The sequence below is a fragment of the Polypterus senegalus genome, chromosome 12, assembly GCF_016835505.1.
Source record: "Polypterus senegalus isolate Bchr_013 chromosome 12, ASM1683550v1, whole genome shotgun sequence".
Classification (NCBI taxonomy): Eukaryota; Metazoa; Chordata; class Cladistia; order Polypteriformes; family Polypteridae; genus Polypterus; species Polypterus senegalus.
Window position 1 is genome coordinate 49,098,766 of NC_053165.1, and position 127,562 is coordinate 49,226,327.

At 40.0% G+C, this 127,562-nt stretch overlaps 2 long non-coding RNA genes across 2 annotated transcripts; one reads left to right on the forward strand and one right to left on the reverse strand.

Annotated features, from left to right (window-relative positions):
- Positions 1–3,792: 3,792 nt before the first annotated feature.
- LOC120541262 lies at positions 3,793–112,789 on the reverse strand. Its single transcript, XR_005635974.1, has 3 exons — positions 112,709–112,789; positions 95,925–96,348; positions 3,793–4,913 (listed from the first exon to the last, which is right to left on the reverse strand). It is a non-coding gene; the product is annotated as an uncharacterized LOC120541262 (long non-coding RNA).
- Positions 47,336–78,261, forward strand: LOC120541261. Its single transcript, XR_005635973.1, has 3 exons — positions 47,336–47,439; positions 47,754–47,869; positions 77,788–78,261. It is a non-coding gene; the product is annotated as an uncharacterized LOC120541261 (long non-coding RNA).
- Positions 112,790–127,562: the final 14,773 nt, after the last annotated feature.

The window sequence follows — 127,562 nt, forward strand, 5'->3', positions numbered from 1 at the left end:
AATCTGCACACTGAAGAAAAAGTTAAACCTGCTTATGAGAGCCAAATCCTTTAAGTTAATGATAATGGTAAATTTAGATTAGTTTGCTTAGTTTTGAGCTTGAATATAATGTAGCTGATAATGGAAGATTCAGTTTAAAGCCCTATAAGTTAGAGAAAATGGAATGCTCTTAATGTTAGCTTTGTGTGACAATAGAATAGCCCTAAGAGTGAAATTGGACAGCTAGAAAGAAACATGAACTGTTAGACAGAAAGGCATTAAGGGCGTAGAGTTTTCTGACCGTTATGTATGTTGATGTGGTGAATGAGATAACACATAGAAACATTTAGAAATGTAATCAGGATACTTAATCCTTAAGCAGAATACCAGAACTTTCCCCTTTTCCCCTATATTGTGTGTATTATCAACTTTATTCAGTTATTTTTTGTATGAACTGTTTGCTTTGAAGTTCACTAAAATCTTTAATAAGACGACATTTGGACTGTGGAGTTTTTTTCATGTACGGTGAGTCTTACTACTGCTATTTTGAACTATTTGGAAACCCAGACAAAAGCACACTGCTAATATGTTTTTATTTTATTTTATTTTTTTTTACATTTCTTTGTATCTACTTTTATTTTTGTTTTCAGTCTTTTCTTTGTTTTACATTAACAGCTGAAAATGCTCAATATTCTGAAAATAATATAGTGTCAGAATGTTTTTAAATACAATAACAATGTTGGACTAGGATGGCTTTTTTCATTTCACTGCATGTGTACTTGTATAACTGCGTACGTGACGAATCAAATTTAGCCCAAAAGCACACAAAGAATGCCTCAATAGGCTTTAACAGGCTCTGTTTGAGATCATTTATGCCCAATGGGGGTCTCGTGGCCTCGGGACCCCTGCAGATTTTTTTTTTCTATCCTCCCAGGCCATTGGATATTACTTTATTCTTTGTTAATTAGTATTGCCTAATCTTATTTTTATTTTTTTATTTTTTCTTTCTTCATCTTGTGAAGCACTTTGAGCTGCATCATTTGTATGAAAATGTGCAATAGAAATAAATGTTGCTGTTTTTGTTATTGTTTAATTGACAGCCCACCAACCTTGACTATCTAAGAAAAAAAAAAAAAACTCCCAAAAGACCTTGCAGGAAAGAAAATGGGGGCCAATGCTACATATTTGCACCAACAAAATTGTTGTGTCAGTTTATATCAGCAACCTGTTGTCACTTTTCAGGGAACTGGCAGAGAGGTCAGCAACATCTCCAGCAAGCTTCACTCTGTCATGCCTGCTGTGTGGAAGCATTTAACCGACTGATGAGGAACTACATCCAGTTTACATATGCATATAATGTACATACATAAAACATAACGTTTTTGCCAACATAAAAAGGCAATTTACAGCAGTGTCTGTTTCTCTTTACATCATTGGAGTACTTCACTGCACAAGTGATTCAAAAAGGGCACCTAGCGAGAATGAAGCTGCTTTTGTTAACCGTGAGCAGTGACATCTCATTAGGGCACAAGATGTGACTAGTAAACTTTGTGTCTCAATGGCCTTGGTCAACAAATCATTAATTTGTTTTGTTGCTAAGTGACTTTAACAGACGTGATGGTGCTGTACGTTGTGGCTGGCTTGTTGGTAAGGATAACTGGGTGAACCCTCAGTGTTTCATATGGGCTGTGCTATTCATTGTAACAGCATCCATCCATCCATCCATCCATTATCCAACCCTCTATATCCAAATTACAGGGTCACGAGGGTCTGCTGGAGCCAATCCCAGCCAACACAGGGTGCCAGCCAGCCCTCTACCAGCCAATGAGGTTCAGTGGCACCGTGGTTGCATATGTATGAGGCTGATTAGCATGCTCCATATATGGATGTTTCAGGGCAGTGTTCAAGGTGCACTAACATATGCACGTTTACAACGTGATTGTGATCTATAAACGGTACATTGCATAGAAATGTGTGTAGGCCAGGTTTTATATATCTGATTTTTCATGATTATTTTCATGCTTAAACCCATGCAATGTTTTATAAACGAGGCCACAGGCCAACAGTTTAAACCGAGTCCTTGGAACTGTGAAGCAGCAGTACTAACTGCTATGCTACCATTCTACCCCCAACCCCCAGTTATGGCTTTATATATGTACAAAATTATATGTGACTAAAAAATAAGCCAGGAACATTTGTTAAGTCTTGAGAAATAATTGATTTATCTACTGTTTAGTTGCATGTTTTTTAAAAAAAAAATCCCTTGGTGATATAGCAAATACAAAACTTTTCCAGTCTGGAATGAATCCTAAAATCCATTAGCGGCATATAAATTACAAGTTTTCAGTGGCTTTTACTCTTTAATATTTTTTGGCTATGTTTGCATTAGGCCCCAGAGACTTTAGATATATTTTTAGAGTTACTAGTTTGAGATTTCCAAATTAATTTTGTCAATTTGTTCACTGTACTCATACATTTTGCAACACTGATATCCTAACTGAACATTTAACTTCATGTTTATGAATTGAATGCAACATTTAACTTGAAACTGTTCCTAAAAACGCATCTCACTGTCCCGTTCCTCTCATTCATTCATCCATCCATCTGTTAACAAATCCAGTTCAGGGTTAGGGGAGGTGAAGTCCTATTGCAGCAGGGACCCGTCCTGAAGTCGTCAATTAAATTAAGATTTGTGTGCATTTAAATGTGGGAGGAAACCCACTCAGAAACAAAGGGAGCAACCCACAAACACCGCAAATAGAGAGGGTGGGCTCAGAGGCAGCAGAAGTAGCCACTGCACCACCATTCTGCCCCTTCATTTGCTTAATCTTCTTGACACATTAGTGTTTCAATACGTGTAAGGTCAATTGGAGACTTTAACCTAGCATTATGTGTGTGAGTAAGTTTATTCTGTGTTGGTCTGAAGCCACCCCATCTAAAAATGGTTACTGTCATGCTCAAGGCAGCCAGGATAGACAATGGCCCCTTATAACCCTGGACTGGATTAAGCAAGCTTGAAAATGGCCTTCAGTATTTCCTGATAACCTTAAAACTTCATATTAGGTGTCATGCATGTGTGTCCGAGGATCTCTTTGCTGGCTCATTCGAGGTAGCTGGTAACCTGCCAGGGTGAGAGGGGGCGCTGTCACTAACTGTGTCATCTCCTTTTCTCCCCACAGTAAAATTAGCCCCTCCCCTTCCAGTCCTCCAGTTATAAAAAGCCCGGCTGCCCCCCACTGAGCTGTCTTTTGGGACCAATTCCTGACAAGTCAGAGCTCTACGGGAGACCTCTTATTTGTTGTGATGGCTAAACCTGGGCCCTTATTTAATTTTTTTTATGTTTTGCCCTACGGGGTTATGTTAGTTGTTGCCAGAATGCACTTGTTTAAGTTTGAAGAAGAAAAGCAGGGAATTAAACGGGATGGCCTGGCTGGTGTCCCAAATACTCTTCGTTTGTCCTAATTCTGTTTTCATATCAACTCGGTGAAATTTTTACAAAGAATCCCTTCAGTTGAAAGATGTGTGTGGGGGTTCTTGCATGTTCTAACTATTTCAAATCCCCCAAAAAACATTTTAATGCAATTCAAATCAGAGTTTTGACTGGGTCAGCCCATAACTCCTGTCATTCATGTGTGTAGGAGGATTTCCATAATGGGCTTTGTCGAGGTATGTAATAACCTGCTGGGATGATAGAGGGGTGCTATCACTAACATTGTCTTCTCCTCTCCCCACAGCACCAAGAAACCACCCAATGAGGGCAACTGATTTGTCCCCATCCATAAGAGCCCCGGCTTACCAAAAGGAGGTGTGATTTTGGCAGGAGCGACTGGCTAGATGAATTCCAAAGTAAATTAGCCCTTAACCCACAGCTTTATTTTACTGTGTTTTACAGCCCAGAGTCAAGGGAAACAACGCCCAAGCAGTGTATCTTTTGTTTATTTTTCAGTTGTTTATTAGACGGGATAACTGGTTGGCGACCTAAATATTCCTCTGGCGGCCAGTCAACCCTGCACCTGTCCTCACTCACCATTTCTTCTTTTTGAGCCATTCCTTTGAGGATTTGCTAGTGTGCTTTGGATCATCATGGTCCATCTACAGTTCAACATCAACTTTCAGACAGATGGTCTCATATTCTCTTCAAGCAGACTTTGCTATAATTCTAAATTCATAATTAACTCGATGACTGCAGGTTCTCCTGGCCCTGAAGCAGCAAAGCAAGTCCAAACCGTAACATTTCCATCGCCATGCTTCACAGTTGGTATGAGGTTCTTCTCCTGAAATGTTGTATTTGGTTTGCACCAAATTTGTCTACTGTTAAAGTGACCAAACAACTCTTTCTTTAATTCATTTGTCCAGAACACAGAGATGGACTCCTATACTAAAAAAAAAATTCAGAAAATGAAAGTTTCAATAAATACATGTGACATTATGCTTGCAAGAACATTCAGTAATTGTGCATTTTGTTGAATACTAACCACTGCATAATGCTGCTCTGAAATGCTACAATGAACGTTCAAATCTTGAGTAACTAATTTAAAAAGGTGAATGTGAAGCTTGGTCTCAGCAGATACGAGTTGAAAATAGTGATGCCAGCAAAATGATATGAAATATTTTTGCCACCCATGTATGGGTATGACTGTCTCTAAAATAAGGTACTGCAAGCTCCAAAATAAGTATTGGGGTGTCAAGCCAATTGTCCCCATTTAATTTCAGTCCCAGAATGAAGCAAATAGGGCCGCTATGCACACCTCTGTTACAAGCACTTGCAAAACAATATAATTCAATCCGCTGTGGCAAAATTCTTTAAGGAACTCTGTCCTCCTGCTCAGTCAAGTCAAAACTGACTGTCTCTCTCTGGCAGCGGTGGGCTTTAAAGCCAGAAGACCAGAAGGGGAGGAATCAGTTGCTCTCTCCGGGGGTCTTCTCACTTCACACTGCAGAGGGAAAAGAAAAGGAGAAGGTTAGCGTGAGCGCCCTCTCTCAGCCCAAGGTGGTATTATTATCTGTTGTAGACAAGCCTGGAGGGTAATCCACAGATGCACATGCGTGACAATGACTCCATACATTTATTTAAATTGGGCTAATATGTGAAATATAAAGTTTATCATTTTTTTGATTAAATATATCTAGCAAGGCTTTGCTGAGTACTAAGTACTGAATTTAGCCCATGTCAAGGCCTGGACAGGACGCCCCACAAGTGAAGGATGTACTCACCCCCATATCCGCAGGGGGCAAATTCGAGTCACCAATTAACATAACCTGTGTGTCTTTTATGATAAAGTGAGACAAAAACTAACACCACATGAACAGCAACCAGATGTGGCGTTCAAAACCAGGTATTACTGTGAAGCAGCAGCACTAACTACAGCACTAGTGTACCATAGGCATATAATTTTACATATGCATATAATGCATATAATGTACATACATAAAACATAACATTTTTGCCAACATAAAAAGGCAATTTACAGCAATGTCCATTTCATCCATCCATCCATCCATCCTCTTCCACTTATCCGGGGTTGGGTCGCGGGGGCAGCAGCTTAAGCAGAGAGGCCCAGACTTCCCTCTCCCCGGACCACTTCTTCTAGCTCTTCTGGGGGAATCCCGAGGCGTTCCCAGGCCAGCCAAGAGACATAGTCCCTCCAGCGTGTCCTGGGTCTTCCCCGGGGCCTCCTCCCGGTTGGACGAGCCCGGGACACCTCACCAGGGAGGTGTCCAGGTGGCATCCTGATCAGATGCCCGAGCCACCTCATCTGACTCCCTCTCGATGCGGAGGAGTAGCGGCTCTACTCTGAGCTCCTCCTGGATGACTGAGCTTCTCACCCTATCTTTAAGGGAAAGCCCAGACACCCTGCGGAGGAAACTCATTTCAGCCGATTGGATTCGCGATCTCGTTCTTTCGGTCACTACCCATAGCTCATGACCATAGGTGAGGGTAGGAACGTAGATCGACTGGTAAATTGAGAGCTTTGCCTTATGGCTCAGCTCTTTTTTCACCACGACAGACCGATGCAGAGCCCGCATGACTGCGGATGCCGCACCGATCCGCCTGTCAATCTCACGGTCCATTCTTCCCTCACTCATGAACAAGACCCCGAGATACTTGAACTCCTCCACTTGGGGCAGGATCTCACCCCCAACCCTGAGAGGACACTCCACCCTTTTCTGGCTGAGGACCATGGTCTCGGATTTGGAGGTGCTGATTCTCATCCCAGCCGCTTCACACTCAGCTGAGAACCGTTCCAGAGAGAGCTGAAGATCACGGCCTGATGAAGCAAACAGGACAACATCATCTGCAAAAAGCAGTGACCCATTTCTCTTCACGTCATTGGAGTACTTCACTGCACTCGTGATTCAAAAAGGGCACCTAGCAAGATTGAAGCTGTTTTTGTTAACCTTGAGCAGTGACATCTTATTAGGGCACAAGTCATCAAAGATGTGACAGTAAACTTTGTGTCTCAATGGCCTGGGTCAACAATCATTCATTTTTTTTGTGGCTAAGTGACTTTAACAGACGTGATGGTGCTGTACGTGGTGGCTGGCTTGTTGGTAAGGATAACTGGCTGAACCCTCAGTGTTTCATATGGCCTGTGCTATTCATTGTAACAACAATCATGTCATTATGTATCGCGTAAATAGGGGCTCAGACAATGGCCTTTCCTGGACCCCCAGAGCGCAGAGGAGAACCGCTATAATGTTGAGTATGATCTTGTGCTGTTAGTTGCAAAGCGCAATCAGATATACTTGGATGCAGGTGGTAGGGTCTCGACACATATCACTCCCATATCTGCAAGGGGCAAATTCGAGTCACCAATTAACATAACCTGTGTGTCTTTGGTGACAAAGTGAGACAAAAACTAACACCACATGAATAGCAACCAGATGTGACATTCAAAATCAGGTATTACTGTGAAGCAGCAGCACTAACTACAGCACTAGTGTACCACCGTTAATTATTATTACTTTGATTGGTAATACAGCGCCCATTAAAAGCACTCATCCACTTAGAAACTTTCATATTTTATTTCTATACAATATTGAATCACAATAGATTTGATTTGGTTCTAGTGACACTGCTCAACAGAAGAAACAACTCTTTAATGTCAAATGTGAAAACAGATGTCTGCAAAGTGGTCGAAATTAATTAAAAAGTATAAAACACAAAATAACTCCAAGTCAGTATTTAATAGATGCACTTTTGGCAGCCATGAGTCCATGCTCACAAGTCTCTATCAGCTTTGCATATCCACACACTGTTTTTTTCCCCATTCATCTTTATAAAACTGCTCAGGCTCTGTCAGACTGCATGGAGATTGTGAGTAAACAGCCTTTTATTAAGTCCAGCCACAAATTGTCAGTTTGAGATCTGGACTCTGACTCGGCCACTCCAGGACATTAGCATTGTTGGCTTTAAGCCACTCCTGTGCAGGTTTGTCTTTATGTTTTGGGTCGTGGTTTTCCTAGAAAACAAATGTTCTCCCAAGAGGCAGATTTCTAGCAGACTGCATCAGTTCTCCTCCAGTATTTCCCAGTATCTTCTTCCATCAAAAGCCTTCCAGAGCCTGCTGCAGAGAATCATCCTCGTAACATGATGCTGCCACCACCAAGTTCCACAGTGGGAATTGTTCATTTTTGATACTGTGTAGTGCTTGGCATATCTGCAAACACAGCCTTTAGTATGATAGCTAAAAAAACTCAGTTTTGGTCTCATCACATTATAGAATTCTTCCCGCTGACTTTAGAGTCTCACTTGTGCCTTCATGCAAACTCTAGAGGAGATGCCATGTGTTTGTTTTAGCAGAGACTTTGTCTTTGTCCCTCTCCCATAAAGTTGTGACTAGAGAAGCACCTGGACAACAGCTGTTGTCAGCAGAGTCTTACCAGTCTCATAGGTCTCTTGGTGGCCTCTCTAACTAGTCTCTTCTTGTAAAATCACTAAGTTTTTGTGGATGCCCTTCTCTAGTCCAGTTTTCAGCTGTGCCAGCCTCTTTCCTTTTCTTAATTATTGATTTAATTGGACTCAATGGGATGTTCAGTAACTTGGACATTTTCTTGTCTCCATCCCCTGACTTGAACGTTTCAGTCGCTTTTTCATAGAGTTACTTGAAATGTTCTTTTGTCTTCATTGTGTAGGTTAAGCCACCAAACTGACTCACCATGAGTTGGACCTTCCAGATACAGGAGCATTTATACTACAGTACAGTCAATGGAAACCCCAGGCAGGTGGTCTCCACTGAACTAGTTCTGTGATGTCTAAAACCGATCAGCTGCACCAGTGATGATTTTGGGTGACATATTATAAGGTGGGGAATACTTGTGTGGTTAATTATTTCTCGTTTTATATTTGTAATTAATTTAGAGCACTTTGCAAAGATCTCTTTTCACTTTGAAATTAAAGAGTCTTTTCCTACTGATCAATGTCAAAAAAAAGCTAAATTAAATTCACTGTGATTTAATATTGAACACTTTTTATAGGTACTATATTATTTTGATGTATAGACAATGACACAGCTCCAGATATTTTTGTTTTTGTCCTGGAGTGCTTTACAGTTCATTCTGTTAGTTACTTTACAATTGAATTATGGCAGGGTGTTAAGACTGCAAAACCTGGCATAGCAGTGTAGAATCTAACTGTTCTCATTTTTTCTTCTCCCTTCTGAATGTTCCTTTGCAAAAAAAGCGCTTATTTTCTTAAACAAATGAAAATGTCTCAATCCTGTTGTGGTGTACAGATTTATTACTCTAAACTGGTCTCTTTGGAAAAAGAGAATTAGCATCCAAACACTGACATTTGGCAGGCAGTGAAGGGAAGCCTGGACGTCTTACATTTGGATCTCTTTTTGTCACTTGGGGCTTGGTTGACTAACATCTATTTTTGCTGTATTTTGCAATGTTTTGTATATAGCAATTATCACCCAGTATGTTTATGTAAACGTTGCATGTGGCAATTCAGCAATTCTGTCATTCACTGTCCATGTGCAGAGCTTATGAAGCTATGAAGGCGCATACAGTTCAGAGCATTAGTTAAGGCAACGTACCTCTGTAACATCTATTAAAAAAAGATTTAAAGTTACCAGAAAGTGGAAAATGAGATGCATGCATCTCTACATTACAATGGCATATATTCAGCCACATATCTCATGTTTGTTATATTTAAATAACACAAAATACAGACAGTGAAATAGCAAAAGCTCTAAACTTACATTATTCTGAGGTCTTCACATGTGAGGAAGTGGATAACTTGTGGATAACAGGGACTACTAAGGAGGTACTGAGTGATATGGAAATTGTAGAAGGAATCCTGCTTAGATTAAATAGACTGAAAGCAAACAAGTCACAAGGACCAGATAATATTTACCCTCAAGTTCTTAAGGAGGCTAGCAAGTACATATACTGTCGCAGATAACGCTCTTGTCCACCTCTTGAACCCTCAGGTACCAGTCCAGACACCGGATAAAAGTCCAAGACTTCTTTATTAAATAACAATAACGTGCACAAAGCACCCTCCACTCCTCACTAGTCATAAACTAAATCAACACAACAATAATACTCTCTCCTCCTCGCCCAGACACTTCGCCCCTCTACCTCCCAGCTCAGCTCAGTCTCAGGGCTTTCCCACAATCCAAGGTGTTCCTGCCCAATCAGTCCACAGTTCCTTATTCCTTCAGGGTCAGGGTAAACAGTCCTTTTCTTCAACCCGGGAGCACGTTGTTCCTTCCTGTCACGTGACTGTGATGTACTCCCGGGTTATAGGGCACAAAAGAGCCCACGAGCCCCCCTACAGCGACTCCCGGTGGCCCCCAAGGTATCCAGCAGGGCTGTGTATAAACACTACATAGTCCATGAGGCCCTGCTGGAACTCGTGGCACGATCATGCTGTCGGGAGAGCTCCTCCTGGCGGCCTGGGGGTGAGGGCCGGAGTAAGAAGCCGGCAGTCCTCCACAATACAAACTCTTGATATACATTTTTAGGCAGTCTCTGCACACTGGGAAAATTCTGAAGGACAATGGAAAATGGCAAATATTATCCCATTATATAAAAAGGGTTTACCGGACAGGCCAGTAAACTTTACATGCATCACAGGTAAATTAATGGAAGGAATTATTAAGGATAAGATTGAGCAGCACATGGCAAAACAGTAGTTTCAGTGAACAGTCAGCATGAGTTTAGAAGAGGGAGGTCATGTCTTACTAACATGCTGGAATTCCATGAGGAAGCAAGAAAAGGAGACAATCAAAGTGGAGCACATCCATCCATTATCCAACCCGCTATATCCTAACTACAGGGTCATGGGGGTCTGCTGGAGCCAATCGCAGCCAACACAGGGTGCAAGGCAGGAAACAAACACACACATACACCTACACACCAAGCACACACTAGGGATAATTTAGGATCGGCAATGCACCTAACCTGCATGTCTTCGGACTGTGGGAGGAAACCCATACAGACAAGGGGAGAACGTGCAAACTCCATGCAGGGAGGACCCGAGAAGCGAACCCAGGTGTGGAGCACATGATATTATTTATCTTGACTTTTAGAAAGCAACTTTTTTGAGATGTGTTGCTGTCATCAAATGTAAAATGACCTTATTCTTTTCTTCATTTTCTCAGTTCAGACATTTGATATGCTTTTTATGTTCTATTGTGAATACAATATGGGTTTATGAGATTTGCAAATCATTGCATTCTGTTTTTATTTCCATTTTACACAGCGTCCCAATTTTTTGGAATTGGGGTTGTACTTGGTTATCTGCCCAGTTTCTTCACAAATAGTGACACTCTTTCTGCACAAGAGCCACACGCTAACTAAACCAACAGCTTGTAGGTACTTGAAGAACTCTCTTTCAGTCAGAAGTGCCAGAATACCAATAAGGCTAGAGCCCTAATATCACAAGATGCCAAGCCACACACCCTCTTGTTGACTCGATTTATTAATAAATGCTCATAAAGTAAGATCCGGTGTGGATCTGATCACAGCTAGAGAATGAATTTGTATAGATGGTTCTAAAGTAGCATTTCAAGAGGGGAATATGAAAAATGTAGGAAAAGACAAGGTAGGTCTTCTGCTTCTCCACTGGACAGTGCAGTTTGGTCTATTGCAAAATTTGAACTGTGGGTTTTCTAGTGTATGAGACTAACCTTGTACTATCAGCTGAGCTTTGAGACAGCTGGTGTGAGAGGGCACACAATCAGCTGGAGAACAGGTGTGTGGAATCTGTGCACATACTGTGGGAGCGAGAGAGGCACACTGGAGAGTCCTTGACATGGGAAAAGCTGAATACATTCCCATAGTCCGAGAAGAATCTCAAAGTGGATTTTGTAAATCCATAATCTCAGGTGGTGTTTATTTGTCAAGTGTGTGCTTCCTTTGTCTTTATCTTAATAGAGATGTTAATGAAAGTTACAGAAATGCTGCAGATCTATCTCAAGTGCCTTTAAAAAGTATTCAACCCCCCCTTCATTGTTTTCACATTTCTCTATGGTACAGCCTTATCCTAAAACTATTTAAAGTTTCATTTTTCCCCTCATCAAAAAGCACTCAGTACTCCAGAATGACAAAGCAAAAACAGGAAGTTTTTCAAATGTATCAAGTGTAACTGAAATATCACATTGACACAAGTATTCACACCCATTTGTTAACACATTTGAAATCTGGCTCAGGTGCATCTCATTCTACTGATCATCACTGAGATGTTGTTTGGAGACCACCTGTGGTCAATTGAATTGAACATCCCTGTCTATAGAAGATCCCATAGAGGACAATGTGTTTCAGAACAAAAACCATGCCATGAGGTCGAAGGAATTTCCTGTCAAGGCACAGATCTGGGGAAGGCTAAAAATAATTCTGCAGCTCTGAAGGTTCCCAAGAGCAAAGTGGCCTCCATAATTCTTTAAAGAAATTAGTTTAAAACAAGCAAAAGACTTCCTTGAACTGGCTGCTTAGTCCAACTGAATAATTGGGGGGGGGAAAGGGTCTTGGTTAAAGTGGTGACCAAGAATACAATGATCATTTTTGGCTGAGCTTTAAAGAATCTGTGGGGAGTTGGGAGAAACGTCTAGAAGGGTAACCACCACTGCAACACTCCACTAATCTGGGCTTTATGGTAGAGTGGCCAGGAGGCACATGAGAGCCTGTTTGGAATTTGCAAAAGGTGCCTAAAGGACCCTCAGAATATCAGAAACAAGATTCTCTGGTGTGATGAAACAAAGTTTGAACTGTTTGGCCTCAGTTCTTAACATCACATCATGAGGAAACCATACATAGCTCATCACCTGCACAATACTATTTCCAAAGGTGAACCATGATGGTGGCAGCCTGATGCTGCTGGGTGGAAGTGCTTCTCAATGGCAGAGAGAGACCGGTCAGAATTGAGGGAAGGATGAATGCAGCCAAATACAAAATGGCCCTTCAACAAAACTTGCTTCAGCAGTAGGGAATGGGAGACTAGTCAGGGCTGAGAGATAGCTAAATGGAGCAAAGTACAGAAATATCCTTAATTAAAACCTGCTCCAGAGCACTCTGGACCTCACACTGGAATGAAGGTTTATCTTCCAACAGAAGAAAGACTCTAAGCAAAAAGTAACGACAAAAGAGAAGCAGTTTAGGTAACGTCCTTGAGTGGCTTAGCCAGAGTCCAGACTTGAACCCAATCGAACAACTCTGGAGAGACCTGAAAACAGCAGTCCACTGATACAGAGCCTTTTATTATCTATTGCAGAAGATCAGCCCAGCTACAGACAGACACACAGACCCACAATGTCCAGAACACTCACGTTTATTTATATAAATGTCCTGCACACAACACAGTGCTCCAATACACCCAGACTCAGTCCTTTCTTCTGCCACCTCCACTCCTCACTCGCAGGATCCGTCTACTCCCACCCAACTCCGGCTCCCCTGCTGGACTGAGGTGGCCTCTTTTATACTGCACACCTGGAAGTGCTCTTGGTGCGCCTTGATCAAGTTCCGACAGCACTTCTGGGTGTGGCGGAAGTGCTGTAGACCACGGCTCTGGAACTGTCCAGGCGCCCTCGGTGGTGGTCGAGGGCCCGCACAGGGTGGAGCTTCTAAGCTCCAGTCACGTGTTCTTGATGTTAACCGGGGGGCTTCCTTCTCATGTCCCGGGGGAGGTACTGCTGGTGATATGTCCACTCCCCAGGTCCTCTCCTGAAAAGGGCATCCTGGCTGGGCAAAGTTCCCTGCCATCTATCTATCTATCTATCTATCTATCTATCTATCTATTGTCACACATGTGCGAGTAGGAGTCAACTAAAGGGCCTGAATAACGGCAACTCCACATCTGACTAGGGGGCGGAGGGGTGCGCTAACTGTCTTGCTCAATCCCTTGCAGACCATTCTCGGGAGATCCTGCAGGGTTCCGGCACCTGTGATAACATCACTTCTGGTGCCTCTGATGACGTCACTTCTGGTCCAGCCTATGATGACATCACTTCCTACACTGGCCTTTAAGCGGCCATCTTGTCTCTGTACCGGCATTTCAGTTGTGGACTCTGATCTGTAATGATCTGTATATCTATTCTCAATTCCATTTTTGCAGCCAGGACATATTAAACGGTTGGCTGCCCCAAACCTTCTTTATGTCTCATTGTTGTTTTTGTGACACTATCTATCTATCACTTTTAAGGACAGCTGCAGCCCACAGGAAAATTGTACTGCTCAAAGGTTGAACTTTGATGCCTCATGAGACTTAAAAAAGATTCTCATCTCTCATCATGATTTAACTTTGTCAGAGATGTTTCTTCTAAAATTCCTTAGGAGAAATAGCTTTAGACGAAAGGAGACACGAGATACAACTGAGGTAAATGAATCTACTTGTTTTAGTCTCTTTTGATACTTCTCATTTTTTACTTATTAATGGAGTGATGCCTTTATTCAAGGTGACTTAAAACATCTGAGATGCAATTGCTTGCATTTCGTTTGTGTTTCCAAATGGAGCACCAGCAGCTGAAGTGACTTGCTCATGATCTCACAGTGGTGTCAGCAGTGGGATTTAAGCCCACACAACCTTAGGGCTTGAAGCCCAGAATCTTAACCACTATGCCATACTGCCTGCCTTTATTCTAAAAGGAGTCTCGTCTATTTTGAGCATAGCCAATATAAATTAGAGCAACAAATAGTAGTATACAGGAGCAAGGAGTAAAAGTCCTGTCATCAGAGTAATGTGTTTTATTACCACAAACAAGTGTCCATACATTTCACATTATAGTACTGAGCACACAATACTTTCAAATTGAAAATAAAAAAATGTCACAAAACTACTTGGAAAATCTGAGTGCTGTTTGACTTTGTTGAAACACTTGAGAGAATAAGGATGTATTTTTTCTCAGAAGTAAAATCTGGGGAGAATGAGACAAAAGAACATGTCTCCATTTATTTCTTTCTGATCTCATTGTTGTGTAGGAGAAAAAACAAAGATATTAAGGAGATCTCTTTTTTGATTTTTCATTCCTATGGTAAGAGGCTATTTGGATTTTATGTACAGTACTGTCAAACATACTATGTATTTATATCTGTCTACCTCAGCTTGTTATAAATGGAATTAGGAATCCATTTGATATAGTATATAGAACCTGCCATATTTATCTCTCTCCCCATCTGTCAGTCAGAGCTTGCTACGGACTGCTCTGTCTATTTACTGTAAATGTTTCTATCCTCCTTTCAATGCATAAACTCAGTCACAGTCAGGGCAGTATAAAAAAGTGAAATGCCTTAGATTTTTGTTCCAAAAATATGTGAAACCAGATTTCAGCCATAAAGCATAAATTATAGGGTTTATCTTGTGGTTTGATGGAAGTAATATAAAACTGAAAACTTTCACTGAGGAATGGGTACAAAGACTCAAGAGAAGCATTTCTGAGCTGATTGTGGCTTGCGCCATTGTATGGTGCTTATTTTTCTACAGCTGTACAAAACCATGACTCTTGCTCTTTTTCTTACTCTATTCCAACTCTGTTAGTTGAAGTTTTAGTTCATTAAGATTTTGGCTGCCAGTGCAGGAGCTATGGAGAAAGCTGTGGTGCTTTTGTTATCATAAAACCACAGAAGCTGTTTAAAATTGAATGATTTACATGTGTTGGCCACTTTCTAGAATTTGGAAATGCATTGGTTAATGTGCTTTATGTATCTGGCTAATATCTGCATGAGACCCAATGGGAAATTGCAGTTTTCCTAAATTTGTGAATATAAATTAATAACTGAAACAGAAAAAAATAAGTTCATGGAAACAGAAAAGATCCCATGAAAAGATATTCTGTCCTAAGGCTATGATTGTACCTTGCATTATAAGTGATTTTGAGACTGTGTGCTGGGAATAGGCTTTCGAGGGTTCAAGTTACAAAAGGCTTTTGTGCAAGATCCTTACTCGAGTGATTTAAAGGGAGAAGAAGAAAAAGAAAGAAAAAGAGATTGTTCTGGCATTCACCACCTCAGGAAAAAAATAAAAGCAGCAAAGATTTGAAAGAAAATAGAGAAAGTACAGACAAAAAAGCCTGGGATTCGAGTCTGCTTAACAGACCATAGTTGCAAAATGTTCAGATCTTGCTGTTTAGATGTGCAATCCGTCTAAAGGATTCTGGCTGGAGCTCAAGACCTGAGCTGACCCGAGACACATGAGAGCGATCCACAGACATGTTGAACAATACGGCAAGCGTATTCAGGGACAAGGTGCCAAGGCAGATGCTCAATGATTTATCAGAAGATAAAAACATATTAACAGAACCAATTAGAGAATTGCAAAAACTGGTGTCTTTTTTTTTTGTTCTCTCTGTTCATTTGGAAGTTCATGTGGCAAGTATATATTTTGGGAGTGCAAAGGTTAGTTAAGAATGTAATGATAAATGTTACTGCTGTGTCAAATTAAAGTCATTTGCTCAGCATTATAAAATTAAATGAAACCACGTCATCAAAAGAAACATATGCAATATTATGTTTTTCATATTTTTTCGCCCCATGTCAGAGAGGGTTTATCTACTGGAACTCTAGTTTTTCTTCCAGATATGAAAGAAATGCTAGGAAAAGTGGAAAGGTGACTGGAATTTGGCTCATTGCAGCTGAGAGTAGGTGCATGTACAGTACAAATACGCCTTATAATGGCCTGACTCCCTCACCTGATGCTTCTGGCCATGACCTGGACAGACTGATTCATTTTGATCATTTTATAAATGTATGCTGTAGTTCAGTGGAAGTGGGCTCAAAAAGTGAATGCATTTAATGGACAGCATGGTAAACATATAGTCAGGAATCACTTTATATATATTCAGACTATGACTTTATATTTACAGAAATTCAATTTTTTTGCCTATTTCACCACAAAATTATATATTATATAAATGAATATAAATAATAAATAATAATAATCTATAATAATCTATAATTATATTGTTATATTGTTTATATATAAAATGTATAAATATAACTATATATATAAAAATAATATAAATCTTCTTCTTTCGGCTGCTCCCATTAGGGGTCCCCACAGCGGATCATCTTCTTCCATATCTTCCTGTCCTCTGCATCTTGTTCTGTTACACCCATCACCTGCATGTCCTCTCTCACCACATCCACAAACCTTCTTTTAGACCTTCCTCTTTTATTCTTACCTGGCAGCTCTATCCTTAGCATCTTTCTCCCAATATACCCAGCATCTCTCCTCTGAACATGTCCAAACCAACGCAATCTCACCTCTCTGACTTTGTCTCCCAACCAACCAAACTGAGCTGACCCTCTATTGTCCTCATTTCTAATCCTATCCATCCTCGTCACACCCAATACTAATCTTAGCATCTTTAACTCTGCCACCTCCAGCTCTGTCTCCTGCTTTCTGGTCAGTGCCACCGTCTCCAACCCATATAACATAGCCGGTCTCACTACCGTTCTGTAGACTTTCCCTTTCACTCTTGCTGATATCTGTCTGTCACAAATCACTCCTGACACTCTTCTCCACCCATTCCACCCTGCTTGCACTCTCTTTTTAACCTCTCCTCCACAATCCACATTACTCTGTACTGTTGATCCTAAATATTTCAACTCATCCACCTTCACCAACTTTACTCCCTGCATCCTCACCATTCCACTGACCTCTCACTCATTTACACACATGTATTCTGTCTTGTTCCTACTGACCTTCATTCCTCTCCTCTCTAGAGCATATCTCCACCTCTCCAGGGTATCCTCAACATGCTCCCTACTATCACTACAAATCACAATTTCATCAGCAAACATCATAGTCCACGGGGACTCCTGTCTAATCTCATCTGTCAACCTGTCCATCACCATTGCAAATAAGGGCTCAGAGCCAATCCCTGATGTAATCCCACCTCCACCTTGAATGCATCCGTCACTCCTACCGCAGACCTCACCACAGTCACAGTTCCCTCGTACATATCCTGTACAACTCTTACGTACTTCTCTGCCACTCTTGACTTCCTCATACAATACCACAACTCCTCTCGAGGCACCCTGTTATATGCTTTCTCCTGGTCCACAAAGACACAATACAACTCCTTCTGGCCTTCTCTAAACTTCTCCATCAACACCCTCAGCAAACATCACATCTGTGGTGCTCTTTCTTGGCAAAAAACCATTCTGCTGCACAGTAATCATCACCTCACTTAACCTAGCTTCCACTACTCTTTCCCATAACTTCTTGCTGAGTCTCATCAATTTTATTCCCCTGTAGTTACTGCAGTCCTGCACATCCCCCTTATTTTTATATATCGGTACCAGTACACTTCTTCTCCACTCCTCAGGCATCCTCTCACTTTCCAAGATTCCATTAAACAATCTGGTTAAAAACCACTGCCATCTCTCTCTCCTAAACACCTCCATGCTTCCACAGGTATGTCATCTGGACCAACAGCCTTTCCATTTTTTATCCTCTTCATGGCTGTCCTTACTTCCTCCTTGATAATCCATTGCACTTTCTGATTCACTATCTCCACATCATCCAACCTCTTCTTTCTCTCGTTCTCTTCATTTATAAGCCTCTCAAAGTACTCTTTCCATCTCAACACACTCTCCTCGCTTGTGAGTACATTTCCATTTTTATCCTTTATCACCCTAACCTGCTGCACATCTTTCCCAGCTCGGTCCCTCTGTGTATCCAGTCGGTACAGGTTCTTTTCTCCCTCCTTAGTGTCCAACCTCTCATACAACTCATCATACACCTTTTCTTTAGCCTTCGCCACCTTTCTCTTCACCTTGTGCCTTATCTACTTTCTGCATCTCTCTGACTATTCCACTTCTTCTTTGCCATCCTCTTCCTCTGTATACTATTTTGTACTTCCCCATTCCACCACTAGGTTTCCTTTTTCTCTGTCCTCTGTCCAGATGTCACACCAAGCACCCTTCTTGCTGTCACCCTTACTACATCTGCTGAAGTTTCCCACCTGTCTGGTAATTCTTCACTACCACCCAGTGCCTGTCTCACCTTCTCCTTAAACTCAACCTTGCAGTCTTCCTTTTTCAAATTCCACCATTTGATCCTTTGCTCTGCCCTCACTCTCTTCCTCTTCTTGATCTCCAACATCATCCTACAGACAACCATCCTATGCTGCTTAACTGCACTTTCCCCTGTCACCACTTCACAGTCTTCAATCTCCTTCAGATTGACTCTTCTGCATAGGATGTAATCTACCTGTGTGCATCTTCCTCCACTCTTGCACGTCATCATATGTTCCTCCCTCTTCTTAAAATATGTATTCACCACAGCCTTGTTCATCCTTTTGGCAAAATCCACTATCCTCTGACCTTCTTCATTCCTCTCCTTGACACCATAACTACCCATCACCTCCTCATCTCCTCTGTTCCTTTCACCAACATGTCCATTGAAATCCACTCCAATCACCACTTTCTGTCCCTTGGGTACACTGTTCATCACTTCATCCAACTCACTCCAAAAATCTTCTTTCTTACCTATTGCACACCCAACTTGCGTTGCATATGCCTTAACAACATTCATCATCACACCTCCAATTTCCAGCTTCATAATTATTACTCTGCCTGACACTCTTTTGACCTCTGAAACACTCTTGACATACTGTTCCTTAAGAATAACCCCTACCCCATTTCTCCTCCTATCCACACCATGATAGAACAATTTGAATCCACCTCCGATCCACCTGGCCTTACTCCCCTTCCATTTAGTCTCTTGCACACACAATATATCACCCTTCCTTCTCTCCATCATATCTACTAACTCTCTCCCCTTACCAGTCATACTGTCAACATTCAAAGTTCCTACCCCCAGTTCTAGTCTCGTTACTTTCCTCCTCTCCTCCTGCCTCTGGTCACATCTCCCCCCTCTTCTTCTCCTTCTTCTTCTTTGGCCAACAGTAGCCCAATTTCCGGCAGCACCAAGTTGGCTAACAGTTCTAGTGGCAGTCATTGTTAACCCGGGGCTCGAGTGATCCGGTATGGAAATTTGTACAGTAATCCCTCGCTACTTCGTGGTTCACTTTTCGCGGATTCACGACTTCGCGGATTTTTAAATATAGTAGTACTACTGTATTCCCTAGTCTAATAACAACAAAACAAGTTTGGTGACTAAGTGCGTTGTAACACGGGCTGTGATTGGTACATGGGAGGGAGACGACAAATCACAGCTTCCCGCTTTCTAATCGGGCCCGTGATTGGTGCTTTGATGATGCCCAGATCCCACAGCATCTCCCCTTGTCTCTCTGTCACGGCCATTTCGCTTCAAGCTTTCTCGCCGAGCAGTTTACTTTACACTGTACTGTGTGTTTTTTTTGTGGTTTCTTTGTGTTGAACTTCGTTTCAATATTCACCCCATGCAATGCAATGGCTCCCAAACGTGCTCCTTCATCCAAGGCTGGTGCTGAGCCTAAACATAAACGAAGAAGGATGATGATCGCTGAGAAGGTGAAACTTCTGGATATGTTGAAGTAAGGGAGAACGTTTGCAGCTGTGGCGATCGGGTAAGACGCATGTCAAAGAAATCTCACAGTCCAAAAGTTCATTTTAAAAATATTTAGTGAAAGTTAAAAGCAAATAATCCACACAAGAATAAAAGGAAAAATAGTTACACACATAGAATAAAGGCAAAAAAAAGAAAAAATGTATCTTCTATAAACTTAGCTTTTCTTAAGAAGCTTTGGTTATTTCTATACTTAAAGGTTATTTATTTCTTCTTCTGTATGCTTTAAACATACGGTTCAAGTCTTAAATCTTTTATTTTACGTGTTACTTCACACTCAAAAGGCCCGTAGGCCGTTGGCACGTAGACATGCGCCCAGGCACGGTCACGTGCGCAAGCACGAACGTGAACACAAACAAGGACACGGTTAAAAAACAGTATGCCTCTGTACCTTACACAAGGCAAGACTAGACACTAACTGGAGAACATTATATAACATTGCTTTATATATTTCTTTTCATTTCAAATTTCAATTAGGCTCTTATTCAGCCATAGCACAGTATTCCCATAGTAAAATAAGCATCAATTTTCAAACTTTAAAAAGAATAAATCACACAACCACCCTCTTTGTTTTCTACAGGATCTTGGTGAGCAGAGGCTTATATTGGCAACTTGTGGGGAATGATGGGAATCAACCCTAGACAGAATGTTATAATATACCTGCCTATGGGCACATTCATACTCAACCATAAGCTGAGACAATTTATAATGTTGAACTAACCTAGAAATGCATGTCTTTGGTAGGAGAGGGAAACCTGAGCACCTGTAAAAAACAAATGTGAATATGGCGAGAATGTAAAATATCTAAATATCATACAAACGTCTGTTGAGTAGCAAGGAAGCAGTAATAAGCACTGCAGCACTGAGCTAATGATGTTGATGTAGTTCTTGTTATCAATCATTAACTTCTTCCAATGCCTTTCTCCTCATGGTGCCTCATGTACGTGTATAGCCCTCCATGTCCATTCATAACATTAGAGTGCTTTGGTATGTAGACTTCACCCTGCACTTTAGTGCTCCTTTCACTTAAAAGCTCCACACAAAAGTAACTTTCCAGGTCAGATTACAACATGTCAATCAATTATTTTATTACTGCTTTGTTTCTGATACAAGGCTGTGGTGAGCTAGGCTCTGTTTTGGTACCACTAAACAAAAGACAGCATTGGAGGGGACACTGAGTGGAAAATCAACACTTAAACAAAAATAAACTTATATTTCTATCAATCAATCTAAACCTAATGTCTTTAGGATGTGGAAGAAAATTAGAATAATCAGAAATAAACCTAATTGAACAGCCCACTCGAAGGAGCATTTATATTATCCATCCATTTTCCAACTCGCTGAATCTGAACATGGGGTCACGGGGGTCTGCTGTAGCCAATCCCAGCCAACACAGGGCCCAAGGCAGGAACCGATCCCGGGCAGGGTGCCAACCCACCACAGGACACACACTAGGCACACCAAGCACACACTAGGCACACCAAGCACACACTAGGGCCAATTTAGAATCGCCAATCCACCTAATCAGCATGTCTTTGGACTGTGAAACCGGAGCGCCCAAAGGAAACCCACGCAGACACGGGGAGAACCTGCAAACTCCACGCAGGGAGGACCCAGGAAGCGAACCCGGCTCTCCTAACTGCAAGGTAGCAGCGCTACTATTATATTATATTATATTATATTATCCATCCATCCATTTTCTAACCCGCTGAATCCGAATAGGGTCACGGGGTCTGCTGGAGCCAATCCCAGCCAACACAGGGCACAAGGCAGGAACCAATCCTGGGCAGGGTGCCAACCCACCGCAGGACACACACAAACACACCCACACACCAAGCACACACTAGGGCCAATCTAGAATCACCAATCCACCTAACCTGCATGTCTTTGGATTGTGGGAGGAAACCGGAGCGCCCGGAGGAAACCCACGCAGACACGGGAGAACATGCAAACTCCACGCAGGGAGGACCGGAAGCGAACCCGGTCTCCTAACTGCGAGGCAGCAGCGCTACCACTGCGCCACCGTGCGCCTATATTATATTATATTATATTATATTATATTATATTATATTATATTATATTATATTATATTATATTATATTATATTATATTATATTATATTATATTATATTATATTAAATTAAATTAGGACACAGTGAAGTACATATTAGAGAGTTAATGTCCCAGGATCATTTCTAGTGGAGAAGAGCAACGATGGTTTATTTAAAGGTTACAGTATAGTGTTACAGTAGCTGCAGCCTTGTAAACAGAGCTTATTAGAGAGCATGACGGAGAGAAGGAGGCACCAAAGTAAGGCAAAGTTCAACAAGAACCTAGCAAGGAAAGTTTAAGATGACCAAAGACGTCTGCTGTCAGGAGATCCACTTGTCTCACAATTTTATACAGGATTTACCTCAGCCAACTGCCAGTTTGTAGTATAAGTCGTAAAAGAAAGTTTACTTGATGATTCTCTATCTGACATGAAACCAGCTGAGGTGTAATTTGATCCCAGCAATTGGTCTGAGTCAGGACTCCACCAGTTGCTTGTTGAAGGTTTTGTGGCCTCCTGTTACTTCATGATGAAGAATTATCATAATAATATTTACATCATCAGAATTATCATGATAGGTTGAAGAAAGAATTATCATAATCCAGATGAGATACTATCTTTGGACATTCCAGACATGCATGTTAGATTAATTGGAGACTTTAATTGTCAATGTAAGAGTGAGTTTGCTGTACAATGTATTACAATCTTGTTTTGTCTTGCACCAATTGATGCCCAAATATTCACTAAATGCTATGCAAGGTAAATCATAAGACTATTTGTTTAAATAATTTTACAATCCAATTAAAGCACTAGTCACATAAATGACACACTTTAAGGCAGTTGCTGCTATTGCACTACATACACCCTTATATTTTATAAGTCAATGCCTTGGCAACTCTAAGCCATGCTCACCACCTCAAATCCAGAAAATAATAATGCAGTCTTCTGTTTCAACACTTTCACAACCTCTGACACCTTCATGTTTGGCATCTAAATGTTGCTGGAATGGAAAAAGACTCTAGAAAACAGAATTAAGTAGCCAAGTATTTAGAAAATGGAAAATCTACTGTACCTGCATACTCCACACGGCAGGCTATAGATTCATAAAGTCCTGCATGGAAAGATGAAAGGGTCTTGTGGAAAATTCCAGATGGTTATGTAACATTTTATGCTTTGTGGCAAGCCCTAATGAACAGACCTCACATCTGTTGCACACTGCTGCAGAGAAACATTATACTGGCTTCATTGTTTACCAGCAGTTAGTTACTTGCTTATTACAGTGAATAATCATAAAAATATTTGCATACTAGATAGATAGATAGATAGATAGATAGATAGATAGATAGATAGATAGATAGATAGATAGATAGATAGATAGAGTAAATGATATAGATGCATAACTTTCATTTAAATTGTTAGGGTGGTTAATTTAAGATAAGTGTGTGTGACTTTTTCACTTTATGCCTACTCCCATCATGCTAATTACCATATTTATGGGGATACTTTAAAAAGTGATAAAGTGACTTGGGTGAGAAAGGTCATAAGGTCACAAGCATGGTAAGATTCACACTATCTGAAAACGGTGATTTATTTATGTTATTGCATGGACCCCTGGGACACATCCAGCCTTGAGCCAGCATGCACACACTCACGCATAGAAACACTGATGATCGGCACAACGAATCATATAATATAAATAAAATCCAATGTCTGTCTGTCTGTATGTCTGTCCACTTTTCACGAGAGAACTACTTAAGGGATTTAGATCGGGTTTTTTTCTATAATTTGCTTCAACATTCTGGTTGATTTTGCGATCTCTCTCATCACACTAAGTATCATAGTTCATTTGCGGTACTGATTTATTTGGGCGAATCTGAGAGAAGCGCTGCAGGCCGAGGGGAGAAGGGGCGGGGCCCTCCTCATTCATGCACCAGCCTTGGGGCGTATCTTACATCCGCTTAGCCAGCGAACGAGAGAACTACTTAACGGATTTAGATTGGGCTTTTTTCTAGAATTTTCTTGAACATTCTGGTTGATTTTGCAACTTTTCCCATCGCGCTAAGAATCATGCTTTTCTTACGGGAGCGATTTATTCACACTAATCCGAGACAGAGGCTGCAGGCCTAGGGGAAGGGGAAGCGTGACGTCAGGATTAGGGAGCCAGGCTTGTTTCACTTCTATGCAGGCAAATCTGCGGGAGATGGCTAGTTGTTAAATAAAAAATAACTTGAGGATGGGATGATCACAGGGTGCACACAAAGTACATAATAAGCAAAAAATAAATAAATAAACCTACACCCACACTGGTCTGTTTGTGCTGACAGATTTCTTCTCATTGATTGATTTTATGTCCTGCAGTTTTGAATGAAGGCTAGAATTTACTTCTCTTTCAAGGTCTGGTTAGAATGAAAAGTAAAAGAAAGAATACAAGTTCCTGTACTGTAATGTAAGCCTACAGACAAGTGTGGTAACCACTAGACTCCAAAATCTCAAAACACAGGGAAAGCAGACAGCTTTATGGATGACAACTGTGTCTTTTGATAATATGGTACTGCACAGTCAAGACAAAACTCGTAAAAGTGAACAAGACTCTATGGCTGAACTGATTACAGCTGGTACATTTTGCTTTTTTTTTTTTTTTACATGTGGTTTTAATTCTATTTCCTTTCCTTAAATTTAAGATTAGCCTCTGTGGAGATCATTTCAGATCCTACTGGTTTAATTATATTCTGGGTACACTTTTGCTACTGCAAGCCTACAATCTGTTTAGAAAGCTGCTTGCTAGTAGCAAAAACCTGCCAAAGCCATATCACATAAAAGATGAACTACTTAGGATCTTCTGAAGTATTCAGCCAAACTGTATGTATTTTTGGACAATAAATGAGGATCACGATAAGCTGTTTTATAAAAGTATATGAAAACCAAGGAATCGATCAAAATGGTTGGAAAGAGTAATGTTTTAGCTCCTCAAGTATTGTTTGATGTAATGCTTTTCTTAGTGACCCACTGTCATGATGTGGCGTTTGTCTTGAAAGTTTTTTCAACTTATCCTTAATCTCAAAAAATAGTTGAGACACTATTTTAGGGGTGTTTCAGAGATCAAGCGATCTAAAGATTACATTTCTATTCCAATATGATGCATGTTTAACATTGTTAGAAGTAAATTGTGTTCGTCCATTTTGCTTTTCTTGCAGGTGCCGCTGTTATTAGCCTCCTTAGCATTAGTCCTGAGTGTCACTTGGGCAACTGTATAGACGCATCTCATGTAAGACCCGTGGATTACTTGGGCTGTAAAAGCACCAACAGCTTTAGTGCCGAGTGTTACTCAGACAATGGTATAGGCACGTCTTGCATAAGCATCAGACTCGAGTGTTACCTGGGCAATAGTGAAGATGTGTCTTCTCCTAGCCTCATAATGGCATCTCCTAAGAAACACCTCTCGTCAGCAGTGATGATGAAGTGAAGTGAAGGCAGCGAAACTGAAATGGACTGTGAAACCGAAAGTGATTCTGGGAATCCAAAAGTGACGCTCGTGTCATTTGCATATGTGCAGTGTGTTGTTCATATTCTTTGTGGCGGTGGACCCTGGCTAGAGCACCCCTTGGTTATATGTTCAGGGGGAGCAGCCATGGACTGTGTAATACCTCCCCCTGGATTGGAGTGGTGCCTCAGTTTCCCACAGGGCTCCATGGGAATTGGAGTTGGGTGCAGCCCTGTTGGGTCCCGCCGGCGCCGCCACGGGGTGCAGCAGCTGAGACATCTGAGCCCGTATGGGCAGCGTATTCGCCACACCCAGAAGTGCAGCCGGAACTCGGCAATCAATCACCTGGAGCACTTCCGGGTGGACTATAAAAGGGCCCAGGAACCACCACTGAAGGGCCAGAGTCGGGAGGAGGACTACACTTAGAGGAGGAGGAGTGGTGGTACCAAAGAAGAGTGTGTTTTGGTTGGAAGTCATTCTCCAGAGGTGATTTATAAGTGCCTCTGGTGTGACTCTGTGTCGGGTCAGGTGCCTATATAGCGCCTGTTACAACTTATTATTATTATTCATATTATATTATTATTAATCATTATTATTATTTGTATCATTATTATAATTTCTACAATTCTGACTTTATACTTTTAGTGTTTTGCATGCTTTATGGTAGAGAGATGAGAGTTAATAAAAATGTCATTTTTCAAGCCAAACACTGCAACGCTTTTTACCTGTTTTTTTTGAGAACCACATGCCATGAACTACAATTCTGTCCCATATCAGTTCCTTCTTTACACCCAATGCCTTTATTAATAGACTTTAGCTCCCCACAGCTCAAAATGATGAGATTTAGAAAAGATATACTATAGATGAATATAAGACCACTTAATAAAAAGCCATGTTGGATATGTAAAAATTGGTGTTTTAATTGGTGTGTTCATTGTAGAAAAAAACACATGTCAATAACAAATGGAAAAGCCAGTAGATGAAGGGTGTGATGGACGGCAGGCGTTTCAGTCTGACCGGGACGTCCCTCAACAGAGAAAAGGAAGAAAAGCAACCTTTCCAGGTCACTACATCCCCCGGGATGCTAGATGGCAGCTCCCCTGGACGGAAATGGTTCCCCAGATTCCCTCAGGGCAACATGGAACATGGAGTCCGTTTCTTCAGCCCTGTTGGATGCCGTGGATGCTGCCAGGGGGAGCTCACCAAGAACCTGGGGACTATTCCTGTTACACTAACCCAGAAGTACTTCAGAGTCATGAGGACGGAAGCCTGCAGTACTTCCAGGATACTTGATGTGGCGTTAGACTCGGAAAAGAAATACTTCTGGGTCATGGACTATAAAAGGACTCTGGGAATACCAGCAAGCTGAGCTGGAGTTGGGCGGGAGTGTGACGGAGCTGCTGGGAGTGGAGGATTGTGTTATTGGTTATTGTATTATTGATTTATTAAGGATAATTGTGGAGTGTGCTGTGCTTTGTGCACTTATTTTGATGAATATTATTAAAGAATCTTCTTGGTGCTTTTATACGTGTGTCCTGGACGTCTGTCTGGTGGGTTCAACGGGGCAACATTGCCTCTAGCATCCACAAGGGACAATAGGCACCAGTTTTGTTTGAGACTGAGGTAAGTGAAAAGGCAAATTTTCAGAGTAACCCTGTTACAGGTTTTTGTTGGTAGCTATCTACAGGACACAGATATTTACCTGTCTCACAAAAGAGTCACCTGCTTTGAAAAATCCGACTGCTTTGATTGGTATCTCATCAACAGACTGTACAGTATTGTGATAACAGAACTGCCTGCTTGCTTAGAAAATGTTTGTAATTACTTCCTTTGCAAGTCCTGGGGACATTGGTCTCTAATCAGAATATAGTTAGTAACAATTCCATTGTTTACCAAGAGGAAATTGGTATGTGCCATCGTTTTAACTGATTGTCAAATTGACATCGAAACAGTTATATACCTCTAGGTATGTGAGAATAAAAAAGGAAAGTATAGTTGGAAATTTCTAAATGCTGCCTGCTTCTTTGATGCTTTTTGCACCTCACTGCTATGGCTACACCCAGTAACAACAGTGCCTTGTACCTGGCCCAGGTTCCCCTAGGCCTGAGACTGGTAACAGATGCAAAGCTCACAGGCTGCGAGGGGCAATGCAAAAACAACATCCCTCTTTCTTACTATAGCTTTGTAAAATTTAAGAGACCTTCATTTTCTGGGAGAAAGGCAATTATAAGTCACAATCAAAACAAATGCACAGCCATTCTGATACCAGTCTTGAAGAACACAAGATGTTGCTGTATTTCAAAGATATGCCGAGTATGACGAAACACTTCATCGTTTCACACTGTCACATTTGATTTATCTGGAGAAGCAGCATGGCGGGCAGAACAGGACATCTTGTGTAACATTTTTAACTGAAGCAGACTTGCTCATTAACAGAATGCCAATTATTTGTCCTCACTTATCCATTTCTTACTTTCAGGAAGTCTCAACTGCTAATTTTAAAAGTGAGATGACACAAACACATTTTTAGCAAGCAGAACGAAGGACCTCCTGGTAATGTATTCCTTTTGTGTGTGTGTGTGTGTATGAGGGTGTATTTCTGTTGCTTGATGTATCATTATATTTTCAATATCTAATGTCATATAGCACTTAACAAGGCCAGAATTAAAGCTGCCAATATATAACTGCCTTTCTTTTGGGGAACCTCATGGCAAGTGATGTTATATAATCATTTATTAGTGGTGATCTACAACAAACACCCTTTGTCTCATCTAGGCCCATACACACGTCATAGTGCCTCTCCCACTTGGACAGACGCAGTGGTGCTGTAAGAATTATGTTTTTGGACTTCTCTAGCGCCTTCAACACCATCCAACCTCTGCTCCTTAGAGACAAGCTGACTGAGATGGGAGTAGACTCACACCTGGTGGCATGGATTGTGGACTATCTTACAGACAGACCTCAATATGTGCGTCTTGGGAACTGCAGGTCTGACATTGTGTTCAGCAATACAGGGGCGCCGCAGGGGATTGTACTTTCTCTTGTCCTGTTCAATCTAAATACATCAGACTTCCAATATGGCTCGGAGTCCTGCCACGTGCAAAAGTTCGCTGATGACACTGCTATTGTGGGCTGCATCAGGTGTGGGCAGGAGGAGGAGTACAGAAAGTTAATCAAAGACTTTGTTAAATGGTGTGACTCAAACCACTTACACCTTAACACCAGCAAGACCAAGGAGCTGGTGGTGGATTTTAGGAGGCCTAGGCCCCTCATGGACCCTGTGATCATCAGAGGTGACTGTGTGCAGAGGGTGAAGACCTATAAATATCTGGGAGTGCAGCTGGATGACAAATTGGACTGGACTGCCAATACTGATGCTCTATGTAAGAAAGGTCAGAGCAGACTATACTTTCTGAGAAGGTTGGCATCTTTCAACATCTGCAGTAAGATGCTGCAGATGTTCTACCAGACGCTTGTGGCGAGTGCCCTTTTCTACGCAGTGGTGTGCTGGGGTGGCAGCATAAAGATGAAAGACGCCTCACGCCTGGACAAACTTGTTAAGAAGGCAGGCTCTATTGTAGGAGTAAAGTTAGACAGTTTAACATCTGTAGCAGAGTGACGGGCATTAAGCAAACTCCTGTCAATCATGAAGAATCCACTGCATCCACTGAACAGTGTCATCTCCAGGCAGAGGAGTAGCTTCAGTGACAGACTGAGGAGATCGTTCCTCCCCAACACTATGCAACTCTTCAATTCCACCCGGGGGAGTAAATGCTATCATTAATTTTATTTTTATTTTTTTCATTTTTAAGTACTATTTAATTTAATATTGTTTCTTTGTATCAGTATACTGCTGCTGGATTATGTGAATTTCCCCTTGGGATTAATAAAGTATCTATCTATCTATCTATCTATCTATCTAGTCACTCTTATTTATTTAGTGATTATTAGCGTGGTCCTGTGTCCCGCACCACTCTCAATGATTAGGGGATCATTTGTTATGCTTTATTATGCACACAAACTGTCCGACATGCAGTTTCTCTCACACACATACACACACACATATACTTGAGTGTTAATTAGAAATATGGAAGTTTCACATTCATTCTCCTAACCCAGATCTTTTTAGGTACTTTAAAATGTCATCCTTGCATATCAGATTACACTTACTGATCAAAGAACATTTTTCTTGTTAAATCTCGTTAACCTCTGTTATGCCTGTAAAAAGTCCATCTTTTTGATACTTAGGCACAAACAAACAACAGTCCAAGAAATGTGGGAACTTCACATTGACTCCTGTTACATCAGAATGTACTTTAAACGATTATGGAGTCACTTTCAAGTTGAATCTCATTATACTCTCGGGCGCACGCAGACTGTGTCACTTATTCTCATGCACACACAAACACACACACAGGTGTTAAATAGTAGCCTGGGAACTTCATGTTCACTCTCATTGCATGGGTGTGAATTAAGGCTAGTGCAAAGTGTCAACATAACTACACTCAGTGTTCTAAATAATGATTAGCTGTTACTTAAGAACTTCACAATCACTATCATTAAAGTTGTTTTTTGCTACTTAAATAAATAAATATCTATTAATAGTGTTACACATGTGCGTGTGGGAGGCAGCTAGAGGGCTTAAATAATAGTAGTACCACGCCAGACCAGGGTGTAGCGAGCTTCACTAACTCTATCTCTCTGTCCTCTGCAGACTATCCTCGAAAAAATCCCACTAGGTGCCGTCGCTTCTGATGACCGGCGCCATTAATGATGTCACTTCCTGTCCCAACGACATCACTTCCAATTCCGGTGCAGATGACGTCATTTCCTGTCACGACCTTTAAAACCGCCCTAAGTCAGTTCTGTTTTGGTCATTGTACCATGCACAACTCATGTAAAAAATACCCATTTTGCAGCCAGGGATATTATACGGGTGGCTGCCCCAAACCTTTGCTGTTTTTTGTGTCTTATTGTGACGATAGATATTTATCAATAAATATCTATAAATAAATATCAAATAACGTTTTCCACATTCAATCTGTTTACATTATTATGCCGATGGTCTATCTTACACTCTAAAGCACATACACACAGACAGCAGTGCTATCTTGAAATTTTACATTCATCTTTATTCAACTTTTTTAAACAAAGCTTATTGGCGGTACTCCATAGAGAACACTCTCCATACTTGACATTCACTCTCATTCCAATCGTTTGTATTGATGCTGTCATCCTAACATTTCCCCATTTGTCTGTATTATTAGCTGGTGTTTTTTTTTTTTTTTAAATTTAATCTCATTATATACAAAAACTGTCTTTCTTGCTCTATGTCGCATCCACACAAATACATACTGTGTTACTTTGCAATCTGGGAAAATGATAATTTCACATTCACTTTTATTACATTGTTGTTTTTTAGTGTCATTGCAGAGTGTGATCACCTAGTTACTTTGTATTTTTAAATGTCAATCAGTGTTTTTCATGTTTTATACCAAGGTTTTCTTTTTTTCTTACAGCCCTGCCCAGTAATTTGGATACCTCATTTTCACTTACATTACATTTTCGTCATCCCTACCCTCATCATCCCTGTTTGTTGGTGGGTATCATGATGAATCTTTGTGTTTAACTGTATATACAGACCTTCTCTCTTGTGCTCTTTTACACACAGTCACCTATCAATTACAATTGCTTGACTCCGCCTCTCATCTCCTCTGCTGACCACGCCTCTACTTTCTTTTCCTTCTGCTTCAAGGTTAGCTCCTTTTCAGTGGCTGTAACATTTTCCTGGTTTTGCATTTGCAGAAGCATTTTGTGTATTCGTATTTTTCTTACACTTGGTAAGGATTTCACATTTTTATGTCCTCCAATTCTTGAGTATCATATTTAGTTTTTTAGCATTTAGTTGAATAAGCTGTTTTTACTCTACAGTGCAGACATACAGACAGCAGTGTAATATAAGAATCAAGGAATTTTACTTTCACTTTTATTACTTTCTATGCAAACCTGTGATTTTTTTTCCTTAGAAATTATTCTCATCAAATGATCATCATTGTCACACTCAGTGCATGTAGGATTTGTTTTGGGTGTATAACCAGCACATAACTGTTTCATTTATTCATTCATTCATTCTTTCTTTCTTTATTTTCCATCAGTTATCCGAGACTGGGTCGTGGGACAGCACTCTTAGCAGCGAGGCCCATACCTTCTTTCTCCAGCCACACTTGCCAGCGCATACTGTGAGATTCCAAAGAATTCCCAAGCCATCTGGGAGATATAATCCTCCCAGCGAGTCCTGGGTCTTCCCCGGGGTTATCCTCTCAGCTGGTTGTGCCCGGGGAGGTATCCATGAGGCATCCATATCAGATGCCCAAACCAGCTTCTTCCAGATGTCTGCGCTTCTTACCCTACCTCTAAGTGAGAGCCCAGCCACCCAAAAAGCTCATTTTGGCTAACCAGTTATTTCATATTTTAATATTTTTAAACAAAAGTTGATTTTTATCTGCTGTCAAGACTGCTCACATAGTTTTCTTATGTATTTATATAATTATTTTAAATAATTGTAGAAAGGTTTTCATTTACAATTGCTAAGTCTTTTCAATGTTTTTATCTTTTCTCTGTTTATGATGGAAATTGGCCTGCCTTGGAGTAAATGTGTCATTACATATAATGGATTTATTTTCATACATTTCGCATTCACCATTGATTGTTATTGTTTGCCTGCAAAGCGATCAATTTCGGAATACAACTGATGGACAAAGCACTCTGTGTATTTATACAGTATTAGTTTTATCATTTAACATACTTATAACAAACACACAACATTTTAACGAAAATAAACAATATTTTGAGGTCACGCCATTTGGCAGTTTTTATGTCATCTGAGCGGAACAGCAGACAACTGCTCCACACTTGTTGGTCTACAACATTAGCAATGTCTTTGATGAAGTCAGAAAATGATTTTGATAGCTTACAAACAGTCAAAGAATCAACTGCTTCTGTTACTCATCTTTTGTTGTTGAACTTCTGGATGAGACTTATTTCTATTCCTCTTTCAGCTGCGTTGTTCGTTACTGTCATGCGTGCTAACAGTTCACAAAATTTGTTAAAGATTGAATCATCTTTCCATTGTTCTGGTGGTTTCTGAGAGCTTTTTGTACCTTATTTCATTAGGACAGCAAAGAAAGATGTTGTTCTTTCTGTTAACAGATCCTCCAACTTCATCTTTTAGGATTCATTTTTCAGCTTAAGACGTTGAGGAATGTCTGGTAACAGCGGCGACTTTGGGCTTTGCACCATCTTTGCTTCTACTGAAACTGTCATCAAAATACTACTAGAATATTCTACAAACTCCTTCTAACTACTAGAATGTTCTCTGTTGCATTTCTTTTTGTATATATTTGAATATATAGAAAATCCAATGTTCGTCTGTCTGTATGTCTGTCCACTTTTCACGAAAGAACTACTTAATAGATTTAGATGGAATTTTTTTCTATAATTTGCTTGAACATGAGGGTATCAGGTGGACTTTTCTGCTGAGGGCTTGCAGAGGAAGAAGAAGAGGCATAAGTGCTTACTGTGAACCCCTGCTTATCATTCTCTTTAGTTAAGCCTATTGACTGCCTCCCACATGTACATGTGTGACAATATATATATATATATATATATCTTTAATTCAGTGGGGTAAACAAAACGATTGCATACAAATGTGCAATTTTAACACAATCTCTTCATTTCAGGGGCTCAAAAGTAATTGGACAATTGAGTCAAAGGCTATTTCATGGGCAGGTGTGTTCAAGTCCGTCATTATGTCATTATCAATTAAGCAGATAAAAGGCCTGGAGCTGATTTGAGGTGTGGTGCTTGCATGTGGAAGATTTTGCTGTGAACAGACAACATGTGGTCAAAGGAGCTCTCCATGCAGGTGAAAGAAGCCATCCTTAAGCTGCAAAAACAGAAAAAAAACATCTGAGCAATTGCTACAATATTATGAGTGGCAAAATCTACAGTTTGGTACATCCTGAGAAAGAAAGCAAGCACTGGTGAACTCAGCAACGCAAAAAGACCTGGACGTCCACGGAAGACAACAGTGGTGGATGACAGCAGAATCATTTCCATGGTGAAGAGAAACCACTTCAGAACAGCCAACCAAGTGAACAGCACTCTCCAGGCGGTAGGCATATCGATATCCAAGTCTACCATAAAGAGAAGACTGCATGAAAGTAAATACAGAGGGTGCACTGTAAGGTGTGAGCCACTCATAAGCCTCAAGAATAGAAAGGTTAGATTAGACTTTGCTAAAGAACATCTAAAAAAGCCAGCACAGTTCTGGAAATACATTGTTTGGACAGATGAAACCAAGATCAACCTCTACCAGAATGATGGCAAGAAAAAAGTATCAGCTCATTATCCAAAGCATACCACATCATCTGTAAAACATGGTGGAGGCAGTGTGATGACTTGGGCGTGCATGGCTGCCAGTGGCACTGGGACACTAGTGTTTATTGATGATGTGACACAGGACAGAAGCAGCCGAATGAATTCTGAGGTGTTCAGAGACATACTGTCTGCTCAAATCCAGCTAAATGCAGTCAAATTAATTGGCGTTTCATGATACAGATGGACAATGACCCAAAACATACAGCCAAAGCAACCCAGGAGTTTATTAAAGCAAAGAAGTGGAAAATTCTTGAATGGCCAAGTCAGTCACCTGATCTTAACCCAATTGAGTGTGCATTTCATTTGTTGAAGACAAGCTGCTGCAGTAAAGGCCTGGCAGAGCATTAAAAAGGAGGAAACCCAGCATATGGTGATGTCCATGAGTTCAAGACTTCAGGCTGTCATTGCCAGAAAAGGGTTTTCAACCAAGTATTAGAAATGAACATTTTATTTCCAGTTAAAAAAAATACTTTAGTTCCCTCACATCTTTATGTTCAACCCACTGAATTGAAGCTGAAAGTCTGCCCTTCAACTGCATCTGAGTTGTTTCATTTAAAATTCATTAGGGTAATGTACAGAACCAAAATTAGAAAAAAGTTGTCTCTGTCCAAATATTTATGCACCTAACTATATATATATATATTGTCAACGGCACCCGGGCACAGACAGGCAGACATCTTGTTTTGCACAAACCACCACACGTTTATTTACAATATCTACAGTAATTGGTCACTAAGACCCCAGTTCATTGGTCACACAGACCCCAATTATGGTCACTCAGACCTCAGTCACGTGCACAACAAACCCCAAATAGTCCTGGCCACAATGCCTTGTCTTCGGGCCGCCTCCACACTCCTCTTGCTTCGTCCTCCTTCCACCCGACTCCAGCCCCGAATGAATGGAGACGGCCCCTTTTATAGATGACCCGGATGAGCACCTGGTGTTCCCGGCATTCCTTCTCTGACCACGCCCCAGCGTGGCGGAAGTGCCGGCTGTCCTCCCGGCTGCTCTCCGGGCGCCATCATAATCCTTCCCCCCAGCACTTCCTGGTGTGGCGGAAGCGCTGGATTAACAAGTCCCCAAGGCATTGGGGCGCCTCCTGGCGGTGACCACGGGCCCCTACAGGGAAAGGCTTCCATGCCCTTGACCCGTGGCCCCCAAAGCAACCCGGAAGGCGAACCCCACGTGATCCAGGCCGGGCTCTGACCCTCTTCCGGTCCCTCCTGGCGTCCCGGCCGGGTCATGGCCCCTGGCATCCCTGACAATATATACATATATATATATATATATACAGTAATATACTCAAGCTTGGGCAGTGTCTCAAGGGTACTGGTTTGGGATTATCACAGAGGGAAAAGAGAAAATGAAGCACTTTTCGAGAGGAGAAGCCACAGGGAGATGAATGACCACACTTCTGGTATAAGAACCACAAGCCCCACCTCTTCCTGTCAAGTTATATAAATTGCTGCTCAACCTTAAGCTGGCCTTCATTTTGTGATCCACTGTAGTAGAGGTCAGAGTTCCACCTCTGAATGTATTATTTTCACAGCCATCAGGTCAGAGGAGCAACAATGACAACAACAAACATAATCTTTCATTTCTTTACTTTTCAGTTACGGATATTCAATTTGGTGTCTGGATAGAGCCTCATTATGGCGCTGAAGAGTGGCGATGTGTAGCAGGTCAGTTCTTTAACCCGTTGTCTAATTTGTGTGAATAACAAATCCTTCACTGAAATTTTGTTCTCTGCAACATTTTTATTTTAGAGGACTGAAACTAAAAGCTCTTGTTTTAATGTGACATACAATGGTGGAGGACAAGTGTAAGGTAACTGTGTCCTCATTAGGCAATTATCATTCATCAGTGCAAACTTCAACAATATTTGGATTGAATGCATATAAAAGCAGAATATTTCCTTTTGCTTATCTTTGTAGGACTTTTTCCAATAACATAATATCACATTACTAATTGTTGCTAAAGAACATGTACAATTGACAATTTGGAACTTGATAAATGATAAATGCACACAAAACAACAGTATAGATCTTTTATTTCCTGTTTGTCTTCCTTGCCGTCACAAGCTTCAAATCCACAGATGATCTGCACAAAAGGACATAAAGCAGAGCAGCAACCAGCATCTGCCTAACAAAATTGTTTCATTCATTTTGTGCATGTAGGGCCCAGTCTATAACACCATACAGTATGCAGAAAGTCCTGGGTCTGAAATACATTTTGAATCTGCTTTAGGTACTGTAAATACTAACACAATTCCCACCACCCTCCTATATGAGACACAAACTGGGATAACTGCTGGAAAACTCAAGATTCTTCACAGCATTGTTACACTCTCATGCAGGGAGTGCATCTGAACAGACATATTAGAGGAGGCCCACAACATGTTGACACAGGAAGGAAGAAAGCTGCCCTTTTCAGCTACATGACCCTTGAAGGAAAGACACCCAGAAAGGCAGTTCACTTGTGGTTTCCCCAAAGGAAGGAACTCTGACTAAGAGACTGTCCCAAATTTTTCTTTTTATATATAAAATAGAAAACCAATTCTGCAGGATGGGGCTGTAAAGTTTCTCTGCCATCTAGGACTAAGAATAAGATCTGCTTGATTTGTTTAAAAGAGTCTCTTGTGATAATCGGGGATGAAGAAGTCCAGTGGCTTTGTATTGTGTATACTTGTAGAGTTTCAACTTTTCTTTAAAGAGAACAAAATAATTAATCTTAGTCCCATATGGCTGGATTTTAAAACCTTTGTATTTAAGATAGCTCATTAGTTAGAATGTATATATTTATTTATAATGTCTTAAATTCTTCTTTTTTTGTGAAAACACAAATGTCATTTTTGTGTCTACTCTCCTATATTTTTCTAATTGCCTCCAATTGCTTTTCAAGGCTGGTTTCTACTTTGCACCCAATGCTGCTGACATAGGCTGTGATTCTGGATTTAAGAATGTTACATCTTCTGAATTAGGTCAGTACCTATGATAATTCACTCATGTGCAGCTCTACAATGACTGTACGTAAAAAATAACACTTCAATTAGGGTGAAGAGAATATTCTTGAAAGGCGAGAAAGCAGAAGTGAGAATAAGATGCATTGCGAGGGAGAGGAGAAAACTATAGAACACAGCATACAGTTAGCTCCAGAAAGTCATACAACCCTTTATTTTTGTGTTACAATTTTTTGAAAAGATTAAATCATTTTAATGAAATATTAACTCTTTGCTTTCAATAAAAAAGGAGATTTTCAGATCCAATGATTTGTTTGAATCAATGGGAATCGAAAGCTCCATTTACACTGGAATCAAAGTAATCAATATGGAATTTCACATAAGCTCTACATAGCACCTTTGAAAATTATTTTCATAGGGAGTCAAACATGGTCAAAAACACAACATCACTCATTCTCTAAATCTGCTCCTAACATTTTCAAGTTGTGTGTGGCAGCACTGGGCATCAGTAGGAATTAGTGCCAGACTAGTCTATCACAGAGCCCTCACACATATACATTCATTCAAACTGGACCCATCTAGAGTCACAACGGACTTAACTGCAGTTTAAAAAGAAAAGGCACCCAGAAGGACCCATGATGAATGAACATACTTCACCCTGACCTGGATTGGATCGGGAATCAACCACCTGGCCCCCAGAACCTGACGACTGATTCCAAAGTCTCTCGAATTCCAACCAGTGCATCATCTTCCATCCATCCATTATCCAACCCGCTATATCCTAACTACAGGGTCACAGGGGTCTGCTGGAGCCAATCCCAGCAAAAACTGGGCGCAAGGCAGGAAACAAACCCCAGGTAGTGCGCCAGCCCACCACAGGGCGCGCACACACACTCACTCACACGCCAAGCACACACTAGGGACAATTTAGAATCGCCAAAGCACCTAACCTGCATGTCTTTGGACTGTGGGAGGAAACCAGTGCACCCAGAGGAAACCCACGCAGACACGGAGAGAACATGCAAACTCCATGCAGGGAGGACCCTGGAAGCGAATCTGGGTCTCCTAACTGCGAAGCAGCAGTGCTTCCACTGCGCCACCATGCCGCCCGTGCATCATCATACCATTCTAAATGAGAAAGGAGAACCTGTATGGTTCTCTCTAAACTAGGGGTGGGCAAACTATGGTATCTTTAAGAAATATCTAATATTCTGCCCCTCATCAGTTGTTCATAACAGGATCATTCTGCAATTGGCTGTTGTAAGGGTGAAAAGCTACCATGTGGTGTCATCCAAGGTTTTGCCATGTAGGAATAGGCGCAATTAGCCCAGAAGTATATATATATATGTAAGATACTTGCTTGCTTGCCTTGTCTTGTGTGAGTGTTTTTTTTGTTTTGTTTTTTTTTTTAAATAAGAGTTTGTGCCTGTCAATCTCATCAGCAATTGATTTTGTTGGCAGAGGATGTGACTCCAGCTTTGTGCCCAAATCAGTAAAAAACAGTGCCATTTACAAATGTTCAAAAAAGAAAATTCAAATGAGAACGGTTTTCTGGTAGTAGATTGACCAAAATGGATTACTCCTGTTAGTGGCTTTCCAGGTAAGCTCATTTGAGTTATACTGCAGCACTGTTAATTTTAAGTTTTTTTATCAGATCTTCACACTTTACAATAATCTGAGTAAATTGCAACAAGAAAAACCATTAATTTTTCTAATTTTGTGTTACATGAGTGGTTGCTCATGAAGTGAGTGAGCGTCAGTTAAAGCACTACTGCCATTTGGCGCGATTCCCCGAGGGTGATCAAGCTTTGCAGTACCCTCATTGTTGAAGAACTGAAGGGCTGGACCAGGCCAAGGGGACGCCCATGTAACACTTGGCTGTGGCAGATAGAGGGTCATTTCCGGAGGGTGGGACTGGACTACGTGTCTGCCTGGGGGGATCCTGAGCTGTTTCGTCGTGCGGTGGGTGATGTAATGCGCTGTACTAGTGCATGCTCCCCAACCTGACCTGTTCAGATGGACACGAGGACTTTGCCAGATAGGCAGTTCAGGTTGCCATCATTGTCGTGAATTTAAATCTCACTTTCAGGACTTTAGATGCAGTGAGACAAGTTTTGCAAATTTGTATTTTGATATTAATGTGTAAATGCTCCAGAGGTTTTGCAGTTAGAAGTAACTGAACCCCAGTACCATTGCAAATTTAAAATTCTTTTGACAAAGTTTCTTTTCTGGATTTCTACAGACTATACATTACTCAGGATTTGTTTCCAAGGTTTTGCAAATGTTATGGCATCATTTTCAGGTAGCGCATACAGTTGCGAGAGGGTGTTTTCACAAAAGAAAAATTGCTACAAGCGTGTAGAGAAGTTCACTTAAAGATAAAAACATTTTGCATTGAGTTAATTGTTTCAACAACCAGATTCTCAGTTGATATTAACACAAGCAGTTTCATATTTAGTGCCAAGGCAAAATCACTTTACTATAAAATTGCTCCCTTATTGGTGTTTGAATGCTGCTCTTAATAGCTTTTAACAGAAAAGGTTTTTAAATTGAACCATTTGACTTTTAGCTGGGTCACTGTCAGAGCTGAACCACCATGTTTTCCCCATGTCCATGTGGGTTATCTCCAGGTACTTTGGTTTCCACCCACATCCCAAATTCCTGAGCTCACACATAGGCCTACAATGAGTAGGTATGTTCGTATCCCAACTTGGCCGCTGTGTTTGCATGTGGACCCCATTTTTTTCTGACAACTCAGATGCATGCAAGTTAAGTAGACTGGTGACTCAACTGGCCCAGTTTTGGCAAGGGTGTGCTTGAGCCTTGGAAGGAATGAACGCCTTGTTCAAGGCTGCTTCCCACCTTATTCTCAAACATGATTGGATAGACCCGACCCCTTGAAAAACCTGGATTGGGGTCAGGTTCAGAAAAAAGACAAAAAACATGTGCGAGCATGTGTGTTATCTGTGGAGGTCTTATCCAAAATTACCCCTTGGACTGCACCTGATGTTCTTGTTGACTATAAACCAATAGCTGAAGTTCCAAAGAATGAAAGGATGGACTGATCTTTATGGGTTTTTAAAAATATTTTTAAAAAGTTTATGCATTCATAGGCAAGAATGCTGAACAGTGGTTGAAAAATCTATATTATTGATTTCTTTTGTCAAACTGAGCTTCAAAGAGGTAGAAAAGTACCACCAAAGCACTTTGTGCTTTCTTAATCTATGTATTCAAATACTAGGATTCAAGGGTGATACTCTCTCTTATCCACTTTTTTTTCCTCTTGTGTCTTCGGCCTCCCCATTATCTGTCTCCCCTCCTCCTTGATGTCATAAAATTTGGTGATTCTTCTGATTCTAAATAGGCCTTGTTGTGAGTGAGTAGACCTGGAGACTGACAGTCCCTTCTAGGGATGGTCTCTGCTTTCAGTCAATGCTGCTGGAATGGACTGCAGCCCCCATGACAATGAATTGGATTAAAAAAACTTAAGAAGGTTATGTCTTGTTTGTCTCCGCTTTAATTATGATCAAGTCAGATATATTATTATGAAATCTAGGTAATTCATTGAAATTGTTGTAATGTGTGTGACTGCATACACTTTGAGTATGTATATTTTTTACAAACATACCCTGTATTGCATGATAAATATGTTTTAAGATATATTAGGTATGGAAGACAGAATTTTTGAGATAGGAAGCTACTGTATTTCAGATAAGGAAGATAGAAGTTTCAATTTTTGGTTGTTATACTCACTAACCATGGAGCCAGAAAATGGCGACATATTGCATGTTGATTAGCATCTGCAAGAATGAATTCCGCTGCATTCCCTACATGTGACAATAATGACTCTATAAGTTTAGAAACATATACATTGTTCCTCATAAGCCAGAGTGAAATGGGTGAGCTGTCAGTAGTCGTCATAATTTTCCATTAATAAATAGAGAAGGAATTGAAGTAGTGGTGTGGAGTGTCTTTCCATCCTGAGGTGACACAAGGACACACTTTGGCTGAGGTTCAACCTGAGCATCCTTGGGAGAAACCTACGAGTCTCAGTACGTCTTTGTGGAAAAAAAGTGATGGACATCCTGGCAATAGTCTGCTATTATGAGTGGAGGGAGGCTGCTGACAGAGAGACAAAAAGGCTTAAGTTTAAAACATCACCAGAGAGTGGAGAGAGAGTGGACTGAGCAAGTCGTTAAAGTGATTATGTCACATAGTGAGTGTAACAGCGTGTGATATAATTGGAGGATACAGGGGAACGTCAATTGGGATTGGTTGGGTGAACCACACAACAGTATCTAGTATACAGGAATCCCTCCTCGATCGCGGGGGTTCCAGAACCCCCCGCGATAGATGAAAATCCGCGAAGTAGAAACCATATGTTTATATAGTTATTTTTATATATTTTAAGCCCTTATAAACTCTCCCACACTGTTAACATTATTAGAGCCCTCTAGACATGAAATAACACCCTTTAGTCAAAAGTTTAAACTGTGCTCCATGACAAGACAGAGATGACAGTTCTTTCTCACAATTAAAAGAATGCAAACATATCTTCTCTTCAAAGGAGCGCCATCAGAGAGAGAGAGCGAGATAAAAACAAACAATCAAAAAATCAATACGTGCTTTTAAGTATACAGAAGCACCGCGATAAAGCGGCATTTTGTAGAGGAGCATCCGTATCCTCTGTGCAAACAGCCCCTCTGCTCACATCCCCTCCGTCAGGCAGACAGAGTGAGAGAGACAGAGAAAAGCAAACAATCTCAAGCACTGCGCGGGAAGCACATCGTATATCATTGAGGAGTTTTATTTAATATGTAATACATGCTCTGATTGGGTAGCTTCTAAGCCATCCACCAATAGCGTCCCTTGTATGAAATCAACTGGGCAAACAATCTGAGGAAGCATGTACCACAAATTAAAAGACCCGTTGTCCGCAGAAAGCCGCGATCCAGCGAAAAATCCGTGATATATATTTAGATATGCTTACATTTAAAATCCGCAACAGAGTGAAGCCGCAAAAGTCGAAGCGCAATATAGCGAGGGATTACTGTATAATAAAACACTAAGGTCTGTGTGTCCAGTCCCTCTGAGCAATCTGATTGGTCAGTTTTGCTTTGGTGTAGTTGGTCAGTTTGGCTTTGGTAACACGTCAAAAGAGGAAGTGCAAGTATGAGAGACACGAGAAGGAGTAAAGGTGTTTGAGGCATGCTGAGAGAGTCGCCTTCAAAGATGACAAGTATAAACCCAGACAGGAGATGAGAAAGGTGCTTTGAAAATAATGACAAAGTCTGAGAAGAAGGCTTTATAGGGACGAGTTTGAAAGAGGGAGCACCAGTTGAGAGCCATTCACACATGCAAATACAAAGGAAAGGCGCTGAATATACGCATGGGGCCAGAGGTAGCAAATAGTTTTAAATTATTCTGTTATCTGTCTTTGACAGGTACCGTGTTTAGTAAATCGATAAAGCAGATGCTAGAGGCTGGCTTTGTCTTTGGGATATTCTTCATTTTGGACCTCCATGACAGTTTGTGCTGTGCAGATTAAGCCTCTGATTTAGAAAGTGTAGTGGAGGAGTTGGAGAAGACATGGTGAGCCATTTGTTTGTTCATTTATCTTTTTAGAATACCATTCTGAACGGTTAATTTGCCATTTGAAACTATTTATTTTTGATTTTTATTTTTCCTTACTGCAGAACTTTTTGGGGTGCAGTTGTATATGTATACATGGTTATGACTTTTTCATTATTGTATTGTGTAATTGCTTGTTTGACTGTTTGACAAGATTGCATGCCACTGAACTGCAATATTTGCTTTTGGGACTTACTGCAATAAAAGCACAGCGGTTTGGCCCCCCTGCCTTAATGGTCTGTGTCTCTCAATCACCCACTGGTATGTTCAGTCATGAACTACAAGATGCCCAGGGTATAGTCTGTGCAGGAGTGGAATCACAGAGGTGACAAACTCAAGACCAGCAGGCCAGATCTGGCCCCTGGATCTTTTAAAAGTGGCCCATATCATCAGTATTATATTTGGCCTATGATGACTAATAGTGGGTGGTACGGTGGCGCAGTGGTAGCGCTGCCGCCTTGCAGTTAGGAGACCCGGGTTCACTTCCCGGTCTGCGTGGGTTTCCTCCTACAGTCCAAAGACATGCAGGTTAGGTGCATTGGCAATTCTAAATTGTCCCTAATGTGTGGGTGTGTGTGTCCTGCGGTGGGTTGGCATCCTGCCTTGCACCCTGTGTTGGCTGGGATTTGCTCCAGCAGACCCCCATGACCCTCTGTTTAGATTCAATGGGATGGATGACTGATAGTTTTCTCCAATACCCCCTTTAATTTGTGTTCCATACACATATTGTATCTGTTAATAATTTACCTGGATTTCATTTACACCTTATAGTAAAATGTGCCTCCAGTGCACACAGCACAGTTCAGCCACTACCCTGTAGCTATAATGGAAAATTACCCAACAAGAAAAGATGATACAGAGGTGACCTGTCATGCTACCATAATGAACTTTAGCATTTTAATGTGATTCCCAAAGATGTGCCAATTGCATAAAGGAAATAATAGCTCAGCTTCATTCTCGCCACTCCCGCTGCTCCAATCACTTTTCAAAACTGCACAGGTGTCAGTGCTGGCCAACTCTCGGCAACTTACCTGACTGCAGCTACCGCTCTGCATTCTGTTTCTGTCCTTTCTGCTGACTGGATTGTTATATGTATATAGAAAACATGTTTATATTTTTAGGCGTGTGAAATGTGACCGCTGTGTGTTTCTGAGCTGTTCCAAGGCTGGTCTGTGTGATCCATCAGCAGTGGGTTTACAGCCCATTTTCAAATGTGGTCAAGTGCCGTCTGATCATGATGTATGTTGATGCAGGTGTACCCCAAGGTAGTTTGCTTTCGCTATACATTCTCATTTGTTTGAACAGCCACCCCAACTCAATGCATTTTTTTTATTCAGTATTGATGGTAGCTTTCTGAATTGACTGCAATGTCCAAGAATGGAAAAGCTGAGGAACGAAAAAAACAGAGTGAACAAATATATGATTTTGAGAAGTGTTAATAGTTGTTTTTTTTTTTATATATTCTGGCCTGCGTCAAGCTTATAAAGTGTTATACTATGAAGTTTGACACCCCCATTATAAGACATTAAACAAGCTTTCCATGATCTTCCAAATTCCTTCCAATATATTGAAGCTGAGGTGCCTCCAAAAGACACAATCATTACCTCAATGTCGTGGGACAGCTTAGTGTCTCCTTCTTCTGCTCTCCTACAGTCAGGCCCGTCTTAACGTATAGGCACAATATGCACTGGCTGGAGGCCCCAGGAGCATTTGGTCCCAGAATATTTCTGATGATTATGTATGTTTCTGTTTCACTATCAAAACAGGGGCTCCAGTGCACTACTTTGTATGGGGGCGTATGATGCTGTTAAGAGGGCCCTGCCTACTGTGAAGTTCTACAACCATACTGATCAACTATCAACTATCAGCAGTTTTGTTAGACTGCTAGTTTTTGCTGAACTTCAGGAAGTTCTTGAGATCTGCTTTATAATTTGTTCTCTGATGCATTCTAACCTGGTACTTTCCAACTGTTCAAATGTATTATATGTGTTGTAATATAACCAGACTGAACAAGATAAAGAGTTGGAACTCCTGCCAAGCTAATCTAATTTATTAGGCATGTTTGTTAAAGAATATGAAAACAAAACCAGATGAATATGGCAAAAGGGACTTCATGATTCCATTATCTACTTTTTTATAAGTTACAGCTACTGGAGACTGTTGTCTTCTTGCAGTTGCAGGTTCCTAACTGAACACTGATGTCTGTGTGTCGCTGTCTTGTGTGATGGGCAGCTCAGAAGAGGCTGGAGCTTTGTGACATAAGAAGAACTGACATCATAATTCTTCCGTCCAGCAACAATCTGCTCTGAAAGCAAAAGGGAAGATCTTAGTGACAATGCTAACCCCTGGTCTGGAGGCGATACTGTATGTCCTTTCACACACGTCTAACACTTGATTTGTAGCGGAGCTACATAGTAATAATGTGTTCGATGTGTGTGCTGAGTGCATGCTATTTCCATCGTCCCGTTTACTGTTCGTTATGTGTACGTCAGGGAATGTTATCCCTGTAAGTGCAAAGGGGACGGATGAGGGAGAGAGACCACAGCACCAGGATAGAAAGCACCTGTTCACATTCAGTTACATCCGGCTCTTTACTTTTTAAATGATCAGGAGGGAAGAAGGAAGAGGGAGGAGGAAGGAGAAAGGCAGAGATTTCATTTAACGACAACAGACCATCATTTCCTGCTATTTTTCACATCGCGCCTTGTAACCTGATTGTTTCTCATTCTGCCGAATTCATGACAGCTCAATCATCGGCAGAAATCTCGGGGTTGGACTTTATTATCCACCATACGCCGAGGAAACACGGTGAGATTGTTCCATTTATTCGGGAGATTCAAACGCATCTATTTTTCTTGATCAGTCATCCGTATTCAGGACAGTAATAGAACCGGACTCAAGTTCACAATCATTGTCATTTTAGTATTCATTCTTTATTGTTATTTGTGTTTAGTGTTTGTTATACGTTACAAGGGCAAGGGAGGGTTTGTTATTATATATATGGTATGTGTATATGGCTTTGGTAGAGGGATATACACACACACACACATATATATATATATATATATACTCGTATATAGTTTTTTTTTTTCCTACGTGGGAAATTTGCATCATTGTTTTTGTTATTGTGATTCATTTAATATATTTATACACCTATTCTACATATCTGCTTTTGTGTGCTTGTATTTAACTGTCAATTGAGGGGAAAATATTATTTGTTAGAGGTACAGCTTGGTATATGTAAGTACGCCTAAGTAATTCATCCAGGTCACAGGTCTTGGTAGTGTAGCTCCCGGCTGGGTAAGGGGTCGGCTGTTACATATTGATCTTGCCACTCACTTTGTGTAAAGTCATCAATCATTAATTGAGTTCAGAGTCACTGGGACTGAAGGCTAATGCAGCTCAGGGAGTAAAGCAGGAGTCAACCCTGGCTAGAGGGCCAGTCTTTCACAGGACACACATACACCCACATTTACATTTTGGAGTTCTTAATAAAAAAGAAAAAGGTAGGAAAAGTAGGGTAACTGGAAAACCCCCATGTAAGGACAAGGAGGACATGCCAATCTCCACACAGAGACAGAGGACAATGCCATTTAAGTGTCTTTGCATTGTGGAACGGGCCCTGGACACAGACAGACGGACATCATTCGTTCAGCCAACACACGTTTATTATGACCACCACTATGTACAATAGTTACAATAAAGTCAGTGCACGTCCCAGTGCCTCCAGCACCGATCCCCCAAAGTCCAGGCCTCACAGTCCTTTGTGCCTTTCTTCTGGTCACCTCCAGTCCTCTCTCCAGCTCCGTCCTCTTCCACCCACCTTCCGCTCTCGAATGCAGGGAGGCGGCCCCTTTTATCACACCCCGGATGGGCTCCAGCTGCTTCCCGGCATTCCTCCGCGGACACGCCCCAGTGTGGCGGAAGTGCCAGCTGCGCACCCGGAAGCCCTCTTGGTGTCCCCTGTCTTCTTCCCCCCAGCACTTCCTGATGTGGCGGAAGTGTTGGGCACCAGGTTTCTTCAGGCACCAGGGCGCCGCCTGGCGGTGGCCACAGGCCCCTACAGGGTTGGGCTTCCAAGCCCCTTAACCGAGGCCACCAACAAAACCAAGGTGGTCGCCCCCTCGTGGTCGGGAGGAGGCACCAGCCCCTTGGGCGTCCTGGCTGGGCTCCACCTCCAGCCGCCTGTGACAGCATATATACTTTTTTTTTTAACATTTTTTTGAATTTATTAAAATTAAATAACATTTCATACAAGCAAGTCAAGTTTTACAAAACTAGGTTTGAAACAAATCATATATACCTTTAAGACTTATTTAACACTTGCAATTTTGTTGTGAAAGAACCAGTCTAGCTTGGCACTTGACCCAAGAGCACTAGAGACTTGAGCTTTCCAACCCAGTGCCATGTCCAAGAAAGGAATAACTGAGCCAGTAGTGTTAACCATAATGTGGCTATGTTTCCCCTGTCAAATAAAAATAATAATAATAATATGAAGGAGAAGAAAACATTCCATGGCTACATTCTTGTAACATGTAAAAAGTGGTAAGATTTAGTTTGTCTCATTCTGTACATTGACAACAGACGGAAGCTTTGTAGGTGTTATTGGATTTGAACGTTTCTTGCAGCTCATTCATGAAAGTCTGTGATTTTTGTTGTTGTTGTTAATTCCACCATATGCTGGATGAGTACAGAATGTGCTCAGCCATCTCCATGACTCTTTCTGCACTGCAGTCATATAGTAAGTCACATCCCCCACCGTTCACTGTAACTTGGAATGCATGGCTTGCACTTTGCCCAGTTTAATGTTTTGTATATTTACAGAGCTCAACATCCAGTATAGCATAAACAAGGAAAAGAGCTGTACAAACAAGCAGCTTATGCAAGGGGCTCTAATAGCAGGAATGTGTGTAAAGACACTGGGACAAGGTTCCAGGCTTGTGGTGAGTAAGTGTGCAAAAAAAGTTCAATCTGCTCCAAAACCAAGTTTGCCAATTTAACGCAATGCAAATACTTTACCTAATGCAATCCACACATACTGTAAAATAGAAGCTGTCTAAAATTGTGTTTTTGTTTTACATGAAAATAATATGTTTCTAATAGTGTGGCAGGCACATAGAGCTTTTGGTTTTTGGTTATCTGTGAGTCCAAACTTTAAAGTAACAGCATGAAATGAAAAGCAGTGTTGTTGTGTGTAGATTTTACTGCTATTTTGTGTTGAGTGTACAAATTCTCATGATTCATTCCACATCTTTAGGATAAAACCTGGAGGAACACAGTTAAAACCATTAGGAAGCTATTTGAAAACTCAAGATGCCACAAAGATAGTTATTCATTTTCTTCAATAAAGGAACTGGAAACTCACAATCCAAGGTAAGTCCTGAAGAGTCACCAGATGAGACAAGAGGAGGTCGAGGTAGGAAAGGCATTCACTTCTGGTTACGGCCCTTGGTGCAGGCCTGATAATGTAGACACTAGGAAAAGCTGCTGGGTCCTGAATGAGGTAGCAGAATGAAGACTGGGCCTAAACTACAGGTCTATGATAACTTTGGAGAAAGTCTCCAAATTTGTATTCAATTAATATTTGCTAGATGGAATATATCTCATTCTTGTCTTGCTCTTTTAGTCCCTTGAGCAAGACCCTTAACCTGCAATTGCTCCGTCCTGGGTATGACATTAATCTGCATCCATCCCTGCATGTAGGACCTCCAACCTGCAGAGAAAAATTTGGGGGTTGGTGGCAGAATTGGCACTCCAGCCACCATAAAAAAACCTCACGCTGTTCCACTTCATCTGAACTAGTTTGGTGCTGAGGTGTCACCCGTTGCATGGCTGCACTCGGGTCCTAATCAGGATCCTGAGTTGGTGGGTGCGGCAGTGCACTGTATCAATACGTGCTCCTAACCTCTCTCTCTCCCTGCCTTGGAGTGTCTGGGCATTCCCAACAAATACCTGAAGTAAGTAATTGTGGATAAGAAAGCCGGGTCAGCCCAACTGTTGCTACTGCAACCAACCACCAGGAAAAGCAGAATGAAAATGTTGATGATAAAAATGTATATTCTCTGTACAGCTGAACTGAACCCACACTCTTCATTTCAGGAATATAATTCTAAGTCAAAGATTTTAAAGTTGAGAACTTGTAAAAGCCGTGTCAATACATCCTAGACACTCCAACAATGTCTTGATTGAGAGCATCAATACTGTGTTGTTAATTTTATAATCTTTGATTAGATGCAAGAAACAAAGCATTCTGACACAGTTTTACTACTTGGGGGTATTCTGGGTTTGCATACAGCACACCACCACAACAACGCTCTCTATATACTATCTGCTATATCATAGAACACTAAGCATTTTGTGTCCGGTACCACAGAGCAATCTGATTGGTCAGTTTGGCTTTGGTGACACAATTTAAGAGGAAGTGCCAATGTAAGATGCACGAGGAGGAGTAAAGGCACATGCTGAGGGAGTCACACTCCAAGACGGAAAGTATAAAACTGGACAGGAGGTGAGAAAGACACATGACAATGTAGCAAGTCTACATAACACTAAAAGTGGGTTGGCTTTCTGCACTGGTCGCCACTGTATTATATGGCCTGGAGGTTGTCTAAGAAAGATCCCTTCAGGCGTGATTGTGGACAACTAGCTTCTGGGAGGACCCCACCCAGTAAGGATTCCAGCTGCCTGTTGCAGGCATCATGTTGCTATGACATCTAAGGAGGAAATTGATATTTCTGTGGGAAACTTTTCTTTTTAAGTGGAATGGCGAAAAAGAGAGAAGCAGAAGGCAAGGAGCTCGGCTATCTACGCTTAAGAATATTTCATGATCAGACTTCACCCAGGGGACATCTGCTATTTGTGGGTGGCCACCCCGAAGTTGAAACAGTGAGTTGAATCCCCAAGAAGAGGCAAGGAGTTGTGGTATATAGACCTGAGGTTCGGAGAGTCGGACTCGTGTTTTAAGTTCTTCGGTATAGCCAGCCAGGAATTCGTTTTTGCTTGAGGACCGTTTATTTTTCCCTGCAACATGCTGTAGAAACTATACTACAAGATTTTTCACCAATGCATGGACTACTTTTTTTCTTTCTCTTTTTCAGATCCATTTCCTTTATGTGTGGTTTAAACCGGGGATTAAGATTTGGCCACTGAGGGTAGGGAGGCTGGAGAGGCTGTCCGGGGAAAAAGGGATCACTAATGAGCACTAAGTCACTGGGCATGTAAATGTATCAACGTTGGATTACAAAACACTTGCTAATTTAACCAGTCCAACTACCATCGGGTTTCTTTCAAGTATTAGTGGGCACATGAAGGGAAGAAGAGGGGCTGAGGACTGAATATTTTAATGCTATTGCATCCTCGAACATCATCCACTTCCCTCTCGGGTGGTGAAGTGTAGTGATCACAACCCATTTCGGGCGATTGTTGTAACAATATAGGACAGAGTCTGAGAAGCAGGTATTATGGGAAAAATTAAGAAAGAAAGGGAGCGCTGGTGAAGAGAGATTCAGACGTACACGGATACAGAAGAAAGGCAATGGAAGTGCACATAGGGCAAGTGATAACAAATATTTTAATTTATTCTACCTCTGTTCGACATGTACTGTGGCTAATACATAAATATTGTCAGACATGAGTGATTAGAAGGCACCTAGATAGAAATATTATACTTTATTGTTCCCAAGTGGAAATTAGAATTTTACAGAAGTCCACAAATAATTAAATAAATATAATAAAAATAGATAACATCCCCCACAAATATGCATAAAAACCCCTGGCATGGATAACAAAAAGCTGCTACTGTCAATAACAGGCTTGTTATGAGCAACTTTTACTTTGTTTTGTGGTCCGTAATTGTGTGTTTTAACACTGTTTCGTTTTCTTCTCATTACATGGGCATATCTTTGGGTATCCCTGCCCGTTTCATGCATTCTTTGAAATTCTTTTATAATACTTACATTCTTGTGAATATTTCCAGCAATATTCAGGTGGGTGCACAGATTGTTTGTTACTTAAAAAATTAATCACTTAAACACAGATAACTCTTTGGGGATGAATTCTGCCTCATCAACAGAATAACAGTGGTTTTCCAAATTCTGTGCCAACTCATTCTTTCTGTCAATTGTCATCTTACTTTCAAGGACACCTTCAGTACTATGACCATATTGCATGCAGAAGAAGCAAACATCCAAGTGTCACCAAGTGTCTGTTACGTATAGCTGAAATGCATCCTTTAAAAATTGAAGTAAAGGGCTTCTTTTTTCTTTTCAAAGGGATTCTTTTTTACATTATCAATGGTTTAAGGTTTGTTGATCTAAAGCATTTATTCTTCTTGATTCAGGTCAATTTATTTTTATTAGACACAGTTCCACATGAGAGCCCAGCATATATATTTAATGTATATACTGAATCTGTATCATACATATTCACCTGGAGACCACCTTTCTGGTTCTGGCATGGTAAGCAATCCCCCCTAGGGGACAAGAGAAGGTGCTGACACTAACAGTAAGCATTGAAGGGCCACCTAAAGAGGATGCCTAGCTCTGTCACCAGCCTCTGAGAAGACTCCACCTCTTCCAACACTAACATAATAAAATCCAGATAACTAGGGAGCCTGTCGTCTGATATTGACCAGCGAGCCAGTGATGCTGTCATGCATGAAAACTCCTCACTATACTTATGGCACCACACCGTGTTTAAATCACCTAAACCTTTCTTCTTTTCCATTCTCCAAAGTCTCAGACACATACACATGGCCTGTTGGTACTGCCCACCTGCTTGCTTAATGCTAACCACTATTGAGCAGTTGATTAAATGATAAAGGCAGGTGCAGCTAATACGGTGGCCACTCACTCTGTATACTGTCACACAAGTGTGACTGGGAGGCACCTAGATGGCCTGAATAATAGTAATACCACACAAGACCGGGGGTGGCAAGCTGCAGTAACTCTCTCTCTCTCAGTCCTCTGCAGACCGTCCACGGGAAATCCTGCTAAGTTTCAGCACCATTGATGATGCCACTTCTGGTATCTATGCCATTGATGATGTCACTTCCGGTCACAAAGACATCACTTCCGAGTCTGGCACTATTAATGACGTCACTTCTGGTCCTGACGACATCACCTCCGGTTCCGGCCCCAATGAAGTCATCATGCCTCCATACCATCAGTTCTGTTCTGAACTCTAACCTATGACCATATCTCATGTCACGCACGCGCGCATGGGAGGCAGCTAAAGGGCTCAGGTGAAGGCAGTTCTGAGGCATGCCGGGATGTGGCAGAGTGCACTAACTCTCTTTCTCACTTCCCTGTAGACCAAACCCGGGAGGCACCACCTGGCTCTCTTGACATCACTTCTGGGACCGAACCAATGGAAACAGACCTTACCAGCTCCGGCCCCCCGATGTCACATCCGGGCCTGATCCAATGAATAATGAACACGTGCCCGATCCTTATGACCTCACTTCCTGTCTCCCCCTTTAAAAGCCTTCCCTTTTCCCTTCTCCCGCAATCTGGTTTTGGACTCCATTGTATGCACTTCAGTGCTAGTTACTTTAAAAAAACGACTTTTGCAGCCAGGATACCAAATTATATGGGTGGCTGCCCCAAACCTTTATCTGTCTTTGTCTCATTTTGTGACACTCAACAATGTACCCATTTTGCAAACAAGGCATATTATATGGGTTGCTGCTCCAAGCCTTTGTGATGTCTCTTGGTCATTTTTGTGACAGTCGCATAGTCGGGGCTGGGACTGGAAGTGATGTCATCTGGACCGGAAGTGACATCATCGATGGTGTCAGGCCGGAAGTGATATCTTCAATAGCGTGGAACCTAGCAGGATTTACCATGGATGGTCTGCAGAGGATTGAGAGAGAGAGAGAGTTAGTGCAGCTCGCAACCCCCTGGTCTGATGTGGTACTACTATTATTCAGGCCCTCTAGCTGCCTCCCAATCACACATGTGAAAATACTTTGAAGCAAAAAAATAGTTGCATGCAAAAGTTGCAATCTAATGTGTTTCAGAATTTGCTGTAGGAATATCATCAGGGTCTGATAAGCAAATTCTAAGGTTGACATAACTGTTGCACCAGCAGAGCCACAATTTGTGCTTGTGATGAACAGATGATAACAGAACTGGGTCGGATTGTGTTCAGCTGGGCTTCTTGTACTGCCAAAAAGCATACCAGGAATTCTTTGATGATGCATGGCATATGTTGACCATATGGATATGACACTAAAATGATGCTGGCAGTGGTATTTGTAAAAAAGCTTTCATGATCGCTGGGAAGGATATAGGAAATCCAGCTTTCAAAGCAAGCACTAATGCCTATACTTTCCTCCAGGCACAAAAGGCAAACTGGGCCAAGGGGCAGTCAGTCAGTAATAGAGTTGGTTATATAAAAATAGTAGCAGTTTTGACATCTCACATGTACCTCTTGGTATCACAGAATGTGTCCTAAGTGGTGCATAGAATGCTGCTGACTGGTGTTAGGTCATCTATTGCAGTTAGTTGTAGATATTCCACTAGATTCATATAATGGGACAAGGGAATAATGGGTACACTGATGCATTTCTGGCAGCACTCTCAAAAGTGGGTGTTCTGTAGTCAAGTGGTCCTTCGATAGTCAGGTGGCTTTTTTGCATGTTAGGAATGGTCTCACCAGATGGTAATAAATCCAGTAGGTCTTGCCACCCCTTTTAGTTATCTTCCATTTTAAGCCTGTCTTCTCCCTTTTGTCAATTTGGTGAGTTGCAATGGAGAGCTAAATCAAAATAAATATCTTTATTTGATCAAGTGATTAAGAATTCGATATTAACTAATGAAAAAAATATGCAGAAAGCCTACAAACTAATAGCCTAATTCTACAGTACATCAACAAAAGTAAGACTGTGAAAAAGACCAAATAAAATCATAGAATCACTCAAACCCTGCAATCGTATGATGGAAACCTTTGTAATTAACAAAAGGAGTAAACCCTAAACAAAATTAATAACTGGAACCTCAATATAAGAGAAACTACACACAAGAAGGGTTCAGGGCAGGAAACCATTAAAGAGCAACATTATCAGAACAGACAGTGACCAATCTGGCTTTTAGGACATTACCAAAAAAAAGTCAGCGGGATCCTCACGCCAAAAGCTGACACCGGTCACACTTTTTTTCTTTTTGTTTTGAGTGATGTCTAAGATGGATGCAACTTCATTACTGGAGTGTGGCGACATGGTACAGTAGGCACTTGTATGTGAGATGCTCTGTGTTATCATATCATCCATTTTCCCCTGACAAGAAGAGGTCCAAAAGCATGACAAGAAAGTTTGATCTTCCAATATATTTTGTAATTGCCAGACCCTTCCTTCTTTAAAATTTAATTTTGCTATATATTATCCACTAGCAAAATACCCGCACTTCGCAGCGGAGAAGAAGTGTGTTAAAGAAGTAATGAAAAAGAAAAGTAAACATTTTAAAAATAATGTAACATTTGCTTTCTATTCGTTTGCATAAGCACAGTCCTTCACCAGCAATTATTTAATGTTAGCTCAGACCAGGCACTTAAAAGTTTCTCTCGCACTTTTGCTGAGTTTGTGTCAAACACTATTCTATCCCTGACCATCTCATCTTTGTTTGCATAAGCATAGTCCTCCACCAGCAATTTTAACTCCGTTACAAAGTGATCAAAAGTCTCGTTTATACCCTGCGTCCTCTCAGTAAACTTGTATCTCGCGAATATCGTATTTGTCTATAAACTTAATTTAAACTTGCGGTTTACACCGTGCTTTGTTTCCGCAGTAGCTGCACTTATGAATATGCGTGTATGCGTCACTCGCTTCATATTCTTTTGCTGTCTTCTCAATTGTGTAATGCGTTTTTTGTTCAGCGCTCTTTGGAGCTCTTCCTTGTTCTCTGCGTACTGCGTTCACAGTCAGTTCACGTGAGCCGCTCGGAGTACATGCATCAAAGGTTGTCAGCTGTGCTTGTGGTATCTCGTGCGATCTTGCGATGTCCATGGCTTTATTTAATGTTAGAAAAGACCCGGCACTTAAAAGTTTCTCTCACACTTTCGCTGAGTTTGTGCCAAACACTAGTCCATCCATGACTATCTCATCTTCGTATGCATAAGCACAGTCCTTCACTTGCGAATATTTAGCGGCAGCGTGTCTATTGGATTGCTGCCGACTGACGGTCTTATATGGGCAGGCACTCAATCACGTGGGAAGGTTCCAGTTATGACTGTTACGCATAGAATTTCGAAATGAAACCTGCCTAACTTTTGTAAGTAAGCTGTAAGGAATAAGCCTGCCAAATTTCAGTCTTCTACCTACACGGGAAGTTGGAGAATTAGTGATGTCAGTCAGTCAGTGAGGGCTTTGCTTTTTAGTAGTATAGATTTTAGCCACCTGCTCATTGTTATTATCTACCTTATTTTGTGCTTTTTTTTTTTTTTTAACTTTGTTTTTTTGGATAACACATTGGGAGCTAGTTAAAGTAGTCAGGAGCTCACACTGACCGGCTATGGTTGAATGGGTCAAACAAACTATTAGGTGTTCCATATAGGGTGTCCATTTTTTAATTTCTTCCTAAAGGTGAGTAGGGTAAAGGCCTATTAATTTCCTCATTTACCACCTGTTGAATCCTTTGTTTCTCCCTATCAGAATATTAGTAAAGCAGTTGTAATTTATCAATATTTTTATGTACATATTTATTTTTTTTACTTGTTTTTGTTATGTTTCATCTTGGATTCTCTTCCTGGCGGGGATTCACATCTTTGTTTTATGTCCTTTTTATCTATTTTTCATTCTTTTGTGCATGTTAATGTTGCTTGTGTTTATTATTTGTATTCTTTTTTTGTTTTTCATCTTGTCTGTGTATCAATGCTTTGGTTATGTTCTAAGAGACTGCCAATCCCCACAGGAACAGCCCTCCAGCCTTTAAGTCCAGAGGGTCTCCCACAGTTCCTCGCGGTTCGTTTGAATGTGTTTGAGAGTTTTGGTTTCTTTAATGCTTACTGATACACCTGGATTTTTGTCCTTCTACCCTGTGTTTTGGCTGCACTTTGGATTTGTGATTTTTGGGATAGTGTTTGCTTGGGATTGCCTTATTATCTGGGCAAATCCACAATACCTTTAATGTTCTATGGCACGTCACTGTTTGATGGAGCACTTTTGTGGAAATAAAACCTTTTTACTTTTACTGTATAAAGTTTTGTGTTCATCCCTGTTACTAGCTGGGTTTGACGATTTTCCCCTCTATTGTACATTTTTAGAAGTACTTTTTGGGATTTAGATTCTTTTGTATTTACAGCAATGTTTAATTAATTTATTATTTTATTAGTTTATTTAACATACGTTCTGCTTGATATATTTTAAAAGAGCAACAACAAATGGCTGCCATTTCTCAAGGACACGCATATCATGACAGCACCCATCGTCAAAATAGAATCCCATACTGGGATTCAAAATCCTGGAGAGACAGATGCAAACTTATTGTATTTCAAACCATAAATGTTTAAGTAAAACTTCCGAGTACAAATATGAATAAGCCTCATAAAAAAAACCCACCCTTACATGTATCCAATATATACGTCGTACATGACCTGAATCTTTTCTGGATCGATAAGCTGGTCAATTAGTCTGATTTTGGAATCATTTTGTTTAATATGGAAAACTTCATGGAAACTGGACCACTGCTTTTCTTTATCAAACCTGGCGCCTATACCCCTTATTTTTCAAGTTCAGTATTGACTGAACTATTTTTGTGTTGATATGAAACAAAGGAGGGAATTTAAACAAAAAAAAATAGTAAAAATAGAAAAAGTGCTGCCTCCCCTGAATAAGGGCAGGGCACACCAAGTAGTTCCTATCATTTTTGAGCCACGATACTCCATAAAACATTCCAAGAATGCCATTCAAAGATAAATAGTAACTAGTGGGCACAGTAAGGCCTTGCCTAGGGTGATGTGTGCCAATGCGATTCTGATATAGCCTACGGGCTATTATCCCCTACCCTAAACCTAACCTTACCCCTAACCCTTCTTTGCATGATTCATTGTAAACCTCAAGGTTTGTGCTACTTACTATAAATGTAAGAACCTGCCAACCTGTTAATGATATTCTTTTCAAGCTATTTTAATGGAAACAGCCCTTTAATGACTTGAGGTATGATTTAATACAGTACACACTGTATGCACAAATTTGAGACATATCTGCCATTATACTCTGAACTTCCTATATTTTAAAAAAACATAATGATAAGTAATTTGAGAAAATCTAATGACTGTGACAATACTGCTACTACTATTATGACTACTGCTAGTGTGTGCCCCCTTATAATATTTCAGCACTCCTTGGGGGAAAGCTCTTTCTCTCCACTCTGGGAGGAGTTTTTCCCTTTGTGCCTTTGGCACATCACTGTAGTTTATTATGCTTGACCCAAAACACTAATTCAAGACAACCAGATATCCTGTATTTCCTGGGAAAGTCCAATATATTAGCTCCAATGTATGCATACCTAGTCTTAAACACTCATTTGTTTTATAATTTTAATTTTACTACATTCTTAGTGTAAGAACATATGAAGATATTGCACTGTGATAACTGCAGATCAGTTGACTATATTTTGTCTCCAATCACATCAGTTGTGTTTAAAATATATTGTCACAAATCTGTTTCTGGGGATCACCATTCAAGCTCTTCCCAAGTATGTGATACCACCCTAGACCAAGAGGGAGCCGCTGCCATAACAGTCTTGTCGTTTTCTTCCTCCACAGCCTTGAGAAACTAACCTGTGAGGGCAACTGATCCCACCCCTTCAGGTCCTGAAGCTCCAAAATATTGACCATCCAAGAACGTGGTATCATTATCACAAAGATGACCTGACGGAAGGAGCTTCAAGTCAGATGACTTACCAGCAGAGTCAAAAAGTTTAAAAGCCACTCCACTACATGGCAATTGTTGCTGTTGTTTTTCTAATGCCATCAAGCGTTGCTTTTTTGTTATACATAATCAATATACAGGGAGGACAGTGTTGGCACCCTAAAATATTCCTGCTTTGTTGATCTTCCTTCACTTGGGTGACTACAATAAGTACAAGATCTGATCAATCTGATCTTTAGCTTGATGACTGTGGAAAACGCTAGTCCAATGTTAACAAACTTCCTATTTAGATAGCTAGTTTTCACTGTCCTTCAAAAGATTGCTTCAGCACTGAGATAGACAAACACTAGTCCAGCACATCCAGCTAAGAAAGGACATTTTTTAATTTATTTATGGTGTTTATATAGTCTACGTTAGTAACACTGTTGACTGGTTTTAATATGACATTGTATAGTTAATGGCTTTGCAATTTGTTAATTGAAAAAGCATGCATGTGACTGATTGATTTTTATCTGAGAGTTGTAACTATTACCATGACCTTGCTAGTGTGTTACTTTAAAAAAAAATAGTTCTCATCTAATAGTAATATCTGCTCAAATCTCTTTTGGAGAGTTTTCTGTAGCCACACCACAGTAAGAACAACAGGCTGCACGCGAATTACATCAAGCACTGAATGTGGCTTTGGGTCTAGGAAGACACGCGATAACCGTAATGATGACCCACACTTTGTTGTCTTGTGGTGCCTGGCACTCCTTCGTCACATGCATGCATAAGTCAATTAATGTTAAAGATAAACAGGTAACATGCATGTAAAGCAGGAATTACAGGCACATGTTTCCAAAAGGTTTGGCCTCCTCTAAAACTCTCTAGGGTAACTCCCTTTGACAGCATAATGAAGGAGTTTTTTTGCTTATTTAATTTATGGTATTTACTCTAATTACCCCGTCCAAATCCAGGCTTGCATTAGCATTAAGCAGATGTGTATCACAAATACAGACCTTTCTTTCACTACTGTATGTTTCACTAACAACATGCAAAACATTAAAAAGCATACGACTTCCGTACAGGCAGCTAAATCTCAGACTCTATGAAAGAGCTCCTGCATGCTGGCCATAAAAGTAATGCTTGCTATACTAGGTATGTTCATGTTTTTTGAAAAAAAGTCTTGTTGAGTTTTCCTTAGGCCTTGCTAGTTTATCGGACATGTTGTTATTGATCCACTCAACAGAATTATGAAAACTGAATTTCTTGTTTCAGAATAAGAACCATAGGAGAAATCTAAATTGGAAATATTCTATATTAGAAGTGAAAGGAGAGACTGCCTCAGCAGATTTGTGGGTGTACATTACCATATGACATAAATACTGAGCATTAACTAAAGAAACAATGTTGCATAAATAATAAAAGAAGCAACCTCAGTTGATTTGTTAATCAAATGCAGTATTTAACAGGCCGAAATATTCATGTTGTAATGTGACTTTCTTGTTAATCAGTGTTAGAGAAATCTGATTGGCCTCCTGATTCTATTCATAAACATAGCCTGAGATCAGTGAGATATGCTAACCTATAACTAGGCCCATGCTCTAACGGGATAATGGTTAGGATGTTAAATTCACACAGGAGCTTGACATACACTCATGCTGAATTTTTTCACCTACAATCAATTTGTAAACAGAGAACACATTTTTCTAATAATTTGTTTTGCAGAGTTTAGAAGCTGTCATTATGGAATATCATTCTTTTTATTTGCTTATCTATCTATCTATTGACCGGTCTTTGCAAAGTATATCTTCTTATCACAGAAGACTCAGGCACAAATGAGGAGAGATCCCCAAATAGGCACTACATTGACACAAAAATGAGCAACCAAGTAGTGTGGTAAACAGTAGGACTTTAGGATCTTTTAAAACTCAACTTGATGTTATTTTAGAAGAATTAAGTGGATAGGACTGGTGAACTTTGTTGGCCTGAATGGCCTGTTCTCATCTAGATTATTCTTCACATAATCCAGCAGCAGTATACTGATACAAAGAAACAATATTAAATTAAATAGTAATAAAAATGAAAAAAATTAAAATAAAATTAATGTCAGCATTTACTCCCCCGGGTGGAATTGAAGAGTCGCATAGTGTGGGGGAGGAACGATCTCCTCAGTCTTCTATCTATCTATCTATCTATCTATCTAATGTTATCATGTACTCCTTTGCATGGGACACTTGTATCCTGCCTTTCTTGCTACCTATCTGCTATAAGACCTTTTCCAAATATATATATATATATATATATATATATATATATATATATATATATATAGTGACAGATGGGGGTGCTATCGCTCCCTTGAACCCCTGTCCACGACTCCAGACACCAGGTAGAAGTCCATTCCTTGACTTTATTAAATTGCCACAGTGCACAAAGCACCCTCTCCTCCACTATACTCATACAAATCAAAATCAATAGCAATAATACAATCCTCCACTCCCAGACGCGTTGCCACCCTTCCACCTAGCTCAGCTCGCCGTCTGGGAGCTCCCACAGTCCTTTTATATTCCCTGAACCGGAAGTGTTCCAATCCCCAGTCCATGTGACTCTCAATCCCTTCCGGGTCAGGTACAAGTCCTTTCTTTTCAACCCGGAAGCCCATCGCTCTTCCTATGACGTACTTCCGGGTTAAAGGGCACAAAGAAGTCTTCAGTCCTCCCTGCAGCTCCCTCTTGCGGCCCCTGTGGTATCCAGCAGGGTCTTGTATAAAAACTACATGTCCCATTACTCCCTGCTGGTCTTCAGGGCACCGCCATACTGCAGGGAGGGCTCCATCTGACGACCTGGGGGTATTGGCCGGGATGACAAGCCGGCCACATCTCACTATATATATATATATATATATATGTATATATATATATATATACATATATATATATATATATATATATATATTGTCACACACGTGCGAGTTGGAGGCAAAGAGCCTAAAGGTGAGTGAAATCTCGCGAGACAGGGTTTATCACATGGTACTTATCTGAATCTCTTTCTACCTACAGAAAACTGGAAGAAAAATAAATCCATTCATTTTCAGCTCCAAAATGGCCACGATGACGTCACTTCCGGTTCCACACTCAACTACTTCAGTCTACTCATGGTTCCATGGTCCCACCTCCAATCGTCACTCCCTGCCAACCATTTCTTCTCTCATCTTACAATCTGTTATTTAAACGCCATTTTGTTGCAGTAAATCATTCATTCTGTACTGGAAAGTCACTTTGAATCATTCTTTATTTCATTTTGTCTGGACGAAAATATATGGGGACGATCCCCAAATCTTTTTATATTTTGAAAGACTCTTTATTTATTACTATACTGTATATATATATATATATATTGTCACACATGTGCATGTGGGAGGCAGTCAATGGGCTTAACTAAAGAGAATGATAAGCTGGGGTTGACAGTGAGAAACAATGGTGCTGTTTATTTACTTCTATCTGTCTATCTATCTATCTATCTATCTTCTGACCAGTCTTTGTCCAGTATAATCTCTTTGAAGAAGACTCTCTCAGAATGCCTCCTGTGCTGTTTCTCCTCCTCATGCGTCTCACACTTGACATTTGTATTTTGATTGCATCCCCAAAGCCAAACTGACCAATCACACCAAAGCCATACTGACCAATCAGGATACACACAAACCTTATTGTTGTAGTGTATAGTAGATTTTTCAGGTTTTGAGATTTTGCTCTGCTACATATTTTGAAATGCTGCTATTATTTGAGCAGTTAACTGCTAATGATTTTACAAGTGGACATGTTATTATTGAAATAGCTGTTTCTTTCACCGTTTAGTTCATGTTTCTGTTCAAATTATTTGAATAGAATTTAGAGTCCAAGCTCTATAAAAAAAAAAATGTTCTTAAAAAGAAAACAATAATTTGGCTCCTTTTTTTTTCTATGGAAAAATACAAACTTCTCTCTGAATTGTCATTCTAACTGAAATATGAGAGTAGGAAAAGGCCACTTAATTACACGAGTAATTCAATTAGAAGTAGTGTTCTTTTTTTTCAAATAGCATCAGTTAACAAAGTACAGTACAGTAGGTGCAAATGACAGGAACAGCTACTTTATTGCCATTTCTGTTTCTGTTATCAATAGCAAGAAGCTGATTTAAAAAAGTGACGTTTTGAAAGAAATGAAACAGACAATTTTTAAAAAGACAGCTGAGTGTTACTTACTCATACAAGTCAGATTCCTTTTAATAGTAAATCAGCACTCGTGCATTTCTGGATCGATCCAATAAAGGTTGAAATTGAGAAATGATGGCATATTTAATCAAGACCAGAGACATCAGGAATTGGTCCAAACTAAAACCTGCACCCACTGCACCTCTGAGTTGAGGAGCCTGGATGTAGAGAATTGTCTTCTTCAAAGAAAGAATCAAAACATTGCAAAATCACCCTGCTCAAATTCTAAGGCAAGGATTCATAGCAAAAGTATTTGAAAGCCATCATAAAAATGTAAATGATCAGAATGAGTTGCTGCTGTCCACATAACTGGTTGTTACTATGGTTAGATAAAGTGAGTACCAATCTAGAAGGGGGTCATCATCTTACTGTACTGTAGACGTGTGTGTTTATGTTCAGACAGCTCAGATCTGTTCATTTTTAGCCTTTGGCAAAGCCGAGCACTGAAGTAGCATGAGCCGCTAGTGGCATAGGCGAGGCAAGCGATGGGCTGGAAGGAAATAGAAACCACAGCTACAGTATATCCATGAGTTAATTGCTGTGTTTTGATGATATTTAAAGAACAGCAACAATGTACATCAATTTTCAATGTAAAAGTGATACATATGGTTGTAGCCAATATTTAACAATCGGTAATGTGTTGAGCTACGTATGAAAGATCTAATGTGAGGTGCTCTGCAGCTGAAATATTTATTTTTGCATTGGTGTTAAAAAACATTGCATTCTGTGTGCTTTAAAAGGGTGTTAACACGAAACAAACAATCTCAGAGATGTGTTTTTTGAATGAATAAATAAAAAATAAAAATCAATTACCGGTAAATCATATTTATTCCAGTTTCACAGCAGGCAGTGGTGCTACCTTTCAGTTTCTAATTCTTTTTTAATTCACCAATCTATTTAACTCTATAACGACTTTGCCAGGTCCCATGATATTTTTTGGATTTTCTCTGAAATATTCTAGATTGCTTCTTCACTCCAATCATGTTTTTAAGTAATTTAGAAATTCTACATTGACTAAGTGTAAATCAGTGTGGATGTGTACATTGGATTGATATCACACCCCGTGTTGAGTCTATAAGGGAAAAGAAATGAAGTGCTTGAAACTGCCTGTCTGTTTAACCAGGACATCCAGACTTTGTATCAGTAGATTTAAATTAGAAGATGAGCTCATATATAACATTTAACTTTGTAACTTATTTTATGATAACAGTGTTACATATAAGAAGTCGTATTTTTTTGAACCAGATATCCACTTTAGATTTTTAACTATGTTGGGACTTTTGAATTGTATTGTTACTAGAAAGAGGTGTTGCAAGAATATACTATTTATCTGTATGCTGATTGGTGTAAATGAAACACTTTCTAGTTATTAAATGTAAATGAACCTAGCCGATTAAAGGAAGCTATTCTGATAGACTTCTTCAGTATACATTAACAAGAGCACTTGGGGCTCCACCAGTTAATGAAAATAAAGGACATCCATTTTGGAGTTCATTTGTAACGATGACTCAAGACTTATTCTTTATCTACTGAGTATTTGAAAACCACAATTTTGAAAAACAGAAAGATTAATTGATACAGATTTTTTTATGGTTTCACAGTGGTGTAATGGCTTGCACTGCCTTAAGGTTCCAGGACAACTACGTTAGAATTCTAGCCTAGTCGTTCTCTCTGAGGAGTTTGCATACTCTTCCTGAGTTTCTGTGGCTTTACTCCTGCGTCCCATAGTTCAATTGGCAATTCTAAACTTTCCCTCACTGCATAATGTATCCTATGATGGATTGGCACCCCAGTTCAAAAACAGATGTGCCACACATTTAAAACTACTGTGCCACTGCCAGGACCACCAGCAGGAGAGATGGGCTGAGTGTCAGCAGCTGGTGTTGCATCCAATTCAGTCCCCCTTGTCAGTCAATCAAACCTCAAAATCAGTGACATCTCATGATCAGGGCTTGCACAGAAATTCATTTTAGACCTCAGCCCTTCATTATGAGGTCCAAATTCCATTCTTTTTTTTTAAAGTTATTCTCCTTTATGAATGTTCCATTCTGTTATGGTGTATAAAATCTACATCTTATTCTGTATTATATTTTGCTCAAACCCAACAAGATGAATTCAGATGTAGGAGGCATTATAATAAAAAAGACAGATCCTCTTCCTTATACCTCACTTTTATACCAGTTGTTCATACCTTAGTGCTAATTTGGTTTACAGCCTGGGAAAGGAAGCCTGGCCTGATACCTCAGGCAATTGATTACTTTACGGATAGACATCTGGGACATCAGCCTGGGAAAGGAAAAACTGAGGCAATATCAAAGAACTTTATTACCTGGGGAGCAAAATTCATCTATCATATTGACAGTCAGCCAATCAGGTGCATGGAACATTCATGTGTTGTGAAACCACGGCATGAAACTTTATAATAAATATGCCTCATTTTAAGCAACATCAGAAACAGAAGAAGAAGAGAAACAGTGATGACAGAAGAACAACGTCAGAGAATAAAACAAAGACACGTGTGACCAGTTTTTGTCTGATCGTCAGTTAACAGCATTCTCATGAACATCGATTGCTAAATAAAACGCCGCCTGGGATTTTCATCCTTGACATCACTGATTCCTTTCAGTAAGCTTTTTTTAAAGACTATTTTATTCAGACTTTACTATCAAACTTATTTTCTATTACTTATTATTGTTCTTTAATAAATAGTAACTTGTTTTCATCTTTCTATGCTTTGTCTTAATATCTAGAGTGATTGAAGTAATAAGGTAGATTTCCAAGAGCACCTGAAGTAGCTAGAGATTTTCCTATTTAGCTCTATGCTGCGGGGTTTTAAGGCTGAGAGTGAGGGCGCCGCTCAATAGTTAGGGACAATACGAGAAGAAGGTGCCCTTGGCTGATAAATGGCCTATAGTCAAGGATACTGAGTCTTTGTATGTTTTAATATTTTCTTGGAGACCAAAAGTAATATTTAGGTCTGAGGTCTATTTAAAACATTGTATGTTGTTTGTGCCGATAATAAATAAGTCTCTTGATGTGCTGAGAGAGTGACAAGTTGTGTTATACCTAAAGCATTTGTGTGGTTTTTAAGTGCTAAAAGTTAGCCAACTGTGTGTGTGTCATTCATAGGGCACTGTTGTGGTTAGGGTCTGAGTGTATGTTTATCTATGTATGCGTGTGTGTTATTATTTGGGGTGCGGAAGTAGACTAGTCCAATAACGAACTTGACAAAGAAAAGGGTAAATAGACAATAACACACATTCGAATCAAGGAACCCACAAGAACACATAATTCTGTGGCTCTTTTACAGTTGACAACTGCGTACATAATGGTTAATTCTTTTCACATCATAGAATGGGGCATTAACTAATATACAACCTACAAATGATGGCACACTGCAAGACACTGATTGCACCATGATAAAGTCTGTCAATGTCCCTCACTCAGTTTTGGTGAACTGTGACACAGCCTTCCTCAATGTCGCACCCCCCTGAAATGCCGTCTCACATAGACAGTAGCTTTGCCATTCATTACTAGTCATGTGGTTTGACATCCTCTAGGCAATGAAATCCAACAACTTTAACCATTAAGTGTGAAATGCTTTGCAGCTTAAAATTTTGAAGTGTGACACTGACCTAAAGACACATAATTCAAAAAAGAGGGAAAGTAAGAGTTCACCAACTTGGGATTACTTGGGAATATCAAAGAGATCTCATAAAAACCTCAAGATAGAGACTGATAAAAGGATTTCAAAAACCAAATAACCATAGCTGATGCATCATTTACTCACCCTCTCATAGTCTGGTAAGACAGACAGAATTCTCATAATGGAGGTGCAAAAAGGCCAGTGGTGCAGGGCAACAAAATTCCTATGATTTTCTTGAACTGTTCATGTACAAAGAAGCTGACAACCTTCCAGTAGCAGACATGAAGCAGATGAAGTTTAATTTTAAAGCAACAAAAATGAGATATGATTACAAAATGGAGGGTTCTGAAATTCAAAAGTACACCTTACACAAAGGTGTTATAGGGCAGTGTTACTCTATCTTTATTCCCTCAGGACTCAGTTCTACCTTTCAAAGTTCACTAATGACCCGCACTCAGTAACTGAAGAGTGAGTGGAATGCGACTCAAAGACTATGACAACCTACGATCCAAAAGTGGGCCACAACCCAGTTGTTGAGAAATTGTCAATGTCCTCATTTAAACAATGGAAAGAAGGGTAACAGAATATTGGGGTTACAAAGCTACAAAGCCCCCTGTGCAGAGAGCAAGTCAAGGAAGGGTAATCTTAGGCTTTAGAATGTGGTAAGTGGAAAGAAGGCTGAAATACTGGACAAGTGTACAGTACTTATGGCTGTAAGAGCAAAAGGAGTGAGAAAATGGATAAATAATGTGTATGCTTACATGCTTTCATGTATTCCTGTAGCTAGGATGCCTATTTGCTTGTATGCTTATGTAATTCCTTATTGAATTAAATAACATATTTAATCAGAAAGTACATCCTTCTAACATTTTAGCAAACACCCTGTCTTCATTGGGAATTGCAATTGTCTTGTTTTCTGAATCAAGAACTTTTACTCTGACATTTGCTCTCAATATTGCTCTGGACCAAGTAACATATCTAAAAAAATATCCAAAGTTTCCCAAACGATAGAGATGGAGGAAATGGCACAATTGTTTGCACGCTGAAATGCAGTGTGAAAATGAATGTAATAATTTGGTTATAAACACACACTTGTGCATCTGTGTCCTTGCACGGATTGGCCAGATTGGAGTTTCTGGTGTATGTTTATGACTGTCTCCTGTCACACACATGTGAGTAGGAAGCAGCTAAAGGGCTTAAGTAATTGTAATTCTACACCAGACCAGGGGGTGGCAGAGTGCGCTGACTGTCTTTCATTTCCTTGCAAACCACGGGGTTCCTATGCCTGTGATGACTTCACTTCCAGTTGCCGGTGCTTATGAGGATGTCACTTCCGGCCTCGAAGATGTCACTTTCCAGCACTGGTGCATGTGATGACGTCACTTCTGGTCATGAAGATGTCACTTCCGGTTCCGGCATCAATGATGTCACTTCCTCCACTGACCTTTAAGGCTGCCGTCTTACCTTCACCTTCTGTTTTGGACTCAGTATCGTGAACATATCTGTAAAAACTTCAATCTTTTGCAGCCAGGGATATTATACAGGTGGCTGCCCCAAACCTTCATGATGTCTGTTGGTCATTTCTCTGACACTACATATTCACAGCACTCATTTCCAGATGTTGCACAGTTTTATGCCATACACTGACTCAAAGTTGTGAAATCTAAAGTGTCATCCATGAGCCATAAGTAGAGATAAGGATGAGAAAAGATTGAAAGAGTTGAATTTTGTTTTTTAAGTTAAGCAAAAAAGGCTTGGGAGGTGATGTGATAAAAGTCTATACAATTGTGTGGGATATTAGACAGGTGGAGGCCAGCTGTTTCTTTAAAATGTGCTCTTAAACAGCACCAAGCAGACACAAGTGGATGATGGTTAAGGTAAAGTTCACCCACATATGTGGTTTTCCACATAGATACCCAAAAGTAAGTGGAATAATTTATTAAGCAGTACTGTTTTTAAAATTTTAAGTTCTCGATCCTGTATGTCTTTCTCTCATACTCTCATAATAAAACCATGCTAGGAAAACAGTAAATTTAAATAAGAAGTATAGCAAAAACAAATCTCAAAAGACAAAGATAGAAGAATCAAAAAGAACCTGAATTGAATATGGTAACTTATTTTATTAGATTATTGGAAATGCAACTTCCAATCTGGAATCCTCAAAAGTTTTGAATTTTCCCCAGATTTTCTTCAATGTCTGTTGCTGGGCAGCAATAGCAACTAAAATGGCTTTAGTTCTGACATCTGCAAGATATTTAAGTCTTGGAAACAAGACCCTGGAGTATAAGCTTTCCCAACGCTTCAGGAGTTTTATTATTTAGCCACTCCATCTTGCAACATACCTAAGACGTATGAGGATTCTGCTTTGCTTAAACTCATTTGTAGATACATAAAGATGTATTAGAAAGGTTAAGAAAGGAAATGTGATGGTTATGTGAAATTAGGTGACCAGCATCCGATTGTCTAATTAAAACATTTTTAGAAACAGTCCCTATATGATTGTCTGTTTAATGGCAGGGTGATAAGCTTGGATGACAAATAAAATATCTCTAACTTTAACAAAGTTAATCAAAAAGATTGATGAGTAGATGACAGGTGGCAGAATGCTGCCTTTACCTTACTAAGCCAGTCGACTTTTCGAGTGTAGTCTGTTTCTGTATTTCATGTCCTTTTAAAGAAAGTTAAGGGAAGTTCAAGAGGAAATTAGCCCTGGTCTTCTCTAAAAAACATCTTTACACATGCACTACTCGTGGACTCTTGTTCTGCCACTGACCATTAGTCCTACATTAGAAGGAAAGTTTGAGACACTGCCAAATGAATATCCGAAATAACAAAGTCCACAGTTTAGTCTTGACCAAAGTCCTGAATCAGCACAGGTGGTTAACTTTGTTAATATTCTAAATATAATATATTATATACCCATCATGTATTTATTTTCCTGTTATCTGGCAAAACTGAAATAACCAGTATGTCTGCCCTTAGGCAAATGCCAGGACTTTATCACAAAATAGCTGTAGTACCCTGCTTAACCCAGCATGTACGAGGGTGGACCCAAAAATAATGAGGCCGGAAGGACATTAGTTCCATCATTTGCCGCTAGGTGCGTGTACTGGACTGCCCTCTGCCTTATTTGGCCAAACGGCATCCTTGAAGTGCGTGTGCATGTGAAGATTGTGTGATGCAGTGCGGAGAAATCAACCTGAATTGTGGTGACTAGGCGATTGACTTCTGCATCACGACAACACAGTACTGAGTGTGCGGCAGTTTCTCACAAAAAATGGGATGACAACGGTTTCCCCCCACCACTACTCCCCGTAATTTTTTCAAATTTCCAAGAGTGAAGAGGGACCTTAAAGAAAAACATTTTGAGGATGTAGAGGAGATCAAGAAGCAAACGACAGAGGCACTGAAGGCTGTCACTTTGCAAGAGTTTCAGAACAGTTTTGAACAATGGGGACACAAGTGTATTGCGTCTCAGGGAGAATATTTTGAGGGTGATTAAATTTTGGAAATGTTCTGAGAAATAAACGATTTTTTTTAAAAAAAACATTCTCGTTATTTTTGGGTCCCCTCTCGTATAATGGTATAACGTAAAAAAGCATATGTTTATGTTTTTAAAATGTTGACATTTAGAACATTTAGAACAATCTAGACGAGAACAGGCCATTCAGCCCAACAAAGCTCGCCAGTCCTATCCACTTGTTTCCTTCAAGAAAACATCAAGTCGAGTTTTGAAAGTCCCTAACGTCTTACTGTCAACCACACTACTTGGTAGCTTATTCCAAGTGTCTATTGTTCTTTGTGTAAAGAAAAACTTCCTAATGTTTGTACGAAATTTACCCTTAACAAGTTTCCAACTGTGTCCCCGTGTTCTTGATGAACTCATTTTAAAATACAAGTCTCGATCCACTGTACTAATTCCCTTTAGAATTTTAAACACTTCAATCATGTCTCCACTTAATCTTCTTTTGATTAAACTGTACAGACTCAGCTCTTTTAATCTTTCTTCATAATTCATCCCCTGTAGCCCTGGAATCAGCCTAGTCGCTCTTCTCTGGACCTTTTCTAGCGCTGCTATGTCCTTTTTGTAGCTTGGAGACCAAAACTGCACACGGTACTCCAGATGAGGCCTCATCAGTGCATTATAAAGCCTGAGCAGAACCTCCTTGGACTTGTACTCCATAGATCGTGCTATATAACCTGACATTCTGTTAGCCTTCTTAATGACTTCTGAACACTGTCGGGAAGTCGATAGCTCAGAGTCCACTATGACTCCTAAATCCTTCTCATAAGGTGTACTCTCGATTTTCTGACCGCCCATTGTGTATTCAAACCTAACATTTTTACTTCCTATGTGTAATACTTTACATTTACTGACATTAAATTGAATCTGCCCAAACCTGCATGCTATCCAAGTCCTTCTGTAATGATATAACAGATTCCAAATTATCTGCTAATCCACCTATCTTGGCATCATCTGCAAACTTAACCAGCTTGTTACTTATATTCCTATCTAAATCATTTATATATATTAAAAATAGCAACGGCCCTAACACTGACCCCTGTGGAACACCACTCTTAACATTGACCCTTAAGAAGGGGCCTGAGTTGCCTCAAAACCTTGCATATTGTAATGTTTTTTAGTTAGCCAATAAAAGGTGTCATTTTGCTTGGCTTTTCTCTTTACTGGCAAAAATGCAAGTGTCCCTTCTGTTGCCTGCTCAAATAAGTTGAGAATTTCTTCTTTTAGTTCATGATTCGATTCCATAAATGCTGTTAAATGTTTGCTGTGCTGGAATCTTGAACGCTATTTCTTTGTGTGTCTTGGTTTACTGTGGTTTCACGAATAGGTGTTTAAACCCACATTAATAAACTGGGTGGCTTGTTAAATAAGTAAATACATGAACTGCAGAAAGTATCAAAGCTGAGGAGACCAGAGAGATTGGGGATCATAAACAACGCTGCAGGTCTCCGAATTATTACAGGAGACATCACCAGTGGTGGTATTTCATACAAAAATAATTCAAAGTTGACTCCAAAAAGCCTAACATTATAACTGCCTCATCATAAAATGGACTTGAATAAATGTCTACCATCATGAAATAGTAAAACTCACTAACTCCATCATTCTTTTTCTACTCTTGTAGGTTTCATTTTTCAATCATTGTGGCTTATCTCTACTGTACAATAATACAATAGCATTGGCTTTTTCAAATATGTAGTTATTCTTTGATAAAAATGTTGTGTTGTCAATTCATTTAAGAGTTATTGTCATGTGTATTCAATGCAATGAAATTCCTACTACACGCTTAACCATCATGCACCAAGCCACTTCTCTTCACAAAATAAAGGTAGTGGTGAGCAAAAGTGCCGAGTTTCCTATTGTATGCAGTTTCACAGACTTGATGCTAAATTTCAAATTGTATGCAATTTCCTAAGTTTGTTTTTTTGCAGTATTAAAAAGAAAAAATAAGGAACATGGCTTCTTAATGGTTTGGCAACATCGTGCAAAAGGTTTTAGACTTGTTTATTTATTAGAAAACGGTCCAGATGAACATTAACAAAGAAACACTGTGTTTTGGAAATTAATCATGATTCAACACAACCCACAAAAAGACAAAAAGATGTATTATTTTATGTTATTCCTAAGAACCAGTACGGATGTAGGGGATACGATTCCCAACAGGCAGTAGGAATGTCCTGATAAAATGTCCTGATCCTCCAATCAGCCTCAGTGCTCATCTGCTGCCTGATCTGTACTGTATTCCCATCCCAAAGATGTGCATGTTAAGCCGATGTCATATTACGAGGCTTCTGGTCATTGGATTTGCTGAGTGCAGTTGCGGATCTCATCACCGGACTATGTCGCATCACATGACTAAAACTCGCTAGACATGTTAGCATAGTCGTGCTTGCCCCTTTTTTTGAGAACCAATAGTGTGCTGCCCTGTTGGAGAGGATGCTGGATGAATAGTTAACAGGTAAAGGAAGTTCAGATGAAGTCACTGCCCTTTTTTTCTTGTTCTATTCAGTTCTGCTACTTAAAATGTGAGACATCAGACAGACAAGCACCTCTTGTGAGGTCCAAAACACCTGCATTCCTAATTCATCATTGCTGCTTTATATACATTGTACTTCTGGTTGTCAGCTGTCAGCTCTCACCTCTCACATACACAGAACCTGCCCCTATGACTAAAGACAAAATTCATTGTTTTTTTTTTGGGACGAGCCACAGTCTAGTTGGAGTCAATAGCTGGGCATGTCACATTATATGGCTGCCCTTCACGGGAGCTCACTGCAACTGCCTCTGACTCTCTACAACTGAAAATCACTAGAACAGTTGTCAAATGAGATATGACCTATAGTTGAATAATAATTCTAAAATCACCTTCGTGATTAAATACAAATATGTGCAAATGAGAGAGTGTTATGTAAAGACTTGAGAGTCAGTTTCTGCTTTGCACTCGATGCTCCCAGGAAAGGCTCCCCATTTTCAACCCTGAACTTGAATAAGATGATTCGATAATAAATAGCAAACTGAGTTTAGCAACAAGAAAAGTTGTAGGCAAACTGAAAAAGGAGTCCAGTTGCATCCAAAAAATGAAACCTGAAAACCTGCAGTCCCTTTGATCCCTTAGGAGCTGTGCACTCTTGCTGTAATTTAAAATCAGGCTCAGAATACGGATGAATGGCTTGGTGCTCATACTATTTGTTTTAAATGCCAAACTGCTTATTAGACCTTGCAATATTTGTATTGAATAAAGGAGATATTAAGGCACACGAAGAACATGTGGAGAACTGTGCATTGCTAAGTTTACTGTACAACATTCAATGTATTCAAAATTGCTGTATGTCATGTAAATTAATTTTCTTCTCCTAAATTGGAGCCATCAGTGTGTTTTACATTTGGACTCGTCCTCTTTTATGCAAGAATGTTTTCCTAGTGTTTCAACAGCAGTGTGCAGGGGGCCCCCTCTGCATTTTTAACAGCTGCTTTAATATGAGCTCACTCTTCTCTACAACACAGGAGCCATTTGGAGCCTGTTGATGTTTTGTTTTGTTCTTTTCCTTTTTTTTTTCCTTCAGAATAAAAATAAATTACATGACCCTGTTTTGAAGTTCTTTTGGAGTTAAAAAAAAGAATGAAATCCGATACTCTGAGTAGTTTGAGCAGAAGGAAGAAGATATTTCCCTCTAATGGCCATAGTTACAGTAACTAATAACAAGCTGGCCTCTGCAGGCTTGCCCACTTCAAAGATTAATAGCATAAGGGTTGCATACATAGCTAGAAGAACATTATGGTATGTGAACATAACGGGGGGGTGAAGTGGAGAGTGTGGAATAAAGCAATTCATAAATCGTATACGTTAGGAACAGCATGTGGCTGAGACAAGCGATATTAAATCACGGCATGGCTGCACCAGCCCCTAGCTGATTGTTCATTAACTGCAAAGCACAAAACTGGTCACAAATTGCCTCTGCCTTTTTTAGTTGGCTTGCAGACTGAGCGTTTTCATTCTGTTATAATTGTTTTGTAACTGACCAGTTCATACTATGATAATAACCTTTCTAAACAAGCATCATGGAGTGAATGGTCTCCTCTTGTCTGTCAGACTCCTTATCTATATAAATAAAATTGGAAGCTGTTTAGATGTCTGTTTGTTTGTCTATTTTATGGTGCACCAATCATGCAAAAATGGCTGAACTGATTTTTACTTAAATTTTGTATAGCATTGCTATTCCAATTTAAAATGAAGGCTATATGGCATATCACAGAGAGGGGATATAGGTACTGTAATAGGAGGGCGGGCAAATGAAACGCCAGTTCTGACATGGGAACCACAGTTCCCATCAAGCAACAGGCACGTCCTGGAGCTTATGAGAGGAAGGCTTCACACACCGTTCGCACAGGTTTTTATACCAGCCAAAGTGGAACATCATCTAAGTCTACAGGTACAGCATTTACTTCTCAACTAATTCGGATAATAATTTCCTGCTCTTGCTGGATTACACCTTTTGTCTCATCGTAAGCAAATGTCACACACACACGAGCATCTGGAGTCTCTTGTGAATGTTTGCTTGGTTAAGAATATGAGGAAGATTTTGGGCTTGACTTCACCACTAACTCAGTTTCCACTTCCTTTAGAGTGGAGGAGAACATCCCTGGAGATGATTTCCAATGCCATTTTTGGTCCTGACATTAAAAGCTCTGTCTCTTCCACTTCCTATCCTATAAAACTAGGGCTCACACTGAACGTCACAGTTCATTGGCCACACGTTTCCAGTGAAGACACAGCTCAATGCAAAAGAGAAGCAGTCCAACATTCTCAGGCGTATTTATCTTTTTATTTTTATTTTTTTTTCCACTGAATATTAATATTAAGAGTGTACTCTGGAGCCCCAACCTATTCTCTGTTGTCCTCTGATTATGTCACATTGTTTCCAAAAGACAGTTTTATTTACATTTTGGTAACCCCAAGTACTTTGGCTAGAGTTTTTATATTTAAAAAATTAATTATGGGATGATTGAATGATACAATATAAATAAATATTCCAGGAATCTACTGAAATCTGTATATATAAAAGTCAATGTATGTGTGTATGTGTATATATGCATGTATGTTCCAGCCTCACTTGCGATTTTCATGACACTTGGTGCACATGTTTCTCATTGGTTGACTAAAAATACTGTAAGGTGAATTCAGCTCTAACCCACCCTCTTCTTTGATCTTGCAGTCTTATATGCATGTTATCATCCAGTTTGTGCCCCTGTTGCTTTTGAAATTAAATAGAGTTGGCCGGTACCGAGCATCAGCTGGATAATAACTTATATAAAAGACCACAAGACAAGCACAGTAGTGAGTCTTCATTGTTTGTTAATTTATTTTTATTTTTAAAGTTGTATTTTATTTAATTATATTTTTCTCAAAAATGTGCATTAAACAGTCAGGAAGTCCAATTGTTTACACCAATCAGCATACAGATAAATGGTATAATCTTTAGCACACCTATAAAATACTTAAACATATTAGGCACACATACATATCCAGAGAGGAACTTCTTATATATGTAAAATCCATCCATTATCCAAACCGCTATATCCTAACTACCAGGTCACGGGGGTCTGCTGGAGCTAATCCCAGCCAACACAGGGCGCAAGGCAGGAAACAAACCCCGGGCAAGGCGCCAGCCCACCGCAGGGCACACACACACCAGGTACATTTTAGGATCGGCAATGCACCTAACCTGCATGTCTTTGGACTGTGGGAGGAAACCCACGCAGACACGGGGAGAACATGCAAACTCCACGCAGGGATGACCCGGGAAGCGAACTGGTATCTCCTAACTGCAAGGCAGCAGCGCTACCACTGCACCACCCTATATGTAAAATAAGATAAAATAAAAAAGTATTAATTGTCATTATCTCATCGTTCCCTTTGCAATATACTGGGTACAAATGATAGAGAATGTATTTGTTAAACAGGCCAGCAGAGTCACAACAAACTCATACAGAAATAATAAAATACACAGGGATACTTTTTTTTTCTGCCGCGCAAAATCTAAATATTTCTCCAAAATGCTGCTGCATAGCTAATATAAAAACCAAAGAATTAACTCATCAAAGTATCATCACCAAGTTTAAAAATCACTGATCCTGTCTCATTACGGCTGCTTCAAAAGTTAGTGCAATAGACAATGTTTTCTACAAGTTACCTGAAATTTCCCTTGCAGCTCACCCATAGCACCCCCAGAATGCCCTAATGTCAGCACCACCCAGCTGCAGCTTATTCAACTACAGAACAGGAGGCCCTCAATTCCTACTGTGGAGATTGGGGTTTGGAGGAACTGCTGGTGCTGCCACCTTGTGGATGCGACAGCATAAAACACTTCCATATGTGACTGTCAAAAAAAAAAAAAAGACTAAAATATTGCTGAACACAAATGAAAAGAAATGATCCAGAAAGGATTTATTTGAATCAGTCAATGTCATGTTTTAGTCAGATTGTGTTTATTTTCCTTTTCTGTGTCTACTGTGTTTATTGTAAAGTATTATTTTTCTTTGTTTATTATATTAATGTCAGTCAGTCATTGTCCAACCCGCTATATCCTAACTACAGGGTCACGGGGGTCTGCTGGAGCCAATGCCAGCCAGCACAGGGCGCAAGGCAGGAACAAACCCCGGGCATGGCGCCAGCCCACTGCAGTGAATTAATGTGTTTTTGTTACTATTATTCAGTTTTTTCCTCTTACTATGTATTATCTGCTCTCCTTAATTCCTTGTGTTTTGTGGGTGGAATCCCAAGAGGTGACACCAACCTGATATCACTGCTGAAGGACCAGCCTCAGCCTGTATATTTACGTCTGGGAGTCATGAAGTGTAATCTATATAAAAATTGGTATAATACCTCCAACAGCCTTCACAGGCCAGGCCAGGTCTGCTATCCCTGCCTAGCTTAGGCCTCACTCAGTCAACTTGATTTAAGTTGGTAAGTCCTGTTCCAATAACACCGGTTACAAGAAAGTGTAAATGAGAGACCAGTCCATCGTAGGACAAAGTCACAACCAATCATGTCCATATAACCTCTCACTGAGGTAATTTTCACTACCGGGTCCTTTGTGTGAGCGTCAACTTTTAAATCACCAGTCAGGATGAAACTAGAGAACCTTCAGATGTATCAACAAAGAAAGTGGAATGGGATGTATTTTCTTTATCCTGTAAACTGAAAGGAGTGCTAAGAAATTGTCCACCTTTGTTCATCATTAAATATTTCTGCCCAATCAAGACTAGACTTTTCAGTGCAAGTTCTAATTTGTATTAGTATGGATTTTTTTATGTGTTTAAAATGAATGTTTTTCAGGCATGATATCAATCAGCAGCCTTCTTTTAATAACTACTTGTTGGTTATTTGATTTTAATATCTTTTTATGTATTTTATACACCATTACAGCTTAGACATGGAAATTCAGAATAAAAATCTATGTGTTTGTGTTCAAACAATTCAAGTTCTGGCTGATTATAAAATAATCACAAAATACACATTTTTATTAGAATTACCTCTTCTACATGGTTGTTCATAGATTGCATAATGAGACACAATGAACTTCCATCTATTCTCTTTGAGCACTCACCCTTTCTAGTACTGGGCCACAGTAACGTAATTAGTGCAGACGGGTTCACTGTGGCAGCATTGGGCGCAGGCCAGTCCGCCAGAGGGCACACTGCCATACCTGCTCACAAGAGGCCAATTTATAGCCTAACCTGCATGCTTTCTGGAGGACCCAAAGAGAACCAAAGTTGAAGTGAGATATCTGCTTTTTGTAAAACTCTTGACTTCTCCAGAAATGCCTCCATGATAATGTTAGAATTTTCATTTTGAGATAACACATGCAGCCAGTGTGGGAGCACAATTTCTCTTATTTATTAAGATCAGATGGAGTAATGTTACCAGATCTATGCCAGCTGACAAGAGGATGACATAAATACTCCACCCAAGAATTATTTTTTTTTTATGTTACCTACCCCATTTACTTTGTAGTGTTGGCTGAAAAAGAAAAATCAATGTCCTGGTTTCATGCAGAACAGACAGAAAGAAGTTCATAACAGAACTTTCTTGGTGGCCAGTGCTATACAACAGCAAACAAAATGTCCATGAAAAAAGAAAACTCCTATTACTTGTGTCACATAATCCACATGTCTGTTATCCAGTTACTTAAAACACTAGCTTATTTTCCTTACAATATTGCAAAATAGTCACTTTTGGAATTATCGATGCTTACATAAACAATGAACCCAAAGCCTCATGGGAGTGACTTTTCAACAAAGAACCACCTCTCCTCATCATCTGTTGGTCAAGAGTCCTGCCTTAAATTCAAAAGGTCATCCCAATAAGTCTTTAGATTTCCTGTTTATGATGTGTGCTGATAATCTTGGAAATAACTATGTAACAATATTTGTTTTGCCTGTTTTGAACATCAGACTATATGACATGAGTAACATTTTTTCTTTTTTTTTCCATGGATATTTTTCATATTGTTCACATGCATTGTCCACCATTGAGTTTTGTTATGTCATAAATTCTTTCTCTCCATTCTCCATGAAAATATGAGATTAAAATATGGTTTCCACCACCACTACAAAGTACAAGGAGTAAGTAACATATTTAAAAAAATCATTTTTAGGTGGAGCATTCATTTAATCAAATGGCTGCAAGTGACTTAAGGGATTATTTTAATGTATTTTGTTTTATCTCTAGCCATTGATGTAATGAGTAGCTACAAGATCACAAACGCATGCCAATACCTCCACAGCAAAAGAGTCGGTCAAGTTCTCTTCCACTGAGTTACCGGCATGGATTTTCATGATTCTAAAGCCATAGGTACAGACCAGCAAAACACATAAAATACAAAGGTGAGCAGCACTCTGCATGATGTTTGATGCTGTTGTCACACTCATGTGCTTGGAAGGCAGTCAATGGGCTTTACTGGGTGTAAAATGGTGAGTCAGGGGTTGACGCTGTGCACTAACGCCTTTCCTCCTTCCTCTGCAGATCACCAGGAGACAAGAAGACCTAAGCCATAACCAGCTTCCTCATTCCTCTCTAGACCACGCCCTCCTCCTGACCTCACTTCCGCCTCCAACATCTTGGATCCACCTTTTCCTTTCCACTGCCTATAAAGACCCAACCTCCACCCTTTTGTCTCAGTCCTGTTTTGGACACAGTCTCTTGTTACTACTCGCTTTTACTGCAATATTGGATCCCCAAACCTTTTTTTGTCTTTATGTTCTTGTATCACACTGTGGAAATGCATTGCTGGGCAAGAAAAGTTATGTATACATTCTGCAGTGATTTGTACACTGTAATAACACTTGTCTGTATAATTTGTGCTAAAGCAAAGTTTATTTGTCAGTGTCTTCAGTATAACTTCATGACTGTAATTTTATCTTCTGTAAGGAAACTGATTAGTCCATGTGTGAGTACCACCCACCTGACCCCACACATCAAGCCATTCTGATGCTTTGGTCCGTCTTGATACACGCCAGATCATTGTGATCCCTACCTTGTGTCATCATTTGACATGACACAGAACTACAGACTTAAATGCTACAAAAATTGTGAACCTTAGGAAAATAAATTATCTCTATTTTGCCTAAAATAAAACAAGAATACGTTCAATTTAGAATCAAACAACCTTCAGATGATAAAGAACAACCTAAAATAACATGGAAGGAACATGCCGACCACACACTGTGTATTTTTCAAACAGAGGACTCTGGAGCAGCGCTAACCACTATGCATCCAGGTGTGTCCATGGCATTGTGAGGCTGGAAAAGCTTTGAAACAACACATCTATTCATTTCACACCATGGCTCTGGGCTTCTGTGAAATGGGGCATCATACCCAGGCCAATTTTACAGAGAGAGGTCATCCTCTGTGATTTTCTTTTCTACCATTTGGATGGAGAGCATGTTTGGCCAGAGATGTTGGCCATTTATGCAGAGAGGGGTCAGCCTCTGTGGTTTTCTTTTCTACCATTTGGATGGAGAGCATGATTGGCCAGAGACGTCGGCCATTTTTACAGAGAGGGGTCAGCCTCTGTGGTTTTCTTTTCTACCATTTGGATGGAGAGCATGTTTGGCCAGAGACGTTGGCCATTTATGCAGAGAGGGGTCAGCCTCTGTGGTTTTCTTTTCTACCATTTGGATGGAGAGCATGTTTGGCCAGAGACGTTGGCCATTTATGCAGAGAGGGGTCAGCCTCTGTGGTTTTCTTTTCTACCATTTGGATGGAGAGCATGTTTGGCCAGAGATGTTGGCCATTTATGCAGAGAGGGGTCAGCCTCTGTGGTTTTCTTTTCTACCATTTGGATGGAGAGCATGTTTGGCCAGAGACGTTGGCCATTTATGCAGAGAGGGGTCAGCCTCTGTGGTTTTCTTTTCTACCATTTGGATGGAGAGCATGTTTGGCCAGAGACAATGGCCCGCATCAGGATCTGTGGTGGTTGAAGATCTAAAGAGGGATCTCTGCCTTATATGTTCACATAATGTCGTGCTAACTATACTCCTGATAAAAGATCCACTTTCTTTTCTCATATAATTGTGACATCCTTTAATGGAGAAAACAATATTGAATCTTAATGTAGGTTATAGTTGGCTTGCACTGCATAGCATTGACCAGGTAAAGCTGAAACTGAAAGTTTAAGCAGGAAATTAAAAACAGATGCAATGTGTATTTTCCTGTCAGAAATAAGGCAGATAATAATGCCAGAAATCTATAGATTCATTTATTGTCCAAGGCTAGGCCTGGCCAGAGCACTAAAAAGTTCAAGACAGGAATGAATCCTGGACATGGTGCCTCTCAAGCTCACATCCAGACTTGCTAAAGACTCACCAATTGACACACCTGTCTGTGGAGTGTGGGAGTAAACTGGACTGCCTGGTTTACCACACTTTTGAAAATGGGGAGAACATGCTAAGTCCACAAGGACCGTGACCAACTTGGAATAAAGAAAACGGCATTCAGAACTTGTGTGGCAGCAACACTGAAAACTGAGCCAACTGTGTCAACCTTACAACCCATTACTAATAAAAATGTATGGAGAACACGGATGGCTGGATTTTCCTGTGACTTTACATGGAAGAAATGTCTTAGGGAATTGGCTGATTGTTCTTGTCCTTTTGGATTGTAAAACTTTAGTACTGATCTGGACTGTGCACTCTTGTGCGGAAGAATATGGGGACATCTTGCCATAAACACCAATATGTCAAATTAATCAATCAAAAAACAAATAATTTTCCAGTGCCATTATCTAATAATACAGAGAACTAGTGCAGTCTCCTGGCTTCTAGTCAATGCTGCAGAGGCTTTGGTACACGACAATCCTAAACTGGTCCAAAAGGCTTTAAGCATGTTATATTATGTCTTATCAAATAAAGGGACATGCAACACCTTTAGAAATCATTCAGCATCTACACTATGAAAATGTAAGAACTGCAGCCTTTGTGTCCCTCTGGGGGTTGGAGAGGCCCTTTGCTTAATCAGTAACATTTGTTCTTGTCACTTGCATAACATATTTAAAAAAAAAGAAATAACATACTGTTGTTGCACAGAGAGCTTCTAATTTAAAAACATGCAAGAAAAACTGCTGACTGTGGCAAACTGCATGTCTAGCATTGCTAGATGTTTTACGGCTCACTTGTAAAATGTGCTGAAAAACCGCTTCAATGTTCTTCAAATGAATAATGCCATCAAATCAGCACCAGTGCTTAGTCAGGTTCAACTCACCTGCTAGGCTGCTATTTTCTTCAAATGTCAGTGATAATCTAAAATGTACATTATTTGCCCTATAATAGCTGCAGAAAGAGAACTTAAAAGAGAATTCCATAGCTCATGGAGATGCTGCCTAACAGCTTTGTCCTTTTCAAATTCCTGTTATTGAATATTTAACTGACATCTTGATCCAGAGTAATTTAAAAGGTCAGGATGCATCGCATTTAAATATATATGTCAAGGCTTGGTTAGGAGACTTGCGGTTATATGGTATTCAGTCCAATACTGCTGGCATAGTGAAAAATTCTTGGGCCTTCCAGCAATAGCAAAGATTGGGCCTCCACACCCAAAACAAAAATATTTAGTTTTAAACATGGCTGCTTATTCTCCAAAGTTACAAACTATTCAAATAAACGTTTTTTCCGGAAACAGTACTATGCCTGGCCAATGTTGCAAGCTCAGGAGAAAACTGCTATGGCATTAATATAATCATAATGAGATATTTTGAGACACCACTGTTTTAATTCACTTATTTTTGTTAAAATAATGCAAATTGTTATTTCTACCTCAGCCCATCTGTATTAATAGGCTAGTAGTCTGTGTGCAAATTATAAGTAACTAGCAAAATACCTGCGCTTCGCAGTGGAGAAGTAGTGTGTTAAAGAAGTAATTAAAAAGAAAAGGAAACATCTTGAAAATAACGTAACATGATTGTCAATGTAATTGTTTTGTCACTATTATGAGTGTTGCTGTGCGCTGAGCTTACTTTTGAGCATGTAACTTACAGTTGGCCATGTGAACAGTAATCTTGTTTCAGATCTCACAGCTTGGATTGCTGCTGTCATAATCGGTTTGAGTTTCATGGTTTGTTTCAATTACGACAGTATTTGTAGGACTTGTGTTGAAAAGACATTCGGCAACTGTCAAGCGTTGTAAGCAAACAACCGGTTTCATCGATAACTTCACATCCAGCTTTTGAGAGTTTAAACATTCATAAACATCAAAGAGTCCATTACTGAAATCGTCACCTGTGAATCTAAGATGTTTAAGAGGCACTGGTGGTCGTCAAAAGGTGTAAAATATTTGACCATTTCGGTACACTTGAAAGTGACAACCAAGCAATTCAGCGGCAGCCATCAACTCACATGCAGATCCATAGGTGAAGGGCTTAAGCATTTCACTCTTCTAGTGCTCCTGGGTAGAATAATTATCTCCTGTACCGTCATCAGTCCACACCTTGAACCTGTCCCAGTCATTCAATACATAAGACACAATGTTCCTCTGGATATCAAGAGTGAGCCTGATATGGCCGTGCAATATGTAACAAAGAGAATGGAAAAGGCAGGTGCCATCTCTGGGCATGGAAACCACTTGGTAAGTGACTGTTCTTTGATCGATGGTGATCACCTCGATAGACATGTTAATGAAGGTACGGTTGGAATGATAAAGGAAATGGGTACCTGAACAATGTAAAGTAAGTCTAAAATACCTACACAATAACTATAATCGTAATAAATGAGCAATAAAACAGCGGAGAAGCTGTGGATTAAATAAAAAGGCTGTAGTTATCAGCAGGGAGACGTGAATCCCGTGGCGAAGCAAGGAAGGGAATGTAGAGACTGGAGCGACGGACGGCCTTATATAGGCAGGCAGCCAACAACGTGGGAGGCGCTGGGATGGGGGACCCAATGCCGCCTCACACGGTGACTGAGCTGCAGGCTATGGACGTATATATTTACGTAAGTAGGATTCAGTTAGCGTTGGGAACCCACGTACCAAATTTCTTGAAGATGGGCCCATAAGTAACAAAGACTGTTGAAAAGTTCAATATGGCGGCCGACAGTGGCATCATACCACCGAAATAAGTACCAAATTTCAGCCTTCTACCTACACGGGAATTTGGAGAATTAGTGACGTTGGAAAGTTCAATATGGCGGCTGACAGTGGCATCATACCACCGAAATAAGTACGTACATCGGTTTCAGTTAACGCAGGGAAGCCGCCTACCAAATTTTGTGAAGATGGAGCCATAAATAAGAAAGTTCAACATGGTGGATGTTGTCGACCGTTATGACTGTTACATGTAGAATTTCGAAATGAAACCTGCTTAACTTTTGTAAGTAAGCTGTAAGGAATAAGCCTGCCAAATTTCAGCCTTCTACCTACACGGGAAGTTGGAGAATTAGTGATGAGTGAGTGAGTGAGTGAGTGAGTGAGTGAGTGAGGGCTTTGCCTTTTATTAGTATAGATTGGGGGACCCCCATTGGCTGCATACATAAATCTTATTCTGGTACTACAGAATACACAATACATTAGATATGGAAAATGTTATCAATTAAGACATGTATACATAAGGCATATAGATTGCATTATATGCGAGTATACAGTTTGTAAACGGAAAACATGCCAGCACTATGTGGAAAAGCTGATTTTCAGGACATATAGAACTGAAACACTGTTTGTTGTAATGTATTCATGGAGAGATGTGCAACCCCTTCCCTTACCTGACCGGAAGGCTCAGGTGGCAAATGAACAGAAAGAGTGATAGGGTGTCCCTTGCCTTAGCCAGGAGGGTGGTAGATGGTGCCAGTGCAGAAATGGGCACACTTGCATCCCGGCAAAATTGGACCAAGGAACAATACGTGACTAGGAAGCCAGTGTGGTTGAAGGACAGTGGGGGACAACCTGGCAGAATTACATGTTCTCGCGACAAATTAGGTGGCACACTATCCCTGAGCAGCACTACCAGCTTGGACAACCACAAGGCATGCTGGGAACTGTAGTCCCATGGGGGAGCCTTGTTGAGTTCCAGGGGTGCCTGTTTTCAGAAGTGCTTCCAATGGAACTATACCCTAACACCAGAAGTCTTAAAATAAATAAGCTGCTCGACCTCATCCAGGTGAGCTGTAGTTGGGTGGAAGAGGAATAAGGCTTGTCTGGAGGAGTGGAAGGAAAGGGAAAAGAAGAAAGGAGAAGAATATTTGTAGTTATGTCAAATTTGAAGCCTTTTTGTATGGTATTTGTGCAAATAAACCTTTTATGTAAACTGGGCCTTGTGTTCGTGAGGTTGTGTCTGGCTTTTGATGTTCTACAATGCCCCCTAACCAGTCACATGGTCAAAAGGTGCTCCAGTTTATCTTGGACTATTTAAACTCCTGCTGAAATCTGAAGTTGAAGTTTAACTTGCTCAGCTTGTTTAAAAGTATGCACCATCTCTTATCGGCCCCAGTGCACTCCTACTGAATACTGGGTATTATAGTCTTGTTGGTAGAACTGCCACATGGTCATTGCAATAACTGACTTGTTTACTAACTTATCTTCTTTGCTCCAATGGAAGCACAAGGTGAACACAAGCACCCTCCATTCTCCATGATCTTTCGCTTTTGCTTCTGCTTCACCCCAGGTTATTCCCAGCTCTCCCTAAAGTTCCACACCAGTTGTCTTTTGTCTACCTGTAGGTCTTTGCCCTGAAGGCTACTTTTATATTTGTTTCCTGGCATCCTTAATACATGCCCTTGGCATTTGAGGCATTTTACTGTGTCTATTGAATGATGTGTGTGGACTTTCTAAGCTCTAGTAAGTCTTTGTTGGAGATTCAGCTGGGCTGTAATATTCTGCTTATTTTCTGGAGGCAGCTATGGTGGACCCAAGACAGTGCACTATGTCAATCTTGGATATACTCCAGCATTCACTTCCCATAAAGCAGGATGGATTTGATGTTGCTTTTATAGATTCTGAGTTTCATCCTGGAACTTTACTGCTTTGGCTTCCAGATAGGTCTTAACCGTTTTGAATGCTGACAGAAACTGCACTTAATGTCTTTCTTAGTGGAGTCCTCAATGCTGACTATTGTGTGAATTTTAAAGAACTAAATGTAGCAGCACTGAAACATCTGCATGGAGTGATTTGTTCCTTTCTTAAGGAAGTCTCCACTCTCTTTTTCAAACCTTCCTGATTTAAAGGATGCCGACTGCTGCCACTCTAGTCGCGTCCTCCCTGCTCCCATAAGTACATCTCCTCCAGTTCAAACTGCAAAGCCCTTGCAGATTGCTGTCCTTCACTCCTGTCTGTAAGAAGCCCATTGCATTCTGTTATAAGATTTTCTTGTAAACTCAGTAATCAACACTGAAAGGTTTATAACATCACACTCTGCTTTGTTTAGCCTAAACATACACAAAATAATTATTTCTGTTTTCAAAAGTTAATATATATATTTTTTTACTGGCTTTGTATTGATCTGATGATGAGGACCTTGAGGTCTGGAGGTCGTCCATCTCATAGGCATGCTGTACACCAGTGCCCAGTGCTTTTATGGATTTTCTCCATACAGGTTTGTTTAACTGGTGACACTAAAGTAGTCCAGTATGAGTGAGTGTGTCCTGCAAATACCTGTAAGTGATGTCTCATCTGTTGTTGGATACTACCTTGTACTGGACACTGTGATTCATCGTAATCTTATCATAAAACGAGCAAGTAAAGAAAGTGGATCAAAGAATAAAACCTTTTAACTTAATGCCTTCGCCTTCACAGAAACCGATGCAAAATTAAAATGCAAGTCTTCTGGGAAATGTGGCCAAAAGCCTGGCCTGCTGCTTCAGTATGGACGGCCTATATATGTACGTGCCTACTATTTAGGAGTGCAAAATTTGTGTAGCTTCCAATTCAGCGGTGTGGAATGAACACAGAAACATAAAAGCTTGTGTTTTGCAAAATGAGATTAGGTAACACCTAATGTGAGATTTTCACACATGGTACACATTGATTAGAATGTCCATTTATCATATTGATAATATGACATAACGCTAACAAAGAGCTGGTCAGTCAAGGTGCTGATAAATGAAGTGTGTATGAGCCACCTTTATTGTTCTGTGCCACACAGAAAGAGTAAGATTTGTTTCTAAGCATTTCACTGCCTGCAAGTACTCATGGAGAAGGTGACTGTAGATTAGTACCAGCTCAACTTTTGTCATCGCCTAGTCATAATTATTATATTTTCCTTCTTATTATTTTATTTTAGTACATGTTAAAGGTTCAGAAATACAAACTTACCATTCTGATCTTTACATTTTGCTTTTTGGGCAGCACATTACCAGCTTGCTTGTCCTTTACGGCCATTGCCAGCAGAGAGTGAGTGTAGGGTCAGAAGGTAATGTTAAGGAGCTTCTCTTCATTAAGGAGATAGACTGAAATTTATTTAAATGGAAAATGGACTAACTTCAAGTGCTTTGATAACATTAAACATTTTAGGAAACTCACTTAGTAACATCTTGTGACCTCAAGTTTTATTTTGCCCTTATTGATTTTCACAAACGACAATCACTACCTTGTTTCTGCCCCATGCCTGCATAGAAAGTACCATCTTAATGGAAAATAAGCTCTGTTTAAAGGACAGATGTAAATGGTTATAACATTTGACTATCTATTGAAGAATAATTGTAAAGAATGCAGTTGATGCCATGCCAGCCTCAGGATACAGTGTGTTGGCCAAAGACCAAAATGGATGTACTTTAAGTGAGTCTTTAAAGTGCATGCAGCACCAGCCACATCTAAGACAGGATAAATGTCTAGTTATGCTGTACAGAGTACAGGCCAGATTTATATGGTTGCATATCGCTTAATGAATGCAACCCAAGTGGTCATATCCTCAGCTTAACAACGTGCCACTTAGAGTCTTGACTGGCTACTGACTTAGCAAGATCCTTTACTGGGCACAGATCCAGTTAAGTCCCAGGATGAATGAAACTTCAGCTGGATCTGTAAGTACAGGCAATTTCTGTCTTGCCCAGTACTGGTTGTAATTTTATTGCTGCACCATAAGCTGTAGTCAAGTCCTACACATCAGTCACAGCCTTCACTAGCGAGTTTCCACTATGTCTATATATGATGCAGCATTGGTTGAAACCCAGTTGCTAGCATTATGCATTTGTTGTACCAGACTGAAAATTAAGAGAGTAACTGTCATCACCCAATATGTCTGAGCACATATAAATCTACTCTCTATATCTAAAATTCTAAAAGTGCAATGATTTTGTGCAATGATGTCACATTTTTTGTCACGCTTTAAATCGAGATTATTTTAAAACTTACATATATATGTTTGGTATGATTCTTTTCAGAATTTATCAAACTTTAATGTGATTTTTTTAGATTTTCAGATTCTTGTTCCATTTTTAAATTATAAACTAAAAAATATCAAGAACTCACTTCCCGCGAGATGAGACTTTGTGCCAAGAGATTTAACCACACCCCGGGCCAGAAATAAAAGACAAAGAGTAGGACAGCTGTTGTACAGACTTTTAAATGTTCGAAGCACTACACAAGATGCAGATCATGTGGCATGCAGCAGCAGCAAGCCAGCAGCTGATCAAGCAAAGAGGAGGTAAAAAAAAACCTATTTGTTTCCCATTGTAGCACCGTTTAAGAGGGGGTTTCGGAGGAGTGACCGTGTCTCCTTGGGGTGTGTTCAGCCACCTTCTTCACAACGTGAGCGGCAGACACGAATTGGCTGACACGTAGCGCAGGCCAGGGGGGTTGGTTAGAGAAGCGAGTAGGGGATAAGACCCCTAGTGTATATATGTATATTATGGGATATGGCTGGCCGTTCATCCCGGCCAATACCCCCAGGCTGCCAGGTGTAGCCCTTCTAGAGGTGCCCCGAGTTCCAGCAGGGCATCATGGACAGTGGAGTTTTCCATCACAGCCCTGCTGGATACCATGGGGACCTCCAGGGGATGCTGCAGGGAGGAGCAGGGACTGCTATTTTCCTTATAACCCGGAAATATGTCTTAGGTACAGCGACAGAGGAAATGACGCACTTCCGGGATGAAGAAGAAGAGTTTTTCACCCGACCCGGAAGGTCAAGGACTATAAAGGACTCTGGGGAATCCCAGACGGACGAGCTTAGTCGGGTGGCAGGGGACAAAGCGTCTGGGAGAGTGGAGGATTGTTTATTATTGGTTAATGTTGGAGTATTGTATGAGTATTGTGGAGTGGAGGGTGCTGTGTAAACATTGTAGTTTAAATAAATATTATTATTGGACTTTTATCTGGTGTCCGAGGGTTCAAGGGGACGACTGCGCCCTCTATCTGTCACCATATATATGTACATATATATATATATATATACTGCCTGCGGTGGGCTGGCACCCTGCCTGGTGTTTGTTTCCTGTCTTCTGACCTGTGTTGGCTGGGATTGGCTCCAGCAGACCCCTAGTTAGGATATAGCGGGTTGGATAATGGATGGATGGCTATATATACTGTATATAATATGCATGTGCGTTTGACAGTCTCCTCACAGGCTCGATCAAGGTATGTGATAACCCACCAAGGCAAGAGGGGGCACTGTTGCTAACATTCTCTACTCCTTCTCTCCCTGTATCACCAAGAAACCACCCAGTGAGGGCATTTATCCCCATCCCTTCTGCTATATACACTATAAGAAGCCCTGCTGCCCAGAAAGAGATGTCATTTCCACTAGGAGTGACCCACTGGACGGAGCTCCAGTAAACAATCCTTATGTTGACTGCTAACAGCTTATTATTTTGTAGTTGTAGAGGCTATTTCTTTATCACCTGAAGGCATTCAATTTTTTTTTTTTATTTGTGTTTTGGACTAGTCAAAAAATAGTCAAAAGTGCATAAAAACTGAAAAACAGGAACCCCGAAACCTGACAGGATTTTAATAGAGCATTCAAGTTAATTTTTGAAGCTGCGCAGTGGTGCCGAATACTGAAGCTCCAGGCTCCTGGATCAAGTCTGTTCATTCTCTATGCATTCAGGTATGTGGGTTGGTTTTTTTTTTTTGATAACATAATTTTAAGTACATTTTACTAAAGTTTAGGACTCTCCCTGCTGATTTATATTTTAAACACCTTTAATTACTAATGAAAAGAAACTGAAAAGTAATTTCTCAAAGCTTTCATTTTTACAAAGAGCTGTAGTGTATCTGCAGACATCATCTTGGAATCTTCAAGTTTAACAAGTGATAATAACTGATTATTAAGTCAGGAAGCCTGTTGGATTTGTGAATTAAATTTTAGTATCCTACTTAAGACAAAAGGTTTTTAGCTGTAAGTATTTAATAATGCATAATAAAGCAGCTGCTGGGTTTCACAGCCTCAAATTCGAATCCAAAAGGCTTCAAAAGATGATTGCAGTTTGAAGATTACTAATTCTAAAATCCTGCTTTGCCAGATAGAGCTGGAACTTAACAGGAGAATTAATTTAGATCATTTTGCAGAGATCTGTTTTCACTTTGACATTAAATAGCCTTTTTCTGTTGATAAGTGTCAAGAAAAGCCAAATTAAATCAAGCTTGATTCAACATGTTATAACCGTAAAACGTGACAACCTCCAAGGTGGTGAATACTTTTTACAAGCATGGTATCTTTCAAGCCTTTATAACCAACACTGATGCCAGAAACACTGTAGTTCAAAGGATATCAAAGCCAGACTTTAGCACACACTCAGCAAAAATCTCAGGGAGTTTGGAAGAAGTTTCTTGTACTGATTGCAGAATTATTTTTGGCTTATACCGTTTTGGAAATCATCACATTCCTGAACTGAATACCACTGAATGTCAGGATGATCAATTAAAATATCCTTCAATCTCCAGATAGAGGATTTATACTGCGCTTATACTGAGTTTCTAGTCCAATTCAAACATCTTAATCCTCTCATTTCCTTAAAATGATAAAATCTTTGACACAAGGTCCTATGGTTCAATGGCTAACCTTCAAAGACAGGCAACAGGAAGGAATAAAAGCCAATTTTTGTTGTATTAAATGCATGAGAGTAGCTTGCATCACAGCTCTGCACATAGATATTATCACAAAATTAAATAAAGAAAATAAGCAAAACTTAAGAAATGCAATGAGAGGGGCAGTAGGAAGGGGAGCAGGGAGTAGAGGGAGTGGAAAGACCTTTTACCTTACCACAAAAAAGAATCACACTCTTTCTTTATTAAGGACAGCTATCACAAATATGACCCTTTTGCACTTTATTGAGAAACCAGTTTTCATAAAAATGTGATCAGCTTTATCAGATGACATTTGTATGTATTGCAGTAATAGTTTTAAAATAATCAAATCACAAATGTAATCCAGAACCCACATGTTCAGATAATTTGGTTTTCCATCCAGCCCCAGACTTACTTTAGATTCTGAAAGATAAGAAAGTGCATACCTGTACTCCTTTCATTGCCCTTAACCAGCCAAAAATGACAAATCTAAAGAAAAACCATAAATGCAGTGGCATAGCTAGGGGCGGGCGGAGGTGGTGGTCCGCCCCGGCCGGCACATTTTTGGGGGCGGCATTATTGGCCAGAAGGCTCAGTACAATTCGTATGTAAGCAGCAGGGTTCGGAAAAATATAACAATTCTCTGATTTTTATCCACAAATGCTTCAAAATTAATTTTCAGAATGTCCTTCTGTGATGACATCAGACACAGCAGTTGAAATTTATGAGGCAATAACAAAAATAAACAGAAACATTACACCGACTTCTAGGACGATAAACAACTAATTTACAATTTAGAATTTCGTTTCGTTATCAATCCGAATGCGTTCTTGCTCTGTACAGAAAACATCCCCACCTATCACTTGTACACTACACTGGCTCAGGTTTTCACAGCGTAATTAAATGAAACTAATAATCAGAACACGGCTTATCAGTGCGACTAGTCTATATTCTTGTCTAGTTGATGCTTATAAATAATTATACGTGAACAATTATAGCTGTTTCTCTATATATGAATAAATCTATGCAACATTTATCAGACTTTTGTCACTGTCCTGTTCCACTGACAGACTGAGGAGATCGTTCCTCCCCCACACTATGCGACTCTTCAATTCCACCCGGGGGAGTAATTGCGAACATTAATTTTATTTTAATTCTTTTCATTTTTATTACTATTTAATTTAATATTGTTTCTTTGTATCAGTATACTGCTGCTGGATTATGTGAATTTCCCCTTGGGATTAATAAAGTATCTATCTATCTATCTATCTATCTATCTATCTATCTATCTATCTATCTATCTATCTATCTATCTATCTATCTATCTATCTATCTATCTTAATTTTTCTCTATACGTCATTTTAAATTTCTATTTAAATAGGTTAACATATTCAGATATGTTGGAGGGCACCACCCCACCCTGAGCGGCACAAACTCAAGCTACGCCACTGCATAAATGCAATGGAGACTGCGACACTGGCTGAAGCAGTTTAGACCCTGCTTAGCACCCCTTACTGACCAAAATTTGAAAACATTATTAAAGCTACTTTGGTGAGAGGGTTAACTGGGGCTCCTCTTGGGTCCCAAACCAGAGATAAGCAATCAGCATGCATCCAGCCATCTTTTTGTTTAATCTAGTAACCCCATCTACACTCCAGTTCCCATTTAATTTCTACATGTTGTCAACTGTTCATTGCCCATTCTGAGTTTGCACTTCTCTCCATTTCTACATGGGTGTTACTCCAGGTGATTTGGTTTTCTTCTCATATCTTCAAACGGCAAGAAGATTAGATTAAATGGCAATGTGTGAGTGAGTAGGCCTTGTGATAGACTGGCACCCTGGCCAGGGCTGTTTCCAGTATAGGATTCAGTTTCCCCATAACCACACATTAATTTAAGCAGATTTGAGAAATTCCTCAGAGGTTTTGTAAAAAATAAAGAAGAGGGATTCAGGTCCGGTTTAATGGAAAACCCAGTTAGATGGAAGTCATACTGCATGGTAAAAATGTAAAAAGGCGAGCAGTTTCTCATAACTGAGACTTCTGGCTTAAAAGAAATATTGCAGGCTTCAAGAACCTTCTTTCTATAGGACAAGCCCGTCCTTGTCCGGAACTGGTTGGTTGAATGCCAACTTCTGCTCTCCCTATTCTAAAATAGTGGAAGTACCCATAGAGGCAGGGCTTTCAGGACTGGGATAAAAACAATGTCAGTGTTCTTTCAGGTAGATTCAAAGAATTACTGTCAGCACTGGTCCAAAGGCCTTTCCATTTTTTTCTTCCATGTACCCCGTTTTGTGCTTATTTTTACTGTGCTTAAGTTATGAACAACTTTTAGATATTGTACTTTCAAAAATTTGAACTTGCTAAGGCAGAATGCATGCTGTTTCGGTGTGACTTTTAAAAAACTCATTGTAGTTATTGTGGCACAAAAATCAACATATCTTTATGCTAACGCATTGTATGCTAGTACACTCAATGTGTACTTTGAAGTAATATAAAGTACCAATAAACTAATAAGGACATGAGTACTATAATTTGTGGCTTAATTAAAAAAATGGACATGCTAATGAGCACATGAAACAATAACATCTACCAAGTAATGAACTTCCTGCCAATAAAAATTCCACAGAACCAAAAGAACAAAGAGACACATTAACTAAATTAATAATAAAAAACAGAGTTTGCTGGTATCCAAAGAATCTCATGAAGATGCAATTGAAAAGCATGTAAATGCTGGAGCAAGTAAGATGGCAGCCAAGAATCCAAACTAGAACTGCAGCATTGGTTTCCAGTTTTAATACTTGCCTGCAGGTTAATAAAATGCAAGAGTGTTATCTTGAAGTGAGCCCACTGCAGAAAAGACATCTTCACTGTCAAGTGCCCCTTTGGCTCAATTGGCAAAGAGGTATACAATATAATTTATTTTTGTATAACCCAAATTCACACAAGAAGTGACGCAATTGGCTTTAACAGGCCCTGTCTTTTGACAGCCCCCCCCCAGCCTTGACACTCTAAAAGACAAGGAAAAACTCCCAACCAAAAAAAAAAAAAAATGAAAGAAACCTTTGGAAAGGCAGTTCAAAGAGAGACCCCTTTTCAGGTCAGGTAGGTTGGGTGTGCAGTGGATATCAAAAAAGGAGGTTAACACAATACAATACACAGAACAGAATCCAAGTAATCCTCAATACAATACAGTAGGACAATAGCAATATTACAAGTACGGAGCAGAATTCAACAGTAGATGATATCACATAATACAATTTGGATTTGTTTAGAGTCCTGGAGACCTTGGCCATCCAGCTGCCTCCCCCTATTGGCCATTCCACAGCTGAGTCAGTGCTGGGCCAGCCAATCCGATGAAAGAACCCAACTACCGGATGATTCCTGCGATGTTTGTATGTTTTCTGCCCTCCATACTGAGGACACGTCCTACGCTTGCATTCTGGAAATCATCAGAGTAGTAGCATGAGAAGGCACATTAGCATGGAGGAGAGTGTAGTAGAGCCAGAATATACATCTGGGCTGCCCCAGCATTGTCTATGTGCTGGTTGCTTTGGCACAATGACACATACTTGTAGCAGTGTTGGTGTGAGAAACCACCTCACCACAGAAAGAAAAGTTTGGTAATGGAGACTGAAGCAGGGCTCAAGTGAAGTGTATTTGCTCCAGAAAATATAACGTTTCAGTTAAAATTGTGCTTACGGACTTTACGGACTTTGCCATTGACTTAACGGTCTAAGACAGCGTTTATCAACCTTTAAGTATTTGCGACCCGAGTTTTCATAACAGTTTTAATCGCTCCCTCCATAAACATTTTTTTGAAATGTAGATGCATATTTTATTATACCTACTTAACTTTTATCAACATTTATCTAACTCTATATTTATTGTTCTAGTATCAGAATGTAGTTTAAGTTAATTTGTTTTGGTTTCAACAGATGTTTTTTTTCATATTTTTGATTCTTGTTTTCTTTTTTTTACATCTTCGCGCTCCCCTAGGGGGGCCCACCCCACAGGTTGAGAACCACTGGTCTAAGACAATGGTTGTACACTCTCCGTGTGGATAGCAGGCCACAGATTTGCTTTTCAGACCATCAGTGGAAGTACTTCATCAGGGAAACCTTTACTAAAAGAAAGCCTGTCACACAGAAAATGTCTGAGATCTCCGGCAGAGGGTCCCAGCCGTAACTGCAGGTAGAATTAACAATTATTTAGTTATACAATTTTGTCAACTTGCTTTCTATAGTATTGGGTCAATAATAGCAATCATAATAAAATATAGCTTTATGAGAATGGTATTAGATTAGATTTTTTTCTTAGGAGATGGAATTCCTTCAATGTGGATAATGATATCCTTTACATTTTCTACAACTCTGTGATTGCTAATATTTCTACGCTGAAGTTTGCTGGGCTGGTAACATCCCGTCAAGAGAGGCCCACCAAATCAATAAGCTGATAAAGAAGGCAGGCTTAGTTACTGGATAGACTCTAGACACAGTGGAGATAGTAGTGAAGAAAATGAAGACTGCAAAACTGATGGCAATTATAAACAATGCTGACAGGACTGTACCTTGTGGTGCTCACATCCTCTTTAGAGGCAATAATTATGTGCTAAAATTTAAACCTGATAATCTGATATTGTTCATTTCTATGACATAGCACAGGTAATGTTGTTCCTCCTTTAACTATTGCTTAAATTTAAGTAATCAGTGCTAAATACGCAAGACGGTTTTAGAGAGAGAGGTTGGGAGGATGCACTGGTAGCGCATTGTCACACCTACCACGTGACGAACCACCTGCATTGGGACCCGAGTGCAGCAGGTGACACGGCAGCACCACACTGGACACTGTGAGGTTTTTTACGGTGACTGGAGTGCCAATCCTGCCACCAACCCCAAAGTTTTCCCTGTAATTTGGAGGACCTGCTTACAGGGCTGGATGCAGATTAATGTAATACCCAGGATGGAGCAATTGCAGATTAAGGGCCTTGCTCAAGGGCTCAATGGAACGGAGTCACTTCAGGCATTCATAGGATTCGAACCGACAACCTTCCGATTGCCGTTGCAGATCTGCAGCCTCACAGCCACCACTCTAGAGAGTGAAAAACAATATGAAAAGAAATTTCACATCATTTGTCATCATTATTAAAGAATTCTAAACTTGCAGATACATGTGAACCTCCTCGGCTGACATTTGTCACTAATACACCTAATTTATAGAGCATTAATGGGTGTGCTTGGAATGATAGTGAAAAAGGGAATTGCGCCAGGTTATTATGTAGGCATTTCTTTTTAATTATTTTGGACCACAAAGCAACTTTGGAAATGCTTAAGGTTTTTCTTAGATAAGAAGATGACTCTGCTGAAAACTAAACACATTGTTCACTCTGTTTAGCTCTCCCTTGACTTTTGCCCTCTCAGTAGCTGCTTTGTTCATTTCTCCTTGCTGATAATAACTTTGCCAAAAGCCTGCAAGCTGTCACACTTTGAGCAGACTTTTAAAACACTGACTTGCTTAGATTTTTCCAAGATTTTTTCTTAAAAAGGCCTTATGCCCTCTCCATGTCTGTCAGTCTATTGGACCGACGCAGCACCTTTGACACCAACAAATCAATTTGTGTCATAATTTTCAAACTGAAATATTTCAACATTGTATATATATTTTAAAATTTTTCAAAGCTAAAAAAATTGTTCAAGGTTTCAAGCATGTCAAGGACAGCAATCTACAGTCATAGAAATTCTTCATTTTTAACCCTGTAAAAGAACACTAACTCCACTCCGACACTTCATACTTTGATAATTTGATCATGGTTTAATTTAAGCACCACTTGCGTAATTATAATATTACTAAATAAATAAATTAAACAGTTTAGAATAATTATAAATATTCATAAATAAATAAAACAGTTTATTTCCTGAGAATGGGTCCCTCAGTGGGGATCAAACCTTATATCTACATGAACAGGACACCCAAACAATTTAACCTTTTGAGCTTAATAAAAGTTGGTGCGGTAGCCCCCATATGCACTTGTAAGTGAAATGCTTTTTGCTTAACTCTATGTGAAGTTGCCATTTTTTGGCAAATGGAGTCTTACATTCACATACCATTGAAACTGAGGTCAAGGACATACAGTATAATCACTCCCCATTCTTTATCTCCCGTCCCAAAACTAACCAACCTGTCTTGAACTCAGGTAAGAACCCTGATTAGAATAGTTTAAGAAGAACTCTTATCCATTAGGGGGTTTTCTTTTGCTATATTGAATTACACAGTGCTGTGAACTAGGGAGAACCTTAGCATTAATGTCTCAAAGGTAAAAGCAAAAACCAAGACAAGATGAAAGAACCATAAACCTTTGGCTTGTTTACCACTGGGGAGACAAAAAAATCTTTAGAAATAAAAATATTTATTATACAAAAACACTCTTAAGCATGAGGAAGCTCCGAAAGGCACAAAAGCACAGAAGGAGTTGCCTTCCAAAAAAAAATAGACAATCCAGTAGCAAATCGCAATTCACAAATCTAGAGAAAAAGAGGTGTCACACTTGTGTGCTTAGGAGGCAGCCAACAAGCTCTAAGAAGGATGATCTGCCACGAGATGAAGGGTTGATTTCGAGTACTAACGTTTTTCTCTCTCTTTTACCAGATCCAAAGAAGACAAATAATATTTCCACGCACTTACCTCCACCATCTTCTGGATTCTCAAAATGGCCATTCTACATCAATTCCTTTTCCAGCTCCAAAAGGAGACGTCACTTCCATTCCCACCATGATGATGTCACTTCCGGCTCCTAGTGATGATGTCACTTACGGCCTCGCCACAATGACGTCACTTTTGGCCCCATCTTGATGACATCACTTCTGGTTCTGCCATGATGATATCACTTCCGGCCTACAGTTTTGGTGTCATTTCCTGCCATATCACATCCTGTCGCCATTTTCTGTATAAATATCTCCATCTCAGTACTGTATGTTGTCAAATGCTTTGGTTTTTCGATCCATTTTCATTCAACTTTCATCAAGACTGACAGACATTATACGGGGCAATTTCCCCAACTCTTTTTGACGTGACTGAGTCAAATTTATCATATTACAGAGGCCAGAATCTAAGGAAGAAAACACAGCACAATAATAATCACAAGAACTCCCAAACACCAAAGCATACAATGCACCACAAGTAAGTAAACTTTATTTATATAGCACCTTTCAAAGATGTAACGTTATAAAGTATTCCACATATACAATAAATAAATACATATATACATATAAAACCAATAATTAACAATCCTCATAAAAATTGCAAACATCATCACTTATATAGAACACCTAAAATGAATAAAGTCTACAACTAATCAAATGTCTGTTTAAAAAGATATGTCTTAAGCGCGCTTTGAAAATTACTTAAAGTGCCTTTGGAACGCAGGACCAGAGGAAGTTAATTCCAAAGTCTTGGAGCTACCACCTTGAAAGTCTTTAATCGGGGACAGTCAATAGACCCTGATCAGAGGACCTAAGAGATACACTCAGAGAGTAAGGATAGAGAAGTTGTGCCACCAGTTCGGAACTTGGCCAAGCGTAGCATGATATGAAATAACAAGAATTTTAAATTGAATTCAAGAATTAAACGGAAGCCAATGTATTGCCATTAAAATGGGAGTAATATGGGACCTTCTATTTGATCTTGTTAAAAGCTTTGCATCAGCATGATTTGTTCAGATAAGATAAAAGGCCATGACAAAAGTTCAAATGAGAGGAAATAAAAGCTTAAATAAGCATGCCTTCCTCAGCCATAAACACAATAGTCCTCAGTTTGGCAATATTTCTTAAAAATGCACGACTTAGTCATCAATCTACCATGTGGCTCAAAATCTAGGAACTACTCAAAAGCAACACCTAAATTACACATTTTAATCTGAATAGAAAAAGATATGTTACCAAGCCTCTATTTAATCTTAAATAAGAATTTTTCTGGAGCAACAACCAGCACATCAGTCTAATGCTCATTCGCTTTTAATAGACAATGTATTAAGGTCATCAGATTTAAAAAAAAATAAAGCTGGACATCATCTGCATAAAACATTTATGAAATGTAATCAAAAGTGGTATTAACCTTTCAGAGCATATACTGTATAAAGAGAACAAAATTGGCCCCAAAATAGAACCCTGAGGAACTCCACATGACTCTGCAGCAGTTTTCTGACTCAAAGGAGTTTGGGTTTTCCATAGGCCTTTACAGGGCTGAGTGCAGTCTCTTAATAAAGATGGATTGGTGACCGATCCACAGAACACATGGGACATAACAGAACAAGCACAGGAACTAAATTAACAACAATATTAACATAAACAAAAGAATCCAAAATAAACAAAAAAGATGTAAAATGGCATTTCAGTTCCAGTCAGTGGGTAAACCCTGGCTGAAACATAATACACATTAAGCACTGTTAAAATTGATTTCTATCCATTCAAGATCTAAATCCATTTTTGCAGTATCAAATCACGTGAGGTCAAAGTCTAGGAAGGATCAAGCCATAGATGGAATGCCAGTCCTTCTCAGGGCATACTCGATAACAGCAGGGCTGCTGAGATTCAACAATCAGCTTAACCTATGTGCCTTTGGAATGGAAGCAGGAACCAGATTAGCCGGAATAAACCCAGGTGATTATGGAGAGAATGTGCAAATGTCACACAAGGATAAGTTTTATAATCTTAAACTTGTCGGTGGAGCTGTGAGGCAGCAGTGCCAAACAGTGTACCACCATGCTGGCATATTGTTTAAGTAAGTCAATAGAAAATTGTCAAAGATCTGAGATTTGCAGATAATATTGACATCCTAACAACAAACGAACTGGATATTCAACAGCAACTAACTGTGTTAGACGAAAGTGGAAAAGACTATGGTTTATTCATAAACAAAGATAAGAAAAATATAATGGTAATGGTAAATAATAAGGCAGATATAAATTGGGATTGGAGAGAAATTAGAATTTGTTGACCAGTTTGTTTACTTAGGTAGGAAATCAGTAGAAAAATGGCTATTGCACAGAATTCTTTTGCAGCACTGAATGAAATTCAGAAATGTGGCAGTATCACAGTGAAAGCCAAAATAAAGATTCTAATAACGTGTATTTTATACATTACATTATGCCTGTGAAACACTGAGAAAGAAGGAAATTTCAATATTGAATGCATTTGAAATGAGATGTTGAAAATTGGATGGAGACAAAAGGTGAAAAATTATCTTAAACAGCAAAAGAGTATTTTAGACGTTATTAAGGAACAGAAGTTAGGTCTCTTTGGGCACATATGCAGGATATAAGAGAAGAGACTAATTGGAATGATGACAGAGAGAAAAAGGAATTGGACACAATGAGTTAGAAGACCAGTAAGGAGATGGATTGAGGGCATCAAAAATGGCTGGGAGTAGAAGAATGGACAGCAATAAACATAGCTAAGGAAAGAGAAGTATTCTGGGAGCCATCTGGAAAAGAGTGAAAAGCACCATTGGCCTCTGCTGGTCTCTAGATGGACTACAAAGGATCCTTGGAAAAACTGGAAGCTTTTTTTTAGGTGCATTTGCATAAAATGCACGTAGCACATTTTGCAACAGTCACGTCTGCCTGTCTCTTAGTCTTCATGAAACAGCTCGGCCCCCAGTGGAATAATTTTTTTGCAATGTGGCATACTTGTTCTTCTAGGAAATTCATCGAGGTACTTCAATTTACATTGTGATATCTCAAACAAATATGCTGAACAAAGTTTAAAAATTTTGAAATCTCCCGTTGAAAAGCATTGGCAAATTTGCAACTGTGTTTCCCTTAAAACACAGGAGCATTCAGTGAGGTACTCATGTACCACGCGCCCTTGTGTAAGACACGCACCCTAATTTTTACAAAGAAAATCGCGAAAATTGTTTTGCCCCGTGTACGACGCACATTGTGATTATATAGGAAGTGTTTAGAGAGAGAGAGAGAGAGCGCGATCGAGAGAGAGCGTGAGAGCGCAAGCAAAAGAGAGAGCGCAAACAAGCAAGAGAGAGAACGAGCAAGTGAACCCAAGCAGAAGAAGTAAACATTACAGAATTACATTTCCTCGTGTATGTCGCGCACCTGATTTTCTAATGCTAATTTTCGGGAATAAAATGTGCGAGTGGTACATGCGTAAATACGGTAATCACATATGAAGGTACGGCTCCACTAAATGATATAAAGGTAGCATGGGGTTAGAAAGGGAAGTGCAGTTTATATATGGGGAGAAGATCAGATCCATGGGGTTTATAACAAGAGCTGCACTTTGGTAAACAGTTCTGTAGTGCACAAATAGTGCCACAAATTCCAAGAATGGAGCAGAACTACACCCTGTACCCTACTAAAAGAGTTGCTCAGCGGGATAATATTTGACAAAGAGCTGGGGTTATGGCCCGAAGAGCCACTTTTCCTTCTGTGTATTTTGACACTAAAATTAAACTCTTTAAGATAATTGTCATCTTTTGTATTTACATTATAAAATAAGTCAGTTAATTTCCAAGTTCTTAATTATTTAGATAGTTTTAATGAATTGTGTTTTGACTAATGTTAATAGTTACATGGGAAACTTGATTCAGATGCCTTTCTTCTTTCATGGAGTAATATTGCTTGTGATTTTATACTAGTATTGTTCATTTTCTTTTTATAGCTATGTTTCTATTGGTAATTGACAATCATACAATATGACTTGGAATTAAGTTTGTTTAACTGAGTGCTGTGTTATTATTACTAAGACTGAGATAGGGGGATTGTATTTACTGCACTAAATACTTGGATGGTTATTTTTTTTTTTACATTTTGGAATCCTTTTTGTTATTAAAAAGGCACAGAAAAACTACAAACAGTCACAGACTTTCCGCAGCTATTGATAGCACATCGAATTGTGCCATTTTCATATCACTTGTATTGGAATCTTCTGTGTATGAAAGCTACTGAGCCACCATAAGTGCTCTGTTTTTAACAACATAACATTGTAAGGTGCTGTTAAAAAGCATGCATTTAATGTCATGTCATTTTCTAACCCTGTTAATCAAGACCAGGGTTGTGGGATTCTGTCCTAGCTAGCACAGGGCACAAGGCAGGACAATACCCTGGATGCATTCTTTTATCATTTTTTTTAATAAAACTTCAAAGACAAAAATGTGATATATGTGGAAGAAAATGTGGAAGAGCTTGGAGGATGGGCAGGCTGACCAGATTTTCGTTGTTAATGAACAGCTTAACGTAGATGAAATCAAAGAGGGTTGCTGGCCCCTTGGAATTTTTGGGCACATTGTAAAAATATATGTGAATGGAATAGCGAATAGATGCTTGACTGACTGTTAGGCGTATACTTGAGTTTGTGTGGATTGACAAGTTGCCGCCCCTTAAACCCTTTGCCACCCTTTGCCCTGATTCCTGAAAAAAGCAGACTGTAGTATCTATATCATTTGTAAGTCATTTACAAATGATATATAGTCGTGTTAAACTTAATTTTTTGCTTCGCTTTGTAAAATAATTCAATACTCAAATAGTGCTTCACTTCCTGTGAAATTTGTGCCTTTAATTCAATATCAAAAATGTTAATTTCCTGCTCAGAAGCATATTAATGCATTATTTCCAAATGTGTCTGTCTGTCATTTAGTATTTAAATAAAGATCTCTAGTGGAAAAAAAACAATCACCAGACTCTTCTTAAACTTACTCACTTTTAGATATTTTCTTTAGCTTTCAGATGTGTGTTGTTTGTACTGGTAAGAGGTTGCACACTTTGTCAATAATAATGACAGTCTTGACCAACAGAATCTTAAAAATGCATCAGAGACTAAAATGAAGCTTGAACTCCAGTGTATGAAACATGGGAGCTTTGTGTCCAGGAATCTAGACAACGGTTACAGTTGGGTCAATTGGTTTTCCGTATACTGAGTCAATGTGTTGAAAATATGCAGCATTTCACATTTTCAAAAAACGCATTTCACCTTCAAGGTGATGTGAATAAGGTTGGAGGTAGTAGAGCTATCAGCTATGACACTGTGCCTCCCTTGTTCTGAGTAGACATATTATATTTCACTATTGATCATTTCTTCGTATAATTGTTCACATTAAACATTACACAAATGTTGTGTCTGTTACCTAGATGGTGAAAGAACACGAATTGTTTAAGGCTTTATATTATTTTTTTTTTCTATAATGCATTATAAGAGTCTAATAAGAACATAATTGCACGCTTTTCCATTAAAGCCAGCTGTTCTAAAAAATAATCAGCAATCCAATAAAATGTATAAAAAAGACTCCAATATCAACATTGAAAAGATCGGACTGAAATTGTACTCAGTCGTGGGAGTGAAAACCAAACATTTATAAGAGAGTAAAATTGAATTGTCCCTTTCTGAGACAATTGCATATTCTTACCTTAGGCAAAAATCATACAGACTTTATCATTCTTTATCAAATCTGATGGGAGTACTCGTGATAAAAGACAACATATTGATATCAGCCCAATTTTTTCTTATAAAGCTCCAGATCAGCTACCAACCCTTACAAGGTAGACTACACAACATTTCAAAAACACAAGAGAGTTCTACAAAAGTGTTCTTGTCCAAAATTAGATGAGTATGTGCTGTAAGGTTTGTTTAAATTGACAAAAATATATTGTGCAAAGTAGTTCATCAGCTGCTTTAGGCTATTGTTGCATATTAAATATGAGAATGATCAGATCAGGTACTTTGTTTAGGTGATTATGGACCTTATTATGAAATCACTACCTTGCAGGCTTAAATCCTACCTCTGATTCCCTTTGTGAATGTGACCCAGTGCAGTAACTTTAATTTCATGGCAACAGATGGAGTTGATCCTCGAGCACTTAAGGCCTGTGTTGACCAGCTTTGTGGTATCCTCTATTACCCGTTCAGTCTGTCACTAAGATTCCAGATATTGGAAAACATCTTATACTGGTTTGGTTCCAAAGAAGGAAGGTGCTTGCTCGCCTAATGACTTCAGACCAGTGACTCTTACATCACACATCATGAAGACCTTTGAGAGGCTTGTCCTGGGCCATATAAATCCTCTTGTGATAGACCACCTTGACCCACTGCAGTTTGGGACAATCGGAGAAAGATTGGAGTGGTACATGAGGTTATCTATCTGCCTCACAAGGTTTATTAACATCGAGATAAAGCTGGCAGAACTGTAAGAATTTTGTTTTTTGATTTCTCCAGTTGCCTTCAATAGCATTCCTCCATTACTATTAAGGGATGAGCTCAGGGATATGTAGGTGGATGAGTTTATAGTGTCTTGGATAAGGGACTATCTGTCAGGCTAACTGCAGTTTGTGAGTCTCTCTGAGTGTGTCTCTTATGTGAATGGGAGCACCACAAGGAACAATCCTTTACTCTTCACTCTGTACACCTCAGACTATAAATATAACACCAGGTCATGTCATTTGTAGAAATTCTCAGGTGATTCTGCACTTATGGGGTGTATTGATAAAGGGAGTGAGACAGTGCATAGGAGTCAGATGGACAACTCTGTTTCTTAGTGCAAAGAGAATTATGTGCATGTTAACATCAGCAAAACCAAGGAACTGGATATTGACTTTCACCCCTCCAAAGAGTCTCTACTCCCAGTCACAATCCAGGGAATGAATGTAGAGATGGTACATTGCCCCAGGTACTTGGGGGTGTATATTAATGACAAGCTGAACTGTTCTTGTAACACAAAGGAATGATACAAGAAAGATTGAGAAGTAGACGTCCTATTCTTGGGAAGCTGTGCTCCTTTATTGAGGGTAGTGATCTCCATCACATGTTCTACCACTCTGTGACGGCCAGTGCGATTTTCTATATTGTGTTGTGTTGGACTAACAAAATCACATCAAGAGAGGCCCACCAAATCAAGAAGCTAAATAAAAGGGCAGGTTCAGATATGAAACACAACGCTGGGCCTGCAAAGGAGAGAATGAAGGTAGAACAGATGGCCATTATGAGCAAGGCTACACATCCTCTCTGTGACTCACTAACACTGAACATTTTCAGGCAACAACTATTCAGGAAAAGTGTGATAAGAAACACAACTGGGGCTTCTTCATAACTATGACAACGTACCTTTATAATCTCTCACTGTGACTGAGGCTGCGCTTTTTAGTTAAGTTACAAGTTTTCTGTCTTTTGTTGTTCATTGTGTGTATTTGCATTTGATGAGGATTAATGTTGTTGATGTTAATGTTGTTGTCTCTTGGAGACAAACAAAACTCTATCTATCTATCTATCTATCTATCTATCTATCTATCTATCTATCTATCTATCTATCTATCTATCTAATATAGAGCCATTCATTATCTATCTATCTATCTATCTATCTATCTATCTATCTATCTATCTATCTATCTATCTATCTATCTATCTATCTATCTATCTATTATGTTAAGTGTATCAACCATAAATAAAATGCTATTTCTTGACCTACTCTAAGTCGTTCCAGGACTAAAAATGTCTGTGCTTTATTCGAACAGTTCTTCTTATTAAAATAGTGTCAAAAAGGTTGATTATGTGCTCTGTCAGTGAGGCAGAAATTCCTTGTGAAGGGAAAAAAAAGGGAGTCATCTGCACAAGCAAGGTATGTATAACAAAGGCTGAGATCAAAACAAAGCAACCAGTCAAGGACAAAACAAGAGTCAAAACACCAAAAGGAAAATCTCGAAAAGAAATTGTGTGAGAAACATTGTTTTTCATGCTATAGAAAAATGGACTTTCCATAATATGAAATCAGTTGACGATCATTACATAGCATGTGCCTCACCTTTAAACAAGATGGCAGCCGAAGACAACCATACATACATGTAGGACACTCCACAGAAACCAGTTCTACAATACTGATGCGGGATTGTATCTCAAACAAATTAACTCGATATAGGAGAAAATAAATCTGCACCATAGATTGAATGAACCTGCACAGCAGATTTGTGTTTGGAATCCAACCTGAAGGTGTAAGATAATAGAGATGTCCCCTTTGGCCCCCTATTATGAGGAGATGGACAATATTTCACTATTGATTATTTCTTTATAGAATTACTTACATTAAACATTGAGCAAATTGTGTCTGCCCTTTAACCAGATGATGAAAAAGCACAAATTGTTTAAGGGTTTGCGAGGTGAGACAGAAATAACCGGAACGGGCTTGGAGCTTTCCTGCAAAACCATCTGGAGGTCGACCGGACTTGAATCATAGAACTATATCCCCTCCTAAATGCCCTCTCAAACCTCTGACCGGCTAGGTACATCCTGTGAAGAGCCCAGTCAGTATTTGCACAACAATCGCTGCATGAGTTGCAGTGACAATGTCAGGTGAAAAAATTGAACAGCAAACCAACATCAAATTTCTCACAAAATTGAACAAAACAGCCACAGAAACTCATGAAATGATAAAAACAGTATACAGTGATAACAGTTTGTCTCGCACACAAGTTTTTGAGGGGCACAAACATTTCAAGGAAGGACAAGAAAATGTGAAAGATGTTCAATGCCCAGGTTGCCCACGCTCGTCTTGGACGGACGAAAACAACAAAACGGTGAATCAGATTGTTCAAAATGATCATACTGCTTTTTTCCATAAAGCAGCTTTTGACTGACAAAAATATTTCTCTTCTCGATTGTCCTCTCTATTGGCCAGATTTAGCACCCTTGTTCCTGAAAAGCAAAAGTCACCTGAAGGGAACACATTTTTCTTCAATGGATGACGTGAAGACAGAAACGACAAGCCTGTTGAAGAGCCTCACGCAACAAGACTTCCAGAACTGTTTCAATCAATGAAAGATACGTATGGAGCGGTGTAGAGATCGGGAGGGGGAGTATATAGAAGGTGACAATGTTTAGAATGCTGTAATTCATCAGTAAATATATTTTTTTTTACCGTCCGGGTGTTTTTGTGTCTCACCTTACACTGTTATCTTTTATTAATACATTATAGGCTGTCCTCGTTTTTGACGGGGACCAAGAAATCACACCTTTAAGTTTATCCACTTAAGTAAATCCAGACCCACTGGTCAAAACAAGAAAAATGTTTACTGGGGTCCTTCTGAATATCCTCAAACAAAGAGAAAGCTTTTTTTTCATGTATTAGGGCTAAACCTACAGGTGTGTGTTGTTGATAGAGAACTTCAGTCCATGTTGCTAGTTGCCTTTCTGTCATCTCCATCACATCACTTCATATTTATGTTGTCTTGGAAAAATAGTCAATTTTTTAAAATAATGTTTGGATGTTTTTCCAAAAGATGGTGGCGTACGTAGTTGTAGCAGCTCGGTGTCCCACTAGTCGGTGTTGTGTTTGGATGTTTTTGTTTTTGTACGTCTTGTGCTTTGTTTTGTGTACAGTCAGTCAAGCGAATAACATCTTCAGCCGAAATGATCTCCTTAAGATCGGAGTGAGTTACCGTGTGAGTGTGACTATCGAATTTATCCGCTTGCACAAAATACCGGAGGAAATAGCGAGGAGACCGGGCGCTCTGTGGATTACTATCCCAGCGGTGAGGAGGCGCAGGCGGCGTCGAGAGAGAAGGAGTAAGTGAGGCTGCCGGGCTGGCGTGCTAACCAGGCTAAGGAGGCAGCCACTTAGACCACCGATCCCTAGTCTATTCCTCTCGAATGCCAGATCCCTGGCGAACAAGATGGACGAGCTAAGGTTACAAATAACAGCGAATAACCACATCAAAGACTCATGCATCCTTCTGATCACTGAGTCCTGGCTGCATCAATCCATTCCAGACTACACCGCACAGTGCCAGGACCGAACAGAGGACTCCGGTAAGAGAAAAGGAGGGGGAATCTGCTTGTATGTGAATATCAGTTGGTGTATTAATACAGTGATCACAAACCGTCACTGTTCACCGGACATAGAATATCTGACTGTTAAATGCAGGCCCATCTACCTTCCAAGGGAGTTCACCGTCATCATAATAACAGCTGTTTACATACCACCAGATGCTAATGCTAACGTGGCGATTACACTTCTGCATACAAACATTAGCAACAAACTAAGCAAATACACGGACGCTGTACACATCATAGCTGGGGATTTTAATCATGCAGATTTAAAAACAGTAATCCCTGATTTCCACCAGCATGTAAAGTGTGCCACTAGGGGTGATAACACTCTGGACAAAGTTTACTCAAACATCAAGAAGGGCTACAGGGCCAGACCTCTACCACACCTGGGCCAGTCTGACCATTTGTCCCTGCTCCTAATTCCTGTATATGCCACCATCAGGAAAACCGCGTCGGCCATCACAAAGACTGTTACTACAGTACATGGCCAGAGGGTGCCTCTCAACAGCTGCAGGATTGCTTTGATAAAACCAACTGGAACATCTTCGAACATCAAGACCTGGAAATATTCACGGACAGTGTCCTCTGTTACATCAAACACTGCATAGACACTGTCACAGTGGACAAACATATCCGGGCTTACCCCAACCAAAAGCCCTGGATGACCCGGGAAGTCCGACAGCTGTTAAAGGAGAGGAATAACGCCTTCAGGTCCGGTAACAGGGACCACTACAGTATGGCGAAAGCCAACCTGAAAAGAGGCATCAGGGAGGCCAAGGCGGATTACAGGAGGAGAATTGAGAACCACCTGGAAAGCAAGAACAGCCGGCTTGTGTGGCAGGGTGTCCAGAAACTGACGAACTATAAGACCAACCTAGGCGCTGCTGAAGGTGACCTAGCACTGGCGGTGGAGCTGAACATCTTCTTCACCCGTTTTGAGGTCACTGCACCGGATCCTTTAGAGGCATGGCAACACCACACAGCCCACTGTAGTACAATCATCACTCTGGAGGAACATGAAGTGAGGCGCACCCTGCGGGCCGTAAACCCGAGGAAGGCGGCTGGTCCTGATGGCGTACCAGTACATGTACTGAGGGATTGCGCAGACCAGCTGGCTGAGATCTTCACCAGGATCTTCAACCAATCCCTCGCACAGTCGAATGTCCCATCCTGCCTCAAGACCTCCACCATAATACCCTTGCCCAAGAAACCTCACATCTCCAGTCTTAACGACTATCGACCAGTGGCACTCACCCCAGTGGCGATGAAGTGTTTTGAGAAGTTGGTCCGTTATCACATTACAGAAGCCCTACCCCGCAGCCTTGACCCCCACCAGTTTGCTTACAGAGCCACACCATAGCCATAGCACTCCATGCCGCTGCAATACACCTGGAGAGGCAAGGAAGCTATGTACGCATGTTTTTTGTAGATTACAGCTCTGCATTCAATACCATTCTTCCCTGCAAACTGGATGTCAAACTAAAAGACCTGGGGCTCCCTCACAGCACCTGCAGATGGATCAACAGCTTCCTCACTGGCCGCAGACAGAGAGTGAGAGTGGGCCGTCACACATCACCAACCCTAAGCCTCAGCACTGGGTCACCTCAGGGCTGTGTGCTTAGTCCACTGCTCTACTCTCTCTACACACACGACTGCACTCCCGCCCACCAGAGCAACACCATTGTGAAATTTGCAGATGACACTACCGTGGTGGGGCTCATATCTGGGAGAGAGGAGTCTGCCTATAGAGATGAGGTGTAGCAGCTTTCTTCTTGGTGCAAAGATAACAACCTCCTCCTAAACACTAAAAAGACCAAAGAACTCATAATAGACTACAGAAGAAACAAGACAGAAGTCCAATCACTAATCATCAGCGGTGACTGTGTGGAGAGGGTGGCAGACTTCCGGTTCTTGGGAGTCAACATAGAGGAAAGCCTATCCTGGAGTGTGAACACCTCTGAGATGCTGAAAAAGACCCAACAGAGACTGTACTTCCTGAGAGTACTCAGGAGGAATAACATCACACAGAGACTGCTGGTGTCCTTCTACAGAGCCTCTATAGAAAGTATCCTAACATGCTGCATATGCATGTGGTACGCTAGCTGCACAGTGGCTCAGAGGAAAGCACTTCAGGGAGTCATCAACGCTGCCCAAAGGATCATCAGCTGCCCTCTCCTCACACTAGAAGATCTACACAGCTCCCGCTGCCTCAAAAAAGCCCATAATATCATAAAGGACACCTCACACCCTGGACACTCCCTATTCAAACTGCTGCCGTCAGGCAAACGGTATAGAGCAATACATGCAAGGACAAATAGACTCAAACATAGTTTTTACCCAACCGCAATAGCACGTCTTAATGCCACTAAAAGCAGATAATGGTCACAAAACAGCTATATGAATTATGCACTGACTTATGCAATTTGCACTACTGAATGTTTGTCTATAATGTTTGTTTATATTCTACTCGTTTTTTTTATATATGTGATAATGCACTGACCAGAGACATCTTTCAATTTCGTTGTACCTGTGACAATGCCAATAAAAATCATTCATTCATTCATTCATAAAGTAAAGATAATTACAGAGCACGTGGCTTGCCCCTAAACAAGATGGCAGCCAAAGACAACCACACATAGCATATCATAGCAACCAGTTCTATCATGTTGATGTGTGATTATATCCTGAAGAAATCAATTTGATATGAAAGAGAATAAACCTGTACTTAAAAACGAATCAACCTGAACTGCAGCCTTATGCTTTACAGTTCTACCTCAAAGTCAGAAGGCCACAGAACTTAACATTAAGATATAGGAAAACAGCACAAATGATTATTGGTGCACCAGGCAAAAGTAACACCTAACCTTGTCCTTGACTAAAATTACCTAACTTCTTGACCGTTTGGTCCTTTTGAAAGACTGTAATCTCTATCTCCTGGTCCTCATAAGAAAAAAATATATCAAACATGTCTGTCCCTGTGCTGAGATTTATTATCTCAGGGAACTCATTTCAGAAATTCTGCAAAGGGAAGTTAATATGCAGCTCTGTAGAATGGGGGATGTGCCCCTGCAGGGCAGAAGCAGTGTAGAAATTTGCCTCAAGGCTGCAGCTGCAAAGCAAACATGTTTAACAGAATAAAAAATAAGTCTAGAAATAACAAAAGAAAAAAAAAAGTTGTTTGCTGAAGCTTGGGAAGGTTTTCTGTAACTCAAGCACGATAAAGGGTATCATTCCTTGTGTTGTTCAGAACAGCATGTGGTGATTAGGTAGTGCCCAGTGTCACAGTAACCTTGTGCTTATTAGCATTTCTATTACATAAGCAAGGTTAAACGAAGGTAGCCTAGACTTAACTGATAAGTGTGCTATAGAGCAGGTGACTGGAAGAGCAAGTGGTGCTGTATATACTGTACTTTGTATGGAAGGGAAGCACATGCTGTCTTGCTTTGGTGGTGCGTATTTATTTGTTACACAATAATAAACATCTTCACATATTCTGTGTACTTTATACAATGGTTTTCCAGACCAAAGCTTGGAGAGGCTCTATTTTCCACAATCAAATTTGCAACTGTAGAAGTTTGTTACAATAATATTTATAAGAAAGGCCAAATCAAGAAGCTAATTAAAAGGGCAGGTTCAGATATAAAACACACTCTGGACCCGCAGAGGAGAGAATGAGGGTAGAACAGATGGCCATTATGAGCAAGGCTACACATCCTCTCTGTGACTCACTAACAGTGAACACTTTCAGCCAACAAATTATTCAGGAAAAGTGCGACGAGAAACACAACTAGAGCTCCTTCATAACTATGACAATGTGCCTTTATAATCTCTCACTGTGACTGAGGCTGCACTTTTTAGTTTGAGTTAAGTCACAAGTTTTCTGCATTTGTAGTTGTTTCTGTGTATTTGCACTTGATGAGGATTATTGTTGTTGATGTCTGTTATATTGTATTTATTAGACTTCTATAAAAAAAAAGTTCTCTCTTGGGACAAATACAACTCTATCTATCTATCTATCTATCTATCTATCTATCTATCTATCTATCTATCTATCTATCTATCTATCTATCTATCTTCTACCTTCTTAAGTGAATTAATGGCGCAGGAACACCAGGGTTGGCAATGCTACTTCACAGCTCCAGCAGCTGGAGTTCAAATCAGGACTGTGATCATTCTTTGCGATTACAGAATGATTGAGTACTAGGAAAGAACCACTTCTGGATTCGACAGTCCAACACAGGCACATACTCATGCATACATTGTGGTGTTTGAGGAAAATCAGAGAGTCCAGTAGCAGAACCAATGCAAGAATAAACACCATACAGTTGAAGACAGAGCCAGGATCTAATACCATTCTCAAGGAGCTATCTTTTTTTATATAGTTTATGCTATTTTTGACCCAATACTGTAGGGAGAAAATACAGAAAATTGCATTAGTAACTAATTGTTAAATCTACAGTATCTTCGCTTATTGATGGGTCCCATTGCATGAGATCTCAGGAGCAGAGCATCAACACTGAACAGATCTATCTGCTTTTATGTTCTCCCATATCCTCTTGGCTCAACATTCTTATGATGTGGACATGCTAATTGTTGGTGTGTGTGTGTTTGTGTGAAGGAGGGGTATCTAGATCAGGTTTGTTGGAGGATCTAATATCATCGCAGTTCCCATCACTCCTGGAAATACATCAAAGTTATCACTGCAGGACAGTAATTTACCTTTAAAAAATGAGATTTATAATTAACCCCTGACATCATAAATCATGGACTGTATGGAACAAAGCATACCATTTCACAACAGCACATTTACAGCATTCTAAGCCTATTAAAAAATAACTAAACTTAATACACAGATCTGTACTTATGCCTCCTCATAAGCAGCCAATTTGGAGGTGCCAATGACCCTAATATCCAGCTATTACAGCAGAACTTGGTTCAAATCAAGAAATGGCCCCAGGCAGGATACCAGTTCATAATAAGATCCACTCACACACATACACCTACACTCATATAGGGTTAGAGGTGGCACTAGCATTTGTGCTGCCCTAGGCGAAGCAGTAAATGGTGCTCTGCGACCCCTCTTTGCTTTGAGTGGGATCATTAATGCCCGATCGGTACAAACCTTGAATCACAAGTGAGGAGCCAGGACTGGGGAGAGCAATTTGAGAATGTCAAAGGGGTTGTTTGATTTTATTATTACAACATCTGTTTATAAGACTGACTCAGAAAAGTACATGCCTGAAAGGTGCCATTTAAGAAAACACATAGTAACTAACCTGTATTAGCAAGATTTATATTTTTATTTGTTTATGTTTTTGCCATTTACAGGCTGTGTAACAGAAAACAAATCCAAATATATCACATAATCATTTTACTTATTAAAATTATACACTGTAGTTCTCTCTATTTAAACCACCAGCCTATCAAGGAGCTTACAATGATGGTGACAATGCAGTTAAAATCTTACCAAGGTAGCTCATAAACTTATACATTTCATTAAAGTTATTGAAATAAGTTGACACACTTAATATAATAGGAAAATTCAAATAAATTGAAGTGCAATGATTAGCCTTAAACATTTACCCATGATTCCTAATTACCACAGCCTACAAATGTACGCGAATGATGCAATATAACTATCCAATCAATGTACAACCTCAGAGAGTTTTTCCTGAAAAAGATGAACTATAAATAACTGCTTAAGCATGCTAAGAGTGAATCATAATTTTTTGTGAACATCAGAGAACGATATTTATTAAGTTTTAATGTAGGTTTTAATATAAGCCCATTTAGAAGATGATAATAGTTTGAATTAAATCAGCCTTTAGCAAAACATTAAAGACCTGCAGTCATGTTGTTATTTGCTGACCACCTGTAGTAGTGGTGAGCCGTGTATGTTGTCAGACATTAAGACAAAAAAATCATAATATAAAACAGTATAACTGGGTTAATGGAAATCAGACAGTTGTACTGAGTCTGAGTGTTTTCAAGGCAGAGTTTGTGTTGTTTAAAAAAATACAATTCCCAATGAGCCCACCAAGTCTACTAGGCAACCACCTAGTGTTCATGAACCTCAGAGGCCATTATAGGGTCAATTTGGAATCGCCCCTCAACCTAACCCACAGGTCTTTGGAGATGTGAAAGTTCTTAGGGAAAAAATGCAGACATAAGGAAACATGGCATCTGCACTTGGACAGTGCCTGAGGTCAATTCTGAATACAGAAATCTGGATTACAATGCAAATTCAGGTTACAATGCAATATAAAGTAATGTTCTCAACTGCCATCAGACTGATCGACTATCTATTGCAAATGCCATGGCAAGACATCTTTCAGGTTCAGGGCAGTAACTGTTAACATGTATCACTGATGAACCCCATCTGGGTAATGAGCCTCTCTCAGTGAATCATAGGTCAGGACAAATGCGGCGACCTTGTAATTTCAAGTGCAGCACTTTAACCACAAAGCCACACTGCCTGCCTGAATGACTTTCTAAAAAGAGTAAACATTGGCACTATAGACATAAATAATCTTATGACTGCTGAAGAAGTTCTACCGAAAGCATTGTCACGAGAGATGTAGATGTCTCTCATTTACAAGCACGCTTGTATATTTTTACCGCTGACATAAACTGTTAACATTTACTTACCATTTTTATTGGTTTTCCATTCAGGTAACACATGTACCCTTTTCAATACCAGGGACACTACATCAGCTGCTGCTGGGCACCATTATTATTCCAGTCATATGATATCACAAGTCTAGAATTGTAGCTTTTGACGTGAAGCCAAATGGACTCACAGTTTGTGTGCTACCACCTGAGGAAAAAGCAGCTGCTTACTTCAAAAGTCTGCATGTGATTTCCTTTTAATAGCTTCTTCCAAGCTTCTCCCAAAAAAGACCGACAAGCATAATATAGCTGCATCATCTGCCTAATAACTTTATAAACATTGTAAGAGGGTCCGTGCACATCTAGGTTGACAGTCCCTTCAATGTAAATGTGTTGTAGCCAGAGTTTTTTCTCAGGCTTTTGTTTATATGTTGCTTTTCTTACTTTTGAATGATCATTTTTAATGTGTTTGTGCTATTTCTGTGACGTTTGTATACTCTTTGTTATTAATGTGGTATTCCTTTTCTTTGTGGGTGAAGCCCCAGGAGGCAGGGCCACGTTGATGTCACTGCTGCTGGATTTATCTTCTCGGCCAGAGACCTTGATCTAGCAGCGGTGCATTGAGTTTAGTGGAGTTTACTGTGAATATTGTATTTCTTGATTTTTCTCATTTTGTTTCATGGATTTGCTTTTCTGTTTGTAGACTGGAAATTGGTCATTGTTGATTGACTTTTTTGGTGAGGTTTTTTTTTGCCCTTTTTGCGCCTTTTTGTTTGGAGCAGCCAAATGATGCTTAGATTCACATTGTTATAAAATGGTGATGGTGGGGAAGGGGCACCAGAATTGCATCCAGTTTTGTTTCGACCTGCAAACACTAACACACAGAGACATTAAAATACCATTGTTAAAATAAATTCTAAGAAGAATTTATTAAATAAACAATAATAATAATAAAAGAAAATGGTTAAACAATGCAGAATGGTTATGCACTATACAAAAACTTACCCAAAAAAATCCTGACAATGAGAACTAACTAACTAACTAAATAAAAATAAATCTAAATGTCTATTTTATGGCTGGTTGATGCAATGAATAGTTGCCTACACAAGTAGTAAAATAGTTTATTACACAAGTCTAATAGAAATAAAGCCTTCCTGGTATCAATGAACAGCCCACTGGGTGAAATTAAACAACAAAATTTGCCGTCATAAGTCAAATCTTTCAGATGAGCTCTGTCCAGCAGTTGGCTCTGTTCATCAAAAGATGCATCCTTCCAGGTGGCTGGGAATCTTACATTACATGGACTGGAAGGGACAGGCGGAAATTGGGTGGTTTTTCGGTGCTGTTGGGAGAAAAGGAGAAAAAAAAAGTTAGTGACAGCACCCCTATCATCCTGGTGGGTTATCACAAAACTCAAATGAGCCCATGAGGAGGTCCTTGGAAGCCCATGCATGACAATATATATAATTATTTACAAAAAGACCCACCTAATAGCCCATAAGACAATAAACAACAAACAGTTAGCACTTGCAAACACAATTCAAAAAACTGTCCAGTTTCACAGTTGTTACACATTGATGGAAAAAAAAAACTCCCAACAGCCCCAGAATGAACAGCTGAAGTTATCTAGTGGTGCAGTTATCCCAAGCCTGCTGGGAGTGGGAGTCCCTTTCATGCAGTGCTATAACATGCTCATTTTGTTCTTTTCTTGTTATTTGCTAATAAACACTTTATTTATAAAGATTCTTTGTTTTTCTTTTTGTCTGCAAGACAGAAGTCTTTGGCCACTATCTCTCTTATAGGGCATTTTGATATATTTTGTGGCATTTCTTGCATTTTGAACTTTTAAAGATAGCTACTCTATTTGGTCCTTTGCAGGCTTAAGCCAGCAAGTAATACCTGCGGGACGAGCTAGGTTGGGACGAGCATCGTCTGCTCTGACCAGATTTTGTGTCTCTTTTTGGGGGCCTCACACTATTTCACTATATTTCAGATTCCAAATCATATCAGCAATTTTCATGTTCTCCCAAAGATGGAATACGATACTCACCAGGATAGGTGACTACAGGTTTGTAAACAAATGTGCCCTACACTCCAGTGTTGGTTCCTTCCTTACTTCTCAAATGTTTTCACTTTTGAGTTCCAAAGCACATAAGTCCTAATAATAACTTCTAATAATGCTCACTAGAGGGCTAAAATTGTCAAAACCTGGCTTATAATAGAGCATATGCAGGATATTTATAAGTAAAATATTTTCCAAAATCATTCTGTAACAAAAATAAAGCTTTGTGGAGCACAAAGGCAAAATCAAAACACCTAAATAATAAGGCAATCCAAAAAAAAAACACAGTCCCACAACGGAACAAGACCAATAGTCGAAAAAACAGCATGTGGTTGAAAAATCCAGATTTAAAAAGGTGGGATTTATTTATCAGTGTTTGAACTCAACTTTTCAGAAATCAATATGGGAATGCCTTAAATGCATAAAGCCACCTTCTTGGCTATGACAATGAGTAGAACAGCAGTAAGTAATGGTGGCACTAATCTCATATTTTTCCCCACACGACAAACCACCTCAGGATCCCAAATTAGGACCCGAGCGCAGCCATTCAACGGGTGACACCTTAGCAGCCATACTAATATGAATGGAATTGGAACAGTCTGAGGTGTTTTACAGTGGCTGGACTGGCAATCCTGCCACCAACCCCCAGGTTTTCCCTGCATGTTGGAAGACCAGCTTGCAGGGCTGGATGCTGATTAACATCATGTTCAGGACAGAGTAATTGTGAGTTAAGGGCCCAATGGAGTGGAATAACCTTTGGCATTTATGGAATTCAAACCGGCAACCTTCCAATTATTGGCACAGATCCCTAGCCTCAGAGCCACCACTCCACTCATACAGTATTTAGACTCTTGGAAAAATGTTCATAAAACTCTGAGAAAGCAGAGTAGCATATTTAAAACAATACTTGCTTTTTTGCAATTAGTCCCCTTGAATGGTGCTGGAAAGTATTGTTTGTGGAGTTTCCACATCTCTTCATTGCTCTGTTCCCTACATTTTTGGGCACATAATCCTGTGTAATAGACACAGGATACTATGTCTGTATAAAACAAGTCTACTTAGTAGTCAGGGTTGATCTGCTTTAGGCAGCGTCATTTAAAAGATGCAGGCTCACCCACTACTGTGTGGTCAAACACAGCAGCAGCAACCATTAAATTTGCTGATGACACAATAATCACAGGCCTGATATTCAGCAATAATGAGGCAGCTTGCAGAAAAAAGATCTGCCTTCATGACATGGTGGGGAAATGTGACAAACTACTCCTTTAATGACACCAAAACCAGTAACTAACAACCTTCATTAAAAAGTCATTAAGAAACCGTAAATAATGCTTCAGTAATTTTCAAGTCTGTTATTTCTCCACAATTGGGGTTGAATTTTAGTTTGCTACATGAAACTACAATCTAAAGATAAGCATATTTTACAATTTTAAAAAAATAACTAGGCCACTGTTGCATTTGATAGCTAATGGGTACTGGGATCCCTTTGTTAAAAAAACAAAAAAAAAACAACTTATGGAATATGTCCACTTTGAAGCAGCAAAGGTTTTGATTTAAGAAAATGTGCCTTCTGTGTTTCATGGCATGCTTTTGACAATAAAAGCAAACTGAACATAATGCATTTTATTACAGATTTTTGTTACAATTTTCTTGAGGTAAGGATACATTTCTTGTTTGTTTGTGTACTTGCAGCAACCATCATGAGTGGGATTATGATAACCCAATGCCTAACCCAGTACATTAACTTCTATATTGTAATTTTATGTAGCTTACTGAGCGAGATGGATGCCAAACTGGAACGTGGTGAAAATACCACAACGTCAAAGAGATGGGGCACCACCCTGGTGACCACATATAATTACAAAAGTTGTAAGCGCAAAATACACACAACAAGCTGTCGGATACCATCTTTTCAGATGTAAGCGCAAAATAGAACTGATTCAAAATGGCCGAACTTCAGGTCATATAGGTTCCAGGCAGGAAGGGGCAGGTTCAGGAAAGCAGACAATGGAAATGATGACAGTGGTGGAACAGCCATCAGTCTTCCACTCTGCAGTGGGAGGAAGAGAGAAGGCATTAGAAAACAGTGCCAACCCCTGGTTCGGTGGATAATTACCATCACCAGAGCGCTTAAGCTGCCTTCCTATGCGCAAGCTCATGACAACACAAAACAGTAAATCTGAACTGAACTGATTACCACATTCTATTTTTAATAAAAGCCTGAGAGTTTTAACAGAGTCAAGCCACCTTTTCCATGGCATGCCTTGTGTCTCCATGTAAAAAAAAAAAACTCAAAATATTAAAAATCGGGAGTGGTCTCCCCTAGACCTTCTTGGATATTCAAATATGGGAATGGATATTTGAGGAGTAAACCACAAGAAAATGACTATATTTTTATATTATGTACAATTAAAATACCATCAACAACAAATCAAATCAAATTAATAAAATATTGAACAACTATTATAAATGTTGTGGAACGGGACCTGGACACAGACAGACGGACAACGGTTTTGCACCCAACACACTCATATTTATTAACAACATTTACAATAAAGTTCAGTGCACAATCCAGTGCCTCCAGCACCGATCCCCCAAATTCCAGGACTCACAGTCTCCAATGCCTTCCTTCTGGCCACCTCCACTCCTCTCTCAGCTCCGTCCTCTTCCATCCGACTCTTGCTCTCGAATGCAGGGAGGTGGCCCCTTATATAGCAGCCCGGATAGGCTTCAGCTGCTTCCCGGCAGTCCTCTGCGGACACAACTCCTGTGGCGAAAGTGCCGGCTGCGCACCCGGAGGCCTTCCGGGTGTCCCCAGTCTTCTTCCCCCCAGCACTTCCTGGTGTGGTGGAAGTGCTGAGGTCCAGGGTTCTTCAGGCACCGGAGCACCCCCTGGCGGTGGCCACGGACCCCTACAGGCCCTCTACCCATGGCCCCCAACACAACCAGGGCGGTCACCCCCTCGTGGTCTGGAGGAGACGCAATCCTTCCTCCGGTCCTCCTGGGTGTCCCGGCTGGGTACCACCCCCAGCCAAACGCCACAACATAAAGTTGAATAAATCAGACTTTACAGCTATATGAATAAAAAAGTAGCTCAAAAGTTGATAGAAGTATATGTTTTGTACCTAATACTTGTATACGAAATTTTGGTTGACCAAAGCGTACTCAAGTTATCGTGTTTACACATACACACATATAGACACACAGACATAATTCCAAAAATGGTATTTTCGGACTCAAGGAGGTCTAAAACATCGAGATTAATCAAAATCTCTAAATTGAATTTTTGGACGATTATAATACTTTCCCTATACTTCATATACGGGAAAGTAAAAAACGCAGAGTGTGCGATACAGCAGATTGAAGCACCACAAACCAATTGATATTTGAGAATTCATTCTTGCTGAGGATATTAGAATAAAAGAACTAAGCAAATTCACTGATTCCTGATTCCAATCCTGCAAACTCCCTGACTCTGATTCCAGTCCATTCATAAATACACAGAGAGAACATGCAAACTGCATGCACATCCTGGTGCTGTGAGGCAGGAATGACAGCCCTGCACTACCACCTTTCCGTACTGAATTTAGTAAGACCTCCACCTGATTAAAGTAGGTGAACTGTTGTTGTAAAGTCTCCTGAGTGTGTGTCTATGTGTTCACCCTGCGATAGACTAGTGCCTTCTCTTAGTGTTGTTCCTGCCTTGCACCCTTTAATGGCTGGGGTAAGCTTCCACTGCATTTTTTTGTGGTATGCAGCACAATAAATCCACAACCACCACTTTTTCTGGATAAGTACATTTGAGCTAGGTAAGCATTTTGGTAAAGACCATATATAGTTAATAGCTTTCTGGTCTCCCAGTTTGTCTCCTGTGCTTTCTGCTCTCTCCAGTTGATTCAGATGTTGTACTGCAGCTCTGGTACTGCTAATCTGTTGAAAGTTTGATTTTGTTCTTTGTTCATTTTGTGAGTACAGTATAGTGGAGAAAAATATATGAATAGATTAATGGATGGAAGATCTAAGATATTGAGGGCAGCAATTAGTAATAGTGGGTGGCAAGATGTCAAAAGGATGGCACTGTTGTCTTTCAGTGAAGGAGCCATGTTGGGTTTCATGGGTACTGCTGGGGGAGCTTCAAGGAGGATCTTTTACTTTAGGGAGGATCTGCCTGACCAGAAAGTGCTCCCTGGGTGTGAAGCTTTGACACCAGAAGTACTCGCAGGTCTGAGAAAAGAGGTTGTTTAGCTTTACCTGAGGTGTCAGAGCTGGGTGCAGAAGGAGGACAACATTCACGAGTAAAGGAAAGGGGAGGAGAGAACATGAGTGTACTTATTATTTGATTAAGAATCCTGTTTAGAAGAAGAAGACAAAGACATTGTAGTTATACTGTATATTGCATTTCAAGACTCTCAAAAGCGCATTACATAGAAATGAGCGGAGTACTTCAACCATTACCAATGTGCAGAATCCACCTGGATGATGCAATGGCAGCCATTTTGCACCAGTATGTTCATCACAGATTAGTTAGGTAGTGAAGCAGGAGATAGAGATATTAGCCAGTAAGGGACAGATGATGATTACGGGGCCAGAATGACCAGTTTAGCCAGGACAATGGCAAACATCCAACTATCCATTCATTATCCAACCCGCTATATCCTAATTCCAGGGTCACGGTGGTCTGCTGGAGCCAATTCCAGCCAACACAGGGCACAAGGCAGGAAACAAACCCCGGGCAGGGCGCCAGCCCACCGCAGGGAATGGCAAACACCCTACTCTTTATAAATAAATGAAAAATACAAAGGGATCTTTTATGACAACATCGAGTCAGGACCTCCATTCGACATCTTATCCTAAGGATGGCACCATTTTTACGGCACAGTGTCACCGACACTGGCATTGGGATTCACACTCAGACCACAGGGTAGGTGCCCCCTGCTGGTTTCACCAACACATCTTCTAGCATCAACCCAAGCTTTTTCTAGATGGTGGATTATTTGTTCCGTGATCTGTGCATGTTGTAAGGTTGTTGGACAAAAGATAGTTTAAAGATACTGCATGAAATAAATAAGTTTAATTGAATTCAGGATTGTGTCTGTGTAGTTGTGTCTGGAATTTGGGACTCTGAGACACACCCTACAGGCCACAATATAAATGAGTGCAAATTTTACACCAAGTAGTCAGTTGATACGAGTAACTAAGCTATGGCAGGTCACGTCACACACATATAATCAGTGACACACAACAATCCAAAGTCTGAATGTTCAGGTAATCTTTGATTCTATGTTGGCCCTTTGTGTGTGTCCTCTAAAGGACCAGTGTCCCATCCAGTATTGTTAAGATTAACTTTGGCTTACACAGACGTGAGTTGCATACTGTAAGCGAATTACGTAATGAATGAAGAGATGGAATGTATTCTCATCTAACACTCTTTTCAGGTGTCAGGCTTAGAATGCTTGAATATATGAAAAAGATAAATGAACAAAAAAAAAATGATAATCATGACTTTTTAAATATTGAAAGGTAGCTGAATTATCAATTAAAAGTTATCTGTTTTGTTGCATTTATATAACTTGTGTTGCCAATCTCATTAACACACACTATAGTTAACAACAGATGAATTTAAGGTGCTCTCCAGCCTGAGGTAGTTATAATGAGTTGAAGTGTATGTGTCATGAAATGAACTCAGGAATGTAGTCTGCTATGAAATGCATAGCGTAAAATAAAAATGTACTGCATGGAGCAATCTTTCAATCTTTAATTAAACTGATAAAGAGTAATTAGGCTTATGGTGGAATGGAGACAAAGACAAGAGCGAGAAGCTGAATGAATTCAAGATGACTAAATAAACATTTCACAGATACAGGCACAAGCAGGAAAAGAGCAAATGTCTGCCTCAAACAGGCAGTGCCTGTTGCCTTAACTGGCAATAAATCTAGCATTTCTGGAATGACTTGCCCAGCAAAGACGTCAACATGTACTTGCTGTGAGTGATGTTTCCTGGGAAACCACAGTTATGTCAGTCAATGACAAAGAGAACTCTGGATAAGAGGTCACAGGTAAAAGGCCGTAAGGCACTTTTGCAAAGGGGTAATTAAGAAATGGTGTCTGCTGACCCCATGCTGAGATGTCCAAGTACCAGATGGACACGTAATAGAATTTTTTTTACTTTTTAGGCAGAGAAAAACATGAAACAACCTTAGGAAATGGTACTTTTCATTACTGGACTGCCATCAAATCTTGACAACTGAAAGTATGAGAAAAACATCTCTGATGACTGACCATAGGATATAACTAGTTGATTATCAAAAAAAGTATTTTTTAATAAATTGCTGTTATGTGCGTTTTATTTTAGCCTGTAAAAAAATCACCTATAATGATGGCTTTGCCTTTTTTCTTACAGTACCCACACAGTTTCAGAATAATAATATACTTTTTTTAAGTAAACAAAAAAGATTAAGTAAGGCTAACATCTCATTAATGGTAGGTAGGGTAGTCCATTGAATTAGTGCTGTAATTGGAATGGAGACAACAAGCTTGCTAGCTTATGAATTTTTTATTTGCTCATAAAAAGTCTATTTATCTGTCCCTGCAATTCAGTGCTAAGATATTTATACACTTAGCGTGGAGCTCACCTGTGGTCAGCTGAACTGATTTCACATGATTATTAAAGGCACATACCCGTCTATACAAGGTTCCACAGTTGAGTAAACACCAAGCCATAATCACAAAAGAACTGCCTGAAGAGCTTAGAGACAGCGTCATATCGAGTCACAGATCAGGGAAGGCTACAAAAAACCTCTGCTCTGAAGGTTCTCAAGAGCACAGTGGCCTCAATAATTCTTAAATGGAATAAGTTTGGAGAAGTCATGGCTTTTATTAGAGCTCACTGTCCATAGACTAAAAAATCAAAGGAGAAGGGCCTTGGTAACAGAGGTGGCCAAGAAACTGATAGTCACTCTGGCTGAGTCCCAGAAAACCTGTGTGGACAGCTTAGAGACAGAATAGTGTCAAGGTACAGATCTGGGGAGGGCTAAAAAATAATTCTGCAGCACTGATGATTCCCAAGTGTACATTGGTTTCCCGAATTCTTAAATGGAAGGTTTTAAACAAACTCAACTCTTTCTTGAGATGACCGCCCAGCCAAACTGAGCCACCATGCGAGAAGGGTGTTGAAAAGAGAGGTGACCAAGAACTAGATGGTGTGGGGGACTGTCCGTGTCCTTACCTGGACGGAGTGGAAGGACTTGGGGAGTCCTTGGCATGTACAGAGCACTAGATGGCAGCATCCCTGGGTTGCAGCAGTGTTTCAGATTCTCACAGGGCAGCATGGGACATGGAGTTCTTTGACTTAGCCCTGTTGGGTTCCATGGGTGCAGCTAAGAGGTACTTTCAGACAACGTCTACAGAGCACCGGAAGTACTCCGGGGGTGAGAGATAAAAGGAGCTGCCTGCCTCACATTGAGGAGCCAGAGTCAGGAGGTGGAGGACAATGCTTGCTGGAGAAGTGGAGGAGGCAAAGACAAAGAGAAAGACAGAGAGAGGAAGAGACGAAGCATTGCTGTGTGCTGTGTTTATTCTACTTGTGGTTGTGACATGGGAAACTCTTATTGGGATAGTTACCAACAAATAAATTCTCTTGTGCTTTTACTGTATCGGGTGTTTAGGATAGCTGGAGTGCCTCCTATTGGCCACAATGGCTACTCTATTGCAAAGATCAGAAGAAACATCTAGAAGGACAACCACTTCTGCAACACTCCACTAATCTGAATGTTATGGCACAGTGGCTAGATGACACATTAAAAGCACACTTGGAGTTTGCAAAAAGGCACCTTAATGACTCTCAGACTATGAGAAACAAGATTTTCTGGTCTGATGAAACCAAGATTGAACTGTTTGGCCGCAGTTCTAAGCATCATATCTGGAGGAAACCAGGCACCGCTCAACGGCTTTACAATACCTTCCTAATAGTAGAGCATGGTGGTGGCAGCATCATCTTATGGTTTTCTTTTTCAGTAACAGAGACTGGAAGACTAAGTCAGGGTTGATAGAAAATTGAACAGAGTAAAGCACACAGATATCCTTAATGAAAACTAGGGGGCTCTGCCCCCTGCTTGCTTCGCTCGGCAACCCCCGGGTGGGAGCAACGTGCCAGCCACTTCGTGGCTCTGCTGCTCGCATATGGGGAAGCGGATGTACAATTTAAACAGATTGTTATTTTCATGGGAATTGTTACATATGCATAATAGAACTATTTTACAAATACAGTGAGTAATTAATCATAGTAAAACATAATAAATTGAAAGAAAATTATGTTTCATGTTGCATTGAGGTATTCATTGTGTTATATGTTTTTGTTTTGTTTGACTTTGAAATTAACACGCAAATACTTTTTAAACTTACACTTTTACTGTAAAACTTCAGTAAAAACAATATTTGGAATTAACTTTTTGTTAATATCGCATTGAATTTTGATTCCATGTTTGGACTTACAGTGGTGTGAAAAACTATTTGCCCCCTTCCTGATTTCTTATTCTTTTGCATGTTTGTCACACAAAATGTTTCTGATCATCTAACACATTTAACCATTAGTCAAATATAACACAAGTAAACACAAATGCAGTTTTTAAATGATGGTTTTTATTATTTAGGGAGAAAAAAATCCAAACCTACATGGCCCTGTGTGAAAAAGTAATTGCCCCTTGTTAAAAAATAACCTAACTGTGGTGTATCACACCTGAGTTCAATTTCCGTAGCCACCCCAGGCCTGATTAGTGCCACACCTGTTTCAATCAAGAAATCACTTAAATAGGAGCTGCCTGACACAGAGAAGTAGACCAAAAGCACCTCAAAAGCTAGACATCATGCCAAGATCCAAAGAAATTCAGGAACAAATGAGAACAGAAGTAATTGAGATCTATCTGTCTGGTAAAGGTTATAAAGCCATTTCTAAAGCTTTGGGACTCCAGTGAACCACAGTGAGAGCCATTATCCACAAACGGCAAAAACATGGAACAGTGGTGAACCTTCCCAGGAGTGGCTGGCCGACCAAAATTACCCCAAGAGCGCGACTCATCCGAGAGGTCACAAAAGACCCCAGGACAATGTCTAAAGAACTGCAGGCCTCACTTGCCTCAATTAAGGTCAGTGTTCACGACTCCACCATAAGAAAGAGACTGGGCAAAAACGGCCTGCATGGCAGATTTCCAAGACGGCAAACCACTGTTAAGCAAAAAGAACTTTAGGGCTCGTTTCAATTTTGCTAAGAAACATCTCAATGATTGCCAAGACTTTTGGGAAAATACCTTGTGGGTTGATGAGACAAAAGTTGAACTTTTTGGAAGGCAAATGTCCCGTTAAATCTGGCATAAAAGGAACACAGCATTTCAGAAAAAGAACATCATACCAACAGTAAAATATGGTGGTGGTAGTGTGATGGTCTGGGGTTGTTTTGCTGCTTCAGGACCAGGAAGGCTTGCTGTGATAGATGGAACCATGAATTCTACTGTCTACCAAAAAATCCTGAAGGAGAATGTCCGGCCATCTGTTCGTCAATTCAAGCTGAAGCGATCTTGGGTGCTGCAACAGGACAATGACCCAAAACACACCAGCAAATCCACCTCTGAATGGCTGAAGAAAAACAAAATGAAGACTTTGGAGTGGCCTAGTCAAAGTCCTGACCTGAATCCAATTGAGATGCTATGGCATGACCTTAAAAAGGCAGTTAATGCTAGAAAACCCTCAAATAAAGCTGAATTACAACAATTCTGCAAAGATGAGTGGGCCAAAATTCCTCCAGAGCGCTGTAAAAGACTCATTGCAAGTTATCGCAAACACTTGATTGCAGTTATTGCAGCTAAGGGTGGCCCAACCAGTTATTTGGTTCAGGGGGCAATTACTTTTTCACACAAGGCCATGTAGGTTTGGATTTTTTTTTCTCCCTAAATAATAAAAACCATCATTTAAAAACTGCATTTTGTGTTTACTTGTGTTATATTTGACTAATGGTTAAATGTGTTAGATGATCAGAAACATTTTGTGTGACAAACATGCAAAAGAATAAGAAATCAGGAAGGGGGCAAATAGTTTTTCACACCACTGTACATCGTAACAACGCAACGTATAACTGCCCGTGAATGAATATCATTTCTTTCTCTCTAATAAATTAACTGACTTTTTTGAATGTTTGTCCCTGTGATTTGTTAACTGTCATAGCAAAAGCTATTCTAACAGGAAACTGTAAACGTTTTAATACGAATTGCATATCAAGATCTCCTTTGATGTTATTCTTGTCGCCTGTTAAAATTTTACATGTTAGAATTGTTCGACCAATTTTGAATACAACTAATCTTGTCCTATTGCTTAGCCTATCACTCATACATAAATTACGTAATAATATTACGATGCATCCTTTTTTCAACAATAATTGGGCCAGAGGAAGTTGTCTTAACGGTTGTAGATATTCTTTGGGATATTGCAAGTTAATGCTTTCATCTTCTGCACCATCACCACCAACTGCTTCAGCATAGTCTATTAATACGCATTTGACCAATTTGCCGTGTAACCGATTGACAATTTTCATGTTAATTCATTTGACTTCATCGTTTCTTGGGTTCTAGGATTGCCCGTGTAGTCATTTCTTCAGTTGATGAACCTTCGGGATAAGATTTGGACATAAGTCTTCTTTTATTGGGAACTTAAAGTGAGGAAAACGTAAAATGTTTGAGAGGAGGGTGGGACCCCGTCTACCGAGGAGGGTGGGACCCCGTCTACCATCTAGAAAAAAATCTCTTGGCAATAGTCTTGTTTCGTCTCAAGATTTTCTTTTATAATAGACAGATCTTCTCCAGAGTGCTCTGGACCTTACACTGGGCCAAAGGCTCACCTTCCAACAGGACGATACCTCTTTACACAAAACAAAAAAAATGAGTGACCCAACCAGAGCCTGGACTTGAACCCAATCCAATCAAACATCTCTAGTGATACCTGAAAATAGCATTCCATTGATGTTCTCCATCCTACCTGACCGAGCTTGAGGGGATCTGAAGAGAAGAATGTCAGCAGTTCCCAAATCCAGATGTACAAAGCGTGTTGCATCAAATTCAAGAAGACTCTAAGCTGGAATCACAACCAAAGGTGCTTCAACAAAGTACTGAGTAAAGGGTCTGAATGCTTGTGTCAATGTGCGATTTCAATTTCCTTTTTTATTTATTACAAAATTGCAAAAAATTCTAAAATCTGTTTTTTGCTTTGTCATTCTGTTTATTAATTGTTTTTGTAATGAGGGTAAAATTATAAAATAATTTTAATACAAGCACAGCAACATAACAAAATATGAAAAAAGTGAAGAGGTCTGAATATTTCCTGGGCCCTGTAAATCAGGGCTTTCAATCTCAGATCCTGAAGAGTCATAGCCATTTTATTCATTAGAGGCCATTTATTGCTGCTAGCAGCTCATACTTTGGTTTGCCTAAATTTCACTTATCTCCCTTTTAAGATTTAGAAGCTTTAATTGCTCTTTTTCCCTTGCTCAGCTGCCGGTTAACAAGGGTATCCAAGGGGAGCCATCAGCTAACCAGATAATCTGATCCCATTCCCACCTGTGTGATCATTATATAACACCTGTTACAATGAAGTATGTGGGAAAAACAAAAGTAAAGCAATATAAAAAAAACGCTGATCTGCTCCAGTCTACAAAACAGCTGGAAAATGTTCTTAGAAAATATTACCTATAATATGCAGCTAATAGAAAGGACTCACTTACAGATCAGGTCCTCGGATCCAACTGTAAAATTTCAAAAGAAGCTTAAAACCAGTCTTTTTCAGTTTGCCATTTCTGTGCATTTTAGACTTTTGCATCTTGCTTTTATTTTATGTTATTTAATATATTACCTTTTCTTTAAAGCTTTGTAATGTGACCTTGAGTGTTTTGAAAGGCGCAAAGAAATAAAATGTATAATATCTTCTTCTTCTTTTGGCTGATCCCGTTAGGGGATGCCACAGCGGATCATCTGTCCACATATGGATTTGGCAAAATTTTACACCAGATGCCCTTCCTGACGTAACTCTCTCCATTTATCCGGGCTTGGGACTGGAACAAAGAAACATGATAATAATAGTGTGACAGAATCAAAGTACCAACAAGCTATAGAATTAAATTATGAGGTTCCTTAACAGCAATGATTGATTTTTAATTGAGATCCTGGCAGGAACAAAAACCTGAAGTGTCCGTCTACATTGCAGACAAGTGCATGGTACATACAGTAGTAAGCGGCTCTGAATTAGGATGGTGCTGTGATCATGCTTTTGTGTGTCCAACAATGAACTGGCATTCCACTTTTTACTGCTTCCTGCCTTGTGCCCAAGGATGGCCAGGGTAGGCCCAGGCTGCCCCGTCACCTTGCTTAGGGTAGAGTGGGCTTAGAAAATGGATGAGTGTTTGTTTTTTTATTATGCTAGCCAGGAAAATTTCTTTGTTAGAATTAAATAGGACTTTACTTTTGGATTAAAAATTTGTAAGACTTTCTGTTTATTATTGTCTACTAGTAACGGTACGCTGCACAAAAACGTGCAGTGAATACACTTGACTTGAGCATTCCTAGTTTTCATCCTCATTCTCTGTACGTTTAGCATTCATTTGCTCAGAGTTTGATGCGCCTGCTGCTTCCTGAGCAACTCTTCTCTTCTCCACCCTAGCCGCCTACTTCTCTTACTTCGTCAGCATTTTTTTGCGTTAAAACTCATTAAGTCAGCGTTTGTGTTGCAATTACTTAGTATGTTTTACTTAATTTGTCACTTAAGATGGCCCTTAAGTCTTCAATCTGCCTCAAAAAT